Source organism: Mustelus asterias, chromosome 8, assembly GCF_964213995.1.
Source record: "Mustelus asterias chromosome 8, sMusAst1.hap1.1, whole genome shotgun sequence".
Taxonomy (NCBI): domain Eukaryota; kingdom Metazoa; phylum Chordata; class Chondrichthyes; order Carcharhiniformes; family Triakidae; genus Mustelus; species Mustelus asterias.
Genome location: NC_135808.1, coordinates 32,475,634 through 32,619,812, shown reverse-complemented (window position 1 = coordinate 32,619,812; position 144,179 = coordinate 32,475,634). Strand labels below are relative to the sequence as shown.

At 48.0% G+C, this 144,179-nt stretch overlaps 4 protein-coding genes across 16 annotated transcripts in view; 1 reads left to right on the top strand and 3 right to left on the bottom strand.

Moving 5' to 3' along the window:
- The window catches only part of LOC144496987 (uncharacterized), a 19,247-nt gene extending 12,321 nt beyond the window's left edge, over nt 1-6,926 (top strand). Inside the window, exon 4 of one of the 2 annotated variants that reach the window (XM_078217651.1) lies at nt 2,802-6,926. In XM_078217651.1, coding sequence (XP_078073777.1) covers nt 2,802-4,570 — 1,769 coding nt within the window. In that variant the 3' untranslated portion in view covers nt 4,571-6,926. Of the gene's footprint in view, nt 1-2,798 lie in introns of both variants that reach the window. The other variant, XM_078217650.1, reaches the window with a different exon arrangement.
- A 20,823-nt stretch (nt 6,927-27,749) lies between these two features.
- On the bottom strand, nt 27,750-93,765 carry LOC144496988 (class I histocompatibility antigen, F10 alpha chain-like). 10 transcript variants are annotated; one of them, XR_013498492.1, is made up of 6 exons: nt 53,873-54,215; nt 31,637-31,897; nt 30,256-30,531; nt 29,860-30,138; nt 28,861-29,081; nt 27,750-28,454 (listed from the first exon to the last, which is right to left on the bottom strand). XR_013498492.1 is itself a non-coding variant. In XM_078217656.1 (6 exons), exons 1-6 carry the CDS (start codon nt 53,922-53,924, stop codon nt 28,414-28,416), a joined length of 1,011 nt encoding a protein of 336 aa, XP_078073782.1. In that variant the 5' UTR covers nt 53,925-54,215; the 3' UTR covers nt 27,750-28,413. The 10 variants fall into 10 exon arrangements, 6 of the variants coding, with proteins under 6 accessions (XP_078073782.1, XP_078073778.1, XP_078073779.1 ...); XR_013498493.1 differs by having other exon boundaries at nt 27,750-28,159; XR_013498494.1 differs by having other exon boundaries at nt 27,750-28,076.
- Nucleotides 93,766-109,805: 16,040 nt separating this feature from the next.
- LOC144496989 (class I histocompatibility antigen, F10 alpha chain-like) overlaps nt 109,806-144,179 on the bottom strand; it is a 38,728-nt gene continuing 4,354 nt past the window's right edge. Inside the window, exons 3-10 of one of the 3 annotated variants that reach the window (XM_078217659.1) lie at nt 135,850-136,125; nt 130,908-131,186; nt 126,197-126,307; nt 113,678-113,938; nt 112,306-112,581; nt 111,910-112,188; nt 111,449-111,559; nt 109,806-110,688 (exon numbers count right to left, since the gene is read on the bottom strand). In XM_078217659.1, the coding sequence (XP_078073785.1) occupies nt 110,648-110,688; nt 111,449-111,559; nt 111,910-112,188; nt 112,306-112,581; nt 113,678-113,938; nt 126,197-126,307; nt 130,908-131,186; nt 135,850-136,125 (1,634 nt within the window). In that variant the 3' untranslated portion in view covers nt 109,806-110,647. The remainder of the gene's footprint in view (nt 110,689-111,448; nt 111,560-111,909; nt 112,189-112,305; nt 112,582-113,677; nt 113,939-126,196; nt 126,308-130,907; nt 131,187-135,849; nt 136,126-144,179) is intronic. The other 2 variants (XM_078217660.1, XM_078217661.1) reach the window with 2 other exon arrangements.
- Nucleotides 122,526-144,179, bottom strand: part of LOC144496991 (class I histocompatibility antigen, F10 alpha chain-like) — a 201,056-nt gene continuing 179,402 nt past the window's right edge. The window contains exons 7-8 of the mRNA XM_078217663.1: nt 125,576-125,790; nt 122,526-125,410 (exon numbers count right to left, since the gene is read on the bottom strand). Of these exons, the coding sequence (XP_078073789.1) occupies nt 125,750-125,790 (41 nt within the window). The 3' untranslated portion in view covers nt 122,526-125,410; nt 125,576-125,749. The remainder of the gene's footprint in view (nt 125,411-125,575; nt 125,791-144,179) is intronic.

The window sequence follows — 144,179 nt, the reverse complement described above, 5'->3', positions numbered from 1 at the left end:
AACACACACTGTACCCCATCCAACTCCCAAGCCTTTCAAACACACACTGTACCCCATCCAACTCCCCACCCTTTCAAACACACACTGTACCCCATCCAACTCCCCACCCTTTCACACACACTGTACCCCATCCAACTCCCAAGCCTTTCAAACACACACTGTACCCCATCCAACTCCCCACCCTTTCAAACACACTGTACCCCATCCAACTCCCCACCCTTTCACACACACTGTACCCCATCCAACTCCCCACCCTTTCACACACACTGTACCCCATCCAACTCCCCACCCTTTCACACACACTGTACCCCATCCAACTCCCCACCCTTTCACACACACACTGTACCCCATCCAACTCCCAAGCCTTTCACACACACACTGTACCCCATCCAACTCCCCACCCTTTCACACACACACTGTACCCCATCCAACTCCCAAGCCTTTCACACACACACTGTACCCCATCCAACTCCCCACCCTTTCACACACACACTGTACCCCATCCAACTCCCCACCCTTTCACACACACACTGTACCCCATCCAACTCCCCACCCTTTCACACACACACTGTACCCCATCCAACTCCCCACCCTTTCACACACACACTGTACCCCATCCAACTCCCCACCCTTTCACACACACACTGTACCCCATCCAACTCCCCACTCTTTCACACACACACTGTACCCCATCCAACTCCCAAGCCTTTCACACACACACTGTACCCCATCCAACTCCCCACCCTTTCACACACACACACTGTACCCCATCCAACTCCCCACCCTTTCACACACACACACTGTACCCCATCCAACTCCCCACCCTTTCACACACACACACTGTACCCCATCCAACTCCCCACCCTTTCACACACACACTGTACCCCATCCAACTCCCCACCCGTTCACACACACTGTACCCCGTCCAACCCCCCACCCTTTCACGCACACACACTGTACCCCGTCCAACGCCCCACCCTTTCACACACACACTGTACCCCGTAAATTTGGATTGTTGAAGGCTTACCAGGTGGACTTGTAGGATGTGTGGTGACTCTGTAACTCTCACTGACCAAGCTGATCTCTGAAAAACAGTAAATGCTGGAAATATTGAACAAGTCTAACAGCATCTGTGGAGACTGGAGCAGAATTCATGTTTTATGTCAATGACCTTTCATCAAAACTGGAAAAGTTGGAGAAGTCATATGTTTTAAGCAAGTACAGAGGTTGGGAAAAGGGTGTAGAATGAACACCAGGGAATTTACTGGTGTGCTGCAGTACTCACCGGACAAACCAACTGTTGCATAAGTCATTGGTGAGGCCGCATTTAGAGTATTGTGTACAGTTTTGATCACTCTGTTTTAGGAAAGACATTGGTCAACTGAAAAGAGTGCAGAGGAGATTTATAGAAAAGACAGCTGATCAGCAATGGCAGACAGTTATGAAAATAGTTCACGATGGACAACAAAGAAATCCCAGTGAGGAAGAATGATTCTAGGAAGGGGACCCAGGACATCCAACAGAGTGCGAGTGTCTGCTGACTGTGGAGAAGGAGGTTCTAGTGAACCAAGTGATAAAAGTTTAATAGAAAATGTATGTTATTCCTACTCTGGACCTTAATGACCCAAAACTCAAGAATTTGCCCAAAATAACTACAGTTTATGAATTGATTTCTGTTACAGACAGGTCAATAATACGTACCCCAGTGATTACACATCCAGTGTTTTAGTTGCTTGGTGTTCCCGGGGAACAGACAGGATGGGGTGGTCAATCTACCCTTGTTCATTCTCTGTTCAGATCGCTGACCAGATCACCCACCTGTCGGGATATAGTGCTGGCCTCAAGCTTAACAAATTCTGGCTTAAATACGTCTCTACTTTCCACCCAGCCATGGACGCACAAATTGGCTCTTTTCTGATAGCAACAGTCCCTGTTTGGCTCCTTTCTCTGGGAGAAACAGTCCATGATTGGCTCCTTTCTCTGATAGTAACAGTCTATGATTGGCTCATTTTCACCTTCCCAACCATCCTCCCTTGAGCAGGAAGATCCCAACCACAAGTTTGGCCAATCTCCTGGATCTATTTGCTTCAGTGATATCCGTCTGTTCCAGTCTATGTCTAGTTTTCTTTCATAGAATAGAGAGGTTGGCCAGGCTAAGACTTTATTCCTTGGAATGTAGGAGAATGAGAGGTGACCTTATTAAAGTGTACAAAATCATGATGGGCATAGATAAGATGAATGCACATAGTCTTTATCCCAGGGAAGGAGGATTGAAAACGAGAGGGCAGAGGCTAAAGTTGAGAGGAGAAAGATTTAAATGGGACCTGAGCGGCAACTTCTTCACGCAGAGGGTGGTGCGTATAAGGAATGAGTTGCCAGAGAAAGGAGTTGAGCAGATTCAATAGCAACATTTAAAAACCTCCCACACCCGTCCTCATTCCACCAAGCAACCATTATGGAAGCTGCCAAAATTCAGCTAATTCAAGCATTATTTAAAAATATCTGAACCATCAACAATCATCTGTTACGTTACATTCAGACGTTAATTTTTTGACCTTATATTGACAAATAACTTTACACATTATTTGTAATGAAACAAAAGTAGGGAATAAAAGAATTGTTGTCTGCCCCTTAACTAGTTGTTGTCTGGCCTTTAACCTTCTGTTAACTCATATTAAGAAGTTTACCTATGCTAGTCTTATAACTAATGTTAAACAGTAATTGTAAGCCTAGCTTTTCCCTGTATCCATAAAAATCTTCCAGAATGTAATGACTCTTTTATTATATGTGAAATGCAGCAGCAAAAACGAACCAGAGAGTAGCTGAGAAACTTCGCAGAGAAAGTACATTAACAGCCAATGGGAACCCTTCCATTTACACACTCCCCTTAGAGAAGAAGATACTTGACAAGGATGGACACCGTGTCAAATGCTCCCTCGGAAAACCCACCACAAAACACAGAGTCAGGACAATCATGGTTCTTGGAGCAACAGGAGCAGGGAAAACAACCTTCATCAATGGAATGATCAACTACATCCTGGGTGTGGAATGGGAGGACAATTTCAGATTTAAATTAATAGATGAAAGAACAGGACGATCCCAGGCTGAAAGTCAGACATCAGCAATCACTGCCTATGAACTCCACCATCGAGAAGGATTCCAGATTGATTACTCTCTCATTATCATTGACACTCCGGGATTCGGAGATACCAGGGGAATTACCCGAGATAAATTGCTCACTGATCAGATCCGAGAGTTCTTTACTTCCCCAGATGGTGCTGATCAGATCGATGCTGTGTGTTTTATTGCTCAAGCCTCTTTGGCTCGCCTGACCCAGACGCAGAAATATGTTTTTGATTCAATTCTTTCCATTTTTGGTAAAGATATTGCTGAGAATATCCAAATCCTGGTGACATTTGCAGACGGACAAGTTCCCCCCGTTCTGGAGGCCATCAATGTTGCTGAGGTTCCGTGTCCCAAAGATAAAAAAGGCTTTCCAGTTCACTTCAAATTCAACAATTCAGCCGTATTTGCTCAAAGTTCAGCTCCTGGAAATTCCGCCAACAAGAGGAACCCTGATGATACTGAAGATGAGGAAGAGGATGGTGATAACTTTGATTCAATGTTCTGGAAGATGGGATCAAACAGTACGAAGAGATTCTTTGCAGCTCTGAACAAAATGGAAACAAAGAGTTTACGCTTGACAAAGGAGGTCCTTAAGGAGCGTCAGCAGCTGGAAGTTGCGATAGAGGGATTGCAGCCTCAGATCACAGCGGGTTTGACAAAACTGGAGGAGATCAGAAAGACTCAACAAGCTTTGAACCAACACCAGGTCGATCTGGATGCAAATAAAGATTTTGAATATGAAGTTGAAACCACAGTTCCAAAAAAGATCAATATCAGTGGGAGTGGTAAATACATAACCAACTGTCAGAAATGTCACTTCACCTGTCACTATCCCTGTGCCTATTCTAAGGATAAGAAGAAATGGAAATGTTCAGCAATGGACAACAATAGATACTGCACAGTCTGTCCTGGTAAATGTATCTGGAATATTCATTATAACCAAAAGTACCGATTTAAATATCAAACCAGAAAGGAGAAGAGGACATACAAAGAGCTGAAGGAAAAGTATGAGAAGGTATCTGGTGAACAGATGACAAAGCAGAAAATCATGGAGAAACTTCAGCAGGAATTGGATGATGTTCAGGATGCAGTGTTCAAGTTGATTGAAACATCATCCCAGTGCATTGCAAGACTTGAAGAAATTGCTCTCAGACCAAACCCATTGTCAACCCCAGCTTACATTCAGCTGCTGATTCAATCTGAGAAAGAGGAGGCTCAACCTGGATTCACAGAGAGAATCCAGTCACTGAGTGAAGTCAAGAAACAGGCTGAGATACTAGCAAAAGTTGCTGGGAAAGAGGAGTTGTTTCCAGAGGAATGGAAACAATATCAAGCTGGAAGTGAGAGGGAAAAGAACAGAAAAGGAGTTCGAGGAGTTGTGTCTAATATGTGTCATTGGGTTGGTCAGAAAGCCATTGAGTTTGGAGACTATGTTGATCAATAGTCATATCATCCAGCTGTTTTAAATATGGGAGCAGATGTTTCTGTAACCTTTAACTTTGCTGATTTGACTAACTCTATCCAGCTGTTTCCTATATGGGGAACAGCTGTTTTACTCAGTCTATAAATGCTTTATTTCACTGAACTAACTATGTCCATCTGGAGAGCTCAATACTTTCAGTTGATAAATTAATGATTTTTAATCATCTAAATAACGCTGTAGGTACAAGAGTTTTTTGGTAAACTTTAGCATAACTCTTTGGACTTCTTGATAAATGACAAAATGAAAACAGCCTGGAAATGATCAAACTGACATTTGTGTACAGATATTGGTAGGAAGCCCAGGAAACTACAATTGACTGTCAATAAACGCAGAATGGGAGAAAACGCTTTTTTGCAATTGTCAGAAGTCAAATATTCTTGTTCAGTATCAGTTAGAATAATTCAAAACTTCACAAAAAGGGAAAACTATTCTCAGAGGACAGACAATTATCTCAGTAAGACAACATGACAAGACAGAAGATGAGAATGAAGAATAATCCCAAGCAAGAAGGGTTGTAGCAGTTAAAATGGGCCATAATTCCCTTCCTTGCCAGCGATTGATTCGGAAGGAACTGCTGGGGAATCCCTCTCGGAAGGTTCCAGCTGAGGGTTTACATGGCAAATGCACTGATACACTAACTTACCCATGACGATTGTGCTGGGAACCATCCAACAAAGTGATTTAAATCGCTAACTTTGCATGCTTCTGCCAGTGTTGTGCTGAGTAATTATAAAAACTTAGAAGAAATAAAACCGCTTAACTTCAGCATAGCTATTTTAAATACCAAAATTGATGCCCGCACAGGACTTGCCCCACACTCCTGACTGCACAGAGATTTTCACCCCGACTCCCATCAGCATGGGACTTCCCATTCCCCCCCACCCACGACCCACCAGATCCACACTGTTGCCTCACAGCACCAGGTTCGATTCCCGGCTTGGGTCACTATCTGTGCAGAGTCTGCATGTTCTCCCCATGTCTGCGTGGATTTCCTCTGGGTGCTCCGGTTTCCTCCCACAGTCTGAAAAACGTGCGGTTAGGTGCATTGGCCATGCTAAATTCTCCCTCAGTGAACCCAAACAGGCGCCGGAATATGGCAACATGGGGATTTTCACAGTAACTTCATTGCAGTGTTAATATAAGCCTTCTTGTGACTAATAAATAAACTTTAAAAATAAGCAAGGAAATTTTAAACTAATCAATCGGGAAAAACATGGGGTCAGGTGGAATTCCCTGACCATTAACTTCCATGGAGGGTGAAATTAGGGTGGAGGAGAGATGGTATAACTCATCTTTGTTTCTGAATTCATAATTTTCCTGATGAATGGGTTAGTTTATAATTGTCACCGAGATCAATTGGTAACTTGATTCTAAATTTAATCAATCTAATGAAAAAGAAGGGTAAATATTTCATTATTATTCCTGTTAATGGGGAAAACAGCAGAAAGTAGCTATTAACCATTTCTTCAATACTTTGTGATAATTCAAAGGATCATTGATGTTATTTTTTGATCATATTCAGCTATTTGTTGAAACATACAAGTCAGAGATTTTAAAAACTCCATGTAATGCAGTGTTGTTATGTATACCAGTTTAATACGAGAAGACAGTTTGTGATCAAATGCTTGTAGATGACAGTTAGAGAAATATGTAAGCAGGCTCACACATGTTTTCCCAAGATCAGGAATCTTGTTTTGGGAGAAATGATAAGTGTCCGTCTGCCAGGAAGAAAGCGCTAAGCATTATCAGCAAGAACATCTTTAACGTTCATATTTACATGAGGAGAGATTGTAAGGTTAAGGATATCTGAAATTTGTTAACTTGCTCACTTCTAGATGTTTCTATTGATAAAAAGAAAAGCAGCCTGAGAGTTGTTGAATGGCCAACTGTTGAGGTGATCACCCACTTGAGTCTGTGAGTAAAAATCCCAGGAAACAGAAATAGTACAAATTGCAACACAGCCTGAGTAAGATGACAGAAGAAGATAACGGTTCAATTTTTATGGTATCAGTTGTTACAAGGCTGTGAAAAAGAAAGCCTTTTCAATAATCTTTGAGAAACAGTATCCAAAGGAGAAGGAACTGGTTATTCTGGGGAATGGCACCCAAAGGACTATACCAGGCAATGAGGAGTGGCAATGAAGAGGAACAGAAGGTGAAGACAAGGTGAACATTTGGGTAAATAATCTGTGGCATTCTCTCCTTTGGAACAAGATAATTGGGTCAATCACATTCTGAATTGTATCCTACTGTTAACCTTTTATTAGATTTGCTGTTTAATGTGGTTTGATAATTGAATAAAATGCTTTATAATTTGAGTGTCAGTCTCTGCATTTGTCTCCACCCAAGGCTAGACGTGGTATTGATGTTATTTCCTGAAAATAGGGGTAAATTAAAATAATACATCTTTGGAAAGTGGAAGAAACCAGAGCACCCGGAGAAAACCGATGCAGACACAGAGAGAACATGCAAACTCCGCACGGTAGCACAGTGGTTAGCACTGCTGCTTCACAGCTCCAGGGTCCCGGGTTCGATTCCCGGCTCGGGAAACTGTCTGTGTGGAGTTTGCACATTCTCCTCGTGTCTGCGTGGGTTTCCTCCGGGTGCTCCGGTTTCCTCCCACAGTCCAAAGATGTGCGGGTTAGGTTGATTGGCCAGGTTAAAAATTGCCCCTTAGAGTCCTGGGATGCGTAGGTTAGAGGGATTAGCGGGTAAATTAGCGGGTACAAAAAGGGATTAGCGGGTAGGGCCTGGGTGGGATTGTGGTCGGTGCAGACTCGATGGGCCGAATGGCCTCCTTCTGCACTGTAGGGATTCTATGATTCTATGATTCTATGAATCACCCAAGGCCGGAATTGAACCCGGGTCCCGGGCACTGTGAGGCAGCAGTGTTAACCACTGTGCCACCAAGCCGCCCGAATATACATTGCACAGCTATTTCCCTCAGTTGAAGCGTCAGTCACGAGAGGACACATTGCACAACTTTTCAAACTCCATGAATTTTCAAGCTGTGGTTTTTCAAATGGTTTGTAATCACAGATCACCCATGTCCCGAGATAGGGTGACTGGCGTCCAGACACAGTTTGTAATTTTGCCTTTCTTATATGTATGGTCACTTATTTTGTCCTCTCCATTCTAATTTCATTGTATCACAATGCCCTGGGCACCGTCCGCAGATCGTAACAGTTTCATCTTAAACAATGGGGGTAATCCAGTACATATGGGAACCTATTAGGACAGCCAAACAAATCCTCTCTGATCTGTAACTTTTAAAGCAGCCTAAAAAATGGAGGCCACGTTGGCCAGATGGGGACTGACTACAATTAACAGGCGAGTCGAGGAAAAATGTAAATCTGTAAGTACTCTATCAGCTGAAACAATGGGAGAACCTGAACACAGAGTAGCTCAAGACAACTTGCAAATAATGGTAAAAACAATTATCAACAAATTAGAAGAAAGGGCAGAGACGTGGGCAGATGGGACCAGCTGGGAGGGCACCATGGTCGGCATGGACCGGTTGGGCTGAAGGGCCTGTTTCCATGCTGTATTTCTCTATGACTCTATGAGGAAGACAGATGACAGAGCAGAGGAGGAACAGGAAAGAGAGAGAGGAACAGATAGATGAAAATCAAACACCCCAGAACCAAAACAGAGAAACAGAGACACCCCCAAAGAATCACACAACACCACACCGGAAATCAACTCAGCCAAACTGAAACAAAATGGCAACACACAACCGCCACGAGAGACAGCAGGAACACATACAACACCACAAACAGAACCAATAACACTCGACCCAAAACACAACGGGGAACAAAAACTAGGGGAGACAGGAGTCTCGCACAAAATGGAACAGCCACAACTCCGAATTCCCAAACAGACAGGGGAGTTCCTAGACACATAGACATAATAACACAAGTCTGGGGGCAGACAGCAGCCAAACACCCTCCCAGGAGGACCCCCAGGAAAGGGACTGGGGGGACGGTCGAAGAAAACTATACCAGCCCACCCCAGCTGGGGAAGGACAAACGGGGAACAGACAATATCCGGGAAGAGGGACAACACCAAGGATCCCCAACCCCACACAAATCACACAAACAACACAAAGAGGGAACACCAAGAAGGCAGAACAAAACAGTCACATACACCGCCAAAAGAAACCCACACACAGGAGGGGACAAGACCGACAACCACAAACATACCACACAATCAGGACACACAGACAAGAAAACACAGACAGCAGAAACCAAACACAACGGACAGAGAGGCAAAACAGAGTGGAAAGAGATGGCTATACAAAACCATTAACCCAGCAAACAAACTACCCCCAAACAGACCAGGAACACAACCAAACAAGAACACTCAGAATGCACAACGTAGAAATAACAAGACACCCAAGTAACTACTGAAAAAACAGGGACTGGACTCTCACACCAATAGTAGTCATGGGAGACTCAAACCTGAGCAGGATTGACTTCTGCCCCAATGGGAGAACACAAATAGACATCTTCCCAGGAGCAAAATTTACACATGCCCAGTCAATCGTGGAAAATCTACATCCCCTCCCACAGGTGAAAGCATTATTCATATCAGTAAGGATCAACAACAGGAACCAGAAGGGCCCCACAGCAACAAAACAACTACAAATACTCCTAAGAATGACCCGATTGAAATTCCCCAATGCTCACATTTTACTTGTATCCCTAATTTACAGCAGGGACCTTCCTAAGAGGAGGAAAACAACCATGCCAGAGATAAATTCATAAATACACAGGTCCACATACCGGAACTTAGCAATAAACTCTTTAGGATGGGACAGGATGATATCCATTGGACAGAAGCAATAGGCCAACACACGATCTCAAAATGGATGAAAGTTTTCAACTCAAGTGCACAGAGGCCCAAGCGGAGGAACATTCGACCAAGGATAACACATCCCCCAAGCTCGGGAACACAATCATAAACCTGAGCACTATCTTCCAAATAACAGAAACACAAAGAAGGACCTTAGAGAAGGGCCTTTCCTACGTACCTTCAGCAAATCTGAAACCGAGCCAAACGGAAGGCGAGCTCAAGGAATTCTATAGAAAAATACAACTAGTAGACTACTTTCAGGGAAGGGACTCAGATGGGCTCCCATTCACACCAAAATCCACATGGAAACGCCCCAAGGACAAGATAAGGAGCAAGTGTTTTCTGACTGGACTGCCGATGCCCTCAATAAAGAAGAAGGATTACAGCTCCTGTTGCAATATCGAGATTGGTAAAGATGAGTTTCAGGAGAATTATGAAGGGCGGGTGATTTTTGACAGGATTAGAAGTCAAGAAAATCAGTCCATGGAGGAATATATCATGGAGTTCGATAAGGGCCATAACAGACTTATGAAATTTAATTTGGAAATTCAGATGCAGTATTAGCCTTTAAGTTGTTGGACTGTGCATGTCTGTCTCAGATAGACAGTCTCCTGGTAATGACACGAGTAAAATTTAAGGGAACAGAGCCCCTCTTTGATTAAATGGTAACATCATTAAAAATGTTTTTCAGGAAACAATCATTCCCCGTCACTTTTTCAATTCAGATTGAAATGCCATAACGCCCAGGTAGAGGATTGAATGGTAGCTCAGCTGTGTGCTCGAACAGCACACAAAGGCCCCTAAACAGAGACAGTTACACTAATCATAGAATCATAGGAACCCTACAGTGCAGAAGGAGGCCATTCGGCCCATCGAGTCCGCACCGACCACAATCCCACCCAGGCCCTACCCCCACATATTTTACCCGCTAATCCCTCTAACCTACACATCCCAGGACGCTAAGGGGCAATTTTTTAACCTGGCCAATCAACCTAACCCACACATCTTTGGACTGTGGGAGGAAACCGGAGCACCCGGAGGAAACCCACGCAGACACGAGGAGAATGTGCAAACTCCACACAGTCAGTGACCCGAGCCAGGAATCGAACCCGGGACCCTGGAGCTGTGAAGCAGCAGTGCTAACCACTGTGCTACCGTGCCGCCCCTAATAATAGACCTGATGTTGAAACTGGATATATGATAATGGAGATAGAAGACACACATGGGAAGGTGATAGAAGACGTTTGAAGCAAAGAAATGGCAAAGGAATGGTGAATTGCTGTTTTCAATGTGATTCCCTGTATCACTACATAGTGAATTGTCCAAAGAAAAAAATCGTGTCTTTGAAGCTACACACGAAACAGAATAAGTGGAAACCAACAGTGATGAAGATGAGGACCATGAAGGCATTGGTTTGGTCACAGAAAAATTGAGCCCAATAATGAGTGTTCTGATGATAGACTCTTTTAACTGTGCAGTTGTGGATAGTGGATGTACGTCAACTGTATTTCGCAAAGATTGGCTAAATTGCTATTTAGGGTCCTTGATCAGAAAGAAAGTTAAAGAATGTGACAGTTTTCGAATTGGAGGTTATAATTTAACTTCTTCCAAACTGGGTGGTACTACCCTTCAGAATTGCAGGAATCAGCTTGTTCATAAGTACGGATGTTGTTTCAAATGACATACCTTTGTTCATAAGCAGGTCTGCCATGAAAAAAGCCCAGATGACTATCGATCTGAAGCATGACAAAGCTGTGGTATTTGAAAGGTGGGTAGATCTACATTTTATGAGGTCAGGCCATTATTGCCTTCCCTTAAGTGAACCGAAAATGTCTAAACAGTGGATTCATGATGCATTAGTGTCAATTACAGATAACAGCTTGGTGGACAAAAAGAAGACTATTTCGAAACTTCATAAGCAGTTTGCTCATCCAGCACCATAGAGACTGAAAGCACTGCTTCAGGATGCAGATGTGCTAGATAATAGCTATAATGATCTCATAGAGCAAACATCAACCCGATGTTAGATTTGTACAAAATGTAGAAGGATGCCCCCACGTCCAGTTGTGAGTCTACCATTGGCTCAGGATTTCAACGATGTAGTGGTGATGATTTGAAGATTTGGGACAAAGGCAAAGGAATCTACCTACTACACTTTGTGGGCATGACCACCCGGCTCAGCATATCCACAGTGTTTAATAGCAAAGACAAAAAGACTATTGCGGACAAAATTATGACTTATTGGATTGGAACAGGGTTGGGGATACGATCTAAGTTCTTGATGGACAACGGGGGTGAGTTTACATAGAACATAGACATAGAACAGTACAGCACAGAACAGGCCCTTCGGCCCACGATGTTGTGCCGAGCTTTATCTGAAACCAAGATCAAGCTATCCCACTCCCTATCATCCTGGTGTGCTCCATGTGCCTATCCAATAACCGCTAAAATGTTCCTAAAGTATCTGACTCCACTATCACTGCAGGCAGTCCATTCCACACCCCAACCACTCTCTGAGTAAAGAACCTACCTCGGACATCCTTCCTATATCTCCCGAATCCTATAGTTATGCCCCTTTGTAATAGCTCCATCCACCCGAGGAAATAGTCTTTGAACGTTCACTCTATCTATCCCCTTCATCATTTTATAAACCTCTATTAAGTCTCCCCTCAACCTCCTCCGCTCCAGAGAGAACAGCCCAAGCTCCCTCAACCTTTCCTCATTAGACCTACCCTCCAAACCAGGCAGCATCCTGGTAAATCTCCTTTGCACTCTTTCCAGTGTTTCCACATCCTTCTTATAGTGAGGTGACCAGAACTGCACACAATATTCCAAATGTGGTCTCACCAAAGTCCTGTACAGTTGCAGCATAACCCCACGGCTCTTAAACTCCAACCCCCAGTTAATAAAACACTATAGGCCTTCTTCACAGCTCTATCTACTTGAGTGGCAACCTTCAGAGATCTGTGGATATGGACCCCAAGATCTCTCTGTTCCTCCACAGTCTTCAGAACCCGACCTTTGACCCTGTAATCCACATTTAAATTTGTCCTACCAAAATGAATCACCTCACATTTATCAGGGTTAAACTCCATTTGCAATTTTTCAGCCCAGCTTTGCATCCTACCTATGTCTCTTTGCAGCCTACAACAGCCCTCCACCTCATCCACTACTCCACCAATCTTGGTGTCATTAGCAAATTTACTGATCCACCCTTCAGCCCCCTCCTCTAAGTCATTAATAAAAATCACAAATAGCAGAGGACCAAGCACTGATCCCTGTGGCACTCCGCTAGCAACCTGCCTCCAGTCCGAAAACTTTCCATCCACCACCACCCTCTGTCTTCGATCAGACAGCCAGTTATCTATCCAATCAGCCAACTTTCCCTCTATCCCACACCTCCTTACTTACATCATAAGCCGACCATGGGGGACCTTATCAAACGCCTTACTAAAATCTATGTATATGACATCAACTGCCCTACCTTCATCAACACACTTAGTTACCTCCTCAAAAAATTCTATCAAATTTGTGAGGCACGACTTGCCCTTCACAAATCCGTGCTGACTATCCCGGATTAATCCGCATCTTTCTAAATGGTCGTAAATCCCATCCCCAAGGACCCTTTCCATCAATTTATCAACCACTGAAGTAAGACTAACCGGTCTATAATTACCAGGGTCATTTCTATTCTCTTTCTTAAACAGAGGAACAACATTTGCCGTTCTCCAGTCCTCTGGCACCATCCCCGTGGACAGCGAGGACCCAAAGATCAAAGCCAAAGGCTCTGCAACCTCATCCCTTGTCTCCCAAAGAATCCTAGGATATATTTCATCAGGCCCAGGGGACTTATCAACCTTCAGTTTATTCAAAAATGCTAATACATTCTCCCTCCGAACATCTATTTCCTCCAGCCTATTAGCCTGTTACACCTTCTCTTCCTCAAAAACATGGCCCCTCTCCTTGGTGAACACTGAAGAAAAGTATTCATTCATCACCTCGCCTATCTCTACTGACTCCATACACAAGTTCCCACTACTGTCCTTGACCGGCCCTAACCTCACCCTGGTCATTCTTTTATTCCTCACATAAGAGTAAAACGCCTTGGGGTTTTCCTTGATCTGACCCACCAAGGACTTCTCATGCCCCCTGTTAGCTCTCCTAAGCCCCTTTTTCAGCTCATTCCTTGCTAACTTGTAACCCTCAATCGAGCCATCTGAACCTAGTTTCCTCATCCCTACATAAGCTTCCCTCTTCCTTTTTACAAGACTTTCCACCTCTTTTGTGAACCATGGTTCCCTCACTCGGCCATTTCCTACCTGCCTGACAGGGACATACCTATCAAGGACACCCAGTATTTGTTCCTTAAAAAAGTTCCACTTTTCATTAGTGCTTTTCCCTGACAGTTTCCGTTCCCATCTTATGCCCCATAATTCTTGCCTAATCGCATCATAATTACCTCTCCTCCAATTATAAACCTTGTCCTGCCGTACGGCCCTATCCTTTTCCATTGCAATAACAAAAGACACCGAATTGTGGTCACTCTCTCCAAAGTGCTCTCCCACAAGCAAATCTAACACTTGGCCCGTTTGCAAATGATGAGTTCCAAGATGTGGAACTCTTGACAGGGCAAGGTTTACATTTCCACTCCATCTGACAAAGGAGCAGCGCTCTGAAAGCTTATGGTATTTGCTACCAAATAAACCTGTTGGACTTTAACCTGGTGTTGTGAGACTTCTTACTGTGTTCACCCCAGTCCAACGCCGGCATCTCCACATTCTGCCATCAAGCCAATTTTGTATCCAATTGGCTACCTCACCTTGGATCCTGTGAGATTTAACCTTATGGCAACAACCTACCGTGCAGTACCTGTCAAAGGCCTTGCTAAAGTCAATGTAGACAACATCGACTGAACTGGCCTCATCTACCTTCTTGGTTATCCCTTCAAAAAACTCAATCAAATTCATGAGACATGATTTTCCACTCACAAAGCCATGCTGACTGTCCCTAATGATCCTTGCCTCAAGATTGGGCATCCACGAGGGCTCATTGAGTTTCCCTGGACGGTACATGATGTAGTAGTTATAGGTGGAGAGTTCAATTCTCCACCGCAAGATCTTGTCAACCTTGATCTTGCCCCTCTGCGTGTTATTAAACATGAACGCCACGGACCGCTGGTCCGTGATGAGGGTAAACCGTTTTCCCGCCAAGTAATGGCGCCAGTGCCTGACGGCCTCCACAATGGCCTGGGCCTCCTTTTCCATCACTGAATGCCGGATTTCGGGGCCTTGGAGGGTGCGGGAAAAAAATGCGACGGGCCTGCCTGCCTGGTTAAGTGTGGCGGCCAGGGCGAAATCAGATGCATCGCTCTCCACCTGAAAGGGGATGGACTCGTCAACAGCGTGCATCGTAGCTTTCGTGATGTCGGCTTTTAATTTATCAAAGGCCAATCGGGCCTCTGGCGTTAGGGGAAAAGTCGTGGACTTAATGAGCGGACGGGCTTTGTCCGCGTAATTGGGAACCCACTGCGCATAATAAGGGAAGAAGCCTAAGCATCTTCTCAGTGCTTTTGCACTAGCAGGCAAGGGAAGTTCAGAGAGGGGGCGCATACGGTCTGGATCAGGGAGGGTGTGGTGATCTTCAGCGTCGAGAGGCTACAGGAGGGGCGCGTTGGGCAATTTGGAGGCTGCTGCTGTTCTCCCACTGCCAGTGAAGGGAGTGGCCCACCGTACTGTAGGGTTACACTCCTCAAGTGGACCATGAAGTTTAGTCCGAGAAGTATTGGCGTGCAAAGGTACGGCAACACTAGGAGCTTGAAACGCTCGTAAACTGTGCCTTGCACCGTCAAAGTACACCACGCAACTCCCTAGCATGGTGACAGACCGGGACCGCGATGCCATAGAGATTGTCTGTTTGGCAGGTTGAATCCGGAGTCCACACCGCTTCACAGTGTCTGGGTGGATAAAGCTCTCAGTGCTCCCGCTGTCAAACAGACAATAAATCACGTGGTCATTTCCTGGATGTTCATCATAGATTTGTCTCGGTTTTCCAGTGTGAGATGGACCAAATGGGAGACCAGAACGGGCTGCGAGCCACCTTCCCGTACCTGGATAATGTCACCATCTGCGGCCATGATCAGCAGGACCACGACGCCAACCTCCACAAATTTCTCCACATCTCCACAGTCCTAAATCTGAGGAGAAGTGCGTATTCCGCACACGCCGCCTCGCCATCCTTGGTTGTGTTGTGGAAAACGGGGTCATCGGTCCCAATCCCGACCGCATGCATCCCCTCATGGAACTCCCCCTCCCCACCAGCCTCAAAGCACTGAGGAGATGCCTGGGCCTTTTCTCGTATTACGCCCAGTGGGTCCCCAATTATGCGGATAAAGCCCGTCCGCTCATGAAATCCACCTCTTTTCCCCTGACGGCAGAGGCCCGCCTGGCCTTCGACCGCTTCAAAGCAGACATCGCGAAGGCCACGATGCGCGCTGTAGATGAATCCATCCCGTTCCAGGTGGAGAGCGATGCGTCTGACTTCGCCCTAGCCGCCACCCTTAACCAGGTGGGCAGACCCGTGGCCTTCTTCTCATAAACCTCCAAGGCCCGGAAATTCGACACTCGTCTGTCGAAAAGGAGGCCCAAGCCATAGTGGAAGCTGTACGGCACTGGCGCCACTACTTAGCTGGTAAACGATTCACCCTACTCACGGACCAACGGTCAGTTGCATTCATGTTTAATAACACGCAGCGGGGCAAGATCAAAAATGATAAAATATTGAGGTGGAGAATCGAGCTTTCCGCCTACAATTACGACATCTTATACCGGCCCGGGAAGCTCAATGAGCCCCCCGACGCCCTGTCCCGGGGAATATGTGCCAGCGCACAAATAGACCAATTGCAGACTCTCCGCAATGACCTCTGCCACCCGGGGGTCACCAGGATTTTTCACTTCATTAAAGCCTGTAACCTGCCCTACTCCATTGAGGAAGTCAGGTCTATAACCAGACACTGCCAGGTCTGCGCAGAGTGCAAGCAGCACTTCTATCGGCCAGACAGAGCACACCTCATAAAGGCCACCCGCCCTTTCGAACACCTAAGCGTCGACTTTAAAGGCCCCCTCCCCTCTTCTGACCTCAACATATACTTCCTCAACGTCATTGACGAATACTCACGTTTCTCCTTCACTATTCCCTGCCCGGATATGACCTCGGCCACGGTCGTCAGGGCCCTGCACAGCCTCTTCACCCTGTTCGGTTTCCCTAGCTATATCCATGGCGACCGGGGATCCTCCTTTATGAGTGATGAGCTGCGACAGTACCTGCTCTCCAAAGGCATAGCCTCGAGTAGGACCACCAGCTACAACCCCAGGGGGAATGGACAGGTAGAGAGGGAGAACGCGACAGTCTGGAAGGCCATTTTACTAGCTCTGAGATCTAAAGGTCTTCCAGTCACCCGCTGGCAAGAGATCCTCTCTGATGCACTACACTCGATGAGATCACTCCTTTACACAGCTACCAATGCTACCCCTCACGAAAGAATGTTTGTTTTCCCCAGAAAGCCCTCCTCGGGGACCTCACTACCGTCGTGGCTGATGTCCCCAGGCCCTGTCCTGCTGCGGAAGCACATAAGGACCCATAAGTCGGACCCCCTGGTCGAAAGGGTCCAACTCCTCCACGCCAACCCCCAATACGCCTCTGTGGCGTACCCCGACGGGCGGGAGAACACGGTCTCTATTCGAGACCTGGCACCCGCAGGTGCCCCAGGGACCATGACGACCCACAACCCCACACCCCCAACCCGCGTATACAGCACGCCTGAGCCCCAGGAGCCGCCACCACTCACCCGACAATTGGAAGGGACTACAGACGACTCGAGCGACTGCGGCCTGGCGCCTGAACCAACACCGCGGCCACCGGTACCGACACCACAACCGGCACTACGGCGGTCGCAGCAGCGGATCAAGCCCCCAGAGAGACTGAATTTGTAAATTTGTAATTCTGTAAATATCGTTCCACCCACCTCACCCCCGCCGGACTCTTTTTTAAAAGCAGGGGGTGAATGTGGTAAACCACTGTTAAGCTTATTGTCTGTGTGTGTGTGTGACATGCCTGGACACGTCCCTGCCCGCCCTGCCCGGGACTCCTCCCCCCCCGGTCCAGGTATAAAGGTGACTGCTCCCCACCCCCTGCCTCAGTCTCTGGACCAGTTCATCAGCATGGCTGTGCTCCAAGTCTTTTGCTAATAAAAGCCTATTTGTTCTTGCATACAAACTAGTCTTTGCTTGATTGATAGTGCATCAATCTGAACCTTTATCATTTCCCTATTGGGGGCAAGAAGGTGAAAACAGTTCAGAACAGTCTCCTTATTTCTGTTTCACAGTTTTATTTTTCTGTTTGAGAAATAGACCCGGGATCCTGTGTCCAAGGGAAAAGCTTAGTTTCTGTTTCACAGCCTGAATAACAACCTGTCTGAGTATCAGCTTCCTGCTAACTGCTGATAGAGACTTTATCCTTTAATTGGGTAATTTTCTGAGACTAACCAATCATTCACATTCTGGTTCTGCAGTTTGAGTTCAGGAGAGGTTCAAATTTCATACTGAACATTAAAATGGAGTTTCAGTGGGTTTCTTTTTTGTATTTTCTCCAGCCTATAAGCACTTTTAGTGTCCTCCTCAGAGTGTTTAATTCCCAGTCACTGATCAGAATTGGGACAGTGGATTCCCAGAATGTTGCTGATCCTTTTCTCCATCTCCCTGTGTTTTTCCTGGGTCTCTCCCGGTAAGTACGGGATTCACTCTTCCATTCTCACTCTCTCTCTCTCTCTGGGGTGAATTTGAATCTTGAATCCGGGGTAACAAAATATCAATGTCTAACCATCCTTTCCTTTTTCTTCCCTCAAAATGAAATCCAAAACGCTCAACATTGGATTTCAAGACCGCTCATAAACAAACCTAATAACTAGTGTCCCCACAACAATCCGATACATACTACCCGAATCCACCACAACATAAAACACCCACAAAGAATAAAAAGTCACCCCACCCCACCAGCTCTGGGAGTCCCCTTGCCCCACCCACCCTAACAGGCACACATGGGAGACGAAAGCACCAAGACAGAGGAGGACAACAAACCACCCTTCAACCAACAACCTACCCACCAACATCCCTGTCAGGAAACCCCCAGGACCTTTTATCCCACTGCCTGACTTCTTGTCCCTCCCACCCCAGGTAGCCCACCTACTACTCCCTCAGTAGCCCACCAACTAACAAAACCTTTCCCCCAACCCCGAAAAAACTGAATCTGACTCAGCAACAGACACAAAACCTCCCCAACCAAGAAACCCCCAAAACAATAACTCTCCAACACACAAACCACTTGGGCATCCATCCTAGCCCCCAGAAACACTTAACCACCCACCCTAGCAGCCCTCTCCTCCTAACACACACCACGTCAACAACCACCCCTCCCCCAACCACCTAAAATATGGCCGAATCAGACCATCATAATGTTTCCCTTTGTCCTTTACCCTCTCCCCCCCCCCAATCCCTTCTCTTCTGCCACAGTATGTCCTTGGCGGGTCGGATCAAGGAAAACCCCAAGGCTTTTTACTCTTATGTGAGGAATAAAAGAATGACCAGGGTGAGGTTAGGGCCGGTCAAGGACAGTAGTGGGAACTTGTGCATGGAGTCAGTAGAGATAGGCGAGGTGATGAATGAATACTTTCCTTCAGTGTTCACCAAGGAGAGGGGCCATGTTTTTGAGGAAGAGAAGGTGTTACAGGCTAATAGGCTGGAGGAAATAGATGTTCGGAGGGAGGATGTCCTGGCAGTTTTGAATAAACTGAAGGTCGATAAGTCCCCTGGGCCTGATGAAATGTATCCTAGGATTCTTTGGGAGGCAAGGGATGAGATTGCAGAGCCTTTGGCTTTGATCTTTGGGTCCTCGCTGTCCACGGGGATGGTGCCAGAGGACTGGAGAATGGCGAATGTTGTTCCTCTGTTTAAGAAAGGGAATAGAAATGACCCTGGTAATTATAGACCGGTTAGTCTTACTTCAGTTGTTGGTAAATTGATGGAAAAGGTCCTTAGAGATGGGATTTACGACCATTTAGAAAGATGCGGATTAATCCGGGATAGTCAGCACGGATTTGTGAAGGGCAAGTCGTGCCTCACAAATTTGATAGAATTTTTTGAGGAGGTAACTAAGTGTGTTGATGAAGGTAGGGCAGTTGATGTCATATACATGGATTTTAGTAAGGCGTTTGATAAGGTCCCCCATGGTCGGCTTATGATGAAAGTGAGGAGGTGTGGGATAGAGGGAAAGTTGGCCGATTGGATAGGTAACCGGCTGTCTGATCGAAGACAGAGGGTGGTGGTGGATGGAAAGTTTTCGGATTGGAGGCAGGTTGCTAGCGGAGTGCCACAGGGATCAGTGCTTGGTCCTCTGCTCTTTGTGATTTTTATTAATGACTTAGAGGAGGGGGCTGAAGGGTGGATCAGTACATTTGCTGATGACACCAAGATTGGTGGAGTAGTCGATGAGGTGGAGGGCTGTTGTAGGCTGCAAAGAGACATAGATAGGATGCAAAGCTGGGCTGAAAAATGGCAAATGGAGTTTAACCCTGATAAATGTGAGGTGATTCATTTTGGTAGGACTAATTTAAATGTGGATTACAGGGTCAAAGGTAGGGTTCTGAAGACTGTGGAGGAACAGAGAGATCTTGGGGTTCATATCCACAGATCTCTAAAGGTTGCCACTCAAGTGGATAGAGCTGTGAAGAAGGCCTATAGTGTGTTAGCTTTTATTAACAGGGGGTTGGAGTTTAAGAGCCGTGGGGTTATGCTGCAACTGTACAGGACCTTGGTGAGACCACATTTGGAATATAGTGTGCAGTTCTAGTCACCTCACTATAAGAAGGATGTGGAAGCGCTGGAAAGAGTGCAGAGGAGATTTACCAGGATGCTGCCTGGTTTGGAGGGTAGGTCTTATGAGGAAAGGTTGAGGGAGCTAGGGCTGTTCTCTCTGGAGCGGAGGAGGCTGAGGGGAGACTTAATAGAGGTTTATAAAATGATGAAGGGGATAGGTAGAGTGAACGTTCAAAGACTATTTCCTCGGGTGGATGGAGCTATTACAAGGGGGCATAACTATAGGGTTCGTGGTGGGAGATACAGGAAGGATATCAGAGGTAGGTTCTTTACGCAGAGAGTGGTTGGGGTGTGGAATGGGCTGCCTGCAGTGATAGTGGAGTCGGACACTTTCGGAACATTTAAGCGGTTATTGGATAGGCACATGGAGCACACCAGGATGATAGGGAGTGGGATAGCTTGATCTTGGTTTCAGATAAAGCTCGGCACAACATCGTGGGCCGAAGGGTCTGTTCTGTGCTGTACTGTTCTATGTTCTATGTTCTATGTTCTATGGTATCCCCCACACACCACCCCGCACAAGAAAAAACGAACACGGATAATATTATATCATATATAAGAAAAAGGCCCAGGAGGCAAGAAGACAACAAGCCACAAGATAAAGACAAGGCACCACAGGGAGCAACAAGGGTTGGGCGTGAGCCGAAAGAAAAGTGGCAGAGCACGAAGAAAAGGGGAAATGTCCTCTCTCTGTCCGACCCCAAAAATCTCTCTCTCTGGGGTGAATTTGAATCTTTTGGTGAGAGTTTGAAATGGGTGATGTTTGCTCAGACGCTGTTATACAGCCAGCCTGATATTTGACACCATTGAAGTCAGCACAGTGTGGAAGACTCTGATGGGATTGGTGTTCAGCTCTCCTGACAGCAGGATGTACAAACACCCAGAGCAGAGAAGCTTGGAGCAAATGGAAAATGCTTCAAATGGACAATTTTAATTTTCACATCGATTGGGAGAAGCAAAACAGTTTAATCACTTCTGGTCTAAAGTCTTCAAAACACTACGGAGAGGAGAAGGATAATCCGTGTTTCACCCACCCCAGGATCAGCTGTGATGCCCTCATGGTTGAATATTCCAGGTTGTCTCAGACCACCAATGACCTAGTGAGCATGTGGGTGGCACGGTGACACCGTGGTTAGCACTGCTGCCTCACTGCGCCAGAGACCAGGGTTTGATTCCCGGGTTGGGTCACGAGTGCGGAGTCTGCATGTTCTCCCTGTGTCTGTCAGTTTCCTCCGGGTGCTCCAGTTTCCTCCCACAATCTGAAAGACGTGCTGGTTAGATGCATTGGCCATGCTAAATTCTCCCTCTGTGTAACCGAATAGAGTTTCACTGGCTGTCTTGTCTGGAGACAATACACATCTTTTTAGCCTGTCTTGATGCTCTCTCCACTCATGTTGTTTTGTTTCTTAAAGACTTGATTAGTTGTAAGTATTCGCATTCCAGCCATTATTCATGTAAATTGAGTTTGTGTCTTTATATGCTCTGTTTGTGAACAGAATTCCCACCCACCTGAAGAAGGGGCTTGCAGCTCCGAAAGCTTGTGTGGCTTTTGCTACCAAATAAACCTGTTGGACTTTAACCTGGTGTTGTTAAACTTCTTACTGTGTTAACCGAATAGGTGCCAGAGTGTGGCGACTCGGGGATTTTCACAGTAACTTAACTGCAGTGTTAATGTAAGCCTACTTGTGACTAAGTAAACCTTAATGTGTCAAGGACAATGGACAGTGAGATTTGCCTTCATCTCAGGAATCACATTTTACCGCATGAACTTAAAACCCAGGCTGCAGTGTTAATGTAAACCGACTTGTGACACCAATAAATAAACTTAAACTTAAATGTATAAAAGGGTGATTAACAAGCTCAGTGAAGGACAGTGGAGATCCTGCTCTGGATTGTCCATCCCCCTGTTTGACAGTGAGACGGTTCATACAGTGACTGTCCACCCCCCTCCTCCCCCACCCCGGATGGTATCACACTTCATCCTCCCAATTCAATCCACAATTCACACCACAGCCAGTCCCTCTGTGCTTACTAATCATGTATTTGGCTGTAGGATCTAGAACCTAAAGGGTTAATATGGGACTGAGTACAGTGGGCACCAGTACAGGACATTCCCAGAGCCTCATTGATGAATAACTGGGTTGGTCTGTTCCAGTGTGAACATGGATATCATTGTCCATCCTTCCATATCACAGCAGACTCACACAATTACACATTGTTGTTTCCACTCAGCTCTTTGACTGAGATCTATTTTTCCTGGGAATGTGTTGCCACAGATTGAACAGTGGATCCCGGATCCACCAGGTTGGGATCCTGATTCTTCAAGTGAGACTTTCTTGAGTAGAGTTTCCGTCCAGTATCAGCAATGTGATGCTTCACAGTCAACAGGATCTTCAGATCAAACCAGGTCGGTCAAGGCAGCCTTGAGGACGAGTTCATAGAATCTTTCCGTGATAGCTTCCTTGAACAGTGTATAATGGAACCTACGAGGAAACAAGCTATCCTAGATCTGGTCCTGTGTAATGAGACAGGAATAACGAATGACCTTACAGTTAGGGTTCCTCTCAGAAGAAGCGATCACAGTATGGTTGAATTTAAAAAAAGAAGGTAAAGAAGGTGAGAAGGTGAAATCCAACACCAGTGTCTTGTGCTTAAACAAAGGAGGCTACAATGGGATGAGGGAGGAGTTGGCTGAGGTAGACTGGGAGCAAACACTTTATGGTGGGACAATTGAGGAACAGTGGAGGACTTTCAAAACGATCTTTCACAGTGCTCAGCAAAAGTATATACCAGTGATAAGGAAGGGATGTAGAAAAAGGGATAATCAGCCATGGATATCTGAGGAAATAAAGGAGGGTATCAAATTGAAAGAAAATGCATACAAAGTGGCAAAGATTAGTGGGAAACTAGAGGATTGGGAAATCTTTAAAGGTTAACAGAAAACCACAAAAAAAGCTGTAAAGAAAACTAAGATGGACTATGAGTAAACTAGCTCAGAATATAAAAAGAGACAGCAAAAGTTTCTACAAATATATAAAACGAAAAAGAGTGGCTAAAGTAAACCTTGGTCCTTTAGAGGCTGGGAAGGGGGGGGGGGGGGTGTAATAACTGGAAATGAGGAAATTGCTGAGGCATCGAACAGGTATTTTGTGTCGGTCTTCACAGTGGAAGACACAAATAACATGCCAAAAATTGATGACAGGAAGGCTATGGCAGGTGAGGACCTAGAAACTATCATTATCATGAAAGAGGTAGTGTTGGGCAAGCTAATGGGGCTAAAGGTAGACAAGTCTCCTGGCCCTGATGGAATGCATCCCAGGGAACTAAAAGAGATGGCGCGGGAAATAGCAAATGCTCTAGTGGTAATTTACCAATTTACCAAGATTCCCTGGACTCGGGGGTGGTTCCCGCAGATTGGAAAACAGCAAATGTGACGCCACTGTTTAAAAAAGGAGGTAGACAAAAGACGAGTAGTTATAGGCTGGTTAGCTTAACTTCGGGAAAATGCTTGAATCTATCATCAAGGAAGAAATAGCGAGATATCTGGATATAAATTGTCCGATTGGTAAGACGCAGCATGGGTTCATGAAGGGCAGGTCATATTTGACTAATTTGGTGGAATTCTTTGAGAACATTACATGCGCAGTGGACAATGGGGAACCTGTGGATGTGGTGTATCTGGATTTCCAGAAGGCATTTGACAAGGTGCCGCACCAAAGGCTGCTGCAGAAGATAAAGGTGCACGGTGTTACGGGTAATGTATTAGCATGGATAGAGGATTGGTTAACTAACAGAAAGCAAAGAGTGGGGGTAAATGGGTGTCTTTCTGGTTGGCGATCAGTGACTAGTGGTGTGTCTCAGGGATCAGTGTTGGGACTGCAATTGTTTACGATTTACATAGATGATTTGGAGTTGGTGGCCAAGTGTAGTGTGTCAAAATTCGCAGATGACATTAAGAGTGTCAGAGCAAAGTGTGCAGAAGACACTGAAAGTCTGCAAAGGGATATAGATAGTCTAAGTGAGTGGACCGGGGTCTGGCAGATGGAGTACAATGTTGGTAAATATGAGGTCATCCGTTTTGGTAGGAATAACAGCAAAATGGACTATTATTTAAATGGTAAAAAATTGCAGCATGCTGCTGTGTAGAGGGACCTGGGTGGCCTTGTCCATGAATCACAAAAAGTTGGTTTGCAGATGCAGCAGGTAATTAAGAAGGCAAATGGAATTTTGTTTAAAAACAGCGAGGTTATGTTGCAGCTGTATAAGGTGCTGGTGAGGCCACACTTGGAGTACTGTGTACAGTTTTAGTCTCCTTACTTGAGAAAGGATATACTGGCACCGGAGTGGTTGCAGAGGAGATTCACTAGGTTGATTCCGGAGTTGAGAGGATTGGCTTATGAGAAGAGACGAGGTAGACTGGGGCTATACTCATTGAAATTCAGACGAATGAGGGGGGATCTTATCGAAACATATAAGATTATGAAGGGAATATATAAGATAGCAGGGAAGTTGTTTCCACTGGCAGGTGAAACCAGAACTAGGGGCCATGGCCTCAAAATAAGGGGGAGCAGATTTAGGACTGAGTTGAGGAGGAACTTCTTCACACAAAGGGTTGTGAATCTGTGGAATTCCCTGCCCAGTGAAGCAGTTGAGGCTACCTCATTGAATGTTTTTCAGGCAAGGATAGATAGATATTTGAACAGTAAAGGAATTAAGGGTTATGATGAGCGGGCGGGTAGGTGGAGCTGAGTCCACAAAAAGATCAGCCATGATTTTATTGAATGGCGGAACAGGCTCGAGGGGCCAGCTGACCTACTCCTGCTCCTAGTTCTGATATTCTTATGTTCAGGAATGGTTTTCTCTCGAACTTTCTTATCTTCAACAACTTATTTGTGTCAAGTGATTAACCTGAACTGAGTAAATGTAGTGAGGAAACTCAGAGCAACATTTTATTTTGATAGAGATTGGTAAAGTCTGCACTTTATAAATATATAAAAAGGAATAGAGTGGCTAGAGTGAATGTTGGACCCTTGGAGGACGAGAGGGGGGAGTTAATAGTGGGAAATGAGGATATGGCTGAGTCTTTAAATAAGTTTTTTGTGTCGGTCTTCACGGTGGAGGACACAAATAGTTTGCCAAATATTAACGATAGAGGGTTGGCAGCAGGAGAAATACTTAATACAATTAATGTAACCAGAGAGGCAGTGCTGGGTAGACTAATGGGACTGAAGGTGGACAAGTCCCCGGGTCCGGATGGAATGCATCCCAGGGTATTGAAAGAAATGTCAGAGGTAATAGTGGATGCGTTAGTGATTATTTATCAAAACTCGTTGCATTCTGGGGTAGTGCCGGTTGATTGGAAAACGGCTAATGTTACGCCGCTGTTTAAAAAAGGAAGGAGACAAAAGGCGGGTAACTATAGGCCAGTCAGCTTAACGTCTGTAGTAGGGAAAATGCTGGAATCCATTATTAAAGAGGAGATAGCAGGGCATCTGGATAGAAATGGTTCGATCAATCAGACGCAGCATGGATTCATGAGGGGAAAGTCGTGCTTGACGAACATGTTGGATTTTTATGAAGATGTGACTAGGGCGGTTGATGGAGGAGAACCGGTGGATGCGGTGTTTTTGGATTTCCAAAAGGCGTTTGATAAGGTGCCCCATAAAAGGCTACTGAAGAAGATTAGGGCACACGGAGTTGGGGGTAGTGTGTTAAAGTGGATTGGGGACTGGCTATCCGACAGGAAGCAAAGAGTCGGAATAAATGGGTGTTTTTCCGGTTGGAGGAAGGTAACTAGTGGCGTGCCGCAGGGATCGGTACTCGGGCCGCAACTATTTACCATTTATATAGATGATCTGGAGGAGGGGACGGAGTGTAGGGTAACGAAGTTTGCAGACGACACAAAGATAAGTGGAAAAGTGAATCGTGTGGAGGACGGAGAAGATCTGCAGAGAGATTTGGACAGGCTGAGTGAGTGGGCGAGGATATGGCAAATGGAGTATAACGTTGATAAATGCGAGGTTATACACTTTGGAGGAAATAATAACAAATGGGATTACTATCTCAATGGAAACAAATTAAAACATGCTACCGTGCAAAGGGACCTGGGGGTCCTTGTGCATGAGACGCAAAAGCCCAGTCTGCAGGTACAACAGGTGATCAAGAAGGCAAATGGGATGTTGGCCTATATTGCGAAGGGGATAGAATATAAAAGCAGGGATGTCTTGATGCACCTGTACAGGGCATTGGTGAGGCCGCAGCTGGAATACTGTGTGCAGTATTGGTCCCCTTATATGAGGAAGGATATATTGGCATTGGAGGGAGTGCAGAGAAGGTTCACCAGGTTGATACCGGAGATGAGGGGTTTGGATTATGAGGAGAGGCTGAGGAGATTGGGTTTGTACTCGTTGGAGTTTAGAAGGATGAGGGGGGATCTTATGGAGACTTATAAGATAATGCGGGGGCTGGATAGGGTGGAGGCGGAGAGATTCTTTCCACTTAGTAAGGAAGTTAAAACTAGAGGACACAGCCTCAAAATAAAGGGGGGTCGGTTTAAGACAGAGTTGAGGAGGAACTTCTTCTCCCAGAGGGTGGTGAATCTCTGGAATTCTCTGCCCACTGAGGTGGTGGAGGCTACCTCGCTGAATATGTTTAAAGCGCGGATGGATGGATTCCTGATCGGTAAGGGAATTAAGGGTTATGGGGATCAGGCGGGTAAGTGGTACTGATCCACGTCAGATCAGCCATGATCTTATTGAATGGCGGGGCAGGCTCGAGGGGCTAGATGGCCTACTCCTGCTCCTATTTCTTATGTTCTTATGTCAAATCAAATTTGTTCTGTAATGCACTATAATAAATTTTAAAAGAAAGGTGATTATGTAGTTGATCGATGTTTCACTACAACTCTGATAACTGTGGATTGTAATCAATAAATAATTGTCAGTGTTTGAATTGTCTGAATTCTTCTTCACTGATTTCACAGGAAAGGTTGAATTCAATCACTCAGCAGCTTGTGACGATTGGAATGGGCAGTTGTTGAGGTTCAATCCAATGTGAACTGGCTGAGTTCAGACCAAATGTCATCATTCACTGTTTTCCATCAGCATTGATTGACTTGTTAACACAAAAGAAGATGTCAGTGTGAAGATGCAGGGGGTGTTAGGGTGGCAGCTCTTGCAGAGTGAATGTCTCTATCCCACCCCTCTGACAGAGACCCTCAGGCACAGAGAGGGGGGATTTTAGATGTTTCATTTGGAGGAAATGTTTGTGATCTTTTATTTAATGAGAATTCTATTTCGAAATTAGAAATTGTTTGTGTTCTGTTTGAGTTTGTTGTTGTATTTATGTTTGAGCTCAGAGTCATTCTAAACAAATCAAATCATTTTATTCACAGGAACCATTTTAAGATGACAACAGTTTACAAAGTAGAAAAATAGCTCATTACCACAAATGTTATGAAATGTTTTAGACCAATTTGCTGAGGTTGACATTGTTCAGTAATAACTCTCCAAATCTATCAGCTCCCCCGCCGAGCTGCTCTCCAGCCTCCCTGACAACGGCAGTCAGCCTTTCCTCAGCTTCTCCCTGAGACCTGGCTCCAGGGACATCCATGTTGGGATCCACCATTTCATCCATTTCCAGAGCAATCTGCTGTGTGGGGCGAGGTGTCAGAGCTTCCTGCGGGGAAAGCTGTGCAATGTGTAATCAAACCCCACAATCCCCGACACTGTGACAGGAGAGTCTGGGTAAGTGACCCCTGACCTGTGCAGACACTGGGAACAGGAGTTAAACAACCTGATTGTCCTCTTCAGTACTCGACATGTTAAACTGTTTTGTATCTTCTGTGATACACTTTTAATGATTTTTAAAATCACATCAAGCTTTTTGGAATCTTTTAAATCATAACAGATAACTGTGTCTGACTTTTGTCAAGTTAACTTTTTTAAGTTATTTTGAATATTGTTCAAAAAGCACTAAATGTCCATGAAATGTGAATGTATTTCATTCCCAACAATCTGCCCCTCAGTCACTGACTGGGAGCTGTTGTGTACGTCCCACTTGGCGAATCTGCAGAAGTAAAATAAATGTCAGTTAGAATGGGGAATAATCCATTCTCAGAGAGTGAGAACACAACAAGTGTGAGGGAATGGAGATTGTGTGAGAAATACTCATTCTCACACTCCCCTCCATCCTTACACTTCATGGAGATCCTGTAGATCTCTTCCATTCCATCCATATTCAGTAGGTGAGGATGTGAGTGTGTGCGGTGGCTTTAATGATCAATATTACACCTGGTCTGAGCTGATCACACAAAGGAAGATCAGACAGGGAACAAGAAGTGTTTATACGTGTGTATCTGTGTGTGGGAATTAAATCAGTTCATTCAACACAGTGTCCTGTACTCCCAGTACTGGAGATTCCCCACACTCACTCTGTCCTTTCAGTTCTACATTCCCCTCTCTCTGATTCTTACCTCTCCGTTGTCTTTTCCAGATGATTATTCCGAATATAACAGCCAGTGCCAGGATCACTGCTCCGATTATAATTCCAAGATGGGAGTGTCCCCCACTGTTTTCTGAAACACATTTGAATAATGTGAGGATTATCTCTCCCTGTTCCCGGATTCATTCCCAGTTCTCTGTTCATTGGAGACAATTGGAACTGAAGCTGCCCATTGGGAATGGATGGGAATGGCTGAAAGAAAAACAAATTACTGCAGAAGCTGGAATCTGAAACCAAAAGAGAAAATGCTGGAAAATTTCAGCAGGTCAGGCAGCATCTGTAAGGAGAGAAAAGAGCTGATGTTTCGAGTCCAGACGACCCTTTGTCAACCAAAGGAATGGTTGAAACGCTGGTTTTACACTCGCCTCCATTTCACTCTCCAGTGAAGTGACAAAAGATTCCCAATGATGGTGGTGTCAAAGCCGTGTTATCCCAATCCCATGGGATACCTTCCCAGCCAGTTCAGTTCTAATTCTCCCCAATGTCTGTGTGTCCTGTCCTTGTTCAATCCCCAGGGTTACATTGTACGGCCCAGGAGGCAGCATCACTGATGGTTTTCACATCAAACTTCAAAGGGATGAGGAATAAACTGATCGCAGGAAACTGGGCTGAGCTGAGAATGAGGAAATCCACAGATAAACAGAGCAAATGCTTCAAAAGAAGCACTTTGTCCAATCCAGCAGCAGGACTTAGTCCTAAACAACTGTGCTGACCCCACCATGGTCAACACATGGAATAAGTGAGAGAATCCAACTCAAAGAAAAGACTTCACAAAATGTCCAGAGATTGAGTTCCAGACACTTAGACAAGTATCAGCTGATCAAAGAGAGACAGGATGGATTGTGAAGGGGATCTCATGTCTGCCTCATCTCAGTAAATGTGATGAGGAGCACAATAACATGGTGGAGAAGGGAATGTCTATGGACCTGCAGGGAACACGCACACACAGTACAGTTTGACAGTTCCTTACCCGACTGATGGAGCTTGGGCTCTGCCAGGCTGCTGTGTTCAATTCGACAGGAGTATTGATCCTCATCCCCAGCATTTATTTCAATCTCTTTCTGGATCTGATGGGTCCCATCGTGGTTCGGTCGAACCCCCGAGGATAGTGTCTCAGACATTACCTCTCCATTCCTTAGCCAGTTCACCTCGATGTCTACAGGATAAAAGCCAGTAACCAGGCAGGAGAGAGTGAGCGACGTGTACTGACTATTGGGTTCACTTCTGGAGATGAAGACTTCAGGCTGAACTGTAATGGGAAAGGGTGAAAACACAAACAATAAACCCAGACTGAATGGAATGGGAGAACGGTTTGATAGATCAGTGAAGTTCGATCAGAACATGGGCTCAAAACTGAAATCAATACCTTTCCGTCCAAAATATTCCTTTCCAGCCTGGTAATATCTCATGAAATATTGAGCAAATATGTCTTCCAAATTTATTTTCCAGTGATTATTCCAGGATTGATCAGAATCCCATTTCTCTTTAGTCTTCACTGCGAAGTGATTGGACGCGACCCATCTCATTCTGTCTGGCTCTAAACTAATATAGTCCTTTCCATCAAATCCAAACCGCATCGATCTCTTCATGGAGCCGTCTTCAGTGACCTCGACAGACCGAATCCATTGAAGAACGTGAATTCCTGTGAGAACCAAACAGGGATCAATAATCAATAGACAATCTTTTCAGTGAAAGGAGATTTAGTCTGAGATAGAAATGGACGGAATCTTCCTGTGCCATCAGTAGCAGGAAGCTGAGCGGTGAGGTTACTAAATTAGGTGGGGTCAGTGCTGGGAGATGGACTGAGTTCAGTGTCCCAGGAGTCAGTGCTGGGGGACTGAGTTCAGTGTCCCAGGGGTCAGTGTCCCAGGGGTCAGTGCTGGGAGATGGATTGAGTTCAGTGTCCCAGGGGTCAGTGCTGGGGGACTGAGTTCAGTGTCCCGGGGTCAGTGCTGGGAGATGGATTGAGTTCAGTGTCCCAGGGGTCAGTGCTGGGAGATGGATTGAGTTCAGTGTCCCAGGGGTCAGTGCTGGGAGATGGATTGAGTTCAGTGTCCCAGGGGTCAGTGCTGGGGGACTGAGTTCAGTGTCCCGGGGTCAGTGCTGGGAGATGGATTGAGTTCAGTGTCCCAGGGGTCAGTGCTGGGAGAGGGATTGAGTTCAGTGTCCCAGGGGTCAGTGCTGGGAGATGGATTGAGTTCAGTGTCCCAGGGTCGGTGCTGGGAGATGGATTGAGTTCAGTGTCCCAGGGGTCAGTGCTGGGAGATGGATTGAGTTCAGTGTCCCAGGGGTCAGTGCTGGGAGATGGATTGAGTTCAGTGTCCCAGGGGTCAGTGCTGGGGGATTGAGTTCAGTGTCCCAGGGGTCAGTGCTGGGAGATGGATTGAGTTCAGTGTCCCAGGGGTCAGTGCTGGGAGATGGATTGAGTTCAGTGTCCCAGGGGTCAGTGCTGGGAGATAGATTGAGTTCAGTGTCCCAGGGGTCAGTGCTGGGAGATGGATTGAGTTCAGTGTCCCAGGGGTCAGTGCTGGGGGATTGAGTTCAGTGTCCCAGGGGTCAGTGCTGGGAGATGGATTGAGTTCAGTGTCCCACGGGTCAGTGCTGGGAGATGGATTGAGTTCAGTGTCCCAGGGGTCAGTGCTGGGAGATAGATTGAGTTCAGTGTCCCAGGGGTCAGTGCTGGGAGATGGATTGAGTTCAGTGTAAGGTTGTACATTGACACACTGTTTCTCTCTGCCTGACCTTACCGGATGTCTGGTTTGTGATCTTCAGCACTGTATTCAGGACCTCCTTTACCATGTTTGAGTGTAAGATCACCAGTTCTGTGATATGGTCCCAGTATTCACGGTTGAAAGATTGAGCCATGAACTTCAGCCTGGGGATGCAGCGACGGATATTACTGTCACTATAACTTATTTGGACTCCATTGATCATTGCAATGCTTGTGATCTCAGGAAAATCTTCTATCCCAGAGACGAAAGTGAAAATCACTGTTGTTGAGTTCGTGTCTGTAAAAGAAACAGTTAAAGGACTTGATTAATAAACACCAAGATAATCATTAGAACAATCTCGCTGGACTTCACTGAGCCGGGTAATATTGAGAACTTCAGGAATACCCCAAATACGGTGAAAATCACTGTAATTGTTTTCTCTCTATAAAATAACTGAACAACTAAATCAAAATGTAGACTCGTGCAGATGCTGGAAGCCTGAATTAGAGTAAGAGTTTTAACAACACCAGGTTAAAGTGATTATTCCTGGTGTTGTTAAAACTCTTACTGTGTTCACCCCAGTCCAACGCCGGCATCTCCACGTCAAGCCTGAATTAGAAACAGAAAATGCTGGAAACACACAGGAGATCTGGTAGTATCTGTGCAGAGAGAAACAGAGCAAACCGGGGGGAGTTTCTCAGCAGTGGGAGGTGGCGCGTCATTGGCTGGCGACGGGACTTTCTGGTCCCACCACTGTCAATGGGCTTTCTCATTGAATCCCCCCATGCTGCTGGGAAACCCACCGTGGACAGCACAGAGACCGGAAGATCCCACCCGCTTGAACAGCCGGAAGATCGCGCTCAGTTTTCCCAACAAAATTCAAAGTGTCGAACAGATGCAAAAACAGTAGGTTTTCTGGCTGTTTTCTTCCAGCGAGTTAAGGAATGTGAATTTTCGGCACTCTGTGCAAATCAGGAGCCGTCATGCAATTCTCGTCAGTAGTGACGTGGGCGGAGCCTAGCCCCCTTGGTGAAGCTGACTGCTGAGATCTCAGGGCGCCATTGCGCAGGTGCTCTGATCTCCCAGTGTGCTGAGAGATCTCCTATTTCCCACCACTCCTCGATATCGACCTCCCTGCCTCATGGATATTAGGCCCCCCTCCCTCTGCCCATCGCGAATCCTGCAGAGACCCCACACAATCATCACACCTCTTCCCAATCACCACCTCTGCAGACTCCCCCCCTGACCACCACCCCGCCCTCTCCAATCACTATCTCTGCAGAATTCTCCCCCGATTGCCACCACTTCCCAATCAGCACCCCTGCAGAGTTGCTCTTGCCTCCCCCCTGTTATTGCAACCAAACAATTATCCTCACTGAAATGTAACCAACGGGCGCATGACTCACCCAAACTGCCTGCAGCTCAACTCTCTTAACAAGGGAGAGCTCCATATAAGCTCTAATGATGGACACACAGGCAGTCACACCAGGAAGATGGCACAAAGAAAGAGCACTCCACGGTTCAGTGACATAAAGCTGGGCCATTTGCTATAGAGTGGGCAATAATCTACCCCCCAGACGGACAACAGCCCAGGGCTTGGGCCAGTAATATGGTCTGGGAGGCTGTGTAAACGGCCGTCAGTGCCCGCGTACTGGCACAGAGGACTGGTGACAAGTGCCAGAAGAAGATGAATGAACTTCTTTGGACAGGAAGGATAAGTGTCCATCCCGTCCTGATATCGGTCCCGTCTGTCACGCCTGCAATGCCGAGCCACCCGTCTGACACTCTGCAGCCTCCCAGCACCCGGCCTCCAACCCCATTCCTCCAACCCCTCTGGCACCCCCAGTCACAACCCCAGACTGCCGAGGCACAGCCCCGATAAACCCCACCCAATCGCCCCCACCCCCTACACCCTGTGTCCTTACAGCCATCAGGTTTTCAATCCGCCCTTATATCCCCACAGGATTAAGTGGCCCATAACCACCGGGAGCATGCCAAGACTGGAGGTGGGGTCCCCGAGCTGCATCTCCTCACTATCTTTGAGGAGCGCTATGGAGCTAGCAGGGGGTGAGGAGAGAATGGTCACTGACAGCCAGGTTGATGTTCATCATGAAGTGAGAATTTGCAAAACCCTCGTTCAAATGACTCATTCCAAGTCATCCCTGTCTTGTACTGAACCTTGTGTCATCTGTGACAGGAAATGACCATGATGCACCAGGCCCTTTGGGTTCGCCACCGCCCCCCACATCCCCTCAGCAAGATGCACATGGCAACTCGAAGAAAACCTTGGAGGAAGTCCCCGAGGAAATCGCCAAGCTTAGCACTAGTCAATCGACACCAGCTTCCACCACACAATCCACCAGCGCAGATACCGTCACCTCAGTGGGACAAGTTAGTGGTGAAGCTTCTGGGTCACTATCTGGTGGGCACGACACAGCTGTTGACCTACATCGGGTGAAGGCAAGAGTATCAAGGGAGTTCTGTCAGAGCGAAGGATGCATCTGGCCCCAAGCGAAGTGCTAGGCCTCTGGGATCTGAGCTCCCGGAACTGCTGGAGATGCATCAGCAGAACTGGGCAATGGCAGAAACATTGCATCAACTGCAAGGCTGTTTTAGTCCAACAGACTTCTGTCGCAGGCTAACACTACAAGGCTCGCATCCACAATGATGGGGCAAGGATTGGTTGCCATGGGTGGCACGGTGCAGACCATCCTGGGGATGCAGCGGGTCAGGGCTGTGGCATCAAACTTGGTCCAGTCTCAGGGAGCATCGCTGAGGGCTGGCACACCATGGGGCAGACGTAGTTGGGATTCCAGGACTGACAGAGCCAGGTGATGCCAAGGCTTCTGGAGATGACTCCAGCTGTCCCACCGTCCCATGGAGTGTCCCCGGTACATATGGGCACACTGAGGGAGGAGGAAGACTTGGAGCCCATGAGGGGGCCTTCCAGCCAAACGACACCGGACATCCCGAGACCTTCTGATTTCCCTCCTTCCTGACACCGGAGCATGTCACGGGCAGCAGGATGAACAGGGTGGCACGGCTACATCAGTGTCATCCGTAAGTCAGCCGGGGACCTCCAGGTCTCGGCCCTCAAGGGGACACCCACCAAGGGCATCACAGGCCACGGGGCGTGGAATGCGGCTTGGCACCTCCCCCTCCAACGTGCATCCTGGGGACTCACTCCGACACAGTAACAGGCCTTGTAAAATTCAAAAGTTCGAGAGTCATCAAGAGGGCATGAGTTAAGGTCTGCACTTGTCAGAAAAAGGATACTAGGTGCTGAATATAACCCCACACACACCTGTTACATCGCAGTTACCTCTCCATGTTATTGCACTGTTCGTTTTGCCAATAAATGTTACTGCACCCGATAGCTGTGACTGATTTGTCTGTGATTCTCCCCTCACAGGGATGACCATATCCCGACCGCACGCAAAGAGGCGCAGAATGTCATGCTGCACGATAGAGACTTTTCGGCCAAGTATCACAGACAGCCTGCACCCACCGGACCATGTATCAAATCCCCCCCCACCCCTCCCCACATTAACAGAGGCACTGGAACCTTCATCTAACTCAAGGAATGCAGTTGCTTCTGGTGAACAAACCATGAAGGAGATTCCAAGTTGTCCTGCCCAATTCAGTGCTTTGAGAAAAGTTACCTTTGTCTCCGAAAGGCTGAATGTCACTGAGAATGCCGCACATAATGAAGAAAAGAGGGGTGATGATGAAAGAAGTACCCCAACCCTCACTCATACGTGGGCCCAGGCGCCAGTGCACATACAGAGAGCAGGTAGGATTCAGACTTGTGTGGCACCAGGGCAGCATCACAGTGTGCCGCATAGCGAGTTGTCATCACTCTCCAACCTGGACCAAAAACTCATTAACATGGCCAACCCAGACCCACACCCTGATGTGATGCCACTTGGGTCCATGGGGGGTGGAGGTGGAGGGAGGGGAAGGGGGGGTGTAGAAGGAGGGAGGAGAGAAAGGGGGGGTGGTGGGAACGTTTCCCGGCGTGTGGTGGGAGGATGGGGGTAGCAGCCGCTGGACTGCATGGCAGCTAGTGTGTAAGCCTGGCTGCGATGAGGGCCTACCTCGCCACCCAGCCCTATCAGACCCTCGCTGGTGCTGCCTGTCCTCCATCCTTTGGCTCTTCCTCGGCCTCCTCCACCACATCCTCCTGGTGCCGCCTCTCATCCTCTCACTCCCGCTCCTCCTCCAGCAAGTTTCCCCGCTGCTGCGGCAGGTTGTGGAGCACACAGCAGACCGCGATGATGGGGAGACCCTCGGGGCAGGAGAGCCCGGAGTATTCCAGGCAGTGAAACCGCATCTTCAGGGGCCTGATGCACCGCTCCATGATGGACCGGGTGGCAGCGTGGACCTCATTATAATGGGTCTCTACCTTGGTTTCTGGCCTTTGCACTGGCATCATCAGCCAAGTCCTCAGCAGGTAGCCCTTGTCCCCCAGCAGCCATCCCGGCAGCCTGGGCTGGTTCTCAAAAAGCCCGGGGATGTCCGAAATCTGGAGGATGTGGCTTCCTGCATGCTCTCTGGGTGTCGTGCACATGCGTGCATGATATTCAGCCTGTAGTCACGGACAATCTACACATTCAGGGAGTGGAACCCCTTCGCATTGATGAAGCGCAGTCCCTGATCATGCGGGGTCCGTAGGACAAACTGCATGCCATCTACAGCCCTCATGGGGCACATGGGGCAGTCCGGTGATGGCAGCGAAGCCTGCAGCCCGGGCTTCATGTTGGGCCTGGCCCATGTTGAAGTGGATGTAATTGGCAGCCCGGGCAAACAGGGCATCCGTGACCTCGTGGACGCACTTGTGCATTGATGATTGTGAGATGCCACAGATGTCCCCGCTGGATGCCTGGAAGGATTCGGTGGAGTAGAAGTTGAGGGCACCGTGATCTTCACTGCCATCGGGAGCGGGTGTCCTTCGGTCCCTTGAGGTGCCAGGTCTGCAAGGACCTCACAGGTGCCATACTGTCTCCTTGCTTAATCGGAGCCTGCGGCACGCAGCTTCCGTCATCCTTTCGAAGGACCTGCAGGTCCTGTAGACCCTGATCCTCTAGCTCCTAATTCCCCTACCACTTACCTCTAAAATATTTAGTATGGTTATCCATCCTGTGCCCCCCATCCCTCCCAGTAACCAGTGTCCCCATGAGTCTGGGCACTGGCAGCTCCACACCATCCCTGGTGTCATGCATGAATGGATTGGCTACCGTTGACATCCTGGCCACAGCAGGCAGGGAGAGTGTAGGGGTGTATATGTGGGGCTGCCCATTGCGGACCCTTGAGGCATGCGCATGGGTGTTATCACCGCAGTGCCTCCCAGGTATGTGTTGCATTTCAGACAAATGAGGGAGGGGCACCCTTGTGACTATCACGAGGTGGGTTCCCTACATGGGCAGCAGTGCAGAGTCCATGCAGTGTGAGGAGCCGTGTTAACACCGGCACAGCCCCTGTGCTTGGAGCAGCAGCTGACAAGGCTGCGGTCTGTTACTGTTAGTGGGGCCTGGGATACAAGGTCTGGGGTCAGCCACAGAGCCCGTCCAGCAGACAGCAGGGCAAACAGGGGGTCTGTCTGCAGTCAGGGGCAATGCACGCACCACGAACCTGCTGCCCGTGGCAACTCCCGGCCTGTTGAACCTAAGACCAGCACCGGGCAGAGGGCAAGGGAAGTACAGATTAAACTGCATTTATTTCAAGCAAGAGACCTGGCGGGCAAGGCAGATGAATTCAGGGCACGGACGGGTACATGGGATTGGGATATTATAGCTTTGACAGAAACATGGCTAAGGGAAGGACAGGACTGGCAGCTCAATGTTCCAGGGTACAGATGCTATTGGAAAGATAGTAAGAAGTCTCACAACACCAGGTTAAAGTCCAACAGGTTTAATAAACCTGTTGGACTTTAACCTGGTGTTGTGAGACTTCTTGCTGTGTTTACCCCAGTCCAACGCCGGCATCTCCACATCATAGGAAAGATAGAACAAGAGGTAAGAGAGGAGGGGGAGTTGCGTTTTTGATTCGGGAAAACACCACGGCAGCGCTGAGAGGGGATATATCCGAGGGTTCGCCCACTTCGTCCAGATGGGTAGAACTAAAAAATAAGAAGGGAGAGATCACTTTGATTGGATTGTACTGCAGGCCCCCAAAAAGTCAGCGGGAAATTGAGGAGCAAATATGTAAGGAGATTACAAGTAGCTGCAAGAAAATAACATGGTAATAGTAGGGGACTTTAACTTTCCCAACATTGACTGGGACAGCCATAGTATTAGAGGGTTGGATGGAGAGAAATTTGTTGAGTGTATTCAGGAGGAATTTCTCATTCAGTATGTGGATGGCCCGACTAGAGAGGGGGCAAAACTTGACCTCCTCTTGGGGAAATAAGGAAGGACAGGTGACAGAAGTATTAGTGAGGGATCACTTTGGACCAGTAACCATAATTCCATTAGTTTTAAGATAGCTATGGAGAATGACAGGTCTGGCCTAAAAGTTAAAATTCTAAATTGGGGCAAGGCCAATTTTGATGGTATTGAACAGGGACTTTTAAAAGTTGAATAAGGGAGTCTGTTGGCATGCAAAGGGGTGGCTGGTAAGTGGGAGGCTTTCAAAATTGTGTTAACCAGGGTTCAGGGTAAACACATTCCCTTTGGAGTGAAGGGCAAGGCTGGTAGAAGTGGGGAACCCTGTATGACTCAAGATATTGGGACCCTAGTCAAGAAGAAAGAGGCATATGACTTGCATAGGCAGCTGGGATCAAGTGGATCCCTTGAAGAGTATAGAAGGTGCCGGAGTAGAGTTAAGAGGGAAGTCAGGAGGGCAAAAAGGGGACACGAGATTGCTTTGGCAAATAAGGCAAAGGAGAATCCAAAGAGCTTCTACAAGTACATAAAAGGCAAAAGCGTAGCTAAGGAGAGAGTAGGGCCTCTTACGGATCAACAAGGTCATCTATGTGCAGATCCACAAAAGATGGGTGAGATCCTAAATGAATATTTCTCATCAGTATTTACTGTTGAGAAAGGCATGGATGTTAGGGAACTTGGAGAAATAAATAGTGATGTCTTGAGGAGTGTACATATTACACAGAAGGAGGTCCTGGAAGTCTTAAAGCGCATCAAGATAGATAAATCCCCGGGACCTGATGAAGTGTGTTCCAGGACATTGTGGGAGGCGAGGGAGGAAATTGGGGGTCCCCCAGCATAGATATTTGAATCATCAACAGCCACAGGTAAAGTGCCTGAAGATTGGAGAGGGGCAAATGTGCCTTTGTTTAAGAAGGGCTGCAGGGAAAAGGCTGGGAACTACAGGCCAGTGAGCCGAACATGGGTAAGTTGTTAGAAGGTATTCTGAGAGACAGGATCTACAGGCATTTAGAGATGCAAGGACTGATTAGGGACAGTCAACATGGCTTTGTAAGTGGAAACTCATGTCTCATGGATTTGATTGAGTTTTTTGAAGGGAGAATCAAGAAGGTAGATGAGGGCAGTGCAGTCGACATTGTCTACGTGGACTTTAGCAAGGCCTTTGACAAGATACCGCATGGTAGATTGTTACACAAGATTAAATCTCATGGGATCCGGGGTGAGGTAACCGATTGGATACAAAATTGGCTTGATGACAGAAGACAGAGGGTGGTTGTAGAGGGCTGTTTTTCAAACTGGAGGCCTGTGTCCAGTGGTGTGCCTCAGGGATCGGTGCTGGGTCCACTGTTATTTGTCATTTATATTAATGATTTGGATGAGAATTTAGGAGGCATGGTTAGTAATTTTGCAGATGACACCAAGATTGGTGGCATAGTGGACGGTGAAGAAGGTTAACTAGGATTGCAAGGGGATCTTGGTCAATCGGGCCAGTGGGCTGATGGATGGAGTTTAATTTAGGTAAATGTGAGGTGATGCATTTTGGTAGATCGAACCAGGGCAGGACTTACTCAGTTAATGGTAGGGCATTGGGGAGAGTTATAGAACAAAGAGATCTGGGGGTACAGGTTCATAGCTTCTTGAAAGTGGAGTCACAGGAGGACAGAGTGGTGAAGAAGGCATTCGGCATGCTTGGCTTCATTGGTCAGAACATTGGAAGAAGTTTAACAACACCAGGTTAAAGTCCAACAGGTTTATATAAACCTGTTGGACTTTAACCTGGTGTTGTTAAACTTCTTACTGTGTTTACCCCAGTCCAACGCCGGCATCTCCACATCAGAACATTGGATACAGGAGTTGGGACGTCTTGTTGAAATTGTACAAGACGTTGGTAAGGCCACACTTGGAATACTGTGTACAGTTCTAGTCAACCTATTACAGAAAGGATATTATAAACCTGGAAAGAGTGCAGAAAAGATTTACTAGAATGCTACCTGGCTTGATGGTTTGAGTTATAAGGAGAGGATGGATAGACTGGGACATTTTTCCCCTGGAGCCTAGGAGGCTTGGGGTGATCTTACAGAGGTCTATAAAGTAATGACGGGCAGAGATAAGGTCAACATCTTTTCCTAAAGGTAGGGGACTCTAAAACTGGAGGGCATAGGTTTAAGGTGAGAGGGGAGAGATACAAAAGGGTCCAGAGGGGCAGTTTTTTCACACAAATGATGGTAAGTGTCTGGAACGAGCTGCCAGAGGTAGTAGTCGAGGCGGGTACAATTTTGTCTTTCAAAAAGTATTTAGACAGTGTGGTGAACCATCGTTGGTTACCACTGTGGGGTTATTCCTATGTTACTGTTGGGTTAGGGTGTTGCCACTGTGGGGGTTGTATAATGTTCTTGGGTTAGGGTGTTTACCTGTGGTAGATGTTGTTATGGCACATCCCGGTCGGGCCCCGCCTCCTGGGGAGAGGTATAAGACCCTCTGCTCAGGCGGGACCCCTCCAGTCTGAATTGGTGTACTCGTGTTAGTTAGTTCCATTGTTTGCTAATAAAAGCCTTCAATAGCTGAAGCCTTGTACCTCGTGCTTGATTGTCGTGCATCAATTTTATTAGCAAACATAAAACTCTCGACAGTAAAGGGAGTATGGAACAAATACTAAAACCAGAGCGTCTGACGCTGGACCCACGTGCGGTCGGTGCCGCTAACACCTTCGACCACTGGTGGAAGTGTTTCGAGGACTACCTGGCAGCCTCTGCAGCTGTTACTACAGACGACGACAAACTCCAGGTCCTCCACGCGAGGGTAAGCGACACGGTCTATCTTGCGATTCGTGCGGCCACCACTTACCCGAGGGCCATCGAGCTCTTGAAGAAACGATACACGAGACCACCCAACGAGATCCACGCTCGTTACCTCCTCGCTACACGACGTCGGCAGTCGGGCGAAACCATGGAGGACTACGCCAATGAGCTCTTGCAGCTTGCCAGGGGCTGCGACTGCAAAGATGTGTCGGCAGAGCAATATATGTACGACCTCGCCCGAGATGCGTTCGTAGCAGGGGTAGGGTCCTCGTACATCCGGGTTAAGCTATTAGAGAAAGGGAACCTCAACTTGACCCAAGCGATGGAGATGGCTGAGATGCTGGAGGCAGCGTCGAAAAGCTTGGCTCTGTACCCCGAAGACCACGTGGAGACAACGTGGCAGGAGCAAGCACAAATCCCTCCTCGCCCCACGGGCTCGCGCTCCCATATCGATCCGACGACGGCGGCAGCTCCAGGCGGCCAGCGATGCTATTTTTGCGGAGGAGCCAAGCATCCACGGCAACAGTGTCCTGCAAAAACGGCGATCTGCAGTCAGTGTGGTAAAAAGGGGCACTATGCTAAAGTTTGCAGGTCGAAGCCCAAGAACGGCAGTGCAGCCTGTGACCCTCCAGAGCGGAGACAATCTCCTTCGGCGTCGCAGTACCCACGAGGTCCGACCACGTGCGAACCCAGGACGACGCCATTGTGGCTGACGGAGGAGGAGGAAGACCACCAGGAGTCGCTACGCTTGGCGCCCTCACCCACGTGCAATTCATGGGGGCGGCCATCATGGTCAACGACGACTAGGAGCGACCAGCAGGGGTCCTCAGTATCAACCTCGGCTGCATGCAGTGACGCCCAGGGGCCAACGGTGGCGTCGATCTCTCTGGACCAGACAAAGCATCACAGGCTTGACAGTTCATCAAGGTAAATGGTCGTACTGTGTATTGTCTGTTTGACAGTGGGAGCACCGAGAGTTTTATTCACCCTGACACTGCAAAAAGGTGTGGACTCCGGGTTCTACCTGCCAAACAGACAATTTCCATGGCATCACGGTCCCGGTCTGTACCGATCCAAGGACGTTGTATGGTAACCCTAGAGGTGCAGGGCACAATGTACGAGCGATACAGGCTCCTTGTGTTACCGCACCTTTGTGCGCCAATTCTCCTCGGACTAAACTTTATGGTCCACATGAGGAGTGTGATCCTACAGTACGGTGGGCCACTCCCTTCACTGGCAGTAGGGAATCAGCCGCAGCCTCCAAATTGCCCAAAGCGCCCCGCATGCAATCTCTCCACACTAAAAATCACCACACCTTCTTTATTTAAGAATCTGGTACCAGGCTGCAAGCCCATCGCTACTAAGAGTAGGCGTTACAGCGCTGAAGACCGGATCTTTATCAGATCTGAGGTTCAGCGGCTCCTCAAAGAAGGGATCATACAGGCCAGTGCTAGTCCGTGGAGAGCGCAGGTCGTGGTGGTTAAAAGCGGGAACAAACCTCGGATGGTCATCGACTACAGTCAGACCATTAACCATTATACGCAGCTGGATGCGTATCCTCTCCCGCGCATATCTGATATGGTCAATCAGATTGCGCAGTACCGGGTGTTCTCTACCATAGACCTTAAGTCCGCCTACCATCAACTCCCCATCAGCCCAGAGGACCGACAATACACGGCTTTTGAGGCGGATGGTCGTCTATACCAGTTTCTCAGGGTTCCATTTGGTGTCACCAATGGGGTCTCGGTCTTCCAGCGTGCTATGGACCGAATGGTGGACCAGAACGGGTTGCGGGCTACCTTCCCGTACCTGGATAACGTCACCATCTGCGGCCATGACCAGCAGGACCATGACACAAATCTCCAAAACTTTCTGCGCACTGCATCTCGCCTGAATCTGACCTATAACAGGGAGAAGTGCGTATTCCGTACGCGCAGGTTAGCTATCCTTGGATACGTGGTGGAAAACGGGGTCATCGGCCCTGATCCAGACCGTATGCGCCCCCTTACTGAACTTCCCTTGCCCGCTAGCACAAAAGCACTGAGGAGATGCCTCGGCTTCTTTTCGTATTATGCGCAGTGGGTCCCCAACTACGCGGACAAAGCCCGTCCGCTCATCAAGTCCACGACCTTCCCACTCACGCCGGAGGTCCAATTGGCCTTCAAGGCTTTGAAAAGCGACATTGCAAAAGCCACGATGCACGCGGTGGATGAATCCATCCCTTTTCAGGTGGAAAGTGATGCATCTGATTTCGCCTTGGCCGCCACACTAAACCAGGCAGGCAGGCCCGTCGCGTTTTTTTCCCACACCCTTCAAGGCCCCGAAATTCGGCACTCAGCGGTGGAGAAGGAGGCTCAGGCCATTGTGGAGGCCATCAGACACTGGCGCCATTACCTGGCGGGGAAGCGGTTCACCCTGATCACGGATCAACGATCCGTGGCGTTTATGTTCAGTAATACGCAGAGGGGCAAGATCAAGAATGATAAGATCTTGCGGTGGAGAATTGAGCTCTCCACCTATAATTACGATATTATGTATCGTCCAGGGAAGCTCAATGAGCCCTCGGATGCCCTCTCGCGTGGAACATGCGCCATCATGCAGGAGGACCGCTTGAAGGCCCTCCACAATGACCTGTGCCATCCTGGAGTCACCCGACTCTACCACTTCGTAAAAGCCCGCAACCTGCCCTACTCGGTGGAGGATGTCAGGTCAGTAACAAGAAGCTGTCGGATTTGCGCGGAATGCAAACCGCACTTTTATCGACCGGACCGGGCACAATTGGTCAAGGCCACTCGCCCCTTCGAGAGGCTGAGTGTGGATTTTAAGGGCCCCCTTCCCTCAACGGACCGGAATGTCTATTTTCTCAATATAATAGATGAATACTCCCGGTTCCCGTTTGTTGTCCCCTGTGCGGACACGTCGACTGCCACAGTGATTAAGGCATTCAGTGATCTTTTTACCCTGTTCGGGTGCCCCTGCTACATACATAGCGACAGGGGCTCGCCGTTCATGAGTAACGACTTGAGGCAATTCCTGCTCTCATACGGGATTGCCTCTAGTAGAACCACGAGCTACAACCCTAGGGGTAACGGACAGGTGGAGAGGGAGAATGCTACAATCTGGAAGGCTGTCCTACTGGCGCTGAAATCCAGGGGCCTTCCAGTCTCCCGTTGGCAGGAGGTCCTTCCAAATGCGCTTCATTCCATTCGCTCCCTCCTGTGTACGGCAACCAATGCTACTCCCCACAAGAGGATGTTCTCATTCCCTCGGAAGTCGTCCTCGGGGATCTCCTTACCAGCCTGGTTGACGTACCCAGGACCCGTGCTTCTGCGGCGACATGTGAGGGCCCGCAAGTCCGACCCCTTGGTCGAACCGGTCCAATTCCTCCACGCCAACCCTCAGTATGCCTATGTGGCATATCCTGACGGGCAAGAGGACACAGTCTCGATTCGAGACCTGGCGCCCGCAGGGGACGTAGCAACTCCTGTCGCTCCCATACCCCCTGTCACGAATCCCCTATCACTTATTTCTTCCCCAGACGTGGCGCGGTCAGCACCGGGACCAGTGCATAACAGTTATACTCCCATGTACAGCTTGCCTGAGACTCGGAGATCGGCGCCACCACAGAAGGTTCCAGGATCCCTTGCACCATCGCCTCACCAGGGTCAACCGGCCCGGGAGTCCTCGAGGGGACAGTCGGACGCTGTTTTGGAGAGAACGCCACCGCAAGCACCTGCTCCGGTGTCGCAACCGGTCCTCCAGACCGTCTGGACTTGTGAATTTTGGATATATGTGACCTGTTTTCGCACCCCGCCGGCCTTTGTTTTTAAAGGAGGGGTGAATGTGGTGAACCATCGTTGGTTACCACTGTGGGGTTATTCCTATGTTACTGTTGGGTTAGGGTGTTGCCACTGTGGGGGTTGTATAATGTTCTTGGGTTAGGGTGTTTACCTGTGGTAGATGTTGTTATGGCACATCCCGGTCGGGCCCCGCCTCCTGGGGAGAGGTATAAGACCCTCTGCTCAGGCGGGACCCCTCCAGTCTGAATTGGTGTACTCGTGTTAGTTAGTTCCATTGTTTGCTAATAAAAGCCTTCAATAGCTGAAGCCTTGTACCTCGTGCTTGATTGTCACGCATCAGACAGTTATATGGGTAAGATGGGCATAAAGGGATATGGGCCAAATGCGGGCAACTGAGACTAGCTTGGTGGGAAAAATTGGACGGCATGGACAAGTTGGGCCGAAGGGCTATTTTCAAGCAGTAAACCTCGAGGGGAGGTGGTGGTGTAGTGGCATTGTCAGTGGACTAGTAATCCAGAGATCCAGGGTAATGCTCTGGGGACCTGGGTTCGAATCTCACCATGACGGGTGGTGAAATTTGAATTCAGTACTAGTCTGGAATTAAAAATCTAATGGTGGCCATGAAACCATTGTCGATTGTCGCAAAACCCATCTTGTTCACTAATGTCCTTCAGGGAAGGAAATCTGCCGTCCTTACCTGGTCTGGCCTACATGTGACTCCAGTACCACAGCAATGTGGTTGACTCTTAAATGCTCTCAGGAATGGGTAATAAATGCTGGCCCAGTCAGTGACATCCACATCCCATGAACGATGAAGAAAGACCCCCAGCACCCAGGCAAGCCCCCCCACCCCGCCCAGCAACATTGCAGCACCTGAGTATCCCGTGCCCCCTCCCCCTGAACTCCGGGGGCTGCCGCTCAATGGGACTTACCTCCTCACTCTCCTTCGCGACTGCTGCGCCAGGCCCAGACTTTTATAAACCATCTGTGATTCACGCTGGAGTGACGTCACGCTGGAGAGGAGGGAAAGGTACGGGAGGGGGAAAAGGGCCGAGCCAAACTCTAATGAGATGGAAACCTATCCAAATGCGTAGAAATTGACATCCCGCTGGAAAAAATGGCCCGGGAGAATCCCGAATCCCGACGCCAGGCACAAATTCGATTGTTCGGCTCGCGTCCTATTTCCCTGCTCCGCGACGCTAACCCACCAATGCAGCAGAGCAGAAAGATCACGCCCAATAACTTGGAATAGGACTGGGATTTTCCGGCTGGAAAGTGCCGGCTCTGCTGGGGAGAATCTGCACCACCGGGAGATCCCGGCTGTGGGCACAGAGAGAGAATCCCCTCTGTGAACTGTTTCTCCCCCCCATCAGATACTGCGGAAGCCATCAAGCATTTTCTGTGTCTACATATCCCCGTTCCTTCGCAGTTGCTGGATCAAAATCCTGGAATTCCCCCCTGAACGGCATTGTGGGTCAACCCACAGATCATGGACTGCAGCAATTCAAGAAAGCAGCTCACCAGCACCTCCTCAAGGACAACTAGGGATGGGCAACCAATGTTGGCCAGCCAGCGACACGCATGACCCACGAATGAATTTTTAAAAGTGCAGGATCATTCCTTTAGAACAAACATAGGGGGCGATTCTCCCATCGCGACCCGCAAATTTTCTGCTGGGTCGGGTCAGGAGAATCGTGTGTCGGCCATTTCGCGGGATCTGCGCATGCGTAGGGAACTGCGTTGGGTCTCCCAGAGCCAGGGAACAGGAACAGTCGGGACCACGCTGGAAACCGGCAGGAAGAGGGGCAAGTGATTTTAATCTGCTTTAAATAAAATGTAGTTTAAATGCCATTATTGGGCCTGGCACAGAACTTGCCGGACCCGATAGCATCTCTCACCCCTCCAGCAGTACTTCCTTCCGGCAGGATTTAGGGTAGCTCCCCACATTCAGGGAACTCGCGGGAGACCCCACCAGAGTGAAGGGGGGCAATCAAAACCCCCCAGGGGGTCGGGCGGTGGAGGGTGGTGCCCCTTGGGCATGGGCACCCTGGCAGTGGCAGCCCCCAAGGGGCAAAGTGCCCAGGCCCAGGGGCACCTTGGCACTGCCCCCTGGGCATGGGGTTGTGCCAAGGGGTGGGGCCTATTGTGCGCAGGTCCTAGGGGGCGATTGGTGGGGGATCCCGCTGCCACTCTGCATGGGGATTGGTCTGGGCTGGAGGGAGGCCAGTAATTGGGGTGGTCTGCTGGGGGGGGGGGGGTGGTCTGCCATCGGGGTGGCGAGGGGGGTTGGTCATTTGGGGGGGGTCTGCTGTGGGTGGGGGGGGGAAATCACCACTGATGGGGGGGGGGGGGTGGGGGGAGGGGGAGGTGGGCTGGACATTGGGACTCTCTGAGGTGGTGAGGGGGTTGGAGCTGGCCCGGGAATTGTCATGGGGGCTCCGGGCTGGCCAACGATCGTGCTGGCCAGCAAATGGGGTGACTGACAGATCAGACCCACAGCGCATGCGCAGAGTTTCAGAACTGTCAGCCTCTGGCATTAATAGGCTCCAACCCCCCTCCCGAGCTTTTAATGAGATTGAGATTTTAATGAGATGAACAAACAGTCGTGATCTTGACCAGTTTTCTCACCAATACAGCAGTTTTGGGAGAATCGCCCCCGTAGGCACAACTGGTTCGAAATAGAAACGTTTTTATTAAGCATCCTTTATAACTAGCATTTTACAGAAAGCGAAAGAGATAAATTTTACTGGTGAGAGAGAAGGAGAGAGATCTCGCCTCAAAAGCTTGTACAGCATTCAAACAGCAGCTGAACAGAATACAAAGCTGTTATTAACAATATAGCTTTTCGGTTATCTGTGTTTTCAAAGAGCTGGGTACAAGCAGTCTCTCGCTTCATAAACAATTAGCATTTGTGGCCATGAAACTCTGCTGTTTACCTTATGAAAAAGACTGTTTACCTCACATTGTACTTTCAGAGAACGTAGCCAAGTTTACAGGCTAAACCCAGAATTCCAAGCTGATGTGGCCAAGTCAGCTGAAAGCATGGCACAATTAGTTACATCAGGCAGAAATACCTAAAATGAAGCCTTTTAACTGGGCAAACCATACAGAGGATCCCACAATTGCCTCCTATGATTCAACATAACCATTTTGAATCAAATATATGAAACTTCCTTCAGCTGCGGGAATGGTTTGCTTCCTGTTCCCTTTACATTGATCATCATGACTGATTTACCCTTCTCCATTGTCATTAAACAGTTACACATGCATTTAAGAAATAAGATTATGCAGTAAATCATTACAAGAATAACAAAAGATAACACAAGTCCTTGCACCATGGAGCTTCCAATTGCACTGAGCCAACCAGTTGCCCAGCTCCACAAGGTGGAAGGTGGAGGCTGTTTCAGTTTTCCGGCTTCCTTTTCAATGTGTCTCGCCAAATTAGTGATATTTTCTGAACTGTCGGGTATGTATGTGCAGCACTCAGTCTCAATTAAGGCACAGGTGCCTCCTTGGTCAGCCAGGATGTAGTCAAGTGCCATTTTGTCTTGCAGGGCTGTGGTACGAATGGCTACCATTTCCGCATTCATTTTACCTCGGGTCTCAGCAGTGTCATTGGCCACCTTTTCCAGGACAGTTGCTACGTTGATGGACTCCCTTGCCTGTTTTGCAGTTCCATGCCAAGGGAATAGGATAGCGAAGAATTGCTCTGTTTCTGTAATTGCCCGCCTTTCTCTTTGCCAATGAGGCGGCATCGGCAGGGAGGTTGTGTAAGGAAAATAGGGTAGGATGTACCCCAGACAATAAGAACCCGTTCAGGATTGGGGTAGCCAGGGATAGGCCTTGTAGCCGCAAATAAAGTAGGTACCATTACAGGCTGTAAAGTTCCTGAGTTGCCTGGTGAACAGCAAATCATTCTCAGATGGCCAAGGGCTCCCAGTGGTTTTGTTGAGGATGCCTGACAAGTTCCACATTCCTACTGGCTGGATACGAGGGTTGCTGACCATGGACAGATGAAGGAAATTGTTGCAATTGCTGTATCCCACCACTTGTCCTCCAATTTGGTTCTTAATTAGACAGACCGACCCTTGTGGCCTCTCTGTCCCAGAGGTATTAGTGAGGACCACAGATGGGGGTTCACGGGTTATATTATAATTGGGCTGGTACCATCCGACAAAGTAGGTACCATTATAGGCTGTAAAGCTCCTGAGTTCCCTGGAGAACATCAAATCATTCTCAGGTCGCCAAGGGCGTCCACTGGTTTTGTTGAGGGTGCCTGATAAGTTCAAATTCAACAAGGGAGGTAGTGAGAAAACAGGGAATTATAGATCAGAAAGCTTAACATCGGTAGTGGGGGAAATACCCAAATCCGTTATCAAGTTCTTTATAATGGAGCATTTAGAAAGCAGTGGCAGAATCAGACAGAGTCAGCATGGATTTATGAATGGGAAATCCTGCTTGACAAATTTGTTAAAATTCTTTGAAGATGTAACTAGTAGAGTTGCCAAGGGGGAGCCTGTCGATGTAGTATATTTGGACTTTCAGAATGCGTTTGACAAAGTCCTGCATAAGAGATTATCATGCAAGATTAAAATGCATGGGATTGGAAGAAGTGGATAGAAAACTGGTTGGCAGAGAGAAAACAAAGAGTAGGAATTAATGGGTGCTTTTCAAATTGGCAGGCAGTAACAAGTGAGGTGCCACAGGGATCGGTGCTGGGACCCCAGTTATTCACAATATAAATTAATGATTTGGATGAGGGAACAAAATGTAACATCTCAAAGTTTGCAGATGCTATCAAATTGGGTGGGAGGGTGAACTGTGACGAGGATGCAGAGATCCTTCAGAATGATCTGGACAGGTTGGGTGAGTGGGCAAGTCAATGGCAGATGCAGTATAATTTGGATAAAAGTGAGGTTATTCACTTTGGAAGCAAAAACAAGGCGGCAGATTACTACCTGAATGGCTGTCAATTGGGAGAGGGGAGTGTGCAGCGGGACCTGGGTGTCCTTGTGCACCAGTCACTGAAGGGAAGCATGCAGATGCAGCAGGCGGTAAAGAAGGCAAATGGCATGTTGGCCTTCATTGCGAGAGGTTTCGAGTACAGGAGCAGGGATGAGTTGTTGCAATTATACAGGGCCTTGGTGAGGTCACACCTAAAGTATTGTGTGCAGTTTTGGTCTCCTTTTCTGAGGAAGGATGTTCTTGCTCTCAAGCGAATGCAATGAAGGTTTACCAGGCTGATTCCGGGGATGGCGGGACTGATGTATGCGGAGAGATTGACTCGGTTAGGATTGTTTTCGCTGGAGTTCAAATGAATGAGGAGAGATGTCATAGAGACTTATAAAATTCTAACAGGACTAGACAGAGTAGATGCAGGAAGGATGTTCCTGCTGGTGGGGGAGTCCAGAACCAGGGGTCACAGTCTGATGGTTCAGGGTACACCATTTAGGACAGAGGTGAGGAGACATTTCATCACCCAAAGAGTGGTGAGCCTATGGAATTCATTACCACAGGAAGTAGCTGATGCCAAAACATTCAAGAGGCGGCTAGATATGGCACTTGGGGCGAAAGAGATCAAAGGTTAGAGGGGAAAAAATAGATCAGACTATTGAGTTGGACGATCAGCCATGATCGTAATGAATGTTGGAGCAGGCTCGAAGGGCCAAATGGCCTCCTCCTGCTCCTATCTTCTATGTTTCTATGTTTCCACATTCCTACTGGCTGCACTGTAATGGAAAACCATGGTTGGACCTCAGGTGCCAGCTGCACTGACCAAAATCTGTTAGCCATGTTGATGACTGTGAAGTAGTTATGCTCCGGGGTTGTGTTAAAAATGGTGGCGGTATCCGCGACTCGAGGAGCCATACACTGATTGGCCTTTCTGTAGTCGACAGTCAAATCCCAAGTTCTGTTCAATTTCTTTACAGGCCACACGGAGCTGTTAGATGAGCTATCTGTCTTGATTAGCACGCCTTGTTTCTCCAGTTGTTGAAGAACTGGTAGGATGCCGGCGATAGATGTTGGGCTGATGGGGTACTGTCTGGTACAGGGTGGTCGTGTTCCAGTAAATGAGGCTGGCTCCCTCTGGAGTAGGGAGTATCTCGGACCCACATCGGGTAGTTCGCCCAATCTTCCTTTCTCAATGGATTGATAGACCTTGTCATCTTACCCTTTTTAAAATCCAAAGAGGAGTTTAGCTGAATCAGGACATCTATTCTAAGTAAGGCCTGTTCTACTGGTGCCACCCAAAATTGGGTGTTCACTTCATGAGAACCAGGTGAATTCTAGTAGATTTAGTCTGCAGGAGTTTTATGTTACCTCCACTTGCCACTTTTGCTGTTAACCATCGGTCGCCCATGGAGAAATGTCTTTTGTATTTCAGTAGTAGACAGGTTAATTCTGCTCCAGTGTCCAGGAGACAGTCTATATCTTGATCGCTATCGCCCACTCTTAGCACAAGAAGAGGGGCTGTGAGGGGGAGCTCTCCAAGTTTTTTGCTGCTGTGGCGAGCAACACATCTTGTTGCTCCGCTCGGCATGTCTCTGCTCAGTGACCTTCCTTACCGCAGTGATGACATTTTCCCAGCAACCTCCCTTTCTGGGGCCTGTCCGAACTCTAAGGTTTCTCTCCTGCTTGCAGGGCGCGGACTTTAGCTCCCATTTCCCGATCTATTTGGTTACACAGCTCCACCAACATCCCGAGTGTTTTTCCGACTTTGTCCCATTCTGGCAAGTGTAGTTTTACCATCTTCGCCAATTCTGCCTTTCGGCTGGCGACAAATGCAGCTTTCATGGGTGCAAAAGTATTGGCATCCATTTGTTTAGGCCCGTCGTTGTCTATTCCCAAATATTCCATCCATACAGCCCTCAACCGTTCGTCACATTCCCAGATCTCTTCAGTAGCTCTTTGTTGACAAGCGCTACTTTTCCCCGAGTCCGTTTTGGAGGGGCTGAATATCTGTAGCCACCGTTTGATGGCGTCCCATCCTGCATCTGGCTTTTGTTCGTTTGCACCCAAAGCCGTTTCCACCTCCTGTTGTCGCTTCCCTGCTCATCCGGGCACCATTAGAGTTAGAACCTGAACTCCGCCCCCTGGCTGGAATTGGCAGATAGCTTTGAGATGGTTAAATTGATCCCAGGTCTTCATGCTCCCTTTCTTCGGGTGTGGCAGTTCTTTAGACCACATCAGTTTTCTCCAAGTGTGCTTGCTCGTGTAGTAGGTGGTAAACATACTGGCCCCTCTTTAATGGTTTTGCCATCTGCCGTAGTTGCCTCAGACTTGAACTTGACCCATTCTGTCTTTAACGGTGCAAGTCTTATGTCGGAAGTACCTCCTGCAGTGTCGTTGTCCTCACGAGTCGCTAGAGTCTGTTTCTAAGGCAGCCACGCGCTCCTGCGTGTCTGCCACATGCTAGGATAGCCTGGCCTGCACCCAATACCTACTACTTTAGACAGGGTTGGTTCTTTAAATGGTTCTTGGTTCTCAGCTTTTAAGGGTTTTGTTTTCAGTCTTAAATCTCTTAAATTCCACTTGTAACTTTTCTACTAACTCCTGCCTTTTATTTTCCAACTGTTCGTATACCGCTTTTAGTTGGTTCTTTGCATTGGTCAGAGCTTTCCCCCAAACTCTCTTTATCTCATCCAGGGGCCACTTGGAGGTGCCATATCAGGTTCAATCTCAGTACAGGTTTTAGGCAAGTCAAATTGCTGCTCTATCTACTCTCTCAGTTGTCGTAGCGCTGTCGTTGCGTTGTCAGTCGCTACGACAACGGATGAATGAACACCGCTCGACAATCACCAGGCAAGACTGTTCTCTTCCTGCGGGGGAGCACTTCAGCAGTCACGGGCATTCAGCCTGTGATCTTCGGGTAAGCGTTCTCCAAGGCGGCCTTCACGACACACGACAGCGCAGAGTCGCTGAGCAGAAACTGATAGCCAAGTTCCGCACACATGAGGACGGCCTAAACCGGGATGTTGGATTTATGTCACATTATCAGTAACCCCCACAGCTTGCCTCCTGGACTTGCAGGCTGTCCTGTCTGGAGACAATACACATCTCTTTAACCTGTGCTTAATGCTCCCTCCACCCACATTGTCTGTATCTTTAAGACCTGGCTGGCTGTAGGGATTCGCATTCTAATCAGTATTCCGTAACTTGATTTTGTGTCTCTGTGCACTGTTTGAGAGCACATTTCCACTCCATCTGACAAAGGAGCAGCACTCCGAAAGCTTATGGTATTTGCTACCAAATAAACCTGTTGGACTTTAACCTGGTGTTGTGAGACTTCTTACGGGGTGAGAGATGCTATTGGGCCCGGCAAGTTCCATGCCAGGCCCGATAATCACATGTAAATTACATTTAAAATACATTAAAAACAGATTCAAATGACTTCCCTCTGTTCCCGCTGGTTTTCTGCTCGGTGCCGGTGGTGCCATTTTGTTTTCCGGTTGGGCGATGCGCGCGGGTCATTAACGCTCGTGGGGAACCGGCGAAATGGCCGACCCGCATCTCCCGATCCGACCCGCCAGAAAAGGCGCGGAGTCGCAATGGGAGAATCGCCCCCAGTGTTTCATTGGCTGGAAAGAGCTTTGGTGCGTCCTGAGGTTGTGAAAGGTCAAAGTCTTTCTGTGTCTGCTTTCTCTCTCTCACACCTTTTGTAAAAATACACTGGTAACTTTGGAATCTAACAGCACTGCTCCCAAATCAAGGGACGGATTTTAATTTGTTCTCTGCTGCTGATATTTTATCTTTTCCTCTCTGGTGATAATTAGCACAGAGTATTTGGTTAATAAATCTCCCCTGTTATCTACAGCTCTGCCTGTCACGCTTTAATGGTTCCGTATCTCCCACAGTCACTCATTTACTGTTAATATATTTCTATAAACTTTTACCATTAGCCTTTATATGACCTGAACTTTTTCCCCATGTCCCTTATCGCAATCCTCAATTTAATCTTTCTGTTCCTCTGTTGTTCCCTCTGTTTCTGGATCTTTGCATTTTAATTGCTCCAAGTTTCTCTGATCTGGGTGTTTTGAACATACAAACGTGGAGCAGGAGTCGGCCATTCGGCCCCTCGAGTCTGCTCTGCCATTCTGTGGCTGATGTGATTGTGGTCTGAACTCTACTTTCCTCTCTATCTCCCCTGTCAGTCGTAATGTTATCTAACAGTTATATCTGACAGATACATAACAGCGTCTGAGCAAATATCACCCATTTCAAACTCTCACCAAAAGATTCAAATTCACCCCAGAGAGAGAGTGAGAATGGAAGAGTGAATTCTGTACTTACCGGGAGAGACCCAGGAAAAACACAGGGAGATGGAGAAAAGGATCAGCAACATTCTGGGAATCCACTGTCCCAATTCCAATCAGTGACTGCGAATTAAACACTGAGGAGGAAATTAATACTCTGTATAAACTGGGTAAAGCAACAAGAAAAAACAACTTAATCCAGACGCTATTTCACAGGCTGCTCTGACGAAGGGTCATCCAGACTCGAAACGTTGGCTCGATTCTCTCTCCACAGATGCTGTCAGACCTGCTGAGATTTTCCAGCATTTTCTGTTTTTGCTCCATTTTCCTGTCTCATTCCAACTTTGCTCATTTCCTGATTGCAGAAGCAGAGAATGACTGATTGGTTAGTCTCAGAAAATTAACCAATTAAAGAGATAAACAGTTAACCTGTCACGAGTTACCAGGAAGATCAAACTCAGACAGGTTCAGGTTCAGGCTGAAAAAAATCTAATCTTTATCCAGCACCTTTCACAAAGTGAAACCTCCCCAAGGGCAGCTTTATAAAACAAAGATTGACCCAGAGACACACACAGCTCAATGCACAAAAACTGTCTCCAAATTCCAGGGTTGAAGGAGTGTTTTAAAGAGAGGCTGCAGAGAGGTGTAGGGAGGGGATTACAGAGTGAAGGACTGAGGTTACTAAAGGCACTTTCCCCAGTGTGGGGAGATTCTAATCCCTGATACTGGAGATGTCAGAATGAGAGGAACACAGAGATCTCACAGAGTTTGTGAAACTGGAGGAGATTACAGAAATAGGACGGGGCGAGGACATGGAGAGATTTCAATTTTAAAATCCAGGGCAGAGGGAATGCTGCCTTTATTTCAAAGAGAATATAAAAGTAGGGAAAGCTTGCTAAAACTATACAAGGCACCAGTTAGACCACATCTGGAAAACTGTGAACAAGTTTAGTCCCCTTATCTAAGGGAAAATATACTAGCATTGGAGGCAGCCCAGAGAAGGTTCACCAGGTTGATCCCGGGTGTTGAGGGATTTTCTTATGAGGAGAGGTTGAGTAGGTTGGGCCTGTACTCATTGGAGTTTAGAAGAATGAAAGGTGACCTTATTGAGATATATCAGATTGTCAGGGGGTTTGGCAGGGTAGATGCTGAAAGGATGTTCCCCCTTGTGGGAGAGTCGAGGACCAGAAGACAGAATCTCAGAATAAGATGTCACCCATTGAAGACAAAGATGAGGAAGAATTTTTTCTCTCGGTACGTAGTGTCTCTCTGCAATTCTTTACCAGAGAGGGCAGTAGAGGCTGGATCATTCAGTATGTTCAAGGCTGAGAAAGACAGATTGTTAATCAGTTCGTGAACAAAGGGTTATGGGGATAAGGCAGGAAAGTGGAGCTGAGGTTTATCACATTCGGATCAGTCATGATCTCATTGAATGGTGGAGGTGACCCGATGGGCTGAATGGCCTACACCTGATCCTATATCTTCTGGTCTTATGAGTAGCTTGACTGGGAACTTACAGGTCAGTGAGCACAGGAGTACCTGAGGAACACAGATCCCAGTGAGAGGGTTCATGGACAGGGTTGTAAGAGCCTGAGGGGTATTGACAGGGTGGATGTGGAGAGGATGTTTCCTCTTGTGGGGGAATCTAGAACTCGGGGTCAGAGTTTAAAATAAGGGGTCTCCTGTTTAAGACAGAGATGAGGAGAAATGTTTTCTCTCAGAGAGTCACGAGGCTCTGAAACTCCTCCTCCCAAGGCAATGGAAGCTTTGAATATTTGGCACAGTGGTTAGCACTGCTGCCTCACAGCGCCAGGTACCTGGGTTTGATTCCTGGTTTGGGTCACTGTCTGTGTGGAGTTTGCACGTTCTCCCTGTGTTTGCGTGGGTTTCCTCCGGGTGCTCCAGTTTCCTCCCACAGTCTGAAAGACATGCTGGTTGGGTGCATTGGCCGTGCTAAATCCTCCCTCAGTGTACCCGAACAGGCACCGGAGTGTGGCGACTAGGGGATTTTCACAATAACTTCATTGCATTGTTAATGTAAGCCTAGTTGTGACAATAAATAAACTTCTTACTTTTCTTTGGGAGAAGAAATTCTTCCTCAAATTCGTGTTAAGTGATCACCCCCTCATTCTGCGACTCTGCCCTCTGATCCTTCACTCTCCCACGAGTGGAAACATCCTCCCAACATTTACCCTGTCGAACCCCCGAAGACTCTTATATGTTTCAATCATATCACCGCTCATTATTCTGAACTCCTGGGAGCACAGACCCAACCTGTTTAATCTTTCCTCATATGGCAGTCCCTCCGTACCCGGCATCATCCCAGAAAACCTCCTCTGTACTGCCTCCAATGACAATATATTTCCTTAAATAAGGGGACCAAAACTGTACTCAATATTCTAACTGTGGCCTCACTAATAGCTTGTATCTTGACAGGGTGGGGGGGCTGCTGAGGGAGGGTGGATGGGAGTGAGGGTGTTTAACTGGCTGCCCGGGGCTGGGATTTACAGGTGCGCACCTCCAATTCCAGCCCCGCCCCCATGACAGCCGCTCAGACTCGCGCTTCCTCACATTCCAACTCCCAAACGCGGGGCGCCAACTGCCGCTGCGCACGGCAGAACTACAACTCCCATCAGGCACCGCGGGCTGGCTCTCCCCCTGATTCCATACTGCCACTCCTCACTGCGCGGGCCTGGGGACACATGGGTAACGTACCAACAACAGAAAATACTGGAAAATCTCAGCAGGTCTGACAGCATCTGTGGGGAGGGAATAGAGCCAACGTTTCGAGTCTGGGTGACCCTCGGTCAGAGCTGTGGGTAATCTCATTCTGACCAATGATTGTGTCGGGAAAGAGCTGCCCTCTCCTCTGTGATTGGCCGAGCAGACTGATTGACTGGTAAGTTCTGGAAGGGATTTCAAAGTGGTTCTCTCTCTGATTGGCTGTGAGAGAGTCGCTGATCATTCTGGGAGCCCTGTGTCGGGGCACAGTGTGTTTCATTGTAAATCCACCCCTGGAACAGTGTGGATACTGGAAAAACAGAGCGGTTCTGGCAGTATCTGTGCAGAGAGAAAATAATTCACTTCCCAGTCTGTATCTCTCTCAAGTTGACTGGGATTTTCCACTGGGAAATGCCGGCTCCATTGGGGGAAATCTGCACCACCCTAAGATCCCAGCTGTGGGCATGGAGAGACAATCCTCTCTGTGAACTGTTTCTCCCGCCATCAGATGCTGCTGATACTGATCTGTTCATCATTTATTTTCTGTGTCTATATTAAACAATTACAGTGACAGGATAATAAACATTTCCACACACTACCCCCTGATCACACTGAGAGGCAGCCACACAGTGACAAACTCCAATAATCCCCCACTTTATCCCAATGTCAGAATCCTGTCTGAAACAGAATCGGATTAAACTGGGTCAGAATTGATGCTGCAGAGTCTCAGAGCAGGGAATAAACACGGAATCAGTCACTCGGGACTGGCCTGTTGTTTATCGTCATAACCAGGAAAGACGTGATGTGAATTGTGGATTGAAATGGAGAGAAACAGTAATATTTGGGAGGATGAAGTGTGAGACTATGGGGGCGGGTGGAGTGGGGCGCAGTCACTGTATAAACAGTCTGACTGTCAAAAAGGGTGATGGACAATCCAGAGCAGGATCTCCACTGTCCTTCACTGAGCCTTTTAATCACCCCTTTATACAGACTCACTAGGATGTTGGTGGTCTGAGATAACCTGACCTATTCAACCATGAGGGCATCACAGCTGATCCTGGGGTGGGTGAAACACGGATTATCCTTCTCCTCTCTGCAGTGTTTCAAAGACTTCAGACCAGGAGTGATGAAGCTGTTTTGCTTCTCCCAATCGATGTGAAAATTAAAATTGTCCATTTGAAGCATTTTCCATTTGCTCCAAGCTTCTCTGCTCTGGGTGTTTGTACATCCTGCTGTCAGGAGAGCTGAACACCAATCCCATCAGAGTCTTCCACACTGTGCTGACTTCAATGGTGTCAAATATCAGGCTGGCTGGATAACAGCGTCTGAGCAAACATCACCCATTTCAAACTCTCACCAAAAGATTCAAATTCACCCCAGAGAGAGAGAGAGAGAGTGAGAATGGAAGAGTGAATTCTGTACTTACCGGGAGAGACCCAGGAAAAACACAGGGAGATGGAGAAAAGGATCAGCAACATTCTGGGAATCCACTGTCCCAATTCCAATCAGTGACTGCGAATTAAACACTCTGAGGAGGAATCTAACACTGTTTATTGTAATTTAAAAAACACCAAAAAATGTTGATAAAGACTCCAGTTTCCTGCCTTTATTGAAATGTGATCAGTTCCCTGAAGTTAAGCCACACAACCAGAGGGTGAATGATTGGTTTGTGTCAGAAAAAGAGCCAATGAAAGGGAAAGAATTTCTAAAGTTTATTTATTTTTCACAAGTAGGCTTACATTAATACTGCAATGAAGTTACTGTGAAAATCCTCTACTCGCCACACTCCGGTGCCTGTTCAGGTCCACTGAGGGAGAATTTAGCATGGCCAATTCACCTACCCTGTCACCAGTTATCAGGAAATTGTCCATTTCCGGTTCCGACACTTCCATGTTGAGCTTCCTCCCCCATCAGGAATGGACATGAAAGGGGCCTGAAAATTATGAAGAAGCCACACTGGAGACAACCATCATTTTAGCTGCTGCAGGCTTTGGGCCCAGTCAGGCCACCTGCCCCCACAAGGGTACAGACTGTTAGACTAATTAAAAACCTTGTTAAACTGCAATTTTTCCAGTCAGCTTTAGGTTTCCCAATTTGAAATTGAGCAGATGAATGGTCTGGGGTGAGCACCCAGCAATTGGCCAGGGAGGACAGTCCTCCCACAGTCCCTTTCAGCTTGCCTGGCTGGAAGAGCAGCCACAGGCTGCCCTGTAGATGGACATTCCCCTCCCCTCACCACACTCCCCCTCACCCCCATAATGGTGGCCTGGCTTCTTTCCTGGTTTATTTTGATGTTTTTCTGAAGTGACTAACATGGACCTTCCTGTTGAAGCAGCTTCTCAGTTACACACCTTGTACTGCAGCTGGGTGTTTGCCGAAAGCTGGAGGAATCCGGATTGGCTATTGGGGAGTGTAAAGGGAAAAATACAAGGAGAACACACTTTAAAATGGCTGCTTGGCACATAAAGAGTTATTTGGGAAAGGAGCCAAAAAGCAGACACCGGCTCCCACTGATCAGAAATCACTTTCATCAAAACCTAACAGACAAGCCATTTCTAAATCACAGACAGTGACTCAGAGTAAACAAACACCTCAGGAAGCCAAGCCAAGGGTCAAAACATCTTTTAAGATAAGGACAACCCGAAACAAAGGGACTAGATTAGCCTTGGGGAGAGCGGGAAAATATGAATGTGAGGAAACTAATTAACACCTGAATGAGCCAAAACTAACCATTGATAGATACAGACATGAGGAAATGTACCCATTCATAAGAACAATACTATGTTAAATGTCTATATCTGTTTGTACCTGCTTAAACGATGTGATAATGTTCGAATCACCAGTTTACCCATTGTGTAAAGGGTATAAAAATGGACCGCTCCCGACATTCTAGTGAGAAAACGTATTTTACGAACTTGTGCCTTAACTCCCGGAGCTCCGTTAAATAAATCGTATTTTCTGAATATCGAAGTCTGACTACTTCGAGATTCAGACTCAGAAATTGGCGTGGTCGACTAGGATCCTATTACTGGTGAGGTCAATTGGCCACGGTCACAACCGGGGTAGAGATCGCGGAATCTGTGAGAGTCAGACTGGATCAGAAAATATGGTTTATAAGGGGGAAATATTTGTACTGTGTATTTGTGATAGTATTTGTTATAGTGATAAGTACTCACTGCTGATAGGAATAAATAACTGTGATTTGTGCTGATCGACAAAAGGACAAGGTAGTGCCTGTCTCAAAAGCCCTGCCTTCGACTGGCCATTAAGAGCAGAAATCTGCCACGTGAAGGTCAGGAATTGAAGTGAGTGAGAGACACCAAGGGCACTAAAGGATTGTGAAGCACAAAAGGGCAGAAGTCGGTTTAACATCACCCTCTGTAGTGGCGAACAGACGCAGAGTTATCAGCTGATTGCATGAAAGTATTGAGAAGTTGAGAACTGTACTGTGAATGTGGTGAAAAGCGGGGCGGAACAGGAGTTTGATCAACTCTGACCTAAACCGGAATCCGGTGGAGAAGCACATTGCCGAAGTGGTAATCGTGGAAGCCGTGAGTATAACTTAAAACCCTGTAACGGCAGTGAAACACGGTGTGAGAATAGCAATAGTGGCCGGGGGTAGTGAAGTCCCTACGGTAGTTAGCACACTTTGCTAAGAGTAGTAATAGTGGCCGGGGGTAGTGAAGTCCCTACGGTAGTTAGCACACTTTACTAAAGAATAATCGTGGCTGGGGTTAGTGAAGTCTGCGAAATGGCAGATAGTGAAGTTAAAAGGGGATCTGCAGGTTCTCTCATTGAAATCTGCATGACAGACAGGAAGGAGTTAATAAAGAGAATGCAAAAGGATGGCTGGGATACTTCTCAAACCTTAGAGCAGCAGAGAAAGTGGATAGATAAAGAACGAAGAAAATAAGAATAATGTTAACACATCAGTTAGCAGGTCTAATTGAACAAGTAGTTGCCTCTACGAGGAAATGGAGGGAAGATAAAGAAAGAATTAGAGAATTAGAATCCCGAGTGAGGGAACTGGAAAAACAAAATCAGGTTTTAGAAAGGCAATGGGGAGGAGAAACTGATCCTCTACCTTCTTATGAGTCTACCCAGCAAGGACCAACCGCTCCCTCAGAAGAATGGGAATAGCTGGAACACAACTTAGCGCCCATAACTAGAGGGGGGACAGCAGCGCGACCAAAAGTGAATTATAAACCCTTTATCCCAGGTGAGAGACAGCAGATAATGGTTTCCCTGGGCAAATTACAAACTTGAAGCGCGAACACTACATTCTGGGAAGAATTAGACACGACTTGGGTAGGACACCAATTACACCTAAAAGACGTACACCAACTGGTCAGGGCAGCCTGTCCAGCGGATAAGTGGAGGCAGGTAGCAGGTGGACCCGCTGCCCCTGTAGCACAGGATTATAGTGGGGGACGGTGGACACATGTAATCCCCCTAACAGCAGAAATAGATGCCCAACAGGCACCCTTCTTACAGTTTAAAGAAGAAATTCAGAGGGTCTTAGGGAATGCTCCCACTAACTGGAGCAGAATTACCACCACAAGGCAGCTAAAGGGAGAAGGAGCCTCTGAGTACGGGGAACGACTGTTCCGAATATACCAAGAGTGCTCAGGACAAGGGAATCCAGGGCGAGGAGATCGAGCGTTCATCCAGGCTTTTAAGGATGGACTCTCTAGTGCTCACCAGATCATCCTAAAAATGAGAGTGATTATGTCCCAAAATTACGATGAGCTGGTGGAATGGGCTAGCGGCGTCCCAACGGAAGAGAAACCACAGGCAAGAGCAAGGCTAGAAAGAGTAGCAACCTACAGTAACGGGAATGGAACAAAACCCAAATTGATTTGCCACAATTGTAGACGACAGGGGCACTTTGCGAGGGATTGCGGGACTCCACGGAGAAAGAACAAAACTGGGAACAGTGGTAAGCATTGCAGCCACTGTAATAAACACGGACATACGGAAACAGTATGTTGGAATAAGCGTGGGAGACCCCCAGCCCAATCCACGTCCCCAGCTGAACCCCAGGAGCAAAAGAACACCCAGGGTCAGCAAGATTGACGGTCTGCAGCCCCCGTCCACAAGGGTAAAATGGAGGGAAGGATTTATGTGTCAGCACTGGTAGGGGGCAGACAATGCGAGATGCTAGTGGACACAGGGGCATCCATATCCGTTACCGACCTACCCTTACCCACTACAAATAAAATGATTTATCTGACCGGGATAGGAGGGAACAAAACACCCGCCTACCTGAGCGAGACCACGTTAGTAGAAATAAATAATCTATATATAGTGCAGAAATAACGAGGGTACAATAATGGGGAATGATTTAATGAAAGAATACGAGATCCTGATAGACTGTGGGAAGGGAGAATTAATTTGGCCAAGGCAGGACGGTCGAAAAACTAGAATAGGGAAACTTACAAGTCACCTCGAAACCATTGAGGTGGCCACAGTCACCACCAGAAAATGGGAGTTAGAGACAGGAGGGTTCGGAGCCATTTGTGCTTCTGTTCCCGGAGTATGGGCTGAAACAAAGTTAGATACCGGTTTAACCAAAACGGACCCAATAAAGGTACCGGGACCAGAGCATAAGCCACACAGGCAGTACCCAATCAAACCAGAAGCAGAGAAAGCTGTAGTAGAGATTGTTAAAGGGTTAGTGGAAAAAAGGATCTTGAGAGAAACCACAAGCACCACTAACTCCCCAACATGGCCAGTGAGCAAACCTGATGGGAGCTATAGGCTCACGATAGATTACACCGGACTTAATAAAGTCACGTCCAAGCTGCACCTCATTGTAGCAAGCCCTTCGACAATCCTGAATGGACTGTCACAGGAGCATAAAATATTTACAGTATTGGACATAGCTAATGGATTCTGGTCCTTACCATTGGATCCTGAATCCCAAGACAAATTCGCATTTACAGTGGGGAACAAGCAGTACACCTGGACCCATTTACCACAGGGATTCCACAACAGCCCCGCTATATTCCATCGAGTAATGAGTGACATCCTAAACAGGGTAGAACTGCCAGAGGGTAACACGACCGTACAATACGGAGACGACATCTGTAGCGGGATCCCCTTTTTAACTCCACTGGGCTTATTTTAGGTTTGGTTCTCCGTCACCCAAACCCCACCAATGCCCGAGTGATTCTCTCTCTCGCCGATGGAACAACGGCCACCTTGCGTCTACTTCACTCGAGTAGCGCTCCCAGGAGAGAGAAAAGGAAACTGCTGCCTATCCACTACCTGGCAGCCTTTCCTGAGTGGGCGGTTTCGAAGCACCCAGAGTACCCTCAGTTCTAGACTCCGGAATTATGGTGAGGGATATTTAATATTGTGACTTGGTCAGAGATCATTGGTGAGAAATTGAAAAGATCAAAACGGACTCCAATGGAAGTCAAAGATATATATATATATATTTGTTGAAACATCAAGGTCAATCACCAAACACCAGGAAAACAACGCACAGTGCCTTATGCTCTATAAGACTATAGCTATGGAAGGAATACTAAAATGGACACACCGGAATGCTTACTTTACACAAGTTTACCAGTGTCTTAAACTATGAAAGGTGCATGCAAAAGCCCCCCCCCCCACTTTTCCCCAAAGCCTCATCCACTATGATGATCTCGGGAACTTCGCGAATTACCAGGGGATACTCACAATCCTAGTTTAAATTGCTCAGTGGGCTTCGGGCTGCGTGCTGGAGACGAACGAGAGGCAGGAACAGGAGAAGAGAGTGGAGAGTGCTGTCATGCTGGTCCGAAGAGAAAAGAGAGAGAGAGACCAAAGCTTGCTTGTCCCTTTTTAAAACCTGAAGCAGTGATTCTCTCACACAAAACAGTTTCTGATCATTGATAGTTTCGATTGACTGGGACAAAAGGGCCGACAGCCTTAATTGACATTTTAATGTCTTTTAAATGTTCTCTGAGTCATCCTGATTGGAATCCCATCAGCGAGATGAGTCATTGATGTTGTCTGTGGATGGAATGATCTCTGTTCTCATTGTCTTGCTGCTGGGCTATTTACTCCTTGTCTGCTGGTTTCTCCTTTGTTTCCTGTTGATTAGATTATCCCTGTCTTGACCTTCTCGTTATCCCAGCCTCTTGCATATTCATGTGGCCTGACAACCAGTCGGCCATTTTCTTTACCTCTGGGTTTTTTAATCATGGAGGATTTGCCCTAAAACTTATAGATGCCCCAACGATACATCCAGACTTGTTCGGGCTGTATCGTTTCAAAGATGGTAGGCAACTCCTCCAGGCTCAAGAGCTATAAGCACCCCTGCCGGCTCCGTGAAGCTATGTAACCCGAAGAGTTCCCTTAATCTGAGCTACACCCCTTTTATATACAGCAACACAGAGAAAGGTGACATAGGTAGATACATTACAACAATCCCTTGCAATATGCAGGTTGGAAAAACATTAAATACAACAAGTACAGCAATAAACCAGCGGCCCCCAAACGTAGGGGTTACCGCATATATATATATATACAGGAACTTCACAGCATTGGGATACAGTAGCGATTTTTGTTAAACTGGCGCGGTTCGGTTCGGGCTGTGGAGGTTTGATCAATTTAATAACATATCTTTTAACAACGGTTGGTATAATAGCTCTGTCTCGCGAGGGTACCATGCTGGTAGACGCACTTTAGTCAAATTTAGGCAACAGCGTAATGTACCCCCTGGTACAATACCATCTTGGTGGGGATGAGCACTAGGCCATTCTCGGGCCCCTTGGTGGTTGTCGGACAGTTGTGGGGGTCGATCGGTTGGGCCGTGGGCAGGGGTCTCTTTACCTGAACCAGCAGTTCGGTAGCTTTCACAGTGATCCCAGCCCAGGGAGTTACGCATCCCTTCCCACTGCGGTCCCAATTTATCCCGCCCCCGGAGTCTTGCCACCACCTCACGAAGGTGATCGATGCCCCTTGTGGACATACCCTGGCAGACCCCCATAGGCACAAATATATCCCCTGGTCATAAGCTCACCACTTCTCCCAACATACAGTAATCCCTCCTGGTGACCCCGTGATGGTCTGGTAGGTTTCATTGTCCAGTCGTTCCCAGTTCGAGTATCGATCCCTCATGCCCGGGCTCAGCTTCCTGAGCCACCACCACCTCCCCAAAGGAACATCCCCCTTACAGGTTAAACACACCCGCCTGCCCTCAGTCACCCCAACCCAGTCAGTCGCCACCTGTATCTCTTTGCAGAGTACAGAGGCCTCTCCGTATGTGAAGCTCTGGTGGCTGGGGTACCTGGTCGAGTTCGACCCCAGCCACCCAGGCCACCTCCCCACGTGGGAGTAGCGTGCCTGCTCCGAGGCCACCAGGTCTCCCTGACCGGTAGTTACGAGGGGTGCCCTGCCGCCAGAGCACCCATATACCAACAACTCCTCCATTTCCCCTCTGCGGGTCTCGCACATCTCCAGGCACATTGTTAGACTCAGTATCCATATGGCAGGACGACCCATCTATAAAACAAAACAGAAGACCTCCTTGCCTCCACACTGCCGTCCACCCTTCCTGAAACCACTTCAAACGGAAGGGCGCCATTGTATTCCCCGCTTGCAGTTACAGTTTTTGAAATTGCCGCCTTGCAATTTCACAAGCTGCCGGCGGCGGTACTGTATTTCGCAGCCCGGCTCCCCAGGGTCCTAGTGCCCTGCGTCTATTCTTCAACAAGGGAAGTTCCCGACCTCCACACTACTGTTCCCAATTCAGAAAACATCACATACACAGAATAATCTACACGGAAAACTACTAAAACAACCAGAACGTGAATCCTATATCTATTTACACCGCCACCCGTCTCCGGGTGGCCAACTTAAAACTGATCCTCACCCTGCTGAGGCCAGTTGTCTGCCTGGCCCGACCGTCCGGTCCGGACCTCCATGGGCCGAGGGTCCTGACTGCCCCTGGCCTCCCCTTCCCCAAAGGGTTTCCGGAAACCCTCTCCATTCCCTGCGGAGACTGGGCTACCCGTGGCCGCACTTGGCTGTGCCCCACGCCTTCTACTTTCCACCCGGGCCCTTTTGTTGCGGGGTCGAGCCCTGAGTGCCATGTGTGAGGGAGACCACCTTACCGGGGATCTGGAAACCCTGCTGCTCCGACGACCCCTCCCTGACTCCCATACCAGAGGTGATACCTCCATCTCCTCTGCCTCCCTAACTTCGGCCTCACTGAGGCAGTTGACCCGGCCGGTGAGCTGATGCTCGGGTAGTTTAAAATTACCCGGGCTGGGTGCTTGTATCACCGTTAACCTCACTGCGGCCGCTACCTCCGGTGCTGCCCAGCTGGGACAGCACATTGTCACCTGGTGAGTAACGGTGGGGTCGGGTATTTCCCCTACTGTTTCCACCTCTACGGGGGCTTCCTCACTTGCTACCCCCTTCCTCACTCCCTTCTTGCTCTTCCCGGCCCTGGTGGGGTCGAAGAGTTTGCATTGGTTTACATGAAACCATTTCACCTTGCGGGGGAACTGAACAGTGTATACCATGGGGCTGGCCTTGTCCACTATACTGTACGGCCCCACGTACAGTGGCTCAAAGGTCCCCACCCGCGCAAAATTGCGGACCATCACCTGCTCTCCTATGGCCCACTCGTGAGTTGTGCTGGGCTCCAGCAGCAGCCTGTTTCTGCGGTGCTGGGCCCCCATGTTACTGGCTGCCTGCCAGTGAACCTGCTTCAGCTGTTCCAACAGCTGTTTTGCGAACTTATCCCTATTGACCTCCCTGAGCTGTCCCTCTGTCAGGGCAGATACCATGACATGAATCGGAGTCCTCATGACTCGCCCGGTCATGAGCTTGTGTGGGGAATATCCTGTACTCCTGGACTGACTAGCTCGGATCCCCATGAGTACTAGGGGCAGAACTTCCACCCACCGGTTAGGAGAGTTGCCGGTCTCCTTCCGCAACCTCTCTTTAATGGTGTGGTTCAACCTCTCTACAGGACCCGAGGACCGGGGGTTATAGGCCACATGCCATTTTGCCCTGATGCCCAGGACCTTAAGGGTCGCCTGCATGACCTGCCCCGTGAAATGACTCCCCTGGTCCGACTCCACAAACTGCGGGAGTCCCCACCTGGAGAACACCTCCCTGACTAGGATCTTGGCCGTGCCTACAGCGGTGGCTGTTCGGCACGGGAAGGCTTCCACCCACTTTGAAAACACATCCACTAATACAAGGCAGTACTTGTATCCCCCTGCAGCGGTGGGAAGGGGTCCAATATAGTCGATCTGTACCGACTGCCAGGGCCCCTCCACCCTACGGACGTGCCCCAGTGAAACCTTCATCTTTTGGGGATCAGGATTATTCATGGCACACACTAAACAGTTCGCACAAAAGCCGCGAATGTCCTCCCGGAGGCCAGGCCACCATCCTACCTTCTCTACCCGCTGCCAGGTGGTCTCGGGACCGGGGTGTCCTGCTCCGGGGCTCTCATGAGCTACCTCTATGAATTCCCTCCTATGCTGGGAAGGCACTATCCACTGGTCCCCTCTAAAGAGCATGCCTTCCTTTAAGGTCATGTCCTTCTCTCCATAAGGACCCTCTACCCTTTCCTGCCTACCCAGGGCTGCTATGGCGGTCTTCAACTCGGGGTCCTGTGCCTGAACAGTGGCTAGGTCTGGGGCCAAGGTCACTCTTGGATCCCCTCTCCGGGGCTGTCCCCTGACTGCTGCCACCTGTCCTTCCCCGTAAGGATCCCACTCTACCCCGTACCTAGCCCCCTCTCTGGCCAGACTGTCTGCCCTCTGGTTCCCCTCACCCCGTGGCTCTGCGTTGGAGTGGGCTTTAACCTTATGGATGTACCTATCCCCGCCCTCTCCTACAGCAGCCACGATCCTCTCTAACAGGGGTTTTGTGGCGAGGGGCTTCCCATCCGAGGAGGTGTACCCTCGGCGGGACCAGATGGCCAGATACTCCGTGCACGAGTTGCACGTAAACATGCTGTCTGAGCAGATGGTGTATGGAATGGGGAAACGCTCCGGATGTGTGACCACATACATCACTGCGGCCAGCTCTGCCTGCTGAGCGCTCAGTGTGTGGGGGAGCTTGAGGGCCAGGGCCAGGGCTATCTCTGCTTCGGGGTCCCAGATCCCACAACCCGTGAATGTGATGCCCCCCGATACGGAACTGGATCCGTCTACGTATATCTCCCGACCCGTGGGATGCAGCCCTGCCCGAAAAGTAAAACCTACCTCCCATACCCCCTCTACGGAATAATGGTGTGGCTCCCCTGGGTACACCAGGTTGGCTGCGAGCTGTGGCTCACTCAGCCCCTTCACCCGTAGCGCCATTTGGGACAACAAGAGAGTCCACCGGGTGATCCTGGCACTACTGACCGTGCCATCTTTAATCCGGCCGTTTAACAACATTTGGGTTGGGGTGTGATGGGTCAGGAGGGTGATGGGTGCCATTCTAATAAAAACCTGCACCCGCTTCACCGCCCAGTATGTGGCTAGCAGGTGCCGTTCACAGTTGGAGTATGCCCGCTCCACTTCTGTGAGAACTCGGGAGGAATACACCATGGGCCTAAGCTTGCCATGCCGTTCTTGGAGGAGTACAGCGCTCAGGCTATCACTGCCTGCTGCTACCTCCAGGAAAAATTCCTCCCGGGGGTCAATGGCTCCCAGAGCTGGGGCCTTTTGCAAGTCCTCCTTGAGTCGGACGAATGCCGACTCGCATTTGCTGTCCCACTCCCATTCCACCCCCTTGTGCAGCAGCCTGAGCAGAGGCGCTGCAGTCACGGCGTAATCTTCAATGAAGTCACGGCAATAACCTGTGACTCCCAAAAAGGACCGGACCCCCCTCACGTCTACCGGGACTGGGAGTTCCTGCACTGCCTGTCTCCTGGCCGCATCTATCCCTCTCTCCCCAGCCCTAAGGGTTAAACCCAGGAACTTGACCTCCCTCAACCCAGTTTGGGCTTTCTTGGGGTTAACTTTTAACCCTCCCTTACGGAGTAACCCCAACAACTCGTCTACCAGGGGGCCATGTTCCTCGTTACTGTCTGTGAACAGTAGTATATCGTCCACATACTGGACCAGTCTGTGGGGCTCACTAAACTCTTTCAGGCGTTCGGCCATGCACTGGTGAAAAATGCTGGGGCTGTTGTGGAAACCCTGTGGGAGACAGCTCCATGTATACTGCTGCCCCTTAAACGTGAAGGCGAACCTATACTGGTCCTCCCGCCTGACTGGGATGGACCAAAACCCATTTGAAATATCCAGCACTGTAAAAACAGAGGCTGACGCTGGAATTTCTCCTAACAGGTCTGCCACGGCTGCTACCGTTGGGGCGCATGCCGGAATATTCTTATTAAGGACTCTGTAGTCCACTGTGGCCCTCCAGGAATAATCTGGCTTCCTCACCGGCCAGAGCGGTGAGTTCACATGTGTGGCAATTGGCCTCAAAATGCCTTGCCTTACCAGTGAATTTAGGGCCACCTTTAAATCTGCCTCCGCTTCCCGGGGGAAACTATACTGTTTCTGGGGTCGGGACATGGGATCTCCATCTATCCTGACCTCTGTCCCAGTGACCCTCCCGCAATCGTGCTTGTGGGTCGCAAAGGCGGCCAAATTCTTCCGGACATACCCCCTATATTCCTCTGAGGTATTCCCTACCATGGCTTCCAAATCATACCCCTCCTTGGGTTTCACTACACACAAAGCCCCCCTTTCTTGTGCCCTCTCTATGACCATGACCTCCTTCTCAGCCCCTTCCCCTGCTATGCCCCACAAACAGTGGTTCCTCAGGTCCACTAAGACCTGATGAGCCACTATAAAATCGGCGCCTAGGATCCCCTTTCCCTCCTGCTCCCATCTCATCAGGACGCATTTCCACGGTGCCTGGAGTGTCCCCAACCTGATGGACAGGGGAACAGAGAGAAAAACAGTCTTCTCGTTTCCCGTGAAGCCGACAAGACTGTAGGGCACCCCGCTGGATAGAGGGGATGTTTGGGGACTGTCCGTGTGGACAATGGTACTGGAAGCACCTGTGTCCAGTAGGTAACTCCCGACCACATCCTGGACCTCCATCCTGACCCAGGGTCTCCCGCATGGGCCATACTCTAATGGACATAGGAAGGTGGGCTGCCCCGCTGGCAGTCATAAGGGAGCTCGTGGTGCGGGTGTGGGCTGGCCCTGGCCTGTTGCCATCGCTACCTGCCCGGACCCTGTTGCCTTGGTCTGCAGATAAGCCAGCAGATCCTTTACATCGATCGTCTCCGGGGTAAGTGCTCCTACCACCGGGGTTGGTGTCTTTTTCATGGGAGCCCTTTCCTCCCTGCTCGGGTTCCTACACTCCCTCCTGAAGTGCCCGGGCTTCCCACACCCGTAGCACACCGGCCTCCGGTCTGAGGCCCGGCTGCCTTCCTGCTTCCACTCCCTCCTAGGGAGGGGTGCCGGTGCGACCTCATGCACCTTGCCCTTATGGGGCTTTTCCTCACTTCTCTCCCCGTTGCGGTACGCAAGGGTGAGCTTTCTTATTACCTCCGCCTCGTTAAGGTTGGGGTCCAGCGGGTCGAACCAATGCTCGGCCTTTGCCCTAACTCGCGGAAGGCAGTTAGCCACGAGAGTCTTCAGCCAGTGGGCTGTTCTCTCATCCAGATGTTGCCTGTCTAAAGGAGTTCCACACGCTCCCTCATACACCGTCCACAGCCTGTCTGTGAACATGTCCGGGGACTCTGTGACTTGCTGCTCTGTCTCCCACACCCTCGTGAAGGGACTACGCTGGTTTAACCCCATGGTCTCCAGAACCGCTGTCTGTGCCGCTACCCATGTGGCAGGTCTTCCCCCTTCCCTGGAGGTCACTGCCTTACATAGATAGGAATCCAGGGTCATCAGCAGTAGTTTCACCCGTTCCACCTCATCACAGTCGTTTATGTCGGCTGCCTGTTGCACCTCCATAAAATGTAACGACGGGTCTCCCGCCCTAGTCAGTCTCGGGATGTGGGTTACCATCCCCCTGAGCACATGTGCCCCATGGGGAATTATTATATCGCTCTCTATCGGTCCCCTTGCGTCCCCTCCCACCGGGGGACCATACTTTCTTTGTCTAACCGGGCACATCTGCCCCACCTGGGGCTGTTGCCCCCCCTGCCTCATCGGCATCCGGCTCTCCCTCCATGCTCGATAGCCCCACCACTCCGGGGTGTGCTACCCATGTCGGAGACACCACAACCTGGGGATACTCCACTGACCCCCCTTGGACCTGTCCCTCCCTGGACGTCCCGAACCCTACCTGCTGACCCGGGCACATTACCGGCATCTCAGGCAGCGGTCTGTCCCCTTTCCCAAAGGAATGGTGCGCTGTACCCGGCGGACACGCCGCCACCTGGGGGTACCCCGTTGACCCCCCTTGGACCTGCCCCTCTCTGGACTGCCCGAAACCCACCTGCCGACCCAGACACGTTTCCGGCGCCTCAGGAGGCGGTCTATTCCCCTTAGCGCCCGGGGAATCATCCGCTGCGAGGAGCCCTCTGCCTCTAGGGGACCCTCCTGGACCTCCCAGGTGCACCCGTCCCCTGACCTTGGACAGTGCCTCCTCCAGCTCTTCTATCCGTGCCTGGCACGGCCCATGCTCGCCATCACCTAACTCGTCGCAAGTCACCCTGTACGCTGCCTGGATGTCCCTGAATCTCCCTTCCAGCTCCTTGTACCTCTGCGCACCTTGAGCCAGGAGTTCCTGGGCCTCCCGTTCCCTCTCCTTTGCCTCAACTACCTGGCATTGGAGGAATTCCTTTTCGTATCGGTGTGACTCGCTAGCTCGTAGGATGCACTGCCTCGCATCAGTTAATTCATTAAATAACTGTTCCTCTGCTCGAGCGCTGTCCCCCGCGCTGGCCCTAACTTTGCTCAACTCTCCCTCCAGAACAGCAATTCCCCTTTCCATTTTGGTTACCTGCTGGGACAGGCAGGCTAGCCAAACTGCCTTTTCCAACCCTTTAGTGTATTCCTTGCTCTCTGTCCATGCAGCCGCAGCCATTACGGGCTGCTCTGCATTGATTAGCGCTAATACCCACGTTTTGGTGAGGTTGACCTTTTTCCACAGATATGAGGAGATTCTCTCCTCCATTTTGCTTCTTTCCCTCACCCCCTCTGACAAGTCACATATTCCAGACCACCGGAGTCCTGTCGCGGTCGCCATTGTAGCGGGATCCCCTTTTTAACTCCACTGGGCTTATTTTAGGTTTGGTTCTCCGTCACCCAAACCCCACCAATGCCCGAGTGATTCTCTCTCTCGCCGATGGAACAACGGCCACCTTGCATCTACTTCACTAGAGTAGCGCTCCCAGGAGAGAGAAAAGGAAACTGCTGCCTATCCACTACCTGGCAGCCTTTCCTGAGTGGGCGGTTTCGAAGCACCCAGAGTACCCTCAGTTCTAGACTCCGGAATTATGGTGAGGGATATTTAATATTGTGACTTGGTCAGAGATCATTGGTGAGAAATTGAAAAGATCAAAACGGACTCCAATGGAAGTCAAAGATATATATATTTATATTTGTTGAAACATCAAGGTCAATCACCAAACACCAGGAAAACAGCACACCATGCCTTGTGCTCTCTAAGACTATAGCTATGGAAGGAATACTAAAACGGGCACGACGGAATGCTTACTTTACACAAGTTTACCAGTGTCTTAAACTATGAAAGGTGCATGCAAAGGCCCCCCCCCTCCCCTTTTCCCCAAAGCCTCATCCACTATGATGATCTCGGGAACTTCGCGAATTACCAGGGGATACTCACAATCCTAGTTTAAATTGCTCAGTGGGCTTCGGGCTGCGTGCTGGAGACGAACGAGAGGCAGGAACAGGAGAAGAGAGTGGAGAGTGCTGTCATGCTGGTCCGAAGAGAAAAGAGAGAGAGAGAGAGCAAAGCTTGCTTGTCCCTTTTTAAAACCTGAAGCAGTGATTCTCTCACACAAAACAGTTTCTGATCATTGATAGTTTCGATTGACTGGGACAAAAGGGCCGACAGCCTTAATTGACATTTTAATGTCTTTTAAATGTTCTCTGAGTCATCCTGATTGGAATCCCATCAGCGAGATGAGTCATTGATGTTGTCTGTGGATGGAATGATCTCTGTTCTCATTGTCTTGCTGCTGGGCTATTTACTCCTTGTCTGCTGGTCATGGTTTCTCCTTTGTTTCCTGTTGATTAGATTATCCCTGTCTCGACCTTCTCGTTATTCCCAGCCTCTTGCATATTCATGTGGCCTGACAACCAGTCGGCCATTTTCCTTATCTCTGGGTTTTTTAATCATGGAGGATTTGCCCTAAAACTTACACATCCTAATAGCTTTAGAGTCCAAGTCAGGACATCAATAAGCCTTATATTTAGTACTGAACGAAATTAAAAGCCGCGGGGTTGAAGTTCAGCCCCAATAAGGCACAGATCGGGAAATCACAGGTCCTATACCTAGGGCACCTTATATCCCAAGGACTTAAAGAAATGCCGGCGGACAGGAAAGAGGCAATACAACAGATGCCACGGCCCGTTAACATAAGAGGGGTTAGAAAGGTGCTAGGACTATTCAACTACAGTCGGAGTTTCATCCAAGGGTTCTCAAAACTCTCAGAACCCATACAGAGACTCGTTAAAGGAGGGAAGCCAGCTTTAGACCCCGTAGAGTGGGGACCCAAGCAAGAAGAAGCTTACAATAAACTAAAAACAGAACTAATATCAGCCCCCGGGCTAGGATTACCCGATCTTAACAAAGACTTCCACATTCATTGTAATGATGAGGAAGGGTTCTATTCCGCAGTGGTAACACAGGTAGGATCATCGACACAGATGCCATCATCTCACGTGAGAACACCATCTACCACGTACACGGTACCTACTCTTGCAACTCGGCCAACGTTGTCTACCTGATACGCTGCAGGAAAGGATGTCCCGAGGGATGGTACATTGGGGAAACCATGCAGACGCTACAACAATGGATGAATGAACACCGCTCGACAATCACCAGGCAAGACTGTTCTCTTCCTGTGGGGGAACACTTCAGCAGTCACGGGCATTCAGCCTTGGATCTTCAGGTAAGCGTTCTCCAAGGCGGCCTTCACGATACACGACAGCGCAGAGTCGCTGAGCAGAAACTGATAGCCAAGTTCCGCACACATGAGGACGGCCTAAACCGGGATGTTGGATTTATGTCACATTATCAGTAACCCCCACAGCTTGCCTCCTGGGCTTGTAGAATTTCACTAGCTGTTCTGTCTGGAGACAATACACATCTCTTTAACCTGTGTTGAATGTTCCCTCCACCCACATTGTCTGTACATTTAAGACCTGGCTGGCTGTAGAGATTTGCATTCTAATCAGTATTCTGTAATTTGATTTCTGTGTCTGTTTGTACTGTTTGAGAACAGATATCCACTCCATCTGACGAAGGAGCTGTGCTCTGAAAGCTTATGGTATTTGCTACCAAATAAACCTGTTGGACTTTAACCTGGTGTTGTGAGACTTCTTACTGGACAGAAAGAGACCCATAGGGTATTATTCCACCGCAGAAGGGCCGGTAGTTACCGGACTGCCAAGGTGCATAGCCGCCTTGGATTGCGCCGCCTGGGCTGTAAAGGTTAGCGAGCCAGTCATCATGACAGGGAATATAATCCTCCACACCAAACACACCTTGGTGGAAATGCTGAACCCCACAGGAAAACTAAAGTCAGTCTCCAACATGAGAAGGGCTAAATGGGAAGCTGTCCTCCTACCTCCCAGCAAGTCCGTAACAATAATAAGGGATACGGGAAATAACCCAGCAGAAGGGATTTTAGATGAAGGAGAACCCCACAATTGTGGGGATGTGGATGTGGGAGAAGGGGAAGGTAGGATAAAGGATATGCCCCTGGTAACAGCGGAAGAGACCCTCTTTGTGGATGGGTCACGTAAATATGTGGAAGGATCACCACGGACAGGATGGGCAGTCGTAAATGATAAATTAGGAACAGTAGGGTCAGGTAGAATTAACGGAGGCTTGTCCGCACAAGTGGCAGAACTGGTGGCACTCACCCAGGCACTTGAGTTATCTGAGGGTAAAGCGGTAAACATTTATTCAGACAGCCGCTATGCCTTCGGAGTCATACATGATTATATGACAGCTTGGGGAAGGAGAGGGTTCATAACCACAGGGGGAACCCCTATCAAGCACCAGCAGAGAATTGAGGCATTATTGAGAGCTAGCAAGAGACCGAGAGAAGCCGCAGTAATAAAAATTAAAGCGCACCAGAAAGAGCCCGGAAGAGATAGCCCAGACTGGCTAAATTTCAAAGGAAACCAAGCCGCAGATAGGGCAGCACAGTTAGCCCTAGAGCAGGAAATAATTGATGAATTGCCAATAGCAGCAATAGAACAGACAGGAGCCAAGGTAGACATTCAGGGTTTACATGAGGATACCCCAAAGGAAGAAAAGGAGAAATGGGAAGCTCAGGGAGCAGTTAAGGGGACCGATAACATTTGGAGACGAGAGGATAAGGTAATGACACCAGAGTGCATACAAAACACCCTATTGGAGTTACATCATGGACTCTCACATGTGGGTAGAGAGGCCATGATCACTAATATCGGGAAGGAGTGGTGGTGGAAGGGAATGGGAAAGGATATTGCCCGACACTGTCACCGATGCGTGACGTGCACGCAACACTATCCTGGTAGACCCATACAAATTAGAATGGGACACCAGCCGAGACCAAAGGGACCCTGGGAACATCTACAACTAGATTTTACCGGACCGCTGCCACAGTCCCATGGCAAGACTTACTGTCTGGTCATCATAGACCAGTTCACCAGGTGGGTAGAAGCGTTCCCGACTTCAAACTGCACTGCTACCACAGTGGCTAGGATATTGGCAGAGGAGGTAATCCCAAGATGGGGAGTACCCCTACAAATTGATTCGGACCAGGGAATGCACTTCACCGGAAAGGTGATAAAAACAGTATGCTAATTAATGGGGATAAAACAAAAATTTCACATCCCCTACCACCCACAGAGCTCTGGAATGGTGGAGCGTATGAACAGAACACTAAAAAATGCACTCGCTAAAGCCATGCAGACATCAGGGAGAAGGTGGACAGCGGTATTGCCCACAATACTAATGAAATTAAGAGCTACCACGAACCGGACAACCGGATTAACCCCTTATGAGCTAATGATAGGACGGGCGATGCAGTTACCAGAAAGCATCGTAACAGGTGGGACCGATGTCGGTCCACTAAAAGATAAAATCAAGAGATACGTTCTGGACCTGAGCACCCAGCTAAAAGGGATGCGCAAATTGGTAAAAGACAATCAGGAAATAAAAGACGCAGAGAGAGAGCTGGAAATGCTCCCTGACGTCCCAACAGTGGGAAGTCACGTCCTAGTAAAAACACTACCCAACAAACCAGGGTTTGCACCAAAGTGGAATGGGCCACATGAAATTATAATTAGTGGGGACACCTGTGCCTGTATAGACATAAGAGGGAAAGGTGTCTGGAAGCACTGGATGCAGCTGAAATTATACAAAGGAGATAAGTAGCTAAACTGATGAACTAACAGAACTGCTTTCCTCAACACAGGCAAAGACTGCAAGCAAGAGCCAGCGTGCGCGGGTTAATAAATAAAATAACTTGTAAAGATTGAATTATAGTGTTAAGTTTTATGACTGTTGCGGATATGTATGTAATCGCGTATGTAACTATTATTTTGCGTTGTGGCAACTGTAAATTTGACTGGGCTGGAAGATAATTTGTTTTAAAAAGCTCACATACATTTACACGGGAATCGAACTGTACGTTACCCGTTAACACAATCTGTAGAAGCCCTATTTGTAGCCACCCCTGGGTGGACCCCTCATGACTTATATACTGTAGATACATCAGAGACACCCTGTAAGGGACAAATTGGCAAATATAAAGGAGGTTTACAGGGGAGATGTGTGGGACTTGTAAACCCCACAGATCCTACATGCGGGGGTCCCAACAGGAGGAAGGAAAAGCTTGTCCAGACACTGCAAGCTATCCGCTTTGTTTCACGGGGCAGGGATGGGGATGTGCCTATGCCTTAGTCCCTAAGAATGATTCTTGTGTACAGACACAGTGTGTTCGTCAACATTGTCGGATTAACAAAGGACAGGTTACTTGTATTTGTGACGAACGGAAATGTTTAAATATAACCGCAGGAAGACAGCTTATTTGCGGGCAATGTAATGGGACTCACGTAAGCTCAGCCAAATGGACATACCCCTTTGATACTTACCAGGTGGTGGGATCAAACGGGAAGCCAGATAAACTGAACAATTGGCAGTATGAGCAAACTCATAATCGGGACACTAAGTGTTACCGGGCTAAGAAGGGATATGTATTCCTCTTCAATGGTACCTACATGACAGAAACACCAAACCTCCCAAACCGTTTTGCGGTAGGAACAATCGGGCCACTGACTGTTCCATGCCCTCAGAAGGGGTACATTCGGAAGAGAATAGTAACCCGGGCTATTAGCAGGGAATTCTGCGCTGACTGGGAAGCCCCGGGTACACTGGGATCCTCACTGGGGTATGGGTTCCTCGGAGCTTTATCTCTAGGGGGGTCAGCCGGGGTAATTGGAGCAAAGAATAGAAACCATATTGTTTGTGGACTAACAATCCTGGGAAACAGCACTTCAAAAGCATTGGAGGCTGTTAACCAAGAAATGGCTGAACTAAGATTGTATGCTCAGCAGACACGATACGCAGTGGACTACCAGTTAGCACAAAAAGGGGGAGTATGTACAATCATAGGCAACAAATGCATAACCCATGTCACAGATGAGTCTTACAATATTACACAGGTCATCAATGACATCAGGAAACAGCTTGATAACTTTAGACAGGGACCCAGGAGAGGAAGTAGTTGGCTGGCATGGCTGGTGGGAGAGTCCTGGGAATCGTACCTGTTACATGGATTGGTCATACTCATTGTCATTATAATTGTCTGTTGTCTGACTGTGGGATGTCTTAAAGTCTGTTTTAAAATAATGTTGACAAGAATTGTAAGAAGTTTAACAACACCAGGTTAAAGTCCAACAGGTTTATTTGGTAGCAAAAGCCACACAAGCTTTCGAGGCTCTGAGCCCCTTCTTCAGGTGAGTGCTCACCTGAAGAAGGGGCTCAGAGCCTCGAAAGCTTGTGTGGCTTTTGCTACCAAATAAACCTGTTGGACTTTAACCTGGTGTTGTTAAACTTCTTACTGTGTTTACCCCAGTCCAACGCCGGCATCTCCACATCATGACAAGAATTGTGCCAGGAGCCAGTGTGTACATCGAAGAAGAGCCCCTAATGAAGATCCCCAAAGACGTCAGAAGAAATGAAGATACTGGAAGAAATGAAGACATCGAAAGAAGCAAAGAAGGAGAGAAGAACGAAGATTTGTATATGTGAATGTATGATTGTTGGTCTGGGGATTGTTAAACCTATAATCCAACCAAAAAGGAGGGACTGTAAAGGGAAAAATACAAGGAGAACACACTTTAAAATGGCTGCTTGGCACATAAAGAGTTAACTGGGAAAGGAGCCAAAAAGCAGACACCGGCTCCCACTTATCAGAAATCACTTTAATCAAAACCTAACAGACAAGCCATTTCTAAATCACAGACAGTGACTCATAGCAAACAAACACCTCAGGAAGCCAAGCCAAGGGTCAAGACATCTTTTAAGATAAGGAAAACCCGAAACAAAGGGACTAGATTAGCCTTGGGGAGAGCAGGAAAATATGAATGCAAGGAAACCAATTAACACCTGAATGAGCCGAAACTAACCATTGATAGATACAGACATGAGAAAATGTACCCATTCATAAGAACAATACTATGTTAAATGTCTATATCTGTTTGTACCTGCTGAAACGATGTGATAATGTTCGAATCACCGGTTTACCCATTGTGTAAAGGGTATAAAAATGGACCGCTCCCGACATTCTAGTGAGAAAAGGTATTCTACAAATTTGTGCCTTAACTCCCAGAGCTCCGTTAAATAAATCGTATTTTCTGAATCTCGAAGTCTGACTACTGGTGGATTTTTCCCACAACAGGGAGCCTGCCCACTGCTCTTAATTGTGAGGGAAATAGTTTCCATACCAATTGTAAATGTTACCCCACAGAAAATCCTTAACTGTGACATGTATCTGTGTGTATACACCTCTCTTTGTAGTTGTGAGTATGTGTGTATATGAGCGTACTGTGTGTATTTGTGTGTATATGAGCATGTGTGTGCTTATTTGTGCACCAGTGTGTGCGCATGTCTGTGTGTGTACGTATGTATGTATGTGTTGGTCCCTGTGTCTGTGTGTTTGCATGTGTCTGTTTGTGTATGCATGTGTGTTCATGTGTGTGTTTACATATGCCTGTTTCTGTGTGTCTGTGTGTGTTTGTCTGTATGTGCGCACTGGTGTACATGTGCATGCTTACATGGGGGTGTATGTGCATCCTCACTCCATAACCCATTCAATTATCAATTAAAATTTAAATGAAAAACTTGCAAGAATTCTACAAACCCTGTAAGACTGTTAAATTATTCCATTTCTTTCCACGTTGCTTTTTTTTAGTCTCAACAGGATGTGAAAATTCCTGGCTAGGCCAGCATTTATTGCCCATCCCGAGTTGCCCTTCACAGTGCTGTTAGAGTGGGAGTTCCAGGGTTTGACCCAGTGACGGTGAAGGAACAGCTGATATATTTCCAAGTTAAGGTGGTGTGTGGCTTGGAGCGGAACCTCCAGGCAGTGTGTGTTCCCAAGTATCTGCTGTCCTTGTCCTTCAAGATGCTAGTGGGTTTAAAAGGTGCTGCCCAAGGAGCCTTGGTGAGTTCCTGCAGTGAATCTTGTAGATGGTTCACACAGCTGCCACTGTGTATCAGTGGCGAAGGGCTTCAATCATAGAATCCTCCAGTGCAGAAGGAGGCCATTCAGCCCATCGAGTCTGCACCGACCACAATCCCACACAGGCCCCATCCCCATTAACTCATGCATTTCGCCGTGCTAATCCCCATGACACAAAGGGGTAATTTAGCCTGGCCAGTCCAGCTCACCCGCACATCTTTGGTCCATGGGAGGAAATCGGAGCACCCGGAGGAAACACACGCTGACACGGGGAGAATGTGCAAACTTCACACAGAGTGACCCAAGACAGGAATCAAACCTGGGTCCCTGGTGCTGTGAGGCCGCAGTGCTAACACTGTGCCACCGTGCCACCCCTTGTGGAATGGGTAGCAATGAAGCCGGCTGCTTTATCCTGAATAGTGTTTGTTGAGTTTCTTGAGTGTTTTTAGAGCTGCACTCATCTAGGCAAGTGGAGAGAATTCCATTCCATAGAAACATACAAAACAGAAGCAGGAGTAGGTTATTCGACCCTTCGAGACTTTTCACCATTCATTATGATCATGGCTGATCATCAAATTCAATATCATGATCCCCTTTCCCCCATAACCCTTGATCCCAAAAGGCCCAAGAGCTATTCTAATTTATTCTTGAGGTCAGACCATGTTTTGGCCTCACCTACTTTCTGTGATAGTGAATGCCACACATTCACCACTCTCTGGGTGAAGAAATTTCTCCTCACCTCAGTTCTTATCCTCAAACTGTGACCCCTACTCCTGGACTCCCCCACCATTTGGAACATTCTTTCTGAATCTACCCTCTCTAATCCTGTGAGAATTTGATAAGTCTCAATGAGATCCCCTCTCAGTTTTCAAAACTCCAATGAATACAATCCTCACACTCCTGACTTGTGCCATGTAGATGGTGGACAGGTGATTGGGCTGTAATTGGCTGGGTTAAATTTGTCCTGTTTCTCGTGTACAGCACATACCTGGGCAATTTTATACATTGCCCGTGTTCCAGCTGTACTGGAACAGCTTGGCTCGGGGAGCAGCAAGTTCTGGAGCACAAGTCTTCAACACTATTGCCGGGATATTGTCCTTCCACACCAACACACTCCCTTTATCAGCTTCTCCACACTTCTCATTACTGAGAAGCTGGTGAGCCTTCACCTCCAGCTCACTGGGAAATGTGTTGAAGTTTGATTCACTAAAGTTAGGACACGGCTTCCTCTCCTCTGTCTCTCGCACTGACATCTTCTTTTCTGTTAACAAGTCAATCAATGCTGATGGAAAACAGTGAATGATGACATTTGGTCTGAACTCAGCCAGTTCACATTGGATTGAACCTCAACAACTGCCCATTCCAATCGTCACAAGCTGCTGAGTGATTGAATTCAACCTTTCCTGTGAAATCAGTGAAGAAGAATTCAGGCAAGTCAAACACTGACAATTATCTATTGATTACAGTCCACAGTTATCGATGTTTCACTATGATCCTGATTATAGACTTTCCTCCATGAATGTGTTATAACATTAAAATAAACAAAAATACATCGCAGAACACGTCAAATATGACATTACATAAAGAGCCAAAAGTGTCTATCAATATAATTCTGACATTCTGTGGAGTCTCACTGCACTCAGAGTTACAATTTAGATTGGCAATATTAATATCTCAGCAATAATCACACGGAGAGATTTGACATGTTTTCCAGGCATTCTCTGTAGCTATGATGGGAGGGTCTTAGTCAGAGGTCTTTCCCCATGGAGTGTCTCCAGTAGCTGCCCCAAGCTGTGTTGTGTCCCTCACCAGTATTCCTGGACCTTGCAATGTGGCAGTCTGAAAAAATCCTTTGCCCTGGAAGTGCTGTGAGTTTCAGGCTGATTTTCACTGAGTTGATGGTCCTCCAGCAGGAGACGGTGTTTATCTCAGTGTGTGCTCCTGGGAACAGCCTGTACAGCGCAGAGTCCCTGTATAAAGGAGCCGCCGGGATGAACACTCTGTGACTGTGTGGGAATTCAGCAGATCAGCTTTCACTTTCCTTCATCTCACACAACATATAAAGTGAAGTGGAAAACTGCCCAGCACCAGAAAGGTGTTTCCAACATCCTGATTGTCTTCTCCATTACCGGACGTATCACAGAGTCTTTTATACTGAGTCCAAAAAGTCTTGATCAAAATGCGCAAACATTTAAAGATATTTAAAACTCTGAGCAATCAGAAAGTGAGAAAAGTGCACAAAATGTGAATGTATTTCATTCCCAACAATCTGTCCCTCAGTCACTGACTGGGAGCTGTTGTGTACGTCCCACTTGGTGAATCTGCAGAAGTAAAATAAATGTCAGTTAGAATGGGGAATAATCCATTCTCAGAGAGTGAGAACACAACAAGTGTGAGGGAATGGAGATTGTGTGAGAAATACTCATTCTCACACTCCCCTCCATCCTTACACTTTATGGAGATCCTGTAGATCTCTTCCATTCCATCCATACTCGGTAGGTGAGGATGTGAGTGTGTGCGGTGGCTTTAATGATCAATATTACACCTGGTCTGGGCTGATCACACAAAGGAAGATCAGACAGGGAACAAGATGTGCTTATACGTGTGTATCTGTGTGTGGGAATTAAATCCATTCATTCAACACAGTGTCCTGTACTCCCAGTACTGGAGATTCCCCACACTCACTCTGTCCGCTCAGTTCCACATTCCCCTCTCTCTGATTCTTACCTCTTCGTTGGCTTTTCCAGATGATTATTCCGAATATAACAGCCAGTGCTGGGATCACTGCTCCGATTATAATTCCAAGATGGGAGAGTCCCCCACTGTTTCCTGGGATTTCTGAAACACATTTGAATAATATGAGGATTGTCTCTCTGTTCTCGGATCCATTCCCGGTTCTGTGTTCATTGGGGAGAATTTGAACTGAAGCCGCCCCAGTCCAAATGGGATTGGTTGAAGCTTTGCTTTGACACTGGCCCCATGGTGGATAAGGGAGTGTCGATGGACCTGCTCCAGATGGACTTCCAGAAGGTCATTGATCACGTTCCACACAAGAGATTCTTGACAATAATCAGAGTGTTTGGAATTGAAGGGAATCTTTGCCATGGGGTGAAAATTGATTCTCAGGGGGGAGACAGGGAATGGGGAGAATGGGAATGTGCTCGCAGATATCCAGTACAGTTCCTTACCCCACTGACGGAGCTTGGGCTCTGCCAGGCTGCTGTGTTCAATTCGACAGGAGTATTGATCCTCATCCCCAGCATTTATTTCAATCTCTTTCTGGATCTGATGGGTCCCATCGTGGTTCGGTCGAACCCCCGAGGATAGTGTCTCAGACATTACCTCTCCATTCCTTAGCCAGTTCACCTCGATGTCTACAGGATAAAAGCCAGTAACCAGGCAGGAGAGAGTGAGCGGCTTGTACTGACTAATGGGTTCACTTCTGGAGATGAAGACGTCAGGCTGAACTGTAATGGGAAAGGGTGAAAACACAAACAATAAACCCACACTGAATGGAATGGGAGAACGGTTTGATAGATCAGTGAAGTTAGATCAGAACATGGGCTCAAAACTGAAATCAATACCTTTCCGTCCAAAATATTCCTTTCCAGCTTCCAAATATTTATTTAAATGTTGAACAAATGCTTCCTGCAGATATTTTTCCCAGTAATTATTCCAGGATTGATCGGAATCCCATTTCTCTTTAGTCTTCACTGCGAAGTGATTGTACGCAACCCATCTCATTCTGTCTGGCTCTAAACTAATATAGTCCTTTCCATCAAATCCAAACCGCATCGATATCTTAATGGAGCCGTCTTCAGTGACCTCGACAGACCGAATCCATTGAAGAACGTGAATTCCTGTGAGAACCAAACAGGGATCAATAATCAATAGACAATCTTTTCAGTGGTGAAAGGGGGTTTAGTCTGAGATAGAAATGGACGGAATCTTCCTGTGCCATCAGCAGCAGGAAGCTGAGCGGTGAGGTTACTAAATTAGATAGGGTCAGTGCTGGGGGACTGAGTTCAGTGTCCCAGGGGTCAGTGCTGGGGGACTGAGTTCAGTGTCCCAGGGGTCAGTGCTGGGGGACTGAGTTCAGTGTCCCAGGGGTCAGTGCTGGGTGTCTGAGTTCAGTGTCCCAGGGGGTCAGTGCTGGGGGACTGAGTTCAGTGTCCCGGGGTCAGTGCTGGGGGACTGAGTTCAGTGTCCCAGGGATCAGTGCTGGGGGACTGAGTTCAGTGTCCCAGGGGTCAGTGCTGGGTGTCTGAGTTCAGTGTCCCAGGGGGTCAGTGCTGGGGGACTGAGTTCAGTGTCCCAGGGATCAGTGCTGGGGGACAGAGTTCAGTGTCCCAGGGGGTCAATGCTGGGGGACTGAGTTCAGTGTCCCAGGGGGTCAGTGCTGGGGGACAGAGTTCAGTGTCCCAGGGGGTCAGTGCTGGGGGACTGAGTTCAGTGTCCCAGGGGGTCAGTGCTGGGGGACTGAGTTCAGTGTCCCAGGGATCAGTGCTGTGGGTCTGAGTTCAGTGTCCCAGGGGGTCAGAGCTGGGGGACTGAGTTCAGTGTCCCAGGGGTCAGTGCTGGGGGACTGAGTTCAGTGTACCAGGGGTCAGTCCTGGGGGACTGAGTTCAGTGTCCCAGGGGTCAGTGCTGGGGGACTGAGTTCAGTGTACCAGGGGTCAGTGCTGGGGGACTGAGTTCAGTGTACCAGGGGTCAGTGCTGGGGGACTGAGTTCAGTGTACCAGGGGTGAGTGCTGGGAGATACTGACATTTATTTATTAGTCACAAGTAAGGCTTACATTAACACTGCAATGAAGTTACTGTGAAATTCCCCTGGACGCCATATGGAGCCTGTTTGGGTACACTGAGGGAGAATTTAGCATGGCCAATGCACCTAACCAGCATGTCTTTCAGATTGTGGGAGGAAACCGAAGCACCCGAGGAAACCCACGCAGACATGGGGAGAACGTGCAAATTCCACACAGACAGTGGAGCCAAGCCGGGAATCGAACCCAGGTCCCTGGCACTGTGAGGCAGCAGTGCTAACCACTGTGCCACCGTGCTGCTCCTGGACTGAGATGGACTGAGTTCAGCGTCCCAGGGGTCAGTGCTGGGGGACTGAGTTCAGTGTCCCAGGGGTCAGTGCTGGGGGACTGAGTTCAGTGTCCCAGGGGTCAGTGCTGGGGGACTGAGTTCAGTGTCCCAGGGGTCAGTGCTGGGGGACTGAGTTCAGTGTCCCAGGGGTCAGTGCTGGGGGTCTGAGTTCAGTGTCCCAGGGGTCAGTGCTGGGAGATGGATTGAGTTCAGTGTCCCAGGGGTCAGTGCTGGGAGATGGATTGAGTTCAGTGTCCTAGGGGTCAGTGCTGGGAGATGGATTGAGTTCAGTGTAAGGTTGTACATTGACACGCTGTTTCTGTCTGCCTGATCTTACCGGATGTCTGGTTTGTGATCTTCAGCACTGTATTCAGATTCTCCTTTACCATGTCTGAGTGTGAGTTCACCAGTTCTGAGATATAGTCCCAGAATTCAGAGTCGATATTTGCAGCCATGAACATCTGTCTGGGAATGCAGCGACGGATATTACTGTCACAATATCCTGTTTGGATACCATTGACCACTGCAGTGCTTGTAACCGCAGGAAAATCTTCTATCCCAGAGACAACAGTGTATATCACCGTGTGTGTGTTAGTGTCTGTAAAAAGAAACAGTAAAAGGGATTGGTCAATAAACACCGGTCTGATCGTCAGAACACTCTCGCTGGACTTCACCATCCCCCCTCCCCAATCACCACCCCCTCCCCAATCACCACCCCCTCCCCAATCACCACCCCCTCCCCAATCACCACCCCCTCCCCAATCACCACCCCCTCCCCAATCACCACCCCGTCCGCAATCACCACCCCCTTCGCAATCACCACCCCCTCCCCATTCACCACCCCCTCCCCAACCACCACCCCTTCTCCCCCGATCACCACCCCCTCTCCCCTGATCACCACCCCTTCTCTCCCCGATCACCACCCCCTTTCTCCCCCAATCACCACCCCCATCTCCCCCGATCACCACCCCCCTCTCCCCGATCACCACCCCCTTTCTCCCCGATCACCACCTCCTCTCCCCAGTCACCATCCCCTTTCCCCAATCACCACCCCCTCGTCCCAATCACCACCAGAGCCCCCCGAACACCACCCTCTCCTAAATCAGTCACCACCCCTACAGAGCCACCCCCCGAACACCACCCCGAATGGGGCAACGGTCCAGGGCTTGGGCCAGTAATATGGTCTGGGAGGCTGTGTAAACGGCCGTCAGTGTCCGCGTACTGGCACAGAGGACCGGTGACAAGTGCCGGAAGAAGATAAACGATCTTCTTCAGGCAGGAAGGGTCAGTGTCCATCCCATCCTGATATCGGTCCCGTCTGTCACGCCTGCAATACCGAGCCACCCGCCTGACACTCTGCAGCCTCCCAGCACCCGGCCTCCAACCCCATTCCTCCAACCCCTCTGGCACCCCCAGTCACAACCCCAGACTGCCGAGGCACAGCCCCAATAAACCCCACCCAATCGCCCCCACCCCCTACACCCTGTGTCCTTACAGCCATCAGGTTTTCAATCCCTCCTTTATCCCCACAGGATAAAGTGGCCCATAACCACCGGGAGCATGCCAAGACTGGAGGTGGGGTCCCCGAGCTGCATCTCCTCACTACCTTTGAGGAGCGCTATGGAGCTAGCAGGGGGTGAGGAGAGAATGGTCACTGACAGCCAGGTCGGTGTTCACCATGGAAGTGAGAATTTCCAAAACCCTCGTTCAAATGACTCATTCCAGGTAAGTAGCATGCTGCCCAGAAACCTGTCCCTTTCTACTTGTATTCCAGTGGAATACAAGGAAAGTAGAAAGAAACTTAAGCAAGGAGTAAGGAGGGCTAAAAGGGGTCACGAAAAAGCACTGGCCGGCAGGATTAAGGAAAATCCCATGGTTACGGACAATCTGCACATTCAGGGAGTGGAACCCCTTCCTATTGATGAAGCGCAGTCCCTGATCATGCAGTGTCCGCTGGACAATGTGAGTGCCACCTACAGCCCTCTGCACATGGGGCAGTCCAGTGATGGTGGCGAAGCCTGCAGTCCGGGCTTCCTGTTGGGCCTGGCCCATGTTGAAGTGGATGTAATTGGCTGGACGCCTGGAAGGACCTGGTGGTGTAGAGGTTGAGGGCACCGTGACCTTCACTGCCAACGGGAATGGGTGTCCTCCTGTCCCTCGAGTTGCCAGGTCTGAGGACCTGAAACAGGTGCCGCACTGTCTCCTTACTTAGACGGAGCCTGCGGCAACATGTGGCTTCCATCATCCCTGTGAAGGATCTGCAAGTCCTGTACGCCCTGAGCCTCCACCTTCCCCTGCCCCCCCTCCCCTGTGGGAGGATGCACTGCCATGTCCTGGCCCTGACCGGCAGCCCCCTGCCCTCCTGCTGTGGCTTCTGGCTCTGTTTGGCCTTGAGTGGCCGGACATCTCCCTCCTCCTCCCTCCTCAGTGGCCGCTGCAATGATGGCCATTTCTATCACTGCCAATCCAAAATCCATATCTACACTGCGCAGGGGGGTGGGGGGGGGGATGGGGGGGGGGTAAGTTGTATAGTGACAGGGAGATAGAAATATTTAGTACAGTTATCCACCCCAGGCCCCCCACCCCCTCCCAGTAACCAGCATCCCCATGAGGCTGGGCGCTGGCAACTCAACACGGTGCCATGCATCATCTGAATGGGTTGCCTACCGTTGACATCCTGGCCACAGCAGGCATGGAGGGCATAGGGTTGGGTTTGCCAGGCTGCCCATTGCGGACCCTTGAGGCATGGGCATGGGTGCTATCACCGCAGTGCCTCCCAGGTGTTGCATTTCAGACAGTCGGGGTAGGGGCAGCCTCGTGACTATCACGGGATAGGTTCCCATTTCAGTGCAGAGTCCATGCAGTGTGAGGAGCCGTGTTAACACCGGCACAGCCCCTGTGCTTGGAGCAGCAGCTGACAGAGCTGCTGTCTGTTACTGTTAGTGGGGCCTGGGATACAAGGTCTGGGGTCAGCCACAGAGCCCGTCCAGCAGACAGAAAGCAGAACAATCAGGTGGATATTTGTGGGTTGGTGGTGGACATCATGTGGCACCCTTCGGGGGTCTCTGTGTAGCCAGGGGCAATGCGTGCACCATGAACCTGCTGCAAGTGGGGGCTCCCAGCACTGGTCCCCCACAGGGGAGGTGGTGGTGTAGTGACATTGTCGCTGGACTAATCCAGAGACCCAGGGGAATACTCTGGGTACCTGGGTTCAAATCCCACCAAGGCAGATGGTGAAAATTGAATTCAATAGAAGTCTGAAATTAAAAATCTGATGGTGACCACGAAACTATTATCTATTGTCGCAAATACCCATCTTGTTCACCAGTGTCCTTCAGGGAAGGAAATCTGCCGTCCTTACCTGGTCTGGCCTACATGTGACTCCAGACCCACAGCAATGTGGTTGACTCTTAAATGCTCTCAGGAATGGGTAATAAATGCTGGCCCAGCCAGTGACACCCACATCCCATGAACGATTAAGAAAGACCCCCAGCACCCAGGCAAGCCCCCCACCCCACCCAGCAACATTGCAGCACCCGAGTATCCCGTGCCCCCTCCCCCTGAACTCCGGGGGCTGCCGCTCAATGGGACTTACCTCCTCACTCTCCTTCGCGACTGCTGCGCCAGCCCCAGACTTTTATAAACCATCTGTGATTCACGCTGGAGTGACGTCACGCTGGAGAGGAGGGAAAGGTACGGGAGGGGGAAAAGGGCCGAGCCAAACTCTAATGATATGGAAACCTATTCAAATGCGTAGAAATTGACATCCCGCCGGAAAACATGGCCCGGGAGAATCCTGAATCCCGACGCCAGGCACAAATTCGATTGTTCGGCTCACGTCCTATTTCCCTGCCCCACTCCACCAACCAACCAGTGCAGCAGAGTGGAAAGATCACAGCACCAAGGACCCGGGTTCAATTCCCGGCTTGGGTCACTGTCTGTGTGGAGTTTGCATGTTCTCCCCATGTCTGCGTGGGTTTCGTCCGGGTGCTCCGGTTTCCTCCCACAGTCCAAAATGTGCGGGTTAGTAGATGGCCATGGTAAATTGCCCCTTAGTGTCAGGGGTACTAGCTCGGGTAAATGCATGGGGTTATGGGGATAGGGCCTGGGTGGGGTTGTGATCGGTGCAGACTTGATGGACCGAATGGCCTCCTTCTGCACTGTAGGGATTCTATGAGGGGGATGAACAATCCAGAGCAGGATCTCCACTGTCCTTCACAGAGCTTTTTAATCCCCCTTTATTCATACTCACGAACATATCCTCAGTTTGGAAAAGTCTAGGAATCACCAGGCAGGAATATTCCAATTTAAATTTCACTCCCAGCTGTGGCTGCCTGAAAACACTCTCACCTCCGACTCAGAATGTTCTGGATTGAAGCTCCCATTCCAGAGACTGGGCTGCACACGCAGTGTATTACTGACAGAGTGCTGCACTGTCAGAGGATCAGTCCTGAGGGAGTACTTTCCTCCCCAGATTAATGTAATATATCCCGGGACAGAGCAGGGAGATCATAAACTGGATCAGTACTGATCCCTGAGACAACATCATTCATGTAGATTGTCTAATCAGAGTTTCCTGCACCATTACAGTGAGAACACCATAACAACTTCTTCACTTTGGCAGCTACAGCCTGAGAAGCCACCCAGGTGGCTGGAAAATGGGCAAAATATCAAGTTGGAAATATAGATGCTGTGCTGAGATTGGAGCAGAGTTGAGGGAGCTTTGCTCTACCCGCCCCTGACTTGGGAGTGCTGGAGGGAGAAATATGGAGAGCTTGACTTTGTGTCTTAGTGAGGACACGAGAAAAAGTATTTCATTGGCTGGAAAGAGCTTTGGTGCATCCTGGTGCTGTGAAGTCTTTCTGTGTCTGCTTTCTCTCTCACACCTTTTGTAAACCTACATTGGTAACTTTGGAATCTCACAGCACTGCTCCCAAATCAAGGTACGGACTTGAATTTGTTAAGAACGTAAGAACTAGGAGCAGGAGTCGGCCATCTGGCCCCTTGAGCCTGCTCCGCCATTCAATAAGATCATGCCTGATCTTTTTGTGGACTCAGCTCCACTTACCCGCCCGCTCACCATAACCCTTAATTCCTTTACTGTTCAAAAATTTATCTATCCTTGCCTAAAAAACATTCAATGAGGTAGCCTCAACTGCTTCACTGGGCAGGGAATTCCACAGATTCACAACCCTTTGTGTGAAGAAGTTCCTCCTCAACTCAGTCCTAAATCGGCTTCCCCTTATTTTGAGGCTATGCCCCCTAGTTCGAGTTTCACCCACCAGTGGAAACAACTTCCTTGCTTCTATCTGATCTATTCCCTTCATGATCTTATATGTTTCTATAAGATCTCCCCTCATTCTTCTGAATTCCAATGAGTATAGCCCCAGTCTACTCAGTCTCTCCTCATAAGCCAACCCTCTCAACTCCGGAATCAACCTAGTGAATCTCCTCTGCACCCACTCCAGTGCCAGTATATCCTTTCTCAAGTAAGGAGACCAAAACTGTACACAGTACTCCAGGTGTGGCCTCACCAGCACCTTATACAGCTGCAACATAATCTCGCTGTTTTTAAACTCCATCCCTCTAGCAATGATGGACAAAATTCCATTTGCCTTCTTAGTTACCTGCTGCACCTGCAAACCAACTCCTTGAGATTCCTGCACAAGGACACCCAGGTCCCTCTGCACAGCAGCATGCTGCAATTTTTTACCATTTAAATAATAGTCCATTTTGCTGTTATTCCTACCAAAATGGATGACCTCACATTTACCAACATTGTACTCCATCTGCCAGACCCTCGCCCACTCACTTAGACTATCTATATCCCTTTGCAGACTTTCAGCGTCCTCTGCACACTTTGCTCTTCCACCCATCTTAGTGTCATCTGCGAATTTTGACACATTACACTTGGTCCCCAACTCCAAATCATCTATGTAAATCGTAAACAATTGCGGTCCCAACACTGACCCCTGAGGCACACCGCTAGTCACTAATCGCCAGAAAAACACCCATTTACCCCCACTCTTTGCTTTCTGTTAGTTAACCAATCCTCTATCCATGCTAGTACATCACCCGTAACACCGTGCACCTTTATCTTATGCAGCAGTCTTTGGTGCGGCACCTTGTCAAATGCCTTCTGGAAATCCAGATACACCACATCCACAGGTTCCCCATTGTTCACTGCACATGTAATGTTCTCAAAAAATTCCACCAAATTAGTCAAACATGACCTGCCCTTCATGAACCCATGTTGCGTCTTACCAATGGGACAATTTATATCCAGATGTCTCGCTATTTCTTCCTTGCTGATAGATTCAAGCATTTTCCCTGCTACAGATGTTAAGCTAACCAGCCTATAGTTACCTGCCTGTTGTCGACCTCACATTTGCTGTTTTCCAACCTGCGGGAACCACCCCAGAGTCCAGCGAATTTTGGTAAATACCCACGAGTGCATTTGCTATTTCTCCCGCCATCTCTTTTAGTTCCCTGGGATGCATTCCATCAGGGCCAGGAGACTTGTCTACCTTTAGCCCCATTCGCTTGCCCAACACTATCTCTTTCATGATAATGATAGTTTCTAGGTCCTCACCTGCCGTAGCCTTCCTGTCATCAATTTTTGGCATGTTATTTGTGTCTTCCACTGTGAAGACCGACACAAAATACCTGTTCAATGCCTCAGCAATTTCCTCATTTCCAGTTATTACACCCCCCCCCCCCCTTCCCAGCCTCTAAAGGACCAATGTTTACTTTAGCCACTCTTTTTCGTTTTATATCTTTGTAGAAACTTTTGCTGTCTCTTTTTATATTCTGAGCTAGTTTACTCATAATCCATCTTACCTTCCTTTCACTTTTTTTGTGGCTTTCTGCTGACCTTTAAAGATTTCCCAATCCTCTAGTTTCCCATGAATCTTTGCCACTTTGTATGTGTTTTCTTTCAATTTGAAACCCTCCTTTATTTCCTTAGATATCCATGGCTGATTATCTCTTTTTTTACAGTCCTTCCTTATCACTGGTATATACTTTTGCTGAACACTGTGAAAGATCGCTTTGAAAGTCCTCCACTGTTCCTCAATTGTCCCACCATAAAGTTTTTGCTCCCAGTCTACCTCAGCCAACTTCTCCCTCATCCCATTGTAGTCTCCTTTGTTTAAGCACAAGACACTGGTGTTGGATTTTACCTTCTCACCTTCTTTACCTTCTTCTTTTAAATTCAACCATACTGTGATCGCTTCTTCCGAGAGGATCCCTAACTGCAAGATCATGAATTATTCCTGTCTCATTACACAGGACCAGATTATAAACTATAAACCACAGAAATGCCTGTCTATTCCTCTTACAATTGAATCCCCTGTAACTATTGCACTGGTACACTTTTTACCCTTCCCCTCTGCAGCAGAACCAACCGTGGTGCAACGAGTTTGGCTGCTGCTGCTTTCCCCAGAGAGGTCATTCCCCTCAACAGTATCCAAAGCCATATATCTGTTTTGCAGGGGAATGGCCACAGGAGATTCCTGCGCTACCTGCCTATCTCTCTTGCTATGTCTGGTGGTCACCCATTCCCTTCCTGCCTGCGGAGTCTGAGCCTGTGGTGTGATCACCTCTCTATCCGTGCTATCCACGATACTCTCTGACTCACGGATGCTCCACAATGTCTCCAGCCGCCGCTCCAGCTCTGAAACGCGAGCTTCCAGGAGCTGTAGCTGGAGACACTTCCTGCACACATGCTGACCCAGGGGACTGGAACTGTCCCCAGCCTGCCACATGGAGCAAGAGGAACAAACCACGGCTTGGAGCTCTCCTGTCATGTCTTACCCCTTTAAATTAAACTTTTGAAAGATGTTTTGTTTTGTTTTTCTTTCTTGCTCCTTGTTACTATTGAATATACCCTTTTCAAACTATAAACCACAGAAATTACAGACAAACACTATAATAGTGTTCAACAACTACAATGCCAAGAGCACAAAGAAAAACATTTACCAATCAGCACTCTCGCTTGTAGCCTCTGCTGCCTGTTTCACCCAACTCCCTGTGTTCACCCAACTCCCACTGTTCACCCAACTCCCTGTGTTCACCCAACTCCCTGTGTTCACCCAACTCCCTGTGTTCACCCAACTCCCTGTGTTCACCCAACTCCCTGTGTTCACCCAACTCCCTGTGTTCACCCAACTCCAAAAACATTCCTCACAGTCAGGCAGAACTCACTGTGCAGGAAAAATATAACAGCGAGCCAGCCAGGAGCCGAACCTGGAATCTTCTGATCTTGTTCTTACTGCTAATATTTTATCTGGTTAATAAATCTCCCGTGCTATCTACAGCTCTTCCTGTAAATCTTTAATGGTAAGAAGTCTAACAACACCAGGTTAAAGTCCAACTGGTTTATTTGGTAGCAAACGCCACTAGCTTTCGGAGCGCTGCCCCTTCGTCAGATGGAGTGGGAGATCTCTCACTCCACCTGACGAAGGAGCAGCACTCCGAAAGCTAGTGGCGTTTGCTACCAAATAAACCTGTTGGACTTTAATCTGGTATTGTTAAACCTCTTACTGTGTTTACGCCAGTCCAACGCCGGCATCTCCACATCAATCTTTAATGGTTCCGTATCTCCCAGAGTCACTCATTTACTGTTAATATATTTCTATAAACTTTTACCATTAGCCTTTCCATTACCTGCACATTTTCCCCATGTCCTTTATCGCAATTTTATCTTCCTGTTCCTCGTTTGTTCCCTCTGTTTCTGGATCTTTCCATTTTAATTGCTCCAAGTTTCTCTGATCTGGGTGTTTTGAACATACAAACTTGGAGCAGGAGTAGGCCATTCGGCCCCTCGAGTCTGCTCTCCCATTCTGTGGCTGATGTGATTGTGGTCTGAACTCTACTTTCCTCTCTATCTCCCCGTACACTTTCACTCCCTTGTCAGTCATGATGTTATCTAACAGTTATATCTGACAGATACATAACAGCGTCTGAGCAAATATCACCCATTTCAAACTCTCACCAAAAGATTCAAATGCACCCCAGAGAGAGAGAGTGAGAATGGAAGAATGAATTCTGTACTTACCGGGAGAGACCCAGGAAAAACACAGGGAGATGGAGAAAAGGATCAGCAACATTCTGGGAATCCACTGTCCCAATTCCAATCAGTGACTGGGAATTAAACACTCTGAGGATGAAACAACTTTATAAACTGGGGGAACATGAAAAAAACAAAAACTTTTTCCAGACTCCATTTTCCTGTCCAAGGGACTTCGCTCATTTCCTTATTGCAGAAGCAGAGGATGACTGATTGGTTAGTCTCAGAAAATTAACCAATTAAAGAGATAAACAGCCAGCCTGTCACTAGTTACCAGGAAGATCAAACTCAGACAGGTTCAGATTCAGGCTGAAAAAAATCTAATCTTTACTCAGCGCCTTTCACAAAGTGAAACCTCCCCAAGGGCAGCTTTATAAAACAAAGATTGACCCAGAGACACACACAGCTCAATGCACAAAAACTGTCTCCAAATTCCAGGGTTGAAGGAGTGTTTTAAAGACAGGCTGCAGAGGGGTGTAGGGAGGGGATTACAGAGTGAAGGACCGAGGTTACTAAAGGCACAGTCCCCAGTGTGGGGAGATTCTAATCCCTGATACTGGAGATGTCAGAATGAGAGGAACACAGAGATCTCACAGAGTTTGTGAAACTGGAGGAGATTACAGAAATAGGAAGGGGCGAGGACATGGAGAGATTCAATTTTAAAATCCAGGGCAGAGGGAATGCTGCCTTTATTTCAAAGAGAATATAAAAGTAGGGAAAGCTTGCTAAAACTATACAAGGCACCAGTTAGACCACATCTGGAAAACTGTGAACAAGTTTAGTCCCCTTATCTAAGGGAAAATATACTAGCATTGGAGGCAGTCCAGAGAAGGTTCACCAGGTTGATCCCGGGTGTTGAGGGATTTTCTTATGAGGAGAGGTTGAGTAGGTTGGGCCTGGACTCATTGGAGTTTAAAAGAATGAAAGGTGACCTTATTGAGATATATCAGATTCTCAGGGGGTTTGGCAGGGTAGATGCTGAAAGGATGTTCCCCCTTGTGGGAGAGTCTAGGACCAGAGGACAGAATCTCAGAATAAGATGTCACCCATTGAAGACAAAGATGAGGAAGAATTTTTTCTCTCGGTACGTAGTGTCTCTCTGCAATTCTTTACCAGAGAGGGCTGTAGAGGCTGGATCATTCAGTATGTTCAAGGCTGAGAAAGACAGATTGTTAATCAGTTCGTGAACGAAGGGTTATGGGGATAAGGCAGGAAAGTGGAGCTGAGGTTTATCATATTTGCATCAGTCATGATCTCATTGAATGGTGGAGGTGACCCGATGGGCTGAATGGCCTACATCTGATCCTATATCTTCTGATCTTATGAGTTGCTTGACTGGGAACTTACAGGTCAGTGAGCACAGGAGTACCTGAGGAACACAGATCCCAGTGTGAGGGTTCATGGACTGGGTTGTAAGAGCCTGAGGGGTGTTGACAGGGTGGATGTGGAGAGGATGTATCCTCTTGTGGGGGAATCGAGAACTCGGGGTCAGAGTTTAAAATAAGGGGTCTCCTGTTTAAGACAGATATGAGGAGAAATGTTTTCTCTCAGAGAGTCACGAGGCCCTGAAACTCTTCCTCCCAAGGCAATGGAAGCTTTGAATATTTGGCACAGTGGTTAGCACTGCTGCCTCACAGCGCCAGGGACCTGGGTTTGATTCCCGGTTTGGGTCACTGTCTGTGTGGAGTTTGCACGTTCTCCCTGTGTTTGCGTGGGTTTCCTCCGGGTGCTCCAGTTTCCTCCCACAGTCCGAAAGACATGCTGGTAAGGTGCATTGGCCATGCTAAATCCTCCCTCAGTGTACCCGAACAGGCACCCGGAGTGTGGCGACGAGGGGATTTTCACAATAACTTCATTGCATTGTTAATGTAAGCCTACTTGTGACAATAAATAAACTTCTTACTTTTCCTTGGGAGAAGAACTTCTTCCTCAAATTCGTGTTAAGTGATCATCCCCTTATTCTGCGACTCTGCCCTCTGATCCTACACTCCCCCACGAGTGGAAACATCCTCCCAACATTTACCCTGTCGAACCCCCGAAGACTCTTATATGTTTCAATCATGTCACCACTCATTATTCTGAACTCCAAGGAGCACAGACCCAACCTGTTTAATCTTTCCTCATATGGCAGTCCCTCCGTACCCGGCATCATCCCAGAAAACCTCCTCTGTACTGCCTCCAATGACAATATAATTCCTTAAATAAGGGGACCAAAACTGTACTCAATACTCTAACTGTGGCCTCACTAATAGCTTGTATCTTGACAGGGTGGGGGGGCTGCTGAGGGAGGGTGGATGGGAGTGAGGGTGTTTAACTGGCTGCCCGGGGCTGGGATTTACAGGTGCGCACCTCCAATTCCAGCCCCGCCCCCATGACAGCTGCTCAGGCTCGCGCTTCCTCACATTCCAACTCCCAAACGCGGGGCGCCAACTGCCGCTGCGCACGGCAGAACTACAACTCCCATCAGGCACCGCGGGCTGGCTCTCCCCCTGATTCCATACTGCCACTCCTCACTGCACCAGCCTGGGGACACATGGGTAACGTACCAACAACAGAAAATACTGGGAAATCTCAACAGGTCTTACAGCATCTGTGGGGAGGGAATAGAGCCAACGTTTCGAGTCTGGATGACCCTCGGTCAGAGCTGTGGGTAATCTCATTCTGACCAATGATTGTGTCGGGAAAGAGCTGCCCTCTCCTCTGTGATTGGTGCCGTGGTTCCCCGTGGACGGCAAGAAGAATTCATCAATCAGAAGAGAGAGTCTGAGTCTTGATCTTCCAGGCAGCAAGGCTTTATTAGCTAATACATTTCAATAAAGCTGGGATTTTCCAGACAAATCCAAAAAACCAGTGCTCTCACAGTCCTTTTTATCCACATTTAGCTTCATATTTCATCATTCTTATCTTACAATCAAGGTTTTTTTGTTGCAGACCCCAAGGCCACTTTTCGTGAGCCACCATGATTTACTAGACCTACGTTATCTGCCTTCTTTCTGTTTTTTCGCTAATGAATGTGCTATGATATCACTGTGGTTACATCCTGCCTTCTTATCTGAAGTTTATTGTCTAATCAGCCAAGGTTGTTGCTTGTTCAACCATTGTAGGGCATCCTGCTATGCCAAGTCTTTTTTCCCGTTGTCTGACTTTCTCACGTTTATTTAAGAAATTACTTTCAGCTTCTATGTTCATTTATGCGAGTATCCATGTGTATGCTTAATAAGATATGTGATATATATGAGAACTTCTTAAGTAGTGATTATCTCTTCTATGTTAATTATTATCTCCTACTTGTCCTAATAATTATTCCTTCCAATATATGTTGTCTTAATGATTATTCCTTACATTGGCCGAGCAGACTGATTGACAGGTAAGTTCTGGAAGGGATTTCAAAGTGGTTCTCTCTCTGATTGGCTGTGAGAGAGTCGCTGATCATTCTGGGAGCCCTGTGTCGGGGCACAGTGTGTTTCATTGTAAATCCACCCCTGGAACAGTGTGGATACTGGAAAAACAGAGCGGTTCTGGCAGTATCTGTGCAGAGAGAAACAGAATTAACTTCCCAGTCTGTATCTCTCTCAAGTTGACTGGGATTTTCCACTGGGAAATGCCAGCTCCACTGGGGGAAATCTGCACCACCCTAAGATCCCAGCTGTGGGCATGGAGAGACAATCCTCTCTGTGAACTGTTTCTCCCACCATCAGATGCTGCTGATACTGATCCATTCATCATTTATTTTCTGTGTCTATATTAAACAATTACATTGACAGGATAATAAACATTTCCACACACTACCCCCTGATCACAGTGAGAGGCAGCCACACAGTGACAAAACTCCAATAGTCCCCCACTTTATCCCAATGTCAGAATCCTGTCTGAAACAGAATCGGATTAAACTGGGTCAGAATTGATGCTGCAGAGTCTCAGAGCAGGGAATAAACACGGAATCAGTCACTCGGGACTGGCCTGTTGTTTATCGTCATAACCAGGAAAGATGTGATGTGAATTGTGGATTGAAATGGAGAGAAACAGTAATATTTGGGAGGATGAAGTGTGAGACTATCGGGGGCGGGTGGAGTGGGGAGCAGTCACTCTATAAACAGTCTGACTGTCAAACAGGGTGTTGTGGGAAAAAATCCACTAGTAGTCAGACTTCGAGATTCAGAAAATACGATTTATTAAACGGATCCATGGAGACAAGGCACATGGTCTGTAGCAAACCTTCTCTCAATAGTATGTCAGGAGCGGTTCATTTTTATACTCTTTACACAATGGGCATACCGGTGATTCGAACATTATCACATTGTTTAAGTGAGTACAAGTATTTCACATTTTATGAATGGGTACATTTCCCCATGTTTACAAGAGTACAAACAGGTATAGACATTTAGCATTTTATGAATGGGTACATCTCCTTATGTCTGTATCTATCAATGGCTAGTTTCGTCTCGTTCAGGTGCTAATCGGTTCCCTCGCATTCATATTTCCCGCCTTCCTTTAACATTAATCTAAGCTCTTTGTTTTGGGGTTTCCTTATCTTAAAAGATGTCTTGACCCTTGGCTTTGGCTTCCTGCGGTGTTTGTTTGCTATGAGTCACTGTCTGTGATTTGGAAATGGCTTGTCTGTTAGGTTTTTCTGAACAGCAGGAGCCTGTGTCTGCTCTTTTGGCTTTCCCAGTTAACCCTTTATGTGCCAGGCAGCCATTTTGGAGTGTGCTTTCTTGTATTGCCATTTTAGAGTGTGCCCCCCTTGTATTTTCCCCTTTACAGTCCCTCCTTTTGGTCGGATTATAGCTTGGACAATCCTCAGACCAACATTCACATATACAGGTCTTCGTTCTTCTCTCCTTCTTTGCTTCTTTTGATGTCTTTATTTCTTCCAGTATCTTCATTTCTTCTGACGTCTTCGGGGATCTTCATTAGGGGTTCTTCTTCGATGTACACACTGGCTCCTGGCACAATTCTTGTCAACATTATTTTAAAACATGCTTTAAGGCATCCCACAGTCAGACAACAGATAAGTATAATGACAATGAGTATAATCAACCCATGTAACAGGTACGATTCCCAGGATTCTCCCACCAGCCATGCCAGCCAACTACTTCCTCTTTTGGGTCCCTGTCTAAAGTTATCAAGTTGCGTCCTGATGTCATTGATGACCTGTGTAATATTGTAAGACTCATCTGTGACATGGGTTATGCATTTGTTGCCTATGATTGCATACTCCCCCTTGTTGTACTAACTGGTAGTCCACTGCGTATCGTGTCTGCTGAGCATACAATCTTAGTTCAGCCATTTCTTGGTTAACAGCCTCCAATGCTTTTGAAGTGCTGTTTCCCAGGATTGTTAGCCCACAAACAATATGGTTTCTATTCTTTTGCTCCAATTACCCCGGCTGACCCCCCCCTAGAGATAAAGCTCCGAGGAACCCATACCCCAGTGAGGATCCTAGTGTACCCGGGGCTTCCCAGTCAGCGCAGAATTCCCTGCTAATAGCCCGGGTTACTATTCTCCTCCGAATGTACCCCTTCTGAGGGCATGGAACAGTCAGTGGCCCGATTGTTCCTACCGCAAAACGGTTTGGGAGGTTTGGAGTTTCTGTCATGTAGGTACCATTGAAGAGGAATACATACCCCTTCTTAGCCCGGTAACATTTAGTGTCCCGATTATGAGTTTGCTCATACTGCCAAGTGTTCAATTTACTTGGCTTCCCGTTTGATCCCACCACCTGGTAAGTATCAAAGGGGTATGTCCATTTGGCTGAGCTTACGTGAGTCCCATTACATTACCCGCAAATAAGCTGTCTTCCCGCGGTTATATCTAAACATTTCCATTCGTCACAAATACAAGTAATCTGTCCCTTGTTAATCCGACAATGTTGACGGACACACTGTGTCTGTACACAAGAATCATTCTTAGGGACTAAGGCATAGGCACATCCCCATCCCTGCCCCGTGAAACAAAGCGGATAGCTTGCAGTATCTGGGCAAGCTTTTCCTCCCTCCTTTTGGGACCCCTCGCATGTAGGATTTGTGGGGTTTACAAGTCCCACACATCTCCCCTGTAAACCTCTTTTATATTTGCCAATTTGTCCCTTACTGGGTGTCTCTGATGTATCTACAGTATATAAGTCATGAGGGGTCCACCCAGGGGTGGCTACAAATAGGGCTTTTACAGATTGTGTTAATGGGTAACATACAGTTCGATTCCCATGTAAATGTATGTGAGCTTTGTAAAACAAATTATCTTCTAGCCCAGTCAGATTTACAGTTGCCACAATGCAAAATAATACAATTACATACGCGATTACATACATATTCGCAACAGTTATAAAACTTAACACTACAATTCAATTTTTTACAGTTATTTCATTTATTAACCCGCGCACGCCGGCTCTTGCTTGCAGTCTTTGCCTGTGTCGAGGAAAACAGTTCTGTTAGTTCATCAATTTAGCTACTTATCTCCTTTGTATAATTTCAGCTGCATCCAGTGCTTCCAGACACCTTTCCCTCTTATGTCTATACAGGCACAGGTGTCCCCACTAATTATAATTTCATATGGCCCATTCCACTTTGGTGCAAACCCTGGTTTGTCGGGTAATGTTTTTACTAGGACGTGACTTCCCGCTGTTGGGACGTCAGGGAGCATTTCCAGCTCCCTCTCTGCGTCTTTTATTTTCTGATTGTCTTTCACAAATTTGCGCATCCCTTTTAGCTGGGTGCTCAGGTCCAGAACGTATCTCTTGATTTTATCTTTTAGTGGACCGACATCGGTCCCACCTGTTATGATGCTTTCTGGTAATTGCATCACCCGTCCTGTCATTAGTTCATAAGGGGTTAATCCGGTTGTCCGGTTTGTGGTAGCTCTTAATTTCTTTAAATTAGTGGGCAATACCTCTGTCCACCTTCTCCCTGATGTTCATATGTCTTTAGCTAGTGCATTATACATTTTAACTATATATCCCCCTTCCATAGCAAGCTTAGTGTGAATTAAATAACACTTTGTACTGGCCTTTTTTTGGCTGCAGTTGGACATCCATTCATTTGTATGTAATCTTATCAAAAGACATTGCTTTCCCCATTAAAATCACATGCCATACAGTTCCGAACTTTATATGATGTACTCCTACATTATCTCTAATTTGATCATTTGTTTGCGTGCAAGCGCCGCACCACAGTACTTCACAAAATAATTATGTCTTTATCAATACACAATATAGTATATGAATATATCATACAAAGTTGGTTAAGGCTTTTCAGGATTTGATGTTATTCTTGTGTCTATATGGCAGTGCTATACTGTATAATAAAAATAATCAAGCGGCAGTTGTATCATACCACTTTACACATCGTAACCGTGATATCCAAACCCTTTTAATTCAAGCCGTTTCTATTTTTAAACTGAGCTCCAGATCGAAACCCCCGCACTCTAGGAAAAGTAACAGGCGCCGAATCAAAATCAAAGCAGGTACAATACATACCAGTTATTTGATTAGGAACATTTTGGTTTCTTAACTGGCTAGATTTTAAGCTTTGCAGTGTTTTTATATTTGGCAAACCTTGAACAATAAATGGCACATGAAATTCCAACGGCAATACATAATTTTAACTAGTTCAGAATACTAAACTATCTGACATTCGTAAATCGCGATATTCTGCGATTAATACTGTATTTCACTGACTTGATATACTTTAAACTGACTCATAGACAATATATTTACCTTAGTCTTTTGTTCCTGCTTTTCTACCTTTCCACAAAATAACTTATTTTCTCCTCTTAACTCCTCAACTAACTCTTATAATTTCTTCTTCAAGACAAGGGAAAGAGCACATGCTTCCTTCCAAGGTTTAAATCCTTTCTTAACATTAAAACATTAAAGCAAACAACAACAAAGCATCCACGCAACCACTTTGTTTAAACACACACACACACATGGAAGCTTCCAAAAGTCATTCCACAGCACATCCTTTTTCATTCAAACTTATCATTTCAAACTGGGATGAATGTAAAACATTCAAAGAGAATACAGAACATTGATTAAGACAATCGCTTTTATTCTTCTTTCTTCCAAACTCTAATTGACTCAAAACAGAAGTAAATTCAAGAAATCCTATCACTTTAATCTTTAACAGTTTTAACACTCTCCCAGCCCCCTGAGGCTAAACCAAGGTGCAATGTACTGCACCCACTGCCTGTAGCAAACATTCCACAGGAACAAAGAGCTCCCTGCCCTCAATCTAATTACAACAACAACCACCTACATTCGACAAGCTACCAGATCTCACAAACACACTGAAATACAAAAACTAAGATCTCTCCTATCCATCTGCAGGTATGCCACTAGCCCATTCTACCAATTCATCGTAATTTTGGGACATAATCACTCCCATTTTTAGGATGACCTGGTGAGCACTAGAGAGTCCATCCTTAAAAGCCTGGATGAACGCTCGATCTCCTCGCCCTGGATTCCCATGTCCTGAGCACGCTTGGTATATTCAGAACAATTGTTCCCCATACTCAGAGGCTCCTTCTCCTTTTAGCTGCTTTGTGGTGGTAATTCTGCTCCAGTTAGTGGGAGCATTCCCTAAGACCCTCTGAATTTCTTCTTTAAACTGTAAGAAGGGTGCCTGTTGGGTATCTATTTCTGCTGTGAGGGGGATTACATGTGTCCACCGTCCCCCACTATAATCCTGTGCTATAGGGGCAACGGGTCCCCCTGCTACCTGCCTCCACTTATCCGCTGGACAGGCTGCCCTGATCAGCTGGTGTATGTCTCTTAGGTGTAATTGATGTCCTACCCAGATTGTGTCTAATTCTTCCCAGAATGTAGTGTTCGCGCTTCTGGTTTGTAATTTGCCCAGGGAAGCCATTATCTGCTGTCTTTCCCCTGGAGTAAAGGGTTTATAATTTGCCTTGGGTCGCACTGCTGTCCCCCCTCTAGTTATGGGCGCTAAGTTGTGTTCCAGCTGTTCCCACTCTTCTGAGGGTTCCGTTGGCCCTTGCTGGGTAGACTCATAAGAAGGTAGAGGATCAGTTTCTCCTCCCCCTTGCCTTTCTAAAACCTGATTTCGTTTTTCCAATTCCCTCACTTGGGATTCTAGTTCTCTAATTCTTTCTTTGTCCTCTCTCCATTTCCTTGTAGAGGCAATTGTTTGTTCAATTAGACCTGCTAACTGATGTGTTAATATTATTCCTATTTTCTTCGTTCTTTATCTATCCACTTTCTCTGCTGCTCTAAGGTTTGAGAAGTATCCCAGCCATCCTTTTGCATTCTCTTTATTAACTCCTTCCTGTCTGTCATGTAGATTTCAATCAGGGAACCTGCAGATCCCCTTTTAACTTCACTATCTGCCATTTCGCAGACTTCACTAACCCCGGCCACGATTATTCTTTAGTAAAGTGTGCTAACTACCGTAGGGACTTCACTACCCCCGGCCACTATTACTATTCTCACACCGTGTTTTACTGCCGTTACAGGGTTTTAAGTTATACTCACGGCTTCCACGATTACCACTTCGGCAATGTGCTTCTCCACCGGATTTCGGTTTAGGTCAGAGTTGATCAAACTCCTGTTCCGCCCCGCTTTTCACCACATTGACAGTACAGTTCCCAACTTTTCAATACATTCATGCAATCAGCTGGCACCTCTGCGTCTGTTCGCCACTACAGAGGGTGATGTTAAACCGACTTCTGCCCTTTTGTGCTTCACAATCCTTTAGTGCCCTTGGTGTCTCTCACTCACTTCAATTCCTGACCTTCACGTGGCAGATTTCTGCTCTTAATAGCCAGTCTAAGGCAGAGCTTTTGAGACAGGCACTACCTTGTCCTTTTGTCAATCAGCACAAATCAGTTATTTATTCCTATCAGCAGTTAGTACTTATCACTATAACAAATACTATCACAAATACACAGTACAAATATTTCCCCCTTATAAACCGTATTTCCCGATCCAGTCTGACTGTCACAGATTCCGTGATCTCTACCCCGGTTGCGACCGTGGCAAATCGGTCTCACCAGTAATAGGATCCTGCCGACTACGCCATTTGTTGTGGGAAAAATCCACTAGTAGTCAGACTTCGAGATTCAGAAAATACGATTTATTAAACGGATCCGTGGAGACAAGGCACATGGTCTGTAGCAAACCTTCTCTCAATAGTATGTCAGGAGCGGTTCATTTTTATACTCTTTACGCAATGGGCATACCGGTGATTCGAACATTATCACATTGTTTAAGTGAGTACAAGTATTTCACATTTTATGAATGGGTACATTTCCTCATGTTTACAAGAGTACAAAAGGTATAGACATTTAGCATTTTATGAATGGGTACATCTCCTTATGTCTGTATCTATCAATGGCTAGTTTCGTCTCGTTCAGGTGCTAATCGGTTCCCTCGCATTCATATTTCCCGCCTTCCTTTAACATTAATCTAAGCTCTTTGTTTTGGGGTTTCCTTATCTTAAAAGATGTCTTGACCCTTGGCTTTTGCTTCCTGCGGTGTTTGTTTGCTATGAGTCACTGTCTGTGATTTGGAAATGGCTTGTCTGTTAGGTTTTTCTGAACAGCAGGAGCCTGTGTCTGCTCTTTTGGCTTTCCCAGTTAACCCTTTATGTGCCAGGCAGCCATTTTAGAGTGTGCTTTCTTGTATTGCCATTTTAGAGTGTGCCCCCCTTGTATTTTCCCCTTTACACAGGGTGATGGACAATCTAGAGCAGGATCTCCACTGTCCTTCCCTGAGCTTTTTAACCACCCCTTTATACAGACTCACGAGGATGTTGGTGGTCGGAGATAACCTGACCTATTCAACCATGAGGGCACCACCGCTTATCCTGGGGTGGGTGAAACACGGATTATCCTTCTCCTCTCCGCAGTGTTTCAAAGACTTTAGACCAGAAGTGATTAAATAGCTGAGTTGTGAGTATTGGAGTGATTAAACTGTTTTGCTTCTCCCAATCAATGTGAAAATTAAAATTGTCCATTTGAAGCATTTTCCATTTGCTCCAAGCTTCTCTGCTCTGGGTGTTTGTACATCCTGCTGTTAGGAGAGCTGAACACCAATCCCATCAGAGTCTTCCACACTGTGCTGACTTCAATGGTGTCAAATATCAGGCTGGCTGTATAACAGCGTCTGAGCAAACATCACCCATTTCAAACTCTCACCAAAAGATTCAAATTCACCCCAGAGAGAGAGAGAGTGAGAATGGAAGAGTGAATTCTGTACTTACCGGGAGAGACCCAGGAAAAACACAGGGAGATGGAGAAAAGGATCAGCAACATTCTGGGAATCCACTGTCCCAATTCCAATCAGTGACTGCGAATTAAACACTCTGAGGAAACTAATATTGTTTACTGTGATTGAAAAAACACCACAAAATGTTGATAAAGACTCCAGTTTCCTGTCTTCATTGAATGTGATCAGTTCCCTGAAGTTAAGCCACACAACCAGAGGGTGAATGATTGATTAGTGTCAGAAAAAGAGCCAATGAAAGGGAAAGAATTTCAAAAGTTTATTTATTTTTCACAAGTAGGCTTACATTAATACTGCAATGAAGTTACTGTGAAAATCTCCGAGTCGCCACACTCCGGTGCCTGTTCAGGTCCACTGAGGGAGAATTTAGCATGGCCAATTCACCTACCCTGTCACCAGTTATCAGGAAATTGTCCATTTCCGGTTCCGACACTTCCATGTTGAGCTTCCTCCCCCATCAGGAATGGACATGAAAGGGGCTTGAAAATTATGAAGAAGCCACACTGCAGACAACCATCATTTTAGCTGCTGCAGGCTTTGGGCCCAATCAGGCCACCTGCCCCCACAAGGGTACAGACTGTTAGACTAATTAAAAACCTTGTTAAACTGCAATTTTTCCAGTCAGCTTTAGGTTTCCCAATTTGAAATTGAGCAGATGAATGGTCTGGGGTGAGCACCCAGCAATTGGCCAGGGAGGACAGTCCTCCCACAGTCCCTTTCAGCTTGCCTGGCTGGAAGAGCAGCCACAGGCTGCCCTGTAGATGGACATTCCCCTCCCCTCACCACACTCCCCCTCACCCCCATAATGGTGGCCTGGCTTCTTTCCTGGTTTATTTTGATGTTTTTCTGAAGTGACTAACATGGACCTTCCTGTTGAAGCAGCTTCTCAGTTACACACCTTGTACTGCAGCTGGGTGTTTGCCGAAAGCTGGAGGAATCCGGATTGGCTATTGGGGAGCAAGCCCACTGCTCTTAATTGTGAGGGAAATGGTTTCCGTGCCAAATGTAAATGTTCCCCCACAGAAAATCCTTAACTGTGACCTGTATCTGTGTGTATACACCTCTCTTTGCAGCTGTGAGTATATGTGTATATGAGCGTAGTGTGTGTATTTTTGTGTGTATATGAGCATGTGTGTGCTTATTTGCGCACCAGTGTGTGGAGACCGCACCGCTTCACGGTGTCAGGGTGAATGAAGCTCTCCGTGCTCCCGCTGTCAAACAAACAATAAATCTGGCGTCCGTTTACCTGTATGTCCATCATTGACTTGTCGAGTCTGTGAGGTTTGGCCTGGTCCAGGATGATTGACGCCACTGTTGGATCGTGGGTGCAACTGCAGGCAGCTGAGATGGTTGATGACGGCCCCTGCTGGTCATTTGCGGTCGGTGCCGACCAAAATGTCTGCCCCCATAGGTCGCACGTGGTCGATGGAGCCAAAACCGGCGGCCCCTGCAGGTCGCACGTGTCTTGCGACTCCGTCGTTAGGAATGGCGACGCTCTGGAATCGCACGTGGTGGAAGACCTCAAAGATGCAGAAGACAAGGAGGCCGGCTCCAGGGAGTCACACGCCGCACTGCTGTGTTTGGAGAGTGGTTTGGTCCGGCATACTTTGGAATAATGTCCCTTCTTGCCACAGGCGGAGCACAATACCACTTTAGCTGGACATCGCTGCTGAGGGTGTTTCACCCCCCCACAGAAGTAACACCGCGGGCCACCTGGAGCTGCTGCCGTCGTCAGGTCCGAGGCTGGAAACGCAATCGCGCAGTTTTTCGATCCCGCTGAATAAAGTGGAGTCTACGGCTGCACCTGCCACAATGTCCCCACGCGGTCGTCGGGGGACATCTCCAGACTTTTGGAAGCCGTTTCTAGAGTGTCAGCTAACTCTATGGTTTTAGTGAGGTTGAGGTTACCTTGCTCCAGCAGCCGAAGGCGGATGTACGACGAGCCAATTCCCGCCACGAACGCATCTCGAACTAGGTCGCTCATGTACTGGTCTGCCGACACTGGCTTGCAGGTGCAGGCTCTGGCTAGCTGCTGAAGTTCACACGCGTACTGTTCCGTCGTTTCGCCGGGCTGCCGCCGTCGAGTGGCTAGAAGGTGTCGAGCATGATCTCATTCGGCGGTTTGTTGTATCGCTTTTTGAGAAGCTCGAGGGCCCCTTCGTAGTCTTGGGCCTCACGGATCGCTAAGTATACAGTGTCGCTTAACCTCGCGTGGAGGACCCGGAGTCTGTCGGCGTCGTTGATGACCGCTGTGGAGGCGTTGAGGTAATCTTGGAAACATTTCAACCAGTGGTCGAAAGTGTTCGATGCTCCCGCCGCACGTGGGTCCAATGTAAGCCGTTCGGGTTTCAGCATTTGCTCCATGGTTCTCTTTTGCTTTTTTTTTCAAAAAAAATGTACTTATTGGCAATAAAATTGATGCGCGATAAATCACACGGGAGGCAGGATGTACCCGGGAAATAAAGGCTTTTATTGCCAACAATAACGGAGCTACTATATACAATATACAATCCCAGACTAAAGGGTCACCAGGCAGAGCAGTGACCTTTATACCTCTCCCAGAAGGCGCAGCCAACTGGCGTGTACCATAGGACTATATTAACAGGTAGAACAGCCCAACCCTAACCCCAACAGTAACATATCTACAGACTCATAGTACTGGCCAGACCATGGCTCAGCACTCCTGGTGGTAACCAACAATGGTTCACCACAGTTACACACCTTGTACTGCAGCTGGGTGTTTGCCGAAAGCTGGAGGAATCCGGATTGGCTATTGGGGAGCTGCCCACTGCTCTTAATTGTGAGGGAAATGGTTTCCAAGCCAATTGTAAATGTTCCCCCACAGAAAATCCTTAACTGTGACCTGTATCTGTGTGTATACACCTCTCTTTGGAGCTGTGAGTATATGTGTATATGAGCGTAGTGTGTGTATTTATGTGTATATGAGCATGTGTGTGCTTATTTGCGCACCAGTGTGTGCGCGTGTCTGTGTGTGTACGTATGTATGTATGTGTTGGTCCCTGTATCTGTGTGTTTGCATGTGTCTGTTCGTGTTTGCATGTGTGTTCATGTGTGTGTTTACATATGTCTGTGTGTGTGTGTGTGTGTGTTTGCTTGTATGTGCGCGCTGGTGTACATGTGCATGCTTACATGGGGGTGTATGTGCATCCTCACTCCATAACCCATTCAATTATCAATTAAAATTTAAATGAAAAACTTGCAAGAATTCTACAAACCCTGTAAGACTGTTAAATTATTCCATTTCTTTCCACGTTGCTTTTTTTTAGTCTCAACAGGATGTGAAAATTCCTGGCTAGGCCAGCATTTATTGCCCATCCCGAGTTGCCCTTCACAGTGCTGTTAGAGTGGGAGTTCCAGGGTTTGACCCAGTGACGGTGAAGGAACAGCTGATATATTTCCAAGTTAAGGTGGTGTGTGACTTGGAGCGGAACCTCCAGGCAGTGTGTGTTCCCAAGTATCTGCTGTCCTTGTCCTTCAAGATGCTAGTGGGTTTAAAAGGTGCTGCCCAAGGAGCCTTGGTGAGTTCCTGCAGTGAATCTTGTAGATGGTTCACACGGCTGCCACTGTGCATCAGTGGTGGAGGGTTTGAATCATAGAATCCTCCAGTGCAGAAGGAGGCCATTCAGCCCATCGAGTCTGCACCGACCACAACCCCACACAGGCCCCATCCCCATTAACTCATGCATTTCGCCGTGCTAATCCCCATGACACAAAGGGGTTATTTAGCCTGGCCAGTCCAGCTCACCCGCACATCTTTGGACCATGGGAGGAAATCGGAGCACCCGGAGGAAACACACGCAGACACGGGGAGAATGTGCAAACTTCACACAGAGTGACCCAAGACGGGAATCAAACCTGGGTCCCTGGTGCTGTGAGGCCGCAGTGCTAACACTGTGCCACCGTGCCACCCCTTGTGGAATGGGTAGCAATGAAGCGGGCTGCTTTATCCTGAATAGTGTCTGTTGAGTTTCTTGGGTGTTTTTAGAGCTGCACTCATCCAGGCAAGTGGAGAGAATTCCATGACAGAAACGTACAAAACAGAAGCAGGAGTAGGTTATTCGACCCTTCGAGACTTTTCACCATTCATTATGATCATGGCTGATCATCAAATTCAATATCATGATCCCCTTTCCCCCATAACCCTTGATCCCAAAAGCCCCAAGAGCTATTCTAATTTATTCTTGAAGTCAGACCATGTTTTGGCCTCACCTACTTTCTGTGATAGTGAATTCCACACATTCACCACTCTCTGGGTGAAGAAATTTCTCCTCACCTCAGTTCTTATCCTCAAACTGTGACCCCTACTTCTGGACTCCCCCACCATTTGGAACATTCTTTCTGAATCTACCCTCTCTAATCCTGTGAGAATTTTATAAGTCTCAATGAGATCCCCTCTCACTTTTCTAAACTCCAATGAATACAATCCTCACACTCCTGACTTGTGCCATGTAGATGGTGGACAGGTGATCGGGCTGTAATTGGCTGGGTTAAATTTGTCCTGTTTCTCGTGTACAGCACATACCTGGGCAATTTTATACATTGCCCGTGTTCCAGCTGTACTGGAACAGCTTGGCTCGGGGAGCAGCAAGTTCTGGAGCACAAGTCTTCAACACTATTGCCGGGATATTGTCCTTCCACACCAACACACTCCCTTTATCAGCTTCTCCACACTTCTCATTACTGAGAAGCTGGTGAGCCTTCACCTCCAGCTCACTGGGAAATGTGTTGAAGTTTGATTCACTAAAGTTAGGACACGGCTTCCTCTCCTCTGTCTCTCGCACTGACATCTTCTTTTCTGTTAACAAGTCAATCAATGCTGATGGAAAACAGTGAATGATGACATTTGGTCTGAACTCAGCCAGTTCACATTGGATTGAACCTCAACAACTGCCCATTGCAATCGTCACAAGCTGCTGAGTGATTGAATTCAACCTTTCCTGTGAAATCAGTGAAGAAGAATTCAGGCAAGTCAAACACTGACAATTATCTATTGATTACAGTCCACAGTTATCGATGTTTCACTATGATCCTGATGATAGACTTTCCTCCATGAATGTGTTATAACATTAAAATAAACAAAAATACATCGCAGAACACATCAAATATGACATTACATTAAGAGCCAAAAGTGTCTATCAATATAATTCTGACATTCTGTGGAGTCTCACTGCACACAGAGTTACAAGTTAGATTGGCAATATTAATATCTCAGCAATATTCACACGGAGAGATTTGACATGTTTTTCAGCCACTCTCTGTAGCTATGATGGGAGGGTCTTAGTCAGAGGTCTTTCCCCATGGAGTGTCTCCAGTAGCTGCCCCAAGCTGTGTTGTGTCCCTCACCAGTATTCCTGGACCTTGCAATGTGGCAGTCTGAAAAAACCCTTTGCCCTGGAAGAGTTGAGAGTTTCAGGCTGATTTTCACTGAGTTGATGGTCCTCCAGCAGGAGACGGTGTTTATCTCAGTGTGTGCTCCTGGGAACAGCCTGTACAGCGCAGAGTCCCTGTATAAAGGAGCTGCCGGGATGAACACTCTGTGACTGTGTGGAAATTCAGCAGATCAACTTTCACTTTCCTTCATCTCTCACAACTTATAAAGTGAAGTGGAAAACTGCCCAGCACCAGAAAGGTGTTTCCAACATCCTGATTGTCTTCTCCATTACCGGACGTACCACAGAGTCTTTTATACTGAGTCCAAAAAGTCTTGATCAAAATCCGCGAACATTTAAAGATATTTAAAACTCTGAGCAATCAGAAAGTGAGAAAAGTGCACAAAATGTGAATGTATTTCATTCCCAACAATCTGTCCCTCAGTCACTGACTGGGAGCTGTTGTGTACGTCCCACTTGGTGAATCTGCAGAAGTAAAATAAATGTCAGTTAGAATGGGGAATAATCCATTCTCAGAGAGTGAGAACACAACAAGTGTGAGGGAATGGAGATTGTGTGAGAAATACTCATTCTCACACTCCCCTCCATCCTTACACTTTCTGGAGATCCTGTAGATCTCTTCCATTCCATCCATATTCAGTAGGTGAGGATGTGAGTGTGTGCGGTGGCTTTAATGATCAATATTACACCTGGTCTGGGCTGATCACACAAAGGAAGATCAGACAGGGAACAAGATGTGTTTATACGTGTGTATCTGTGTGTGGGAATTAAATCAGTTCATTCAACACAGTGTCCTGTACTCCCAGTACTGGAGGTTCCCCACACTCACTCTGTCCCTTCATATCATAGAAATAGAAATCATAGAAACCCTACAGTGCAGAAGGAGGCCATTCGGCCCATCGAGTCTGCACCGACCACAATCCCACCCAGGCCCTACCCCCACATATTTTACCCGCTAATCCCTCTAACCTACGCATCCCAGGACTCTAAGGGGCAATTTTTAACCTGGCCAATGAACCTAACCCGCACATCTTTGGACTGTGGGAGGAAACCGGAGCACCCGGAGGAAACCCACGCAGACACGAGGAGAATGTGCAAACTCCACACAGACAGTGACCCGAGCCGGGAATCGAACCCGGGACCCTGGAGCTGTGAAGCAGCAGTGCTAACCACTGTGCTACCGTGCCGCCCTTCAGTTCCACATTCCTCTCTCTCTGATTCTTACCTCTCCGTTGGCTTTTCCAGATGATTATTCCGAATATAACAGCTAGTGCTGGGATCACTGATCCGATTATAATTCCAAGATGGGAGAGTCCCCCACTGTTTCCTGGGATTTCTGAAACACATTTGAATAATATGACGATTGTCTCTCTGTTCTCGGATCCATTCCCGGTTCTGTGTTCATTGGGGACAATTTGGACTGAAGCCGCCCCAGTCCAAATGGGATTGGTTGAAGCTTTGCTTTGACACTGGCCCCATGGTGGATAAGGGAGTGTCGATGGACCTGCTCCAGATGGACTTCCAGAAGGTCATTGATCACGTTCCACACAAGAGATTCTTGACAATAATCAGAGTGTTTGGAATTGAAGGGAATCTTTGCCATGGGGTGAAAATTGATTCTCAGGGGGGAGACAGGGAATGGGGAGAATGGGAATGTGCTCGCAGATATCCAGTACAGTTCCTTACCCGACTGATGGAGCTTGGGCTCTGCCAGGCTGCTGTGTTCAATTTGACAGGAGTATTGATCCTCATCCCCAGCATTTATTTCAATCTCTTTCTGGATCTGATGGGTCCCATCGTGGTTCGGTCGAACCCCCGAGGATAGTGTCTCAGACATTACCTCTCCATTCCTTAGCCAGTTCACCTCGATGTCTACAGGATAAAAGCCAGTAACCAGGCAGTAGAGAGTGAGCGACTTGTACTGACTAATGGGTTCACTTCTGGAGATGAAGACTTCAGGCTGAACTGTAATGGGAAAGAGTGAAAACACAAACAATAAACCCACACTGAATGGAATGGGAGAACGGTTTGATAGATCAGTGAAGTTTGATCAGAACATGGGCTCAAAACTGAAATCAATACCTTTCCGTCCAAAATATTCTTTTCCAGCTTCCAAATATTTATTTAAATCTTGAACAAGTACTTCCTGCAGATATTTTTCCCAGTAATTATTCCAGGATTGATCAGAATCCCATTTCTCTTTAGTCTTCACTGCGAAGTGATTGGATGCGACCCATCTCATTCTGTCTGGCTCTAAACTAATATAGTCCTTTCCATCAAATCCAAACCGCATCGATCTCTTCATGGAGCCGTCTTCAGTGACCTCGACAGACCGAATCAATTGAAGAACGTGAATTCCTGTGAGAATCAAACAGGGATCAATAATCAATAGACAATCTTTTCAGTGGTGAAAGGGGGTTTAGTTTGAGATAGAAATGGACGGAATCTTCCTGTGCCATCAGTAGCAGGAAGCTGAGCGGTGAGGTTACTAAATTAGATAGGGTCAGTGCTGGGGGACTGAGTTCAGTGTCCCAGGGGTCAGTGCTGGGGGACTGAGTTCAGTGTCCCAGGGGTCAGTTCTGGGGGACTGAGTTCAGTGTCCCAGGTATCAGTGCTGGGGGACAGAGTTCAGTGTCCCAGGGATCAGTGCTGGGGGACAGAGTTCAGTGTCCCAGGGGTCAGTGCTGGGGGTCTGAGTTCAGTGTCCCAGGGGGTCAGTGCTGGGGGACTGAGTTCAGTGTCCCAGGGGTCAGTGCTGGGAGATGGACTGAGTTCAGTGTCCCAGGGGTCAGTGCTGGGGGACTGAGTTCAGTGTCCCAGGGGTCAGTGCTGGGAGATGGACTGAGTTCAGTGTCCCAGGGGTCAGTGCTGGGGGACTGAGTTCAGTGTCCCAGGGGTCAGTGCTGGGGGGCTGAGTTCAGTGTCCCAGGGGTCAGTGCTGGGGGACTGAGTTCAGTGTCCCAGGGGTCAGTGCTGGGGGACTGAGTTCAGTGTCCCAGGGGTCAGTGCTGGGGGACTGAGTTCAGTGTACCAGAGGTCAGTGCTGGGAGATGGACTGAGTTCAGTGTCCCAGGGGTCAGTGCTGGGAGATGGATTGAGTTCAGTGTCCCAGGGGTCAGTGCTGGGAGATGGATTGAGTTCAGTGTCCCAGGGGTCAGTGCTGGGAGATGGATTGAGTTCAGTGTCCCAGGGGTCAGTGCTGGGAGACTGAGTTCAGTGTCCCAGGGGTCAGTGCTGGGAGATGGATTGAGTTCAGTGTCCTAGGGGTCAGTGCTGGGAGATGGATTGAGTTCAGTGTCCCAGGGGTCAGTGCTGGGAGATGGATTGAGTTCAGTGTTCCAGGGGTCAGTGCTGGGGGACTGAGTTCAGTGTCCCAGGGGTCAGTGCTGGGAGATGGATTGAGTTCAGTGTAAGGTTGTACATTGACACGCTGTTTCTCTCTGCCTGATCTTACCGGATGTCTGGTTTGTGATCTTCAGCACTGTATTCAGATTCTCCTTTACCATGTCTGAGTGTGAGTTCACCAGTTCTGAGATATAGTCCCAGAATTTAGTGTCGATATTTTCAGCCATGAACCTCTGTCTGGGAATGCAGCGACGGATATTACTGTCACAATATCCTGTTTGGACTCCATTGACCACTCCAGTGCCTGTAACCGCAGGAAAATCTTCTATCCCAGAGACAACAGTGTACATCACCGTGTGTGTGTTAGTGTCTGTAAAAAGAAACAGTTAAAGGGATTGGTCAATAAACACCGGTCTGATCGTCAGAACAATCTCGCTGGACCTCACCATCCCCCCTCCCCAATCACCACCCCCTCCCCAATCACCACCCCCTTCCCAATCACCACCCCCTCCCCAATCACCACCCCCTCCCCGATCACCACCCCTTCCCCCAATCACCACCACCTCCCTCAATCACCACCCCCTCCCCAATCACCACCCCCTCCCCAATCACCATCCCCTCCCCAATCACCACCCCCTCCCCATTCACCACCCCCTCCCCATTCACCATCCCCTCCCCAATCACCACCCCCTCCCCAATCACCATCCCCTCCCCAATCACCATCCCCTCCCCAATCACCATCCCCTCCCCAAACACCACCCCCTCCCCCAATCACCATCCCCTCCCCAATCACCACCCCCTCTCCAAACACCGCCCCCTTCCCAAACACCGCCCCCTCCCCAATCACCATCCCCTCCCCAATCACCATCCCCTCCCCAATCACCACCCCCTCCCCAATCACCACCCCTACAGAGCCACCCCCCGAACACCACCCCGAATGGGGCAACGGTCCAGGGCTTGGGCCAGTAATATGGTCTGGGAAGCTGTGTAAACGGCCGTCAGTGTCCGCGTACTGGCACAGAGGACCGGTGACAAGTGCCGGAAGAAGATAAACGATCTTCTTCAGGCAGGAAGGGTCAGTGTCCATCCCATCCTGACATCGGTCCCGTCTGTCACGCCTACAATGCCGAGCCACCCGCCTGACACTCTGCAGCCTCCCAGCATCCGGCCTCCAACCCCATTCCTCCAACCCCTCTGGCACCCCCAGTCACAACCCCAGACTGCCGAGGCACAGCCCCAATAAACCCCACCCAATCGCCCCCACCCCCTACACCCTGTGTCCTTACAGCCATCAGGATTTCAATCCCTCCTTTATTCCCACAGGATAAAGTGGCCCATAACCACCGGGAGCATGCCAAGACTGGTGGTGGGGTCCCCCAGCTGCATCTCCTCACTACCTTTGAGGAGCGCTATGGAGCTAGCAGGGGGTGAGGAGAGAATGGTCACTGACAGCCAGGTCGGTGTTCACCATGGAAGTGAGAATTTCCAAAACCCTCGTTCAAATGACTCATTCCAGGTAAGCAGCATGCTGCCCAGAAACCTGTCCCTTTCTACTTGTATTCCAGTGGAATACAAGGAAAGTAGAAAGAAACTTAAGCAAGGAGTAAGGAGGGCTAAAAGGGGTCACGAAAAAACATTGGCCAGCAGGATTAAGGAAAATCCCAAGGCTTTTTATGCATATGTAAAGAGCAAGAGGGTAGCCAGGGAGAGGGTTGGCCCACTCAAGGACAAGGGAGGGAATCTATGCGTGGAGCCAGAGGAAATGGGTGAGGTATTTAATGAGTACCTTGCATCAGTATTCAACAAAGAGAAGGACTTGGTGGATGATGAGTCTGGGAAAAGATGTGTAGATAGTTTGAGTCATGTTGAGATCAAAAAGGAGGAGGTATTGGGGTTCTTGAGAAACATTAAGGTAGACAAGTCCCCAGGGCCTGATGGGATATACCCCAGAATACTGAGAGAGGTAAGGAAAGAAATGGCTGGGGCCTTGAGAGAAATCTTTGTATCCTCACTGGCTCCAGGGGAGGTCCCAGAGGATTGGAGAATAGCCAATGTTGTTCCTTGTTTAAGAAGGGTCGCAAGAATAATCCAGGTAATTACAGGCCGGTGAGCCTTACATCAGTGGTAGGGAAATTATTGGGGAGGATTCTTCGAGACAAGATTTATTCCCACTTGGATATAAGTGGACGTATCAGTGAGAGGCAACATGGTTTTGTGAAGGGGAGGTCGTGTCTCACAAACTTGATCGAGTTTTTTGAGGAAGCGATGAAGATGATTGATGAGGGTAGGGCAGTGGATGTTGTCTACATGGACTTCAGTAAGGCCTTTGACAAGGTCCCCCATGGCAGACTGGTGCAGAAGGTGAAGTCGCATGGGATCAGAGGTGAGCCGGTAAGGTGGATATAAAACTGGCTCGGTCAAAAAACAGTAAGAAGTTTAACCACACCAGGTTAAAGTCCAACAGGTTTATTTGGTAGCAAAAGCCACAAGCTTTCGAAGCCTTAAGCTCCTTCTTCAGGTGAGTGGGAATTTAGTTCACAAACAGGGCATATAAAGACACAAACTCAATTTACAATTTACAAACTCAATTATTCTGTAAATTGAGTTTGTGTCTTTATATGCCCTGTTTGTGAACAGAATTCCCACTCACCTGTAGAAGGAGCTTAAGGCTCCGAAAGCTTGCGGCTTTTGTTACCAAATAAACCTGTTGGACTTTCATAGAAATTCATAGAATTTCTATGAAACACATCTTTTCCCATAGAATTACCAAATAAACCTGTTGGACTTGAACCTGGTGTTGTTAAACTTCTTACTGTGTTTACCCCAGTCCAACGCCGGCATCTCCACATCGGTCAAAAAAGACAGAGGGTAGCAGTGGAAGGATGCATTTCTGAATGGAGGGCTGTGACAAATGGTGTTCCTCAGGGATCAGTGTTGGGACCTTTGCTGTTTGTCTTGTATAAAAATGATTTATAGGAAAATGTAACTGGATTGATTAGTAACTTTGCGGACGACACAAAGGTTGGCGGATTTGCGGATAGCGATGAGGACCATCAGAGGATACAGCAGGATATAGTTCAGTTGGAGACCTGGGCGGAGAGATGGCAGATGGAGTTTAATCCAGACAAATGTGAGGTAATGCATTTTGGAAGGTCTAATACAGATAGGAAATATACAGTAAATGGCAGAACCCTTAATAGTATTGATCGGCAGAGGGATCTGGGTGTACAGATAGGTCACTGAAAGTGGCAATGCAGGTGGAGGAGGTAGTGAAGGAGACATACGGCATGCTTGACTTCATCAGCCGGGGTATTGAGTTTAAAAATTGGCAAGTCATGTTGCAGCTTTATAGAACCTTAGTTAGGCCGCACTTGGAATATAGTGTTCAATTCTGGTCGCCACACTACCAGCAGGATGTGGAGGCTTTGGAGAGGGTACAGAAAAGATTTACCAGGATGTTGCCTGGTGTGGAGGGCATTAGCTATGAAGAGACGTTGAAGAAACTTGGTTTGTTCTCACTGGAACGGCGGAGGTTAAGGGGCGCCCTGATAGAAGTCTACAAGATTATGAGAGGCATGGGCAGAGTGGATAGTCAGAAGCTTTTTCCCAGGGTGGAAGAGTCAATTACTAGGGGGCATAGGTTTAAGGTGTGAGGGGCAAGGTTTAAAAGATGTACGAGGCAGATTTTTTACACAGAGAGTGTAACACTGGGTGCCTGGAACCCGTTGCCGGGGGAGGTAGTGGAAGCGGATACGGTAGTGACTTTTAAGGGGCGTCTTGACAAATACATGAAAAGGATGGAAATAGAGGGATATGGTCCCCGGAAGGGTAGGGGGTTTTAGTTCAGTCAGGCAGCCTGGTCGGTACAGGCTTCGAGGGCCGAAGGGCCTGTTCCTGTGCTGTAATTTTCTTTGTGCTTTGTTCTCTTGCACTGAACCTTGTGTCATCTGTTACAGGAAATGATCCAGATGCATCAGACCCTTCGGGATTCGCCACCCCCCCCGCCCCACTCCACTCCTCCTAAGATGCACATGGCAGCTTGAAGAAAACATTGGAGGAAGTCCCCGGGGAAATCGCCAAGCTTAGCACTAGTCAATCGACACCAGCGCAGATACTGTCACCTCAGTGGGACAAGTTAGTGGTGAGGCTTCTGGGTCACTATCTGGTGGGCACGACACAGCCGTGGATCTACATCGGGTGAAGGCGGGAACATTGAGGGCTCGAGCACACGGAGTTCTTCCGGAGCTAAGGATGCATCTGGCCCCATGCCAAGTGCTAGGCCTCTGGGATCGATCATCTCGAAGCTGCTGGAGATGCATCAACAGAACTGGGCAATGGTGGAGGGGCTGTCAGCATCACTGCATCAACTGTGAGGCTTTTGGAGGAGTCCAACAGATTTCTGTCACAGGAGGTGGTACCGGCACAGTGTGGTACCCAGGCTAACACTGCAAGGGTCGCGTCCGCAGTGGGAAGCCTGGGGCAAGGATTGGTTGCCATGGTTGACAGGGTGCAGGCCATCCTGGAGACACAGCCATGGCTGCGGGCATCAAACTTAGTCCAGTCTCAGGGGGCATCGCTGAGGGCTGGCAAACCATGGGGCAGACGTTGTTGGGATTCCAGGACTGGCAGAGCCAGGTGATGCCAAGGCTTCTGGAGATGACTCCAGCTGTCCCACCGTCCCATGGAGTGTCCCCGGTACATATGGGCACACTGAGGGAGGAGGAAGACTTGGAGCCCATGCTGGGGCCTTCCAGCCAGGAGAGACCAGACATCCCGAGACCTTCTGATTCCACCCCCTCCCTTCCTGACACCGGAGCATGTCACGGGCAGCAGGGTGAACAGGGTGGCACGGCTACATCAGTGTCATCCACAAGTCAGCCGGGAACCTCCAGGTCTCGGCCCTCAAGGGGACACCCACCAAGGGCATCACAGGCCACGGGGTGTGGAATGCAGTCGGGCGCCTCCCCGTCCAATGTGCATCCTGAGGGGTCACCCAGGTGCAGTCATAGGCCTTGTAAAATTCAGAAGTTCTCGTGTCATCAGGAGGGCAGAAGTTAAGGTCTGCACCAGTCAGAAAAAGGACACGAGACCCTGTTTAGAATGAGATACACTTGTTATATTGCACAATTAAATATCATCCCTTCATGTTATTTGCACTGTTAGTTTCACCAAGAAATATGATTGCCCCCACAGCTGTGACTAATCTTTCTGTGATTCCTGCCCCACAGGGGTGACCCTATCCTGACCGCACGCAAAGAGGCGCAGAACGTCATGCTGTGTGACAGAGGCCCTTCGGCCAGTAGGCACAGACGGCCTGCCCTGGTATCTCCAGCACCCATCGCACCCTGTGCCAACTGCCCCCCCCCAACCCCCCCTCCCCCCCGCCCCTTCCCCCACTCCCCCCCTCCCACCCGCCCCTCCCTCCCCAACAGGGCTTTGTTCCCCCCCTTAACCCCACACAGCCCATTGCCTGCACGTTTATGTCCGAGACCCACACTCAGACGTGTGCCCAGGTGCCAGTGTGGATAGAGAGGGCAGGTAGGATTCAGACTTGTGTGGCACCAGGGCAGCATCACAGTTTGCCACATAGCGAGTCATCATCACCCTCCTGCCTGGACCAAGGACTCGCTAGCATGCCCAGCCCTCTCCCATCACCTTGGTGTGATGCCATTTGGACCCTTGTCCCCCAGCAGCCATCCCGACAGCCTGAGCTGGTCCTCAAAGAGCCCGGGGATGTCCGAACTCCGGAGGATGTAGCTGTTGTGCCCACTCCCTGGGTGTTGTGCACAGATGTGCATGATATTCAGCCTGTGGTCACGGACAATCTGCACATTCAGGGAGTGGAACCCCTTCCTATTGATGAAGCGCAGTCCCTGATCATGCAGTGTCCGCTGGACAATGTGAGTGCCACCTACAGCCCTCTGCACATGGGGCAGTCCAGTGATGGTGGCGAAGCCTGCAGTCCGGGCTTCCTGTTGGGCCTGGCCCATGTTGAAGTGGATGTAATTGGCTGGACGCCTGGAAGGACCTGGTGGTGTAGAGGTTGAGGGCACCGTGACCTTCACTGCCAACGGGAATGGGTGTCCTCCTGTCCCTCGAGTTGCCAGGTCTGAGGACCTGAAACAGGTGCCGCACTGTCTCCTTACTTAGACGGAGCCTGCGGCAACATGTGGCTTCCATCATCCCTGTGAAGGATCTGCAAGTCCTGTACGCCCTGAGCCTCCACCTTCCCCTGCCCCCCCTCCCCTGTGGGAGGATGCACTGCCATGTCCTGGCCCTGACCGGCAGCCCCCTGCACTCCTGCTGTGGCTTCTGGCTCTGTTTGGCCTTGAGTGGCCGGACATCTCCCTCCTCCTCCCTCCTCAGTGGCCGCTGCAATGATGGCCATTTCTATCACTGCCAATCCAAAATCCATATCTACACTGCGCAGGGGGGGGGAGGGGGGGAGGGGGGGGGGGCGCAAGTTGTATAGTGACAGGGAGATAGAAATATTTAGTACAGTTATCCACCCCAGGCCCCCCACCCCCTCCCAGTAACCAGCATCCCCATGAGGCTGGGCGCTGGCAACTCAACACGGTGCTATGAATCATCTGAATGGGTCGCCTACCATTGACATCCTGGCCACAGCAGGCAGGGAGGGCATAGGGTTGGGTTTGCCAGGCTGCCCATTGCGGACCCTTGAGGCATGGGCATGGGTGCTATCACCGCAGTGCCTTCCAGGTACGTGTTGCATTTCAGACAGTCGGGGTAGGGGCAGCCTCGTGACTATCACGGGATAGGTTCCCATTTCAGTGCAGAGTCCATGCAGTGTGAGGAGCCGTGTTAACACCGGCACAGCCCCTGTGCTTGGAGCAGCAGCTGACAGAGCTGCGGTCTGTTACTGTTAGTGGGGCCTGGGATACAAGGTCTGGGGTCAGCCACAGAGCCCGTCCAGCAGACAGAAAGCAGAACAATCAGGTGGATATTTGTGGGTTGGTGGTGAACATCATGTGGCACCCTTCGGGGGTCTCTGTGTAGCCAGGGGCAACGTGTGCACCATGAACCTGCTGCAAGTGGCGGCTCCCAGCACTGGTCCCCCACAGGGGAGGTGGTGGTGTAGTGACATTGTCGCTGGACTAATCCAGAGACCCAGGGGAATACTCTGGGTACCTGGGTTCAAATCCCACCAAGGCAGATGGTGAAAATTGAATTCAATAGAAGTCTGAAATTAAAAATCTAATGGTGACCACGAAACTATTATCTATTGTCGCAAATACCCATCTTGTTCACCAGTGTCCTTCAGGGAAGGAAATCTGCCGTCCTTACCTGGTCTGGCCTACATGTGACTCCAGACCCACAGCAATGTGGTCGAGTCTTAAATGCTCTCAGGAATGGGTAATAAATGCTGGCCCAGCCAGTGACACCCACATCCCATGAACGATTAAGAAAGACCCCCAGCACCCAGGCAAACCCCCCCACCCCACCCAGCAACATTGCAGCACCCGAGTATCCCGTGCCCCCTCCCCCTGAACTCCGGGGGCTGCCGCTCAATGGGACTTACCTCCTCACTCTCCTTCGCGACTGCTGCGCCAGGCCCAGACTTTTATAAACCATCTGTGATTCACGCTGGAGTGACGTCACGCTGGAGAGGAGGGAAAGGTACGGGAGGGGGAAAAGGGCCGAGCCAAACTCTAATGATATGGAAACCTATCCAAATGCGTGGAAATTGACATCCCGCCGGAAAAAATGGCCCGGGAGAATCCTGAATCCCGACGCCAGGCACAAATTCGATTGTTCGGCTCACGTCCTATTTCCCTGCCCCACTCCACCAACCAACCAGTGCAGCAGAGTGGAAAGATCACAGCACCAAGGACCTGGGTTCGATTCCCGGCTTGGGTCACTGTCTGTGTGGAGTTTGCATGTTCTCCCCGTGTGTGCGTGGGTTTCCTCCGGGTGCTCCGGTTTCCTCCCACAGTCCAAAATCTGCGGGTTAGTGGATGGCCATGGTAAATTGCCCCTTAGTGTCAGGGGTACTAGCTCGGGTAAATGCATGGGGTTATGGGGATAGGGCCTGGGTGGGGTTGTGATCGGTGCAGACATGATGGACCAAATGGCCTCCTTCTGCACTGTAGGGATTCTATGATTCCACGAGGGGGATGGACAATCCAGAGCAGGATCTCCACTGTCCTTCACAGAGCTTTTTAATCCCCCTTTATACAGACTCACGAGCATACCCTCAGTTTGGAAAAGTCTAGGAATCACCAGGCAGGAATATTCCAATTTAAATTTCACTCCTAGCTGTGGCTGCCTGGAAACACTCTCACCTCTGACTCAGAATGTTCTGGATTGAAGCTCCCATTCCAGAGACTGGGCTGCACACGCAGTGTATTACTGACAGAGTGCTGCACTGTTAGAGGATCAGTCCTGAGGGAGAACTTTCCTCCCCAGATTAATGTAATATATCCCGGGACAGAGCAGGGAGATCATAAACTGGATCAGTACTGATCCCTGAGACAACATCATTCATGTAGATTGTCTAATCAGAGGAACATTGCTGTTTGTGGGATCTTGCTGTGCACACAATTAGCTGCTGAGTTTCTTGCACCATAACAGTGAGGACACTAGAAAAAAATATTTCATTGGCTGGAAAGAGCTTTGGTGCATCCTGAGGTTGTGAAAGGTCAAAATCTTTCTGTGTCTGCTTTCTCTCTCTCACCTTTTGTAAAAATACACTGGTAACTTTGGAATCTAACAGCACTGCTCCCAAATCAAGGGACGGATTTTAATTTGTTCTCTGTTTCTGATATTTTATCTTTTCCTCTCTGGTGAGAATGAGCACAGAGTATTTGGTTAATAAATCTCCCGTTATCTACAGCTCTGCCTGTCAATCTTTAATGGTTCCGTATCTCCCACAGTCACTCATTTACTGTTAATATATTTCTATAAACTTTTACTATTAGCCTTTATATGACCTGAACTTTTTCCCCACGTCCCTTATCGCAACCCTCAATTTAATCTTCCTGTTCCTCTGTTGTTCCCTCTGTTTCTGGATCTTTCCATTTTAATTGCTCCAAGTTTCTCTGATCTGGGTGTTTTGAACATACAAACGTGGAGCAGGAGTAGGCCATTCGGCCCCTCGAGTCTGCTCTGCCATTCTGTGGCTGATGTGATTGTGGTCTGAACTCTACTTTCCTCTCTATCTCCCCTGTCAGTCATGATGTTATCTAACAGTTATATCTGACAGATACATAACAGCGTCTGAGCAAATATTGTAAGGAATAATCATTAAGACAACATATATTGGAAGGAATAATTATTAGGACAAGTAGGAGATAATAATTAACATAGAAGAGATAATCACTACTTAAGAAGCTCTCATATATCACATATCTTATTAAGCATATACTTGTACCCTTTTAAGTGCACAATACCTTACCAGGTCAGTACACATGGATACTCACATAAATGAACATAAAGGCTAAAAGAAGTCAAGCAAACACACAGAAGCTGAAAGTAATTTCTTAAATAAACGTGAGAAAGTAAAAAGACTTGGATGCCCTACAATGGTTGAACAAACAACAACCTTGGCTGATTAGACAATAAACTTCAGATAAGAAGGCAAGATGTAACCACAATGATATCATAGCACATTCATTAGTGACCAATCAGAAAGAAGGCAGATAACGTAGGTCTAGTAAACCATGGTGGCTAACGAAAAGTGGCCTTGGGGTCTGCAACAAAAAATACCTTGACTGTAAGATAAGAATGATGAAATATGAAGCTAAATGTGTATAAAAAAGACTGTGAGAGCACTGGTTTTTTGGATTCATCTGGAAATCCCGGCTTTATTGAAATGTATTAGCTAATAAAGCCTTGCTGCCTGGAAGATCAAGACTCAGACTCTCTATTCTGATTGATGAACTCTTCTTGCCGTCCACGGGGAACCACGGCAAAGCTGGCGCTTGCGAGCAGGGCAGAGTTGAGGTCGTCCGGTGACTCAACCCCGGAGGGATCGAGGGAGACGGTGGTCCGACCGGAACCGAGAAATCCCCAGCCGGCCTTCTGTCAACAAGGTAAGCAGACTTGCATGCATGTAAATCCTTGTTGTCAGAAAGGGGTTTTCGAGGCCTGGCGCACCAGGTTCTCCACTGGTCCTGGATCTCACCTGCCCAAAAGATAACCTGCATTGGTAAAGTTAAAATTGTGTAAAATATTGAGAGACTGAGTCTGATCGGAAGGGTAAATTTTGCATGTAAAAAGCACGCTTTAGTTTTATGTACTATATTGTCCACGAATGGGTAAAAAGTGAGACGCTACAAAAACCGAACGCTAATTGATGCAATTAGGTTAGTCGAGCGGTTTGGAGCGGGCTTCCAAGTTACGACTTGCCCAAGGAGAGTAAGTGTAGGCAAGCCTGCCAGTCCAAACCTACCCAGGACCTCGGAGAGAGAGACGTCAGCCGAGAGGAAGGAGAGATCTAGGAGAGATTGGTCTCCTACCTGATATAGTAATTAAGGACCTACGTTGATCGCCGGAAGAAGAGAGGGGATAGGTAGTGAAATAAAGTAAAGGGGCTACAAGGAGAAGCCTGAAAAGGTTGATCTGGAATAGCGGTGTAAGCAGCTGTTGGTAAATGTGGAGTGTAAAGCAGGATCACGACAGTGATGAATCACGTAGGAATATTGCAGTAATAGATTTCTTAAGTAGTGGTGTTAACACACATTTTTTTAGAGAAGATCTAGTAAAAATAGTTGGAGGAGGTTTTAGGGAGTGGTATGAGGGTGAGAGAAATGCCCTGCTAAGAAGAATAACTGAAGTAGTTAATTTGGAGGAAGTGAATAAGGAGTGGCCATACGTAAATTGGGACGAAATAATATACAAAAATTGGACGAGTGAAGCAGTAGAAGAAACATTGACAGAATTAATAGAAGAAATCAGACCAAGTAAGGCTCTGTTGGAAATCAGTGAGCAAGTGGAGGCATATTATCCACTAGCAGAAGAAAAAGGATTATCACCAGGAGAGGGAAGAACAGGGAAGCAGTTTAGCCCACCGCCCTTTATACCAATCTTACCCTTGTAACTGTCCAAATGCTTTTTAAAAGACAAAATTGTACCTGCCTCTGCTACTTCTGGCAGCTGGTTCCAGCCACTCACCACCCTCTGTGTGAAAACATTGCTTCTCTCAACCCTTTTGTATCTTTCCCCTCTCACCTTAAACTTTTGCCCTCTAGTTTTAGACTCCCTTACTTTTACGAAAAGGTGTTGACTATCTACCTTATCTATGCCCCTCATTATTTTGTAGACCTCGATAAGATCACCCCGAAGCCTCCTACGCTCCAGTGAAAAAAGTCCTAGTCTATCTCGCGTCTCCTTGTCACTCAAACCATCAAATCCCAGTAAGTCCTATGGTCACACAGTAGTTAGCATTGGTGCCTCACAGCGCCAGGCAAAAGTGCATTTTTGAACACATCAAACATCTGTATAAGAGCAAAATGGACTGTTGTCTATCAATATAAAATCTGACATTCTGCAGTGTCTCATTACACTCAGAATTACAATTTGTATGAACAATATAAATTTCATAGCAATCGTTCACACTGAGAGATTTGACATGTTTTTCAGCCACTCCCTGGATCTATGATGGGAGGGTCTGAGTCAGAGGTCTTTCCCCATGGAGTGTCTCCAGTAGCTGCCCCAAGCTGTGTTGTGTCCCTCACCAGTATTCCTGGACCTTGCAATGCGACAATCTGAAACCCTCAGTCATGGAGAACCCTTTGCCCTGGAAGAGCTGAGAGTTTCAGGCTGATTTTCACTGAGTTGATGGTCCTCCAGCAGGAGACGGTGTTTATCTCAGTGTGTGCTCCTGGGAACAGCCTGTACAGCGCAGAGTCCCTGTATAAAGGAGCTGCCGGGATGAACACTCTGTGACTGTGTGGGAATTCAGCAGATCAACTTTCACTTTCCTTCATCTCACACAACATATAAAGTGAAGTGGAAAACTGCCCAGCACCAGAAAGGTGTTTCCAACATCCTGATTGTCTTCTCCATTACCGGACGTATCACAGAGTCTTTTATACTGAGTCCAAAATGTCTTGGTCAAAATCCGCGAACATTTAAAGATATTTAAAACTCTGAGCAATCAGAAAGTGAGAAAAGTGCACAAAATGTGAATGTATTTCATTCCCAACAATCTGTCCCTCAGTCACTGACTGGGAGCTGTTGTGTACGTCCCACTTGGTAAATCTGCAGAAGTAAAATAAATGTCAGTTAGAATGGGGAATAATCCATTCTCAGAGAGTGAGAACACAACAAGTGTGAGGGAATGGAGATTGTGTGAGAAATACTCATTCTCACACTCCCCTCCATCCTTACACTTTATGGAGATCCTGTAGATCTCTTCCATTCCATCCATATTCAGTAGGTGAGGATGTGAGTGTGTGCGGTGGCATTTATGATCAATATTACACCTGGTCTGGGCTGATCACACAAAGGAAGATCAGACAGGGAACAAGATGTGTTTATACGTGTGTATCTGTGTGTGGGAATTAAATCGGTTCATTCAACACAGTGTCCTGTACTCCCAGTACTGGAGATTCCCCACACTCACTCTGTCCCCTCAGTTCTACATTCCCCTCTCTCTGATTCTTACCTCTCCGTTGTCTTTTCCAGATGATTATTCCAAATATAACAGCCAGTGCTGGGATTACTGATCCGATTATAATACCAAGATGGGAGCGTCCCTCACTGTTTCCCAGGATTTCTGAAACACATTTGAATAATATGAGGATTGTCTCTCTGTTCCCGGATCCATTCCCGGTTCTGTGTTCATTGGGGACAATTTGAACTGAAGCCGCCCCAACCCAAATGGGATTGGTTGAAGCTTTGCTTTGACACTGGCCCCATGGTGGATAAGGGAGTGTCGATGGACCTGCTCCAGATGGACTTCCAGAAGGTCATTGATCACGTTCCACACAAGAGATTCTTGACAATAATCAGAGTGTTTGGAATTAGAGGGAATCTTTGACACGGGGTGAAAATTGGTTGGGAGGGAGGAGACAGGGAATGGTGAGAATTGGAATATGCTCCCATTGGCAGGAGGTGATCATTCCCCAAGGATCGGTACTGGGGCCACAGCTTTTCACCATCCATATTAATGACTTGGTTGAAGGAACACAGAGTTGTGTATCCAAGTTTACAGATGGCACTGAATTAGAAGACACAGTGAAAGGACATTAACAGATTAAATGAATGAATTCCGTCTGCCATAGATTTCCCTACTGTGGGGAAGTATGGGATCATCCACATTAAATCTAATGAAGAAACATGAAATTACTTAACAGGGCAGTGGAAATCTGGAACTGTCTCTATAAAAGGCTGTGGATGGCAGGGTTTATTCAAATGTTCCAGGCTGGGGAGGTGGAGAGGTTTTTGTTGGGTCGGGAGGGATGGTATGGTAGTGGGGTAGGGTAACAAAGCAAAAGGATACAGTAGCATTGCAAAGCAGCTATTTAGGTAATGATACCAAGACTGTGACAGGAAGGGACACAGTGAACAAACATTAAAAAAAGCAGCAAATTGAGTCAAAGGGGGAAAAGTGATAGAGGCAAAATGAATGGCTCTTTACCTAAATGTACCTAGTATCTGGCAAAAAGTCAGTGAATTAACAGCACAAATTGAGGTTAATGTGTATGATCTGATAGCCATTACAGAGACATGGTTACAAGGAGAGCAAAGTTGGAAATAAATATTGAGGGTTATGTGACTTTTTGTACAGACAGGCAGGAAGGAAAGGGTGGAGAGGGAGCTTTGTTGGTGCGAGATGGAATAAGTATAATAGCAAGAAATGGTCTTGGATCAGAAGATGTAGAATCCATATGGGTGCATTTACGAAGTAACAAGGGGTTAAGTGTTGCCCCTAACAGTAGCTATACTGCAGGACGGTGAATAAATCAGGAGATAATGAGGGCATGTAAAAAAGGCAGTATATTACTCATGGGTGACTTGGATCTTCATGTTGATTGGGAAAATCAGTTTGGCAGAGGTAACCGTGAAGAAGAATTCATAGCATGTATTTGGGAGTTTCCTGGAACAATATGCTGTGGATGCAAGCGGGGATCAGGATATTTTGGATCTGGTCATGTGTAATGAGGCAGGTTTAGTAAACAATCTCAGAATTAAAGATCCCCTGGAAACAGTGACCATAACATGACAGAATTTAGCATTCAGTTTGAGAGTGAGAAACTTGGATCAGAAACAATTATGCTAAACTTCAAATGGTAATTACAAAGGAATGAAGGTAGAGTTGGCTGGAGTGGAATGGGAAAGGAGTTTAGCAAAAAAGACAGTTGATCAACAATGGCACTTGCTTCTGAAAAAAGTTCATAATGGACAACAACAATATATCCCAGTGAGGAAGAAGGATTCCAGGAAGGGAATAAATCAACCATGGTTATCCAAAGAAGTTACATATAGTATTTGAATTGAAAGAAAAAACTTAAAATGTGGTAACGGTTGGTGGTAATTTAGAGAATTGGTAAAGTTTTAAAATCCAACAAAAGATGACCAAAGATAATATAAAGAGGGAGAAGATAAACTCTGAGTGTAAACTCGCAAGAAATATAAAAATGGATAGTAAGAGTGTCTTTAAGTATATAAAGAGTAAGACAGAGGCCAAAGTGAACATGGGCCCCTTAGAGAATGAGACTGGGGAAATAATTCTATGATCTATAATAATAGGGAACCAGGAAATGGCAGAAGAGTTAAATGAATACTTTGTGTTGGTATTCACGACGGAAGACACTAATAACATTCCAAAAATACGAAATCATCAAGGCGAAATGCTGGAGAAGGGAGTGGGGGAAGAGGTGAGAAGCGCTAGAGAAAAACTACGAGGGAAATTAATGGGGCTAAAGTCAGATAAATCCCATGGACCTGATGAATTGTATCCCAGGATATTAAATGATATAGCTGCAGAGATAATACGCTTCCAAGAATCTTTAAATTCTGGAATGTCCCAGAGGATTGGAAAACTGCCAATTATTCAAAAAGGGAGGGAGACAAAGTAAGCCTTAGCCTAACGTTAGAAAAATGTTCGCAGCCAATATAAAAGATATAATAGCAAAGCATTTAGAAATACATAATATAATCAAGCAGAGTCAGCCCAGCTTCATGAAGGGGAAATCATACCCAACAAATTTATTAAAATTCGTTGAGGTGGTGACCAGCGAGAAAGATAAAGGGAAACCGATAGATGTAACATACTTGGATTCCAAAATGTGTTCAATAAGGTACTGCACAGAAGGCTACTTGATAAGAGCCTATGCTGTTGGAAGTAGTATATTAACATGGATAGAGGATTGGCAAATGATAGACGGCAGAGTTGGGATAAGAGGGGCATTTTTAGGATGGCAACCTGTAACTGGTGGATTACCACAGGGATTAATGCTGGGACCACAATTATTTACAGTGTAGATCAATAACTCTGATGAGGGAAGTGAATGTACTATTGCCAAGGTTGCGGATGACACAAAAATAGGTGGGGAGGCAAGTGGTGAGGATGACACAAAGGGCCCTGTTTTACCATTTTGATTCTAAGTGCTGGACGGACTTGAAACTGGGAGTGTTTCAGATCCGACTTTTAGACCCGTTCTCAGGTGTCCCCATACACACTCTGCCTGCAAAAGTATCAGTGATTCCGAATGACCCTACACAAGCCTGTGGGCGGGACTTAACGCGCCCGAAACCCTGCAGCTCCGATCGGAGCCTCCAACTGCGCGGGCGCAGAAAGAAAATGATGGAATGCTGCTCACCTGCCACATCCCTCCTGGGCCGGATAATGCCTCCCTCTGGCCCTCACAAACATTGCCCCACCCTCCCAACATTACTGACCCCCTTATCCCCACACTCAGACCAATCGCGGGCCCTTCCCCCTTCCCCCCCCCCCCACAGATCTCAGGCAGAGTGGCAGCAGACCCCCCCTTCTGCCTCACTGATCTCAGGCAAAGTGGCAGCGCCCCCCCCCCCCCCCCCCCCACCGATCTCAAGCAGAGAGCCGACAGACCCACCTTCTCCCCCCACCCCCCGACCAATCTCAAACAGAGAGCCGTCGGACGCTCCGCGGTTACCTCCTCACTCACTGGAGCACCCGAATCAGACTTTTGTGGAGCATGTCTGTTTTGCGCGATTCTGGATGAGCGAACGTGGTGGTAAAAGGGGAAGTGCCTGTAAGGTTGGGCATGCAGCCCATTAAGTCAATTTAAATGCATGCAAATGCATTTTCGGGTCTTGGTAAAGGGGAAACTGGCGCGGAGACGGGCGCGGATCACATGACTCGCCTCATGCCCGACTTTACCAAGTTTTCGTGCCTGAAAACGGGTGCAACATGATGGTGAAATCGGGCCCAAAGAGTGTACAGAGGGATATGGACTAGTTCGGTGAATGTGAAAAAAATTGGCAGACAGAAAATAATGCAGGAAAATGTGAAGTTATGCACTTTGGTAAGAAGAATAAAAGAGCTGAATATTATTTAAATAGAGAAAGACTGCAGAAATCTGCAGCACAGAGGAATTTAGGGGTCCTCGTACATAAATCACAAAAAGCTAGTAAAGAAGTTCAGCAAGTAATAGGGTAAGCAAATGGAATGTTGGTCTCTATTTCAAAGGAAATGGAATATTAAAAATACGGAAGTCTTGCTAAAACTACACTAGGCTCTCGTTAGTGGCACGGTGGCAAAGTGGTTCATGCTGCTGCCTCACAGCGCCAGGGAGCTGGGTTCAATTCCGGTCTCGGGTCACTGTCTATTTGGAGTTTACACATTCTCCCCGTGTCTGCGTGGGTTTCCTCTGGGTGCTCAGGTTTCCTCCCACAGCCCAAAGATGTGCAGGTTATGTGGATTGGCTAAATTGACCCGAGTGTCAGGGGATTAGCAGGTTAAGTATGTGGGGTTACGCGAATAGGGCCTGGTGGGATTGTGGTCGGTGCAGACTCGATGGAGCAAATGGCCGCCTTCTGCACTGTAGGGATTCTTTGAACCTCATTCTGTTAGATTATACCTGGAATATTGTGGGCAGTTTTCATCCCGTTATGGAGGCATTGAAGGCAGTTCAGAGAAGCTTCACTTGGTTAATCCCAGGAATGGAGATATTTTCTAATGAGGAGAGGTTGAGACAGTTAGATTTTTAATCAGTAAGGGAATCTAGGGTTATGGGGATCAGGTGGAAAAATGGAGTTGAGGATTTCCATATCAGATCAGTCATGATATCATTGAATAGCACAGCAGACTCAATGGGCCAAATGGCCTATGCTGCGACTACACCTTGTGGTCTTATAGCAGCGAAGACGAATCCAGTACAGTTCCTTACCCGACTGATGGAGCTTGGGCTCTGCCAGGCTGCTGTGTTCAATTTGACAGGAGTATTGATCCTCATCCCCAGCATTTATTTCAATCTCTTTCTGGATCTGATGGGTCCCATCGTGGTTCGGTCGAACCCCCGAGGATAGTGTCTCAGACATTACCTCTCCATTCCTTAGCCAGGTCACCTCGATGTCTGCAGGATAAAAGCCAGTAACCAGGCAGGAGAGAGTGAGCGACTTGTACTGACTATTGGGTTCACTTCTGGAGATGAAGACGTCAGGCTGAACTGTAATGGGAAAGGGTGAAAACACAAACAATAAACCCACACTGAATGGAATGGGAGAACGGTTCAATGAGCTGTATTTGGAGGCAGGCAGGGCAGAAACAGAGAGGTCCGCTCAGTTCGCATGCTACTTCAGATCCACCATTCAATCATCAAGACCGCCAGTTTGTGTCTGCCTCGCAGGAACTGTGCCAATTGGCAGTGTGAATGGGGTCTCTGTAGGAACTGTGCCAATTGGCAGTGTGAAGGGTCTCTGCAGGAACTGTGCCAATTGGCAGTGTGAAGGGTCTCTGTAGGAACTGTGCCAATTGGCCGTGTGAATGGGGTCTCCGCAGGAACTGTGCCAATTGGCAGTGTGAAGGGTCTCTGTAGGAACTGTGCCAATTGGCCGTGTGAATGGGGTCTCTGCAGGAATCATGCTAATTCTCAGTGTGAAAGGGGTCTCTGCAGGAACTGTGCCAATTGGCAGTGTGAAAATGGTCTCTGCAGGAACTGCGCCAATTGGCAGTGTGAAGGGGGTCTCTGCAGGAACTGCGCCAGTTGGCAGTGTGAAGGGGGTCTCTGCAGGAACTGTGCCAATTGGCAGTGTGAAAATGGTCTCTGCAGGAACTGCGCCAATTGGCAGTGTGAAAATGGTCTCTGCAGGAACTGCGCCAATTGGCAGTGTGAAGGGGGTCTCTGCAGGAACTGCGCCAGTTGGCAGTGTGAAGGGGGTCTCTGCAGGAACTGCGCCAATTGGCAGTGTAAAGCGTCTCTGCAGGAGCTGTGCCAATTGACAATGTGAAGGGTCTCTGCAGGAACTGTGCCAATTGGCAGTGTGAAGGGTCTCTTCAGGAACTGTGCCAATTGGCAGTGTGAAGGGGGTCTGTGCAGGAACTGTGCCAATTGGCAGTGCGAAGGGGGTCTCTGCAGGAACTGTGCCAGTTGGCAGTGTGAAGGGGGTCTGTGCAGGAACTGTGCCAATTGGCAGTGTGAAAGGGGGTCTCTGCAGGAACTGTGCCAATTGGCAGTGCGAAGGGGGTCTGTGCAGGAACTGTGCCAATTGGCAGTGTGAAGGGTCTCTTCAGGAACTGTGCCAATTGGCAGTGTGAAGGGGGTCTGTGCAGGAACTGTGCCAATTGGCAGTGCGAAGGGGGTCTCTGCAGGAACTGTGCCAGTTGGCAGTGTGAAGGGGGTCTGTGCAGGAACTGTGCCAATTGGCAGTGTGAAAGGGGGTCTCTGCAGGAACTGTGCCAATTGGCAGTGCGAAGGGGGTCTGTGCAGGAACTGTGCCAATTGGCAGTGTGAAGGGTCTCTTCAGGAACTGTGCCAATTGGCAGTGTGAAGGGTCTCTTCAGGAACTGTGCCAATTGGCAGTGTGAAGGGGGTCTGTGCAGGAACTGTGCCAATTGGCAGTGTGAAGGGGGTCTTTGCAGGAACTGTGCCAATTGGCAGTGCGAAGGGGGTCTCTGCAGGAACTGTGCCAGTTGGCAGTGTGAAGGGTCTCTGCAGGAACTGTGCCAATTGGCAGTGTGAAGGGGGTCTCTGCAGGAACTGTGCCAATTGGCAGTGTGAAGGGGGTCTCTGCAGGAACTGTGCCAATTGGCAGTGCGAAGGGGGTCTCTGCAGGAACTGTGCCAGTTGGCAGTGTGAAGGGGGTCTGTGCAGGAACTGTGCCAATTGGCAGTGTGAAGGGGGTCTGTGCAGGAACTGTGCCAATTGGCAGTGTGAAGGGGGTCTCTGCAGGAACTGTGCCAATTGGCAGTGCGAAGGGGGTCTCTGCAGGAACTGTGCCAGTTGGCAGTGTGAAGGGGGTCTGTGCAGGAACTGTGCCAATTGGCAGTGCGAAGGGGGTCTCTGCAGGAACTGTGCCAGTTGGCAGTGTGAAGGGGGTCTGTGCAGGAACTGTGCCAATTGGCAGTGTGAAGGGGGTCTGTGCAGGAACTGTGCCAATTGGCAGTGTGAAGGGGGTCTCTGCAGGAACTGTGCCAATTGGCTGTGTGAAGTGGGGTCTCTGCAGGAACTGTGCCAATTGGCTGTGTGAAGGGGGTCTCTGCAGGAACTGTGCCAATTGGCAGTGTGAAGGGGGTCTCTGCAGGAACTGTGCCAATTGGCAGTGTGAAGGGGGTCTCTGCAGGAACTGTGCCAATTGGCTGTGTGAAGGGGGTCTCAGCACCCAATTGGGAATCTAGACAGGGATCTCGTGGAGCTAACAGGGAGATGGTCATGACTACAAATTGAAGATCCCCCTGCTCTCTGAATTAGTTTTAGAAACAGCTCAAGAAAGTCAATAAATTATCTAAAAAGCTCAGAGACACAGTCCCTTCACCACCAGAATCTGCTGTTACATTCAACTACACTGCTGGGGGCAGGGACTTTCTCTAAACCTTGTGCTGCCTCTTTAAACCTGCCCTAAAGCAGTTATAGAATCATAGAAATAGAATCATAGAAACCCTACAGTGCAGAAGGAGGCCATTCGGCCCATCGAGTCTGCACCGACCACAATCCCACCCTGGCCCTACCCCCACATATTTTACCCACTAATCCCTCTAACCTACACATCCCTTGACTCTAAGGGGCAATTTTTTAACCTGGCCAATCAACCTAACCCGCACATCTTTGGACTGTGGGAGGAAACCGGAGCACCCGGAGGAAACCCACACAGACACAAGGAGAATGTGCAAACTCCACACAGACAGTGACCCGAGCCGGGAATCGAACCCGGGACCCTGGAGCTGTGAAGCAGCAGTGCTAACCACTGTGCTACCGTGCCGCCCATTAGATCCATAGACTTTTACAGCACAGAGGGGCCATTCAGCCCATCATGTTCATGTGGGTCCACAAAGATCTGACTGCACTAATTCCATTTTCCAGCACTTGTCCAATAGCCCTGGAGGTTACGGCAGAGCAAGTGAATATCTAAATACTTCTGAAATGTTTGGTGAATATCTGACTGTAGGCAGTGAGTTCCACACTCCCACAACCTCTGAGTGAAAAGGTTTCTCCTCAACTCCCCTCTTAGACTTCTACTTCTATGTCCCTGGTTATTGACCCCTCCACTGATGGAAAAAGTCATCCCTTTCCACCCTATGTCCCTCATCATCCTAAACACTTCTATCAGGTCCCCTCTTCACTGCTCCAAGGAAAACAGTCCCAGCCTATCCAATCTTTCCTCATAGCGGAGACCCTCCAGCCCAGGCAGCATCTCTGCACCCTCCCCAGTGTAATCAAACCCTTCCTATAATATGGTGGCCAGAGCTACACACACTTTTCTGGTTGTGGCCTAACAGTGTTTTCTAAAGGTCCAGCATGACCTCTCTACTCTTGTATTCTGTGTCTCAGCCAATAAAGGCAAGTATCCCATTTGCCTTCTTAACCACCAGATCTATCTGTCCTGCTACCTTCGGGGATTTGTGGATCTGCATTCCAAGGTCTCTCTGATCCTCAGTACTTTCCAGGACCTTACCATTCATGGTATGCCTTTTCCTTGTTAACCCTCCCCATCTCACACTTTCCCAGGTTGAATTCCATTTGCCGCTGTTCTGTCCACCTGACCAGTCTATTGCTACCCTCCTGCAGTCTACATCTATCCTCCTATTTGCTATTTACCATCCTAACGATTTTCCTGTCATTCACAAACTTCTTGTTCAAACCCACTATATTTAAGACCAAGTCATTCATGTATGCCAGAAATAGCAAGTGCCCCACCCGCAGCCCTGTGGGACTCCACTGGAAACGGACTTCCAGTCACAGAAACATCCCTCACCTTCTGCTTCCTGCATCTCAGTCAATGTTGGATCCAATGTTTGGATCCAATGCGCCACTCTGCGTTGGAATCCATGGGCCCTTACTTTCTTGATCTATCTGTCATGAGGGATCTTATCAAAAGCCTCGATAAAGACCATATAGACCACAACAAACGTATTGCCCTCATCAAGACTCCTGGTTACCTCCTCAGAAAAGCTGATTAAATTTGTCAAACACAACCTTCCCTTAACAAGTCCATGCTGACTCTCGCTGATCATTCTGTGTCTATTCAAGTGCAGATATATTCTATCCCCCACAATTCTTTCCAGTAACTTCTCCACCACCGAGGTTAGGCTGACTGAAATTTCCTGGTCTATCCCTATCTCCCTTTTTTTTTGATAATGGGACAATGTTAGTTTTCCTCCAGTCCTCTGGCACCTCACCTCTGTCCAGAGAGGATTTGAAAATTAGTGGCAGTGCCCCTGATATCTGCACCATTCCCCCTTCAACAGCCTGCGACAAATCTCAGCTGGGTCTGCGGGTTTATCCACTTTAAAGGCTGCTAAACGTACCAAGACGTCCTCTCTCTAATATTCCACAGTGCTCTGTCCTGATATCTACGCTCACATTGTCCTTTCCCATTGTGAAGAATGATGAGAGTATTCACTGAGCACAGACCCAGCTCAGTCCCAAAGGTCCCTCTCCCCAATGTCTGAACATTGCTGTGGGCAACAAACAGATACATACAATTTCCTCTGTCACAAGCAGCCATTTCCATGTGCAGTGATATCTCACTCATGGTGTGACAACCCCAGATTCCCCAACCTCTGTGATCACACTACATTTAGGTACATTTGGGACTGGGCTCAGGCTGGGGATGTCTCAGTAATTCAGACATACATCACTAAAGTCAGATCAAAAATGAGACTCAATGAGATACCTTTCCGTTCAAAATGTTCCTTTCCAGCTTGTAAATATCTTTTCAAATACTGCACACAATGTACTTCCAAAGTCCTTTTCCAGTGCTTGTTCCAGGATTCATTCAGATCCCATTTCTCTTTAGTCTTCACTGCGAAGTGATTGGTTGCGACCCATCTCATTCTGTCTGGCTCTAAACTAATATAGTCCTTTCCATCAAATCCAAACCGCATCGATCTCTTAATGGAGCCGTCTTCAGTGACCTCAACAATCATAATCAACTGGAAAGTGTGAATTCCTGTCAGAGATTGATAATTAATGATCTATCATTAATGGAAAATCACTAACAATCAGATCAGAGCGAAAAGGGATCTAGTATCAGATAGAAATGGGGATTAGAGTCACAGTGTGATCAGAGGGGATCAGGGATCTAGTATCAGAAATGGGGATTAGAGTCACAGTGTGATCAGGGGGGATCAGGGATCTTGTATCAGAAATGGGGATTTGAGTCGCAATATGATCTGAGGGGATGGGGATCTAGAATCAGGTAGAAATGGGGATTAGAGTCACAGTGTGATCAGAGGGGATCAGGGATCTGGTATCAAATAGAATGGGGATTTAAGTCACAGTATGATCAGAGGGGATCAGAGATCTAGTATCAGACAGAAATGGGGGTGAGAGTCACAGTGTGATCAGAGGGGATCAGGGATCTAGTATCAGATATAAATGGGGATTAGAGTCGCAATGTAATTAGAGGGGATCAGTGATTTAGTATAGAAATGGGGATTAGAGTCACTGTGATCAGAGTAATTTGGAGATCTAGTATCAGAAATGGACATTTGAGTCGCAGTGTAATCAGAGGGGATCAGGGATCTAGTATCAGGTTGAAATGGGGATTAGAGTCACAGTGTGATCAGAGGGCATCAGAGATATAGTATCAGATAGAAATGGGGATTTGAGTCGCAGTGTGATCAGAGGGGATCAGGGATCTAGTATCAGATTGAGATGGGGAATAGAGTCACAGTGTGATCAGAGGGGAACAGGGATCTGGTATTAGATATAAATGGGGATTAGAGTCACAGTGTGTTCATGGGGCATCTGGTGTAAAATAGAAATGGGGATTCAAGTCACAGTGTGATTCGAGGGGAAAGGGATCTCGTATCAGATAGAAATGGGGATTAGAGTCGCAGTGTGATCAGAGCAGATCAGGGATCTAGTATCAGATATAAATGGGATTATAGTCACTGTGTGATCAGAGGGGATCAGGGATCTAGTATCAGATAGAAATGGGGGTTAGAGTCACAGTATGATCAGAGGATAAAGGGATCTGGTCTCAGATAGATATGGGGATTAGAGTCATGGTGTCATCAGAGGGGATCGGGGATCTAGTATCAGATTGAAATGGAGATTAGAGTCGTAGAGGTTTCCAGCATGGAAACAGACCCTTCGGCCCAACTTGTCCCTGCCGCCCTTTTTTTAAAGCCGTAAACTAGTCCCAATTGCCCGCATTTGGCCCATATCCCTCTATACCCATCTTACCCATGTAACTGTCTAAATGCTTTTTAAAAGGTTAGAAAAATGTACCCACCTCCACTACTACCTCTGGCAGCTGGTTCCAGCCACTCATCACCCTCGGTGTGAAACAATTGCCCCTCTGAACCCTTTTGTATCTCTCCCCTCTCACCTTAAACCTATGCCCTCTAGTTTTAGACTCCCCTACCTCTGGGAAATGATATTGACTATCACCTTGTCTATGCCCCTCATTATTTTATAGACATCTATAAGTTCACCCCTCAGCCTTCTACGCTCCAGAGAAAAAAGTCCCAGTCTGTCAAGCTTCTCCTTATAACTCAAACCATCAAGTCCCGGTAGCATCCTAGTAAATCTTTTCTGCACTCTTTCTAGTTTAATAATATATTTTCTATAATCGGGTGACCAGAACTGTACACAGTGTTCCAAGTGCGGCCTTACCAATATCTTGTACAACTTCAACAAGATGTCCCAACTCCTGTATTCAATGTTCTGACCAATAAAACCAAGCGTGCCGAATGCCGCCTTCACCACTCTGTCCACTTGTGACTTCACTTTCAAGGAGCTATGAACCTGTACCCCTAGATCTCTTTGCTCTGTAACTCTCCCCCAACGCCCTACAATTAATTGAGTAAGTCCTGCCCTGGTTCAATCTCCCAAAATGCATCACCTCGCATTTGTCTAAATTAAACTCCATCTGCCATTTGTCAGCCCACTGGTCCAATTGATCAAGATCCCGTTGCAATCTGAGATGACCTTCTTCGCTGTCCACTATGCCACCAATCTTGGTGTCATCTGCAAACTTACTAACCATGCCTCCTATATTCTCATCCAAATCATTAATATAAATGACAAATAACAGTGGACCCAGCACTGATCCCTGAGGCACACCGCTGGTCACAGGCCTCCAGTTTGAAAAACAATCCTCTACAACTACCCTCTGGCTGCTGTCGTCAAGCCAATTTTGGATCCATTTAGCTACCTCACCTGGGTCCTGTGAGATTTAACCTTACCATGCGGTACCTTGTCAAAGGCCTTTCTAAAGTCCATGTAGACAACATCAACTGCCCTGCCCTCATCTACCTTCTTGGTTACCCCTTCAAAAAACTCAATCAAATTTGTGAGACATGATTTTCCACTCACAAAGCCATGCTGACTGTCTCTAATCAGTCCTTGCGTCTCTAAATGTCTGTAAATCCTGTCTCTCAAAATACCTTCCAGCAACCTCCCCACCATAAATGTGAGGTTCACTAGCCTGTAATTCCCAGGCTTTTCCCTGCAGCCCTTTTTAAACAAAGGCACAACATTTGCCACCCTCCAATCTTCAGGCACCTCACCTGTGGCTATCGATAATTCAAAAATCTCTGCTAGGGGACCCACAATTTCCTCCCTAGCCTCCCACAATGTCCTGGGATACACTTCATCAAGTCCCGGGGATTTATCTACCTTGATGCGCTTTAAGACTTCCAACACCTCCTTCTGTGTAATATGTACACTCCTCAAGACATCACTATTTATTTCCCCAAGTTCCATAACATCCATGCTTTTCTCAACAGTAAATACTGATGAGAAATATTCATTTAGGATCTCAATAATCCATCTCTTGTGGATACGCACATAGATGACCTTGTTGACCCTTAAGAGGCCCTACTTGTTACCCTTTTGCCCTTTATGTATTTGCAGGAGCACTTTGGATTTTCCTTTGCCTCAGTCACAGTGTGATCAGAGGGGATCAGGGATCTGGTATCAGATAGAAATGGGGATTAGAGTCAGTGTGATCAGAGAGGATCGGAGATCTAGTATCAGATTGAAATGGGGATTAGAGTCACAGTGTGATCAGAGGGGATCGGATATCTAGTATCAGGTAGAAATGGGGATCTGAGTCACAGTGTGATCAGAGGGGATCAGGGATCCAGTATCAGATTGAGATGGGGATTTGAGTCGCAGTGTGATTAGAGAGGATTGGGGATCTAGTATCAGAAAGCATTCTGAAAGGAGAGGGTGAACAGCCAGAGGTTGTGGTACATATTGGTACTAATGATATAGGCAGGAAGAGTGAGGAGGTCCTGCAGCAGCAGTTTTGGGAGTTAGGTAGAAAGTTAAAAAGCAGGACCTCTAGGATTGTAATCTCAGGATTACTCCCAGTGCCACGTGCTAGTGAGGCGAGGAATAGGAAGATAGTGCAGCTTAACACGTGGCTAAACAGCTGGTGTAGGAGGGAGGGTTTCAGATATCTGGACCATTGGGGTCTCTTCCAGGGCAGGTGGGACCTGTACAAGAAGGACAGGTTGCATCTAAACTGGAAGGGCATAAATATTCTAGCTGGAAGGTTTGCTGGTGTCACACGGGAGGATTTAAACTAGTTTGGCAGGGGGGGTGGGAACCAAAGCAAAGGTGAATTAACTGAAGGGGAACCAGAGAGTAGGGCCAGTAAGACTCAGAGAAGCAGCAGGCACGATGGAGTTGCTAATCAAAGAGGGTCTGGTGGACTGAAGTGCATTTGTTTCAATGCGTGAAGTGTAACAGGTAAGGCAGATGAACTTAGAGCTTGGATTAGTACGAGGAACTATGATGTTGTTGCCATTACAGAGACTTGGTTAAGGGAAGGACAGGATTGGCAGCTTAACATTCCAGGATATAGATATTTCAGGCGGGATAGAGGGGGAGGTAAAAGGGGTGGGGGAGTTGCACTACTGGTTAAGGAGAATATCACAGCTGTATTGCGGGAGGACACTCAGAGGGCTCATACAGTGAGGCAATATGGGTAGAGCTCAGGAATAGGAAGGGTGTAGTCACAATGTTGGGGGTTTACTATAGGCTGCCCAGCGGGAGATAGAGGAACAGATATGTAGGCAGATTTTGGCAAGGTGTAAAAGTAACAGGGTTGTTGTGATGGGAGATTTTAACTTCCCCTATATTGACTGGGACTCACTTGGTGCTCAGTGCGTGGATGGGGCAGAGTTTGTAAGGAGCATCCAGGAGGGCTTCTTGAAACAGTATGTAGATAGTCCAACTAGGGAAGGGGCCATACTGGACCTGGTATTGGGGAATGAGCCCGGTCAGGTGGTTGATGTTTCAGTCGGGGAGCAGTTCGGGAGCAGTGACCACAATTCAGTAAGCTTTAAGGTACTGATGGATAAAGATAAGTGTAGTCCTCAAGTGAAGGTGCTAAATTGGGGGAAGGCTAATTGCAACAATATTAGGCAGGAACTGAAGAATGTAGATTGGGGGCAGATGTTTGAGGGCAAATCAACATCTGGCATGTGGGAGGCTTTCAAGTGTACGTAGATAGGGATTCAGGACCGGCACATTCCTGAAAGGACGAAGGATAGGTCTGGCAAGTTTTGGGAATCTTGGATAATGAGAAATATTGTGAGCCGAGTCACAGAGAAAAAGGAAGCATTTGTCAAAGCAAGGAGGCTGGGAACACACGAAGCAAGTGTGGAAGACAAGGAAAGTAGAAAGAAACTTTAGCAAGGAGTAAGGAGGGCTAAAAGGGGTCACGGAAAAGCATTTGCCAGCAGGATTAAGGAAAATCCCAAGGCTTTTCATACATATATAAAGAGCAAGAGGGTAGCCAGGGAGAAGGTTGGCCCACTCAAGGACAGGGGAGGGAATCTATGCGTGGAGCCAGAGGAAATGGGCGAGGTATTAAATGAGTACTTTGCGTCAGTATTCACCAAAGAGAAGGACTTGGTGGATGATGAGTCTGGGAAAGGGTGTGTGGATAGTTTGAGTCATGTTGAGATCAAAAAGGAGGAGGCATTGGGGTTCTTGAGAAATATTAAGGTAGACAAGTCTCCAGGGCCTGATGGGATATACCCCAGAATACTGAGGGAAGCAAAGGAGGAAATTGCTGGGGCCTTGAGAGAAATCTTTGTATCTTCACTGGCTACAGGGGAGGTCCCAGAGGATTGGAGAATAGCCAATGTTGTTCCTTTGTTTAAGAAGGGTGGCAAGAATAATCCAGGTAAGTACAGGCTGGTGAGTCTTACATCAGTGGTAGGGAGATTATTGGAGAGGATTTATTCCCACTTAGAAATAACTGGACGTATTAGTGAGAGGCAACATGGTTTTGTGAAGGGGAGGTCGTGTCTCACGAACTTGATCGAGTTTTTCGAGGAAGTGATGAAGATGATTGATGAGGGTAGGACAGTGGATGTTGTCTACATGGACTTCAGTAAGGCCTTTGACAAGGTCCCTCATGACAGACTGGTGCAGAAGGTGAAGTCGCATGGGATCAGAGGTGAGCTGGCAAGGTGGATACAAAATTGGCTCGGTCAAAGAAGACAGAGGGTAGCAGTGAAAGGGTGCATTTCTGAATGGAGGAATGTGACAAGTGGCGTTCCTCAGGGATCAGTGCTGGGACCTTTGCTGTTTGTAATGTATATAAATGATTTGGAGGAAAATGTAACTGGTTTGATTAGTAAGTTTGCGGACGACACAAAGGTTGGTGGATTTGCAGATAGCGATGAGGACCATCAGAGGATACAGCAGGATATAGATCAGTTGGAGACTTGGGCGGAGAGAAGGCAGGTGGAGTTTAATCCGGACAAATGTGAGGTAATACATTTTGGAAGGTCTAATACAGATAGGAAATATACAGTAAATGGCAGAACCCTCAAGAGTATTGATAGGCAAAGGGATCTGGGTGTACAGGTACACAGGTCACCGAAAGTGGCAATGCAGTTGGAGAAGGTAGTCAAGAAGGTATACAGCATGCTTGCCTTCATCGGCCGGGGTATTGAGTTTAAAAATCGGCAAGATATGTTGCAGCTTTATAGAACCTTAGTTAGGCCGCAGTTGGAATATAGTGTTCAATTCTGGTCGCCACACTACCAGAAGGATGTAGAGGCTTTGGAGAGGATACAGAAAAGATTTACCAGGACGTTGCCTGGTATGGAGGGCATTAGCTATGAAGAGACGTTGTAGAAACTTGGTTTGTTCTCACTGGAACGACGGAGATTGAGGGGCGACCTGATAGAAGTCTACAAGATTATGAGAGGCATGGACAGAGTGGATAGTCAGAAGCTTTTTCCCAGGGTGGAAGGGTCAATTACTCGGGGGCATAGATTTAAGGTGTGAGCGGCAAGGTGTGAAGGAGATGTACGAGGCACATTTTTTACACAGAGGGGGGTGGGTGCCTGGAACCCGTTGCTGGGGGAGGTAGTGGAAGCGGATACGGTAGTGACTTTTAAGGGGCGTCTTGACAAATACATGAATAGATGGGAATGGTCCCCGGAAGAGTAAGAGGTTTTAGTTAAGTCAGGCAGCATGGTCGGTGCAGGCTTGGAGGGCCGAAGGGCCTGTTCCTGTGCTGTAATTTTCTTTGTTCTTTGCTCGAAGCTCTTTGAAATGGGGATTAGAGTCGCAGTGTGATCAGCGGGGATCAGTGATCTAGTATCAGATAGAAATGGGGATTAGAGTCGCAGTGTGATCAGCGGGGATCAGTGATCTAGTATCAGATAGAAATGGGGATTAGAGTCGCAGTGTGATCAGAGGGGATCAGTGATCTAGTATCAGATAGAAATGGGGATTAGAGTCGCAGTGTGATCAGAGGGGATCAGTGATCTACCATCAGATAGAAATGGGGATTAGAGTCCCAGTGTGATCAGAGGGGATCGGGGATCTAGTATCAGAAATGGGGATTAGTGTCACAATGTTACCAGAGGGAAAGGGATCTAGTATCAGATAGAAATGAGTGATTATGTGTCCCAGGTGTCAGTGCTGGGGGTCTGAGTTCAGTGTCCCAGGGGTCAGTGCTGGGTGACGGAGTTCAGTGTCCCAGGGGTCAGAGCTGGGGGATGGAGTTCAGTGTCCCAGGGGGTCAGTGCTGGGGGACTGAGTTCAGTGTCCCAGGGGTCAGTGCTGGGGGTCTGAGTTCAGTGTCCCAGGGGTCAGTGCTGGGGGACTGAGTTCAGTGTACCAGGGGTCAGTGCTGGGGGATGGAGTTCAGTGTCCCAGGGGTCAGTGCTGGGGGACTGAGTTCAGTGTCCCAGGGGTCAGTGCTGGGGGATGGAGTTCAGTGTCCCAGGGGTCAGTGCTGGGGGACTGAGTTCAGTGTCCCAGGGGGCAGTGCTGGGGGATGGAGTTCAGTGTCCCAGGGGGTCAGTGATGGGGGTCTGAGTTCAGTGTCCCAGGGGTCAGTGCTGGGGGACTGAGTTCAGTGTCCCAGGGGTCAGTGCTGGGGGACTGAGTTCAGTTTCCCAGGGGGTCAGTGCTGGGAGATGGACTGAGTTCAGTGTCCCAGGGGTCAGTGCTGGGGGACTGAGTTCAGTGTCCCAGGGGTCAGTGCTGGGGGACTGAGTTCAGTTTCCCAGGGGGTCAGTGCTGGGAGATGGTCTGAGTTCAGTGTCCCAGGGGGCAGTGCTGGGGGATGGAGTTCAGTGTCCCAGGGGTCTGTGCTGGGGGACTGAGTTCAGTGTCCCAGGGGTCAGTGCTGGGGGACTGAGTTCAGTGTCCCAGGGGGTCAGTGCTGGGGGATGGAGTTCAGTGTCCCAGGGGTCTGTGCTGGGGGACTGAGTTCAGTGTCCCAGGGGTCAGTGCTGGGGGACTGAGTTCAGTGTCCCAGGGGGTCAGTGCTGGGGGATGGAGTTCAGTGTACCAGGGGTCAGTGCTGGGGGATGGAGTTCAGTGTCCCAGGGGGTCAGTGCTGGGGGATGGAGTTCAGTGTCCCAGGGATCTGTGTTGGGGAACTGAGTCCAGATCCCTGGGTTCAGTGCTGGGATGGACTGTGTTCAGTATCCCAGGGTTCAGTGCTAGAGTGGACTGAGTGTGCCGTCTCCACAGGTATAAGTCCACTCTGTCCATCCTCGATCAAAG

Coding starts and splice junctions, on each gene's coding strand:
- LOC144496988 (XM_078217652.1), bottom strand. CDS start 53,924: ATGTTGCTGATCCTTTTCTCCATCTCCCTGTGTTTTTCCTGGGTCTCT. Junction 28,963..29,859: donor GCCCAAGCTCCATCAGTCGG/GTAAGGAACTGT, acceptor AATGTGTTTCAG/AAAACAGTGGGGGACACTCC. Junction 28,160..28,860: donor CTGGAAAAGACAACGGAGAG/GTAAGAATCAGA, acceptor TCCTGTTCCCAG/TGTCTGCACAGGTCAGGGGT.